The 143,336-nt window shown below is 48.7% G+C and overlaps 3 protein-coding genes across 7 annotated transcripts in view; all 3 read right to left on the bottom strand.

The window, feature by feature from the left end:
* Window positions 1–35,966: 35,966 nt before the first annotated feature.
* RBM38 (RNA binding motif protein 38) lies at window positions 35,967–79,646 on the bottom strand. 4 transcript variants are annotated; one of them, XM_064276256.1, is made up of 5 exons: window positions 79,395–79,646; window positions 78,753–78,875; window positions 78,504–78,627; window positions 78,072–78,126; window positions 56,592–59,968 (listed from the first exon to the last, which is right to left on the bottom strand). In XM_064276256.1, the coding sequence occupies exons 1-5, from the start codon at window positions 79,629–79,631 to the stop codon at window positions 59,665–59,667; spliced, it is 843 nt and encodes a 280-aa protein (XP_064132326.1). In that variant the 5' UTR covers window positions 79,632–79,646; the 3' UTR covers window positions 56,592–59,664. The 4 variants fall into 4 exon arrangements, with proteins under 4 accessions (XP_064132324.1, XP_064132326.1, XP_064132323.1 ...); XM_064276254.1 differs by lacking the exons at window positions 56,592–59,968; window positions 78,753–78,875 and adding an exon at window positions 35,967–36,045; XM_064276253.1 differs by lacking the exon at window positions 78,753–78,875 and having other exon boundaries at window positions 56,672–59,968.
* A 23,698-nt stretch (window positions 79,647–103,344) lies between these two features.
* RAE1 (ribonucleic acid export 1) lies at window positions 103,345–122,945 on the bottom strand. The gene is made up of 12 exons (XM_003419913.4): window positions 122,746–122,945; window positions 117,344–117,440; window positions 116,065–116,169; window positions 114,228–114,320; window positions 110,692–110,778; window positions 109,715–109,801; window positions 109,536–109,607; window positions 108,237–108,344; window positions 107,368–107,474; window positions 107,205–107,280; window positions 105,661–105,855; window positions 103,345–103,821 (listed from the first exon to the last, which is right to left on the bottom strand). Exons 2-12 carry the CDS (start codon window positions 117,431–117,433, stop codon window positions 103,735–103,737), a joined length of 1,107 nt encoding a protein of 368 aa, XP_003419961.1. The 5' UTR covers window positions 117,434–117,440; window positions 122,746–122,945; the 3' UTR covers window positions 103,345–103,734.
* Window positions 122,946–131,513: 8,568 nt separating this feature from the next.
* Window positions 131,514–143,336, bottom strand: part of SPO11 (SPO11 initiator of meiotic double strand breaks) — a 23,656-nt gene continuing 11,833 nt past the window's right edge. For both annotated transcript variants that reach the window (XM_003419912.3, XM_003419911.3), the window contains 3 exons: window positions 142,644–142,720; window positions 132,445–132,556; window positions 131,514–131,956 (listed from right to left, as the gene is read on the bottom strand). In XM_003419912.3, coding sequence (XP_003419960.2) covers window positions 131,837–131,956; window positions 132,445–132,556; window positions 142,644–142,720 — 309 coding nt within the window. In that variant the 3' untranslated portion in view covers window positions 131,514–131,836. The remainder of the gene's footprint in view (window positions 131,957–132,444; window positions 132,557–142,643; window positions 142,721–143,336) is intronic.

Below are 143,336 nucleotides of genomic sequence, written 5' to 3'. Positions count from 1 at the left end.
CAATTAGGAATATATAGCAAGGTGTTTATAAATTTTTGTATGAGAGTCTGACTTCGTTTGTAAACTTTCACTTAAAGCAGAATAAAAATTAAAAAAAAAAAGGAAAATAAAAGTGATTGAAGGATATTTCCATTAGATAAAAGCAGCCATTTGTGAGTTAAATAATTTGTCTTAAGGAGGAAATAAAAACAATTTTGTCTCACAGGCTCTCCCAGGTTTCTTGCTGGGATAGAAGAATTTCAAGATAGCTGCATGCTGGGAGTTCAAAAATGGGTTTAAAATGGGATACAGGAGGAAATAAGGAGCCCTGGTGGCACAAAACGTTAAGCATTCGGATGCTAACCGAAAGGATGGCGGTTCAAACCCCTCAGCCACACTGCGGGAGAAAGCTCTGGCGACCTGCCCCCCATATAGATTACAGCCTAGAAAACCCCATGGGGAGGCTCTTCCTTGTCACATGGGGTTACTATGAGTAAGAATCGATTCAACGGCACCTAACAGCAACTACCATAGGAGCAAATACGTTTGGCCCGTCTCAGCCACGGAGAATTGCCACCTAGTCTGCAGCCCCCTGATTCAGCTCCCCCCAAAGCTTACATTTGAAAGCAGGGGTGTGTGGGAGGAGTTGGACAGCTTGGTGCACGGATGCCCCCAGTCAGTCGGGAAGACGGCTGGAGTACTTACCGAAAGGTGGACGCTGGAGATCCCAGCGACCCAGCACAATTTTAAAGCCAAGCGTCTGCTAGAAACGACCACGATTGCTGACCTCACACTATCTGTGTGCCTGGAAATTTGGAACATGACCCCAAAGACACTGGTATATAATAGGATACAATATCATTAACCCATGATATGCTTGGTGGTGGTGGTTAGATGCTGTCGAGTCCAACTCACAGCAACCCTGTGTACGAGAGAACAAAACACTGCCCAGCCCTGCACCGTCCTCGTAATTGTCGCTATGGTTGAGCCCGTTGTTGCAGCCACCGTGTCACTCCGTCTCATCGAGGGTCTTCCTCTTTCTCGATAACCCCCTACTTTACCAAGCATGATGTCCTTCTCCAGGAACTGGTCCTTCCTAATAACGTGTCCAAAGTACATGAGGTGAAGTCTCTCCACGAAGTCTTGCCATCCTCACTTCTAAGGAGCGTTCGGGGATATACAATAGGATGCAACATTATGAACTCACAGTGTGCTAGACCGTTGTTGGTTGCTGACAAGTGGACTCTGACGCATGAGTGCAGAGTAGAACTTGCTGGTGGCTGCCTGCTAAAAATACCAGTGGGGTCTGACACAGCAGCTGCGTGCTCCTAGTAGGGTGGGGGCGGTGGGGAAGACCCCAAGGTGGTGCATCTGGGGTCCCAGGCAAGGCATCTCCATTCCTCCAGAGAACCCTGGCCTCTCTGCACCCAGGGCCTCACTGCCAAGCCACATGGATGGCAGCATGATCGCCAGCTCCAGGTGGCCAGGTGTTGGGCACTGTTTTTTAGAAGCTGCCCCCAGTGATTGTATCACCCAGTCGTTCAATACGCCTCAGGATTTGAGCCATATCTGGGTACCACTGGTCTGGCGTTTTTTTTTTAAATCAACTCACTTTTAAAAATCAAATACATTTAAGATAAAACTTGCCAACACTAAAGTGAATGGAAGACCAGTATCTCTTGTCATGAATGGCAGTGATGACGATGGTAACTGTTTCCGGCATAACAGTTTTGAGCACTTCCTCTGTGCCAAGCGATGGTCTAGTACTTTACTGTATTAACATTTGTCCTGCCAAGCCTCCTGAGGGAGGTACAACATAGTCCCCTTCCTACTGTCACCCGCATCTCATAGAGGAGGGAAGGAGGCTGGGGGTGGCAGCCTGTTAAAATAAGCACTTCATACCAAAACGAGAGGCAAAACCAAAAACCAACCCTGTTGCTGTCGAGTCTGTTCCAACGTATGGCGGCCCCACGTGTGCTGCGTAGAGCTGTGCTCCATAGGGTTTTTCAGGGGCTGTGATCTTTTGGAAGTAGATTGCCAGGCCTTTCTTCTGAGTCACCTTCGAGTGGGTTTGAACCGCCAACCTTCCTGTTAGTAGCTGAGTGCTTAACCACTTACTCCACCGAGGGAGGCAGGGACCACCTAAGTCCTGCCGGGCATGGGAGACTCACCTATGATGGGCTTTGAATTGGAATTTGCTTTGTGCGTTTGCTTCTTTCATTCATTCATTCTCTCATTCATTTATTCAGCAAGTATTTACTGAGCACCTACTGCAGGCTCAGTACAGACGCATTAACCTGCAGGCAAAGGTGAGCGCCTAAGAGCTGACATTGGCAGGGGGAGCGGATGATGCTGGACCAGGTTTCTAAACTTTTAAGGATGAACAGCAGCAGATGAAACAAGGGAAGAGTGGAGGGAAGGTGACAACCCAGAGCAATAAAAAAAAAAGGATTAAAGTAGGCGCTGTGCCTTTAGTGGGTACCCCTATTGCGAACACACGGGGCGGATTTCAACTCAGCTTCCCATAAAATAGGGCCAATGGGCCAGCCTCACAGGTAACCTCCTTGAGGACGAACGTGTCAGACACTTTACACGGTGCGCAGCCACACCTGCCCCACCCAGGGGATGGCTCAGATGATGCGTCCAGCAACGATGGTGGTTAGCACAATTTTTGGCAAGTGATGGTGGTTTCCATTTACCAGAGCAGCACTGTAAAGTTGTTTTTTAAAAATGTATTTGAATTTTTAACATGAATTAAAAAGCGACACACTCACGGGGTTTAAGTCAGTATCCGTGGTGTCACCTAAGCTGGCGTTAGCCTGTGTTCTGGAACTTTACAAAAAGCCCACACAAAATTAACCTATCGCTTCCCACAAGTCTCTTTGTCTCCTGAGGCTTTCTGTAGGAAGAGATGGGAAGCCCAAGCCATTCCTTTAAACCAATCGCAGTTCATTTACTGGGTGGGGGCGGGGGGGGGGCACTGAAATTCCTTCCCGAGCAGCAAGCCGCCTAATAACGCACAGTGTTTCCAAGCAGCCCAGCTCACAGCATGGGGCTTTCTCAATAGGATTTAGACTTGCAAAACATCGACAAACGTGTCACTGACCCTCAGGACCCCAAAGAAACCATTTTTCTGGACTTTCCTAGCCGGGAAGTCTTTGTGCTCCTGGCCTGGTCCCACCTCTGAGGGTGCCCCGGGGCCCTTCCTGGCCCAGGGCCTCCCACCAGAGAGGGTCCTCGAAGATACCTCCGACTCTGCCCCACCCCTGCCTGAGCCCCCACCCTTGGCTGTGAGAGTGCCCCGGGCCATCCCCATCCGCACCCACCCCCAGCATCACTCAGGAGATAGCAGGGAGGCACCAGGAGAGCGGCAGCCACAGCCCAGCTTCACCGCAGGCCCTGCTGCCTCTTGTCAAGGGAAATGAAGAGTTAGGTCAGCCCAAAGATGTAAATCCCTATAGCCTTCTGCCCCCTCACAATTTAAACTGTGGAGTCAGAGAGGCCAAACACACCTCTGTGAACCCCACTGGACCCCTAGCTAGCTGGCCTGTCACTTCCCTGGGGTTTAGGGGTGTGGATGGGGGCAGGAGGGACGGGGGGAGGGAGGGAAGTGAGAAGGTGATAAGAATGAAGGAAGGAGAAAGAGAATCAGGGAAGGAGGACGAGAGGGAGGAAGGGAGGGAGGGAAGGAGGGAAGGAAAAGCCAGCCATGTCTCCTCCACACACACCCAGGGGATTCTGGCTCCTCTCCAACCGTTAGTCACAGTCCCTAGCTCTGACCCTTGGAGGGACCCCATCCTGAGTAGGTGCAGGTGGACAGGTGCAGCCACCTGGGTCGGGAGGGGGGGGGCTGAGTGCTCATTTGCATATGCAAAGAGGCTCCTAGTCCAGACCCAAATCCACACTAGATTCTACCAGATGTGGGGCAGATGTTGGGGTGGAGGGTGCCGAGATAATGGCCCCAGCCTTCCCACAAGATCCCAGCCTGGCGGGGTTGCCATCCTCAGACTCATACTGACCATGCTTGAACTTGACTCCCCCCCCAAAAAAAACAAACCAAACCTGTTGCCATCAACTGGATTACAACTCATAGCGACCCTACAGGACAGAGTAGAACTGCCCCATAGAGTTTCCAAGGAGCGACTGGTGGATTCGAACTGCCAGCCTTTTGGTTAGCAACCATAGCTCTTGACCACTACGCCACCAGGGTTTCCAAACTTGACTTAAGCCCACCAAAAACATTCATGCCACTTCCAGGACTCTAACCCAAGAAGGGAGAGAGGGGAAGGGAAGGAGGGAAACAAAAGGAAAGGAAGGCTGAGGTGCAGAATTTCAGAGCTCTTCAGGAGAACAAAAGACTATCGGGAACGACCTCAGTCAGCAGTAGGGACACTAGGAGAGCCACTGATAACCTTAGTGCCGGTCTACACCACACAAGGGCGGGCATCGTCTGAGGGAATCCACAGAACCACCTGTGAGGTAGGTCACCATTCCCATTTTACAGACGGGGAAGCTGAGACGAGTATGAGAAAGAACGTGAATCCGGAGTGCTGATGCCACGGTCTCTGCGCTGTCCCTTGGTGAGGCTAAGAACCTGGGGACCTGGCGCCATGCCAAGTGTGCGCTTTTACAGCCACAAGTCTTGACTCCCCTGCCTGGCACTTTATGGCCACTTATGGCGTGTGTTTCACTGCGTGGAACAGGAGGGACTCTGCAAAATTAGATATAACTGAGCTATTGTGGCGGGTTTACAACTCCTAAAGGAGCCCTGTGGCACAGTGGTTAAAGCACTCAGCTGTTAACCAAAAGGTTGGCTGTTTGAATCCATTAGCCACTCCTCGGTAGAAAGATGGGGCAGTCTGCTTCCGTAAAGATGACAGCCTTGGAAGCCCTATGGGGCAGTTTTACTCTGTAGTGTAGGGCTGCTGTGAGTTGGAATCGACTCCATGGCAGTGGGTTTGGTTTTGTGGTTTTTGTAACTCCTACCATTTAATTTACCAAAAACAAAGCAAAACCAGTCACTGATGAGTTGACCTCGACTCATGGCGGCACCGTGTGTGTCAGAGTAGAACTGCACTGCACAGGGTTTTCAATGGCCAGCTTTTCAGAAGTAGATTGCCAGGCCTTTCTTCCCAGGCACTTCTGGGTACACTCCTAGGTACTGCTAACCTTTCAGTTAATAGCCATTTCCCCTCAGGGACTCCGAACCTTAATTTAAAATGTCCTAATTCGCTTTTAACACTTTGCTAACACACACACAAAAAAAGACTTGGAGGAACTGAGTCGATTTGGAGGGGAGTTATTTACACAGAAGGAGAACTTTGCACCTGTGATGTGATTGGATTTTTAAATGGACCTTGTATATCAGTTGTGATATAAGTAGGAGAAATCTGCCTGCCCCGGCCACCTAGCTGATGGACAACAGTGACCCTCCCTGCTAAGACCCTCTTCAAGCAACAAGGCCACCAGGAAAGAATCAAGTCCCCCCAGAGTCCCAAGCTCCAATGCCCACAGGACAGGCTGTTGTTTTTGTTAGGTGCCGTCGAGTGATTCCAGCTCATAGCAACCCCATGTGACAGGCTAGAACTGCCCCATAGGCTGTCCAAGGCTGTAATCTCTAAGGAGGCAGTCAGCCAGGCCTTTCTTCCTCGAAGCCACCGGGTAGGTTCAAACAGCCAACCTTTCAGTTAGCAGATGAGCACTTAACTGTTTGTGCCACCAGGGCAGGCACCCAAAATGAGCCAAGGGCCCAGGCAATGGACAAGAGGGGTCGGCAGGGACTAGGGGGGGCTGGAGCCAAAGAATTTTTAAAGAGAAGCAAGAAATCTGCATTTCCATGTGAACATTCTGCATTCTTATTATTACCAACTGCTCGTTTTGCAGTTAAGGCTGGCTTTGCCTACGGGGCCTCCATCTCCCCTCTGTGCTAGCTGCTGGGTTCCCTCGGAACCATGTGTCCTGGCGGTGGCTTTCAGTGACCCTAAATAGCAAGAAGTGACATTTTACAGGACTCTGACAGCACAGGTTTGAGGAGGGCTGGGCCCGGTCGTGTGGGCCGGGTTGGGAATTGCATTATCATCATTTCCCATCCAGGCCTGGCAGTTGGAGGGGGGGTGATTGGAGGCACTCAAGACACCCCAGGAATGTCCCCACTGGCGACTGTCTGCGGAAAGTCTGGGCAGCCTGTCCAGCTATAAATAGAATGTTCCATGCAGGTGAAGGCCAGAGGGAGCAGGGAGGAGGGGCGTGGAGTCTGGGACGGTGGAGCATATTTCCATAATATTTGCATGGCAGTTGCTTCTGGGTCGCCAGTCAAATACAGGCAAATCCAGGCTTGGGGCTCCACGGTTAGCCCTTGATGGGCCTGTCCCTGGGCAAACCCTTAGCTGAGCCATACACGGAAGAGCAGGGCTGATGGTTTTTCCCCAAAACACTTATTAAGCATCTATTGTGCACAGTCTCTGGGTGCTGCAAATGATTAATGCACTCGGCTGCTAACCGAAAAGGTCAGCGGGTTCAAACCCACAATTGGCTCCATGGGAGAAAGATGTGGCAGTCTGCTTCTGTAAAGATTAACAGCCTTGGAAACCCTAAGGGACAGTTCTCCTGTGTCCTTTAGGGTCGAAGTGAGTCGGAATTGACTCAATGGCAGTGAGTTTTTGGTTTTTTTGGTGTGCAGTCCCTGAGTAGTGCAAATGGTTAATGTGCTGGGCTGCTAACTGAAAGGTTGGAGGTTCAAATCCACCCAGAGGTGCCTTGGAAGAAAGGCCTGGTTATTTACGTCAGGAAAACCCACCATTGAAAATACTACAGAGTACAGTTCTGGTCTGACACTCATGGGGTCACCCTGAGTCAGAATGGACTCCGCAGCAAATGGCTTTTTCCGGTTTTATGTGCTAGGGATTGAGCTGCCAGGTGGAAATCAACAGATTAGTCACGTATGACTTATCTATTTTTCTGTGTGTATTCTACACCTCAATAAAAAGTTCACATGAAATAATGAAGCAGGAGAAGGGGTGGGGTGATGGGGATGTAGAGCTGCAGATAAAACACAGGACGCCTAGTTCGATCTGACTTTCAGATAAACAGCTAATCCTTTTTTTCGTCCGTGTGTCCCAGGACTGCGGGCTGCCAGGTGTGTTGGCTGGGAGCTACACCAGGGATATCGCTCCGTGTCCTCCAAAGCTGAGGTCTGCAAACATGCCCCATCCTTGTCAAGATGTTTATCCCAGGGAAGCAGCAGATGGGCACATTGGGGTGCTGTCCAGGCCATGAACCCAGGGGCTCTGGGGAGCCGCCAAGGCAGCCTGGCTCTGCACCAAGGCCTGGAACTTGGCGCCAAGCAAGGAGCGGAAGCACCAGCCAGCTGCCCACAACAGCACCTTTGTATTCAAATGAAAACACAAAACGGGAATGGCAGGATAGCTGGACTGGTGTCATTGGCGCTTCATAGATAATGGTCGCGATAGACTGCTGAGTGATCACAAATGCTGTGTGCCTGTATTGTGATCAGCAGCAGCATTTATTGAATGCCTACTGTGTGCAGCACATGCCTACATAACACCTAACACACTGTAGATACTTCATAAAAAATTCGTTGGAATGTGGAACACAACTTCAACCACTGATAGAATCCAGACTTATTCTACCCACTGAGGCTGAAGGAATCCCTGAGACTATTGCCCTGAAATACACTCTTTAAACTTTGAACAGAAACCATCCCCTGAAATCACCTATTAACTAAGTAGCAGGTTAGCTCAAAAAAGTAAAGAATTTCACCCTTGAGAGAGGCACTCTTTTAACAATTATCTATATGAGGGTTGGGTGGGATATGAGTGGTTAAGAACTCGACTGCTAACCAAAAAGTTGGCAGTTCGAACCCACCAGCCGCTCCTTGGAAGCCACATCAGGGAGTTCTACTCTGTCCTCCAGGGTCGCTAGGAGTCAGAATCGACTCGAAGACAACAGGTTTGGTTTTGGTTTTTGGATATGAGACCAAATGGAAAATGGTTAAACTCTAAAGCATAGATGAGAAGTTTGGGGGGCAGTGAGACTAAATTATTGGGGGTGGAACAACTAGAACAAAAATAATAAGAATGTTGATACAAACTGAAGAATGTACCCAGTATCACTGAACACTGTGTGTAAAAATTGTTGGATGGGAACCTGTTTCGCCGTGTATACTTTCATCAAAAACACAATACAATATTTTTTTAAAAAATTGGTTGACTGAGTGATCTGTTGGATTCCTACAGCAAGCCTCTGAGAGGGGCCATCACGGCGCCATCATTCACCGCTTGGGTGGTGGCTTTGGAAAGTCTCCTTCCCCTCTTTAATCCTGGTGTCCACATCCGTAAGATAAGGACAATAAGAGTAACTAGGCTGCCGTGGGCCTCCCAGCCTCGGCATGACCGGAGTCTTCACTGGAGGGCTGTTCTGTGCGTTGTAGGGTGTCGGCCAGTAACACCCACTCCCTAGTCCCCAGGCACTGCCGCTGGTCGTGACCCACTGGGTTGTTTTAAGGATCAAATGAGATTATGCATGCAAAGCACATAGTGCCTGTTGTTAGCTGCCCTGGAGTCTGCCCGCAACTCGCAACTCGTGGCGACCCCGTGCACACGTAAGCCCTGCGCCATCCCCCTGATCAGTTCTGGATCGGTTGTGGTGATCCTTGGTTTTTCCACTGGCTGGTTTTCAGAAGTAGACCTCCAGGCCTTTCTTCTTAGTCTGGAAGCCCTGCCGAAGCTGTTTAGCATCGTAGCAACAGGCAAGCCACCACTAACAGACGGGTGGGGGCTGCACTTGAGGTGCATCGGGTGGGAATCCAACCCAGGTCTCCCGCGTTGATGGCAGTAATTCGCACTTGGTAATCACTGTCAAATTGAACAGCCACAGAGGCCCAGTACTGGGATTTGAATACAGGTCCGTCTGACCCCAAAGTCTGGGTTCCACCTGAGATACCAGAAAGTGTGAAGCTGAGATGACTTTTGAAGAACCTGACCAGATCAGATGGGTACCTGCAGCAGACCTGAATGGCTGGTACCTGAGTAACCTCCCCCTGAGGACTCTTTGCCTACTGAGGGATTAATTGTTAATGACTATTATGGACTGGTAACATGTCACGGGTGGGGAAGAGAGATGCCAAGCCACATGAAGAAGCCCCAGAAGCAGAAGCTCAGAAGAGACAAGGACCTTCCTCCAGAGCCGACAGAGAAAGCCTTCCCCTAGAGCCACCACCCTGAATTTGGACTCCTAGCCTCCTACACTGTGAGAAAATCAGTTGCTTTTTGTTAAAGCCACCCACTTGTGGTGTTTCTGTTATAGCAGCACTAGGTAACTAAGACAGAAGTGCCCGGGGAGCTTGTGAAAGGGCAGATTCCAGTGCTGTGAAACTGAAGTGGGCTGAGATGCCACCCTTGGACCAAGTCCAAAGGGTGTGTGGTGCCATGCTGCCTCAGGGAACTGAGGCTGTCTTTTGGGAAATCCCCTGTACTCAGGGTTTCTTGGGGTCTGAAGAAATCAGTTGCCCAAGGACAACACACCTGAGTATTCTGCCAGTCCCTCTGTCTGTCCTTGAGCCTCCTGTCTGTCCAAAGAGGGATGGGGGTGGGACAACTTCCAGTATGTGAGGCTGCTGTGGTTCAGTGTTTGTGAGAGGCCTGATTTCAGCCAGGAAATTGGTCAAGTCAGACTGCAGGATGTGAGAGGAGCTTCCTCAAAAAACAACTCACAGCAAGGAAGGCAGAGGTGAGAGCATGCGCCCTCCAGGGATGTGAAGCCTGGGGGGTGGGGGAAACTGTGTAAAAAGACCTTCATCATTGTGCTATTTGTTTTCATTAGTTGCTGTCGAGTTGGCTCCAACTCACTGCGACCCCATGCACAGCAGAACAAAACATTACCCTGTCCTGCGCCATCTTCACAATTGTTGGTATGCTCGAGTCCATTGTTGTGGCCACCCTATATTTTGAGTGCCTTCCAACCTAGGGGGCTCATCTTCCACCACTTTATTGGACAATGCTCTGTTGTGCTCCATAAAGTTTTCATTGGCTGATTTTTGGAAGCAGATTGCCAGCCCTTTCATCCGAATCTGTCTTGGTCTGAAAACTCTGCTGAAACCTGCCCACTACGTGTGACCCTGCTGCTATTTGAAATTCCCGTGGCACAGCTTCCAGCATCACCGCAACTCGCGTGCCACCACGGTACGACACGCTGACAGATGGGTGGCGGGTGCCACCTATCGTTGCAGGGAATTTATACATAACCTGAACATGCTACCTTCACTTGAGATGAGCAGCCATTCTTATCACTCCTCCCATTTGCCAGACCCTGAGCGGGGAAAGGCTTTCCAAGCTAAATCTCACTCGCAGCTCACGCCATGCGCCGTTTTGGAAGTGAGAACATGAGCTTCTGGTGATCCCAGAAAAACGAGTTGCTGTGGACCCGCCACTTCCACGTGGGCAGTGGTCCTTCCATGAGATTTCATTCCTCGCAGAGAAAAGGGGAGAGTGGAAAGGCGTTTGCAAATAGCACGTCCTCGGCCAGTTGAGGTGTTTAATCTTGGGTGTCATGGATGGATTCGTGTCCCGCAAAATGTGTGTTGTAAATCCTAACCTCTGTGCCTATGGTTATAATCCCATTTGGGAATGGGTTGCCTTTGTTCTGTTAATGAGGCAGGATTAGTGTAGGATGTGTTTGGAGTCAATCTCCTTTGAGACACAAAGAGATTAAACAGCAGGCGAAAGAAGCAGAAATTCGGGAATAGAGACATCAAGCCACATGACAATCACGCAGGAGCAGAAGCTCAGAAGAGACAAAGACCTTCCTCCAGAGCCAACATACAGAGAAAAGCTCCCCCTAGAGCCCATGCCCCGACTTTGGACTTCTAGCCTCCTAAACTGTGAGAAAATAAATGTGTTTATTAAAACCACGCCCTTCTGGTATAGCAGCACTACATAGCTAAGACACTGGGGGAGAGGTTGCACAGCTAACGTACCTACATACATACAAGCTTGAAAGGCAACAATCTGCTTCACTTTACAGATGCGGAAGCTGAGGCTCAAATGGTGGGGAGGGGAGTGACTTGCCTAGGGCTGTAGTTTGTTAGTGGCAGAGAAAGGATCAGAATGAGGACCTCTGGCTCAGAGGCTCTGGCACTTTCCACCGGGCTCACCCTGAGGTCGGCTGACCCCAGGCAGGGATGGCTGACCCCAGGTGAAAGTGTCTGACCTCAGATAAAGGTGTGTGACCTCAGAGGAGGGCATCTGACCCCAGGCAAAAGTGTCTGACCTCAGATAAAGGTGTCTGACCCTAAAGGTGTCTGGCTTCAGGTAAAAGTGTCTGATCCCAGGTGAAGGTGTCTGACCCCAAGTAAGGGTGGCAGACCCCAGGTGAAGGTGTCTGACCCCGGGTGAGGGTGGCTGACCCCAGGTGAAGGTGTCTGACCCCAGGTGAGGGCGGCTGACCCTAGGCATCAGGCTAAACCTGCTTTGAGCCATGTCTCAAAAGCTCATCTTCAAGCCTCTCCGAAACTTGGCATCTGAGACTCCTAGAGAAAGTCCTGAAACCTTCTTCTCACACATGCCTCAGCTGGGCCTACACAAGTCACACCAGAGCAGCAGCCACCAGGCCTTTCCAGGCACAGGCTGTTGGTCCTCTCCTTGAGCAAGCTTATCTTTCAGAGATTAAATCCACTCTTTGGGGGCAAATTAAAATTTGACAAATGATAGTTCTTAACCCTCGTGGGCTCCCAGAGCCACAGGGGAGACGAAGTCCTTTAAAATTCCTCTCCAGTGTCCATGTTGTCGTTGGGTGCCACTGAGTTGATTCCAACTCACAGTGACCCTAAGAGCAGAACCGCCCCACAGGGTTCCCAAGGCTGTAATCTTCATGGAAGCAGACTCCCACATCTTTCTCCTGTGGAGTGGCTGCTGGGTTTGAATTGCCAGCCTTTCAGTTAGCAGCAGCAGAGCACTTTAACCACTGCGCCACCAGGGCTCCTTTTGGTGTCCATAACCAAAAAAAAACCAAACCCAGTGCCATCGAGTCGATTTTGACTCATAGGGGCTATATATTCTCCCCCAAATCAAGCAGGCACATAACACAAAGGCGGGTGAGCCAGAGGTGGGATGGAGAGAACACGATTTTTATTCTGGTAGGAACTTTGGTATTCCCACCTCCTGGATTAAAACTGCCCAATCCACTTCCAGATTTAAACTTCTCCCACTACCTGTTTTTTTCACTAAAAAATCCCTTTCACTTTGTGAAAAATGAGGAGCAAAGGCTGTTTCTGTTCATCCATTCATTCCCTCATTCAATCAACCGACAGGTATGTTTCTTGAGCACCTCCCAAGGGCCTAGCACTTTGTCAACTGTGATGGCTAGTTTATGTGTCCACTGGCTGGGTTGTGGTGCCCAGTGGTCAAACACTTACCTAGATGTTGATGTGAAATATTTACATGCGATTAGTAGGCTTTAAGTAAATCAGTAGGCTTTAAGTAAAGCAGTTCACCCTCCACACTGTGGGTGAGCCTTATCCAATCAGTTGAAGGTGTGAAGAACAAAACCAGAGGTTTCCCAAGGGAGGATCCTGCTTTCTCCCAGAATTCCCCACCCCATCACCTGATCTACAGATTTCAGACACCAGACTGTGGGACGTTCCAGTCTATCACCTGACCTACAGATTTTGGACTTGGCAGCCCCCACAGGTGCGTGAGTCAATTCCTCAAAATAAGCCTGTATAGAGACTAAATGAGATACTGCGTTAGAGGAGCTTAGCCAGACACTGCACACAGATCATGAGCGTGAGCTGGGGAAAGGTCGAACACTGAAGAAAAAGCTTGGGGGTCAAAAGTGGGGCATGGCCAAGGACTGAGATGGACTTGAAGGCAGTTCTGAGGGGAACCCTGAACTGGGGTAAATGAACCCTGCTCCCCGGGGCCACTTTGAGGAGACCACTCAGGAGGAGTCAGACATGCTCAAATGTCTCTGAGAAACTAAATCCAAGCACCCCACGGTGGGGTACTCAGAATTTTCTTAAAGAACCCCCTCACCCGGGTAGCACCATCTACATAATTTGTGAGCCCAGTACAAACTGAAAACACAGGGCCCTTGTTCAAAACCACTCAGAATGTCCACTGAGTCTCAGTTTATGGTAATGGAATAGCACTGACTGAGGGTGTTACACAGCCGATTAACGTGACTGTTGTCAGTAAGTCGTACATCTGCTAAAAGCTGAGTTGGCAAAGTTGTATGATACACATATTTACAACAATGAAAAAAAACTAGCTGCTTAGGCTACTTATGCACAACCAAACACCTCATGGGATTTGGTTTCTTGGTTTGGTGGTTTAAGGTCATGGTTTCATGGGACATCTCAGTTATATGGCCTAATAACATGTTTAATGCTTCTGTTTTGTCTCCTGGTTCGTTGTGTAGTGCCTGGGGTCTTAAAAGCTTGCAAGCAGCCATGTAGGGCACAAGAATCGGTCTCTATTCACCTGGAGCAACAGAGGAAGGAGAGTCAGGAACAGGAAGAGGAAATGGAATGTGTGGCTAATTGCTTCCGTGAACAGCTGCCTCCTTTGCCATGAAAACAGAAGAACTGGATGGTGCCCGGCTACCGTTACTGAATGCTTTGATCGAAGATTGTATAGAAGAATCCTGATCAAAAAGGGGAAAGTGCAGAATAGAATTTCAAATTCTAATGGAATCAAGACATTCTGGAGCCATGAAGGCTGAATGAACCCCTGAAACTGTTGCCCTGAGATAATCTTTAAACCTTAAACCCAAAGTATCCCCTGAAGTCCTCTCAAACCAAACAATAGTTTAGCTTAACTAGTAAAGAATGTCTGCCTTGAACATTATGCTCTTTCAAGATCTGTCTATATGGGATCAAACTGATAACAGCAAATAGAAGGATTAGATAGGAACCTTAGGTGGCAGTGAGTTTATGTTAAAGGGGGAGGAATAACTCAAAAAAGGAGAGTGAGAACGGTTGCACAACTTGAAAAATGTAATTAATGTCAATGAATTGGGCATGTAGAAATTGTTAAATTGGCGTGTTTCTGTTGTGTATAGTCTCAGAAAAAACTGTTAAGAATTTCAAAATGTCGGGAGCAGAGCATTAAACCAAACTTCAGAGCCGGGGCCACAAGTCCATGAAGCCAGCCCAGTTCAGGGCCTCTCTGCTTTTAGAGGGCGAAATCCAAGACCACTATCCATTCATAGTTGCCCATACCCCAAGTAGCCTGGCCCCCTCAGCCTTCCCAAGGGCTCCCCACTGGCCAAAGTGCAAATCAGTCTAGAGATCAGAGTGGTCCACACCACTGTCAGTGGGGCAGTGTGAGAGGAGAGGGGCTCTGGGAAAAGACACATCATTACAGGCGGCTGCAGGAGACAAGCCCACCAGTGGCTGATGGCCAGTGGGTGGCCCGAGGCTCACTAGGAGGCTTGCCTTCTGTGACCCTGGAAGAAATTCCTCTCACAGCACAGGACGTGCTTCTGTCCCAGGCAGGGGGCAGGCACTCCGTGTTCCCTTACCCCCGCCCCCAACCACTCTGCCTACTGGGTCTCGGGGCTCGATCCTGGGCTGTGACCATGGAGCTGCCACTCTCTGAGGAAGGCTGGGTTCTGATCAGAATCGCGACAAGAGAAGGCATGACTTGCCAGAAGAGATTTTGAAATGGACCCCCTTGGAGCATGTGGAATACACAGATGCTCAAAGCCTTCCATTTGGAAGCCTCGTGGTTTTTCCCTTCCTAGAACAAAGGCAAACCCATCAGCCCTTCACAGTTCACAAACCTGTCAGCCCTTCACAGTTCAGCCCTGCAAACCCATCAGCCCTTCACAGTTCACAAAGCCGAGTCGTGGGAAACTTGCATTATTCCACTGCAGCCTCAACAACAGCCTCTGGGTGTGGCCCTGACAGTGCAGATGGAAAACCTGGGTCCAGCCAGGGGGTCCCTTACACAGATCACCCACTTAAGAGGTGGCAGGGCTAGGATCAAGCCCAGGTCCTAGACCCCAGGCCTGTGCCTGTTTCCTCGCTGAGCAGCGTCCCTACATTCTATCAAGGGAAAGAAAGTCAACCACAAATAACAAAGAAGCCAAGTGCATCAGATGGGGATGCATACCACGGATAGAAGTATTTATGGATGGGTAGGGAGTCCCTGGGTGGTGCATACGATTAACTCTGGGCTGCTAACAGAAAGATTACAGGTTTGAGTCCGCCCAGAGGCACTGTGGAAGAAAGGCCTGGCAATCTATTTCTAAAGAGCCAGCCTTTGCAAACCCTGTGGAGCACAGTTCTACTCCAACACACGTGGGGGCGGCCATGAGTTGGAGTTGGGTCAACGGCAACTGGCTGTGGTGGCAGGGAGCCGGGGTGCAGTTATAAATGAGGGGGGTCAGGGGAGGCTTCTCCAAAAAGATGACATTAAAATAAAGGCCCAAGGAGGTGAGAGGGCGATCCCAGCAGTCACCTGGGGGAAAAGCATTCCAGGCAGAGGGAACAGCAAGTGCAAAGGCCCTAAGGTGGCGTGTGCCTAGACGTGTTGGGAGAACACCTAGGACTCCGACACGGCCCCTCTGGCCTGCTTGGGCCCCGTGAACCTTCAGATTCATCCTCTGCTGCTGTCTGGCTCATATCCTTGGACTTCCCGCCTTTTTATTATTATTATTGTTAAAAAATATATATAACACGACATTTGCCATTTCAACCATTTTTCTGCATGCAGTTCACTGGCGTTAATTACATCCACCATGTTGCGTAACCATCGCCACCTTGGGCTTTCTTAATACAAATGCCTGAGGGCGATTTCGATTGGCTCAGCTCATCTGTTAGTGCCAACAGATTGGCTGCCCTTGGGTCAGCTGCACACTCCTGGTCCATTAGCTGTGCTCAGAGGGGGTGGGATTAAGTGGCAAAACATGGCTACTGTGAGTCGCCCTTGGGCAGGCAGTGGGCGCAGTGAGCAATGCCTGGCATGTCCAATGGCTCAAGCAGTTGGTTTATCTTCTTCTCCGATGAGGCAGACTCTCTAAAGTAGCCGAGGCACCTGACCTCAGGGCACTGCCCAAACCTCTCTCTCACGCCAGGCCCATCCCTCCACCAGCAAACACTTATGACCAACAGAAGTGCTGGAGACATCATGGAAGACAAGGCAGGAAGGTCCCTGTATCCTAGCAACAGAGACATACCATTGACAAACAATAACAGACATAACTATTTAAATAGATTTTGGTATGTGCAGTGAAGGAGAAGCATGCCGCCACGGTCTTCTGCGTTCTCTCCACCCCGGCCACAATGGCTACCTTGCTGCTCCTGCCTCAGAGCCTTTGCACTGGCTGTTCCCTCTGCCTGGCATGCCCTTCCCCCAGCTCTCCACCTGGCCCAACCCTCCCTCAGTTCAAGTCCCTACTCAAGTGTCAGCTCCCCTGAAGCCTTCCCTGACCACTGTCCAACATGGGCTCCTGCCCACTCTGCAGCCCCCTGCCCAGCTTCTCACCACCCGCCGCAGTGCACACACCACCTGCTTGCTGACATATCACCAGGCTCCCCTGTGGGACCCGAACTCCAGGGGAGGAGTCTCGGCCTGTCCCTTCTCTGGGACCTGACGAATGAGAAGGCCTCTCGAAATATTCGTTGAATGAATGAATGAGTGAAAGAGTGAATGAACAAATAAGTGAATGAAGAACCGTCCAACTCAAGTTGCCCACGAGTGTTACCAAGTTGCAGCTTGTGTTGGGGAGCAGATAAGAATGTGGTTTGCAGAGTTCCGGCTCCTCCTTAGCAGCTAAAAACGTCTCCCCTCCCGGTGACCTCAGTGGCCGCGGCACACAACACACAATGCGTGCAGAGATGAGGTTCAGCCATCCCTCCCTGCGGGCCCTGAGCGTCCCCGCCCCCACCGCCAGCTTCACTGAGGAGGAAGCAGAAGGAAACCTGGGCCCCAGCGCCGGCGGAGGGCAGAGGGTTGATGCCAAGAGCTGGGGCGGCCGGCCTGGGGGCTTCTGCGGCTGGACTCAGGGCTGGCCGAGGCTGTGTCGGCCACGCACAAAAAAAAGGGGCCACGTAAATGCCTTCCTTCGAGGCTTCATCCCTGAGCTCGGGGACCACACGTTCCCTCTGCTGGGTAGGACAAGGGACACGACCACAGGCCCACCCTGTGGCGCTGGGAGAGAGGGGCGTTCTTCCCTCCTTCTCATAATGATGGCACGTGTGAGCCTCCTTTAGTCCCAAGACCAGAGTCCATTTCCAGCCCCCATGCCGCCCCCATGCGGGTGCCGAGCAGGCAGGGCGGAAGCACCTGGAAACGTGGCCGAGTAGACGGCGCGATGCCCTAGAGGCAGGGTTACTCCAGCCGCCTTATCTCAGGAGGCTGCATGCAGCTGCATGTTTCATCACAGGCCCACACGGGAGACTCCCAGGCCTTGCAAGCTGTGATCAGTGCCCTCAGAGAAGATTCCTGACTACTGTGCCAGCAAATTGGCCAAGCAACTCTCGGGTGACTCCCGAGAACAGACGCAGCAGCATGGTTTCTGGGGGACGCATTCTGCCTGCCCCTCCCCGGCTGGGCTGAAGCAGTTGGACACCCAGAAAGATTCAGCCAGGTGATGGCTCATTGTAAACCATCCTCTGGGTGCATGAGGGCAGCTGCCTGATGCAGGTGGCTTCTTAGCCACAGGATGCCCAAGAGCTGGCCACAGGCAAGCGGTGAGGAAAAGAGGCCTGTGAACAGGGCCGCAAGGGTGTCACCTGCAGCTGCTGAGCCTCACTTACAAAACGTTGCCTGGAGGGGCTCCCCCTCCTTAGATTAGGTAACCCTCCGTCTCTGTTGGGGAGGAGGGGTTGCACCTTGGGGGCACCTTAGAGTCTGCTGGGGAACTTCAAAATTACAAATGCCTGGGGGCCACCAAGAGAGTCTGGAGTGTGACCTGGGCATCAGGATTCTTACAGCTCTCTGGACTTCTCTCATGGTGCCTTCATGTCATTAGAGCAGAACTGTGCTCCGTAGGGTTCTCTGTGGCTGCTTCTTCAGATGTAGATTGCCAGGCCTTTCTGCCGAGGCATCTCTGGGTAGACTCAAACCACCAATCTTCTAGTTAGCAGCTGAGTGCATTAAGCATTTGCATCACCCAGGGACTCCACACATGAGTCATGAGTCAGAATCAACTCGACAGCAACTGCTTTGGTTTTCTGGTTTTCTGGATGACCAGAAGGGCAGCCTAAGCCTGGGCCCCACTCAACTGCAAGGGTCCCAGGAACTGCTGCACGAGCAGTGCCCCAGAGTGGGGCAGTCCACAACCTGTGCAAGTGGACATGGCGGGCTTGTTGGGGCAGGGGATAACTGAGCGTCCAACCCCCTTTGCTGATATGTAATGACACAGAGGCATGGGTTCAAACCCCAGTCCTGCTGTTGGTTCACGGAGTTTGTACTGAGTGCCTGCTGTGGACCAGGGACTGCGCTCAGGGCTCGGGGGCCTGTGGGAGTGGGTACCCCATCCCTCAGGAAGCTGAGGGTCTTGGGAGGGAGCAGACAGAAAACAAATAATTTCACAAATGTACGTGTAATTACAAATTCGATAAGTGCTTACAATGGAAAAGATCAAGAAGGTAAGCATGGTGGGCAGAATAACACCCCCCTAAACATGCCCAAGTCCTATTCCCCAGAGCCTGTGACTACGTTGGGTTGCATGGCAAAGGGAGTTATGGTTGCAGATAGAATTAAGGATTTTTTAATCAGCTGCCACAGAGTTGGGGGTATCCTGCACTTGTCCCATTCATGGATGGTACAAATGGTTAAATGCTGGACTACTGATTGAAAGGCTGGTGGCTCAAATTCACCCAGAGGCACCTCGGAAGTAAGGCCTGGTGATCTGCTTCCAAAAGGTCACAGACTTGAAAACGCTGTGGAGCACAGTTCTACTCTGCACACACAAGGTCGCCATGAGTTGGCATCGACTAGATAACAATCAACAGCTACAAGCCAGGGTGAGCTCAATGCAATCACCAGGGTCCTTAAAAGTGGAAGAGGGGTCAGGAGAGAGAACCAGAGAGACAGCAGCGTGAGGACTTGGTTCTGCATTTCTGGCTTTGCAAGGAACTGAACTCCGACAACAACCAAATGAGCAGGAAATGGATTCTTCCCAGAGGCCCCCTGAATGGATACCTGATTCTGGTTGTGAGCCTGAGCAGAGGGCTAGCAGAGCCCCCTGGACATCTGCCCCAGCGAACTGTGAGCCAATAAACAGGCGTCTTCTAAGCCACTAAGTTGGTGGTAACTCATTATGGCATCAATAGAAAGCAAATGCAGGAAATATGTAAAAGGAGAATGCAGTCCAGTTTGGGGGTCTAAGTAGGCTTACTGAGGAAGTGGGGTTTGAGGTAAGACTTGCTGGGTGAACGGGCCTCGACTCGGCAAAGTGGAGAGGCAGAGGGAAAAGAAAGTATGAGGGACCTGAGGTAGGAGGAGAGGGTACAAGGAGGGAAGGAAGGAAGTCCAGCGTCTTAGTTATCTAGCGCTGCTATAACAGAAATACCACAAGTGTGTGGCTTTAACAAACAGAAATTTATTCTCTCACACGTCTAGGAGGCTAGAAGTCTGAATTTACGGTGCCAGCTCCAGTGGAGGGCTTTCTCCCTCTGTTGGTTCTGGAGGAAGGTCCTTGTCATCAATCTTCCCCTGGTCTAGGAGCTTCTCAGCTCAGGGACCCTAGGTCCAAAGGACGTGCTCTACTCCCGGCACTTCTTTCTTGGTGGTATGAGGTCCCTCTCCTCTCTGCTTGATTCTCTCTTTTATATCTCAAAAGAGACTGACTGAGGATACAACCTAATCTTGTAGATTTGAGTCCTGCCTCATTAAATAACTGCCTCTAATCCAGTCTCATTAACATCTGAAAGGTTAGGATTTACAACACATAGGATATTCACATCAGATCACGAAACATTGGACAACCACACAATACCGGGAATCATGGCCTAGCCAAGCTGACACACATTTTGGGGGGACACAATTCAATCCATAATACCCAGTGGGACTGAAGTGAAGTGTACTCTCTGAACCTCAGTTTCTTTGCCCACAAGATGGGGTTCTAATAGCACCCCTTACTGTGAGCATGGAGCAGCCTAGGGTGGTCATACAGCACAGTAGCTGAGGGCATGGGCCCTAGAGTTAGACTAGACCTGGGTTCTAATCCTACGTTCTGGTTACTGCCTGGGTGACCATAGGCAAGAAGCATCACCTCTCTGAGCCTCAGTTTTCTTATCTGCTGGCTTGCCGTGCATCTTGGATAAGAGGAAACCAAGGCTCAGAAAGATTGGGTATCTTGCCCAATGTGGTACATGGATTTCAAAATATAGCCTGAATTTCACCACCTCTGCCTGTATTCATAGCCATTTGCAAAGTGACTCAGAAGCTCCTCCCACCAAAAGGCAGAGCCTGTTTCCCCACCTTGGACTCTGGTCTTGTGACTTGCTTTGGTTTGTAGAATGCACTGAAGTGATGGGGCCGATGCTAGGCCACAGCCTCTAACAGCCTTGCATGCTTCCACTCTCTCTCAGGCCCTTGCCTCCCTCACGTGAACAAGCCCAGGCTGGCCTGCCAGAAATGAAACACATGATGCAGCTGTCCCATCAACTTTGACAACAGTCAGTCACTCCCTAAACCAGCAGATCACAGAGGCATGAGGGAGCCCACTCTGGCCAGAAGAACCATCCAGCTGAGCCTAGGCAAATTGTGGACTCATAGAATCATGTGGTTTTAAGCAACTAAGTTTGGAATGGTTTGTTATGAAGCAGTTACTAACTGATACACCCAGTCACACAACTATTCAAGACAGCCATGATTCAAACCCAGGTTTGACTCCCCGGTTCATGCTCTCCACCTTCATATCCTGCTACCTCCCAGGTGGGAAATAAATGGCACAAAGCTGCTGAAAATCCTACTCTTGCCTCCCAAACTTCAGCCCACATCTTCTGTGACACCTGCTAATTCCGGCCATCTTTGCTGAGACCTCCTGGCCGGGTCTGGCTTTTTCACCCCCTCCCCTTACTAGAGTCCTGCTGGGTATCTCCCTCAAACCCCTGCTTGGATTATCATCATCGCTGCTCATTTGCAAAGTCCATTCAGAGTGTTGGCAGAAGGAACCCAAGGCTTCCACACTTGCATATCGGCAGCCATGGATAAAAGCCAGATGCGAGGTTAAAAATAGCCTGCCCCGGGCTGCCAGAGATGCCAGGCCCTTGGCTCAGAGGAGATTCCAACCCCAAGCTGGGGGCCCCATCTTCAGGGAAGAATAACAACCATCGCCCACCCTCCCCACCCCCCCCCCGGCAACCCCAGGAGGCTGGGACATGTCAGAGCTCTGGGCCAGGCCAAAGGGCTTGTAGGGAGAGCTTGGCTGAGCCTGAGGCCCTGGGAGCAAGAAGGAAAGGAAGCCCCAGAGAAGCACTGTAGATGGCCAGGTCCTCCCTCGGGGAACGTGAGGGGCCCAGAAAGCCCCAGAAGCAACTTCCCCTCTATTATGGATTGAATCGTGTCTCTAAAAAATATGTATTATAAATGCTAACCCGTATACCTGTGGTTACAATCCCTTTTGGGAATAGATTTTCTTTGTTATGTTAATAATGCAATATCCCTGTAGGGTATGGCTTAAATCAATCTCTTCTGAGATATAAAAAGAGCAGATTAAATAAACTACGAAGTAAGCAGGCAGAGATGGGGGAAGATAGATGCCATGCCACATGAGATGTCTAGGGAGCCAAGGAACAGAAGCTGTGAAGAGACAGGGAATTTTCCCCAGAGCAGACAAAGAGAGAAAGCCTTCCCCTAGAGCCAGCACCCTGAATCAGGACTTTCAGCCTCCTAAACTGTGAAAAAATAAATTTCTATTTGTTAAAGCCACACACCTGTGGTATTTCTGTTATAGCAGCACTGGATAGCTAAGACACCCTCCTTCCAGGTCTCTTTCTCCCCGCCCCCCCAACACTGTCCTTTTTCTCACCTCTGAAATGAAAAGATTGGGCTGTGGAGGAAGACCACCCAGGTTCTACCCCCATGAGCTGTGAGATCTGAGGCAGGTGACTTCACCCTTTGAGCCTCAGTCTCCTCATCTGTCAAATGGGCTCCTGCCTTACTGCTGCTCCTGAGTGTCAACTAGACTACAAGTGAGTTAATGACAGCTGTCATTTCTTCTTCTGAGAAGGATGGCCATGATGATAAACCCCCTCCTCTCTCCTTCCCCCCCGGTTCATCTCCCCTCCTTCCAGACCCCAGTCTTCATCTCTGCTCCCCTCATGTCCCTGACCAGGCCCCAGCAGGCTGAGGACAGGCCATCGTCCTGTTTTGCCAAGACCACCTCCAGCACAGCCCTGCTGCCTGCCCTGCCGTACTCCATACCTCCTGGCTCGTGAAGTAGCCCTGGGCCAGGCTGCCCCATTGGCTGCCACAATAACTCCCTGGGCTCTTTGTTAACAGCTGTATCCCAGCACATCCAACAGTGCATGGCACATAGTAGGTGCTCTGTAAGTCCCTGTTGAGTGACTGAAGGAACAAGATGTAATCTTATTGTTCCCATTTTACCGATGAGAAAACCGAGGTTCAAAAAGGTTCGCTGCCATGTGACAGAGTACAATCTTCTGAGGCAGAAGAAACCCAGGCCCCAAGGAGGTGAAAAGCCCCAACCAAGGTCCCCAGACGCGGGATTTGAACCCAGGTTTGCTGGCACCAACCTGAGTCTTAACCACCAAATGACACCCCGTTCTCCTGTTTTTTCAATTTTGCAAAGCCTGTTACGCATGCGCTGTTTGGCTTCAGGCAACACATAACCCCTCTGAGCCTCGGTTTCTGCCTTAGTCGACCAGAACACTGACCTTGCTGTCCTACACCGACATTTCCCTCACCTCATTTTTCCTTGGGTTTCTCAGCATCTAGCAGCACGGCTGGCATGTGGTCCACACCAAATAAGTCTCCGCTGATTAATTAGTGGAAAGGACACGTTTACTCTGGAGCACAGAGGTCTGCCCAGAAGCGCCCCGGCTGGTTTTCCCAGGGGACAGACCTCTTCTCCCTCCACTTTAAAGAAGAAACCGCACTTGGCAGAGATGCATGGGGCCTGAGGTTTATGCAAGAAAGATGAGGGACACCCCGTCAGCAGACCCCCCCAAAAACCAGGCCATGAAGTCTTCTTCATACCAAACAATAAGCTCAGCTCATTTAGAAGTCTGCCTTAAGCATCGTGCTCTTTTAAAGAACTATCTATATGGGGTCAAACCGACAACAGCAACTTGGAGGGTTAAATAGGAACCTTAGGGGACAGTGAGTTTGTGGTAATGGAGGAGGAACAACTCAGAAAGGAGGGTGAGAATGGTTGCACAACTCCAAGAATGTAATCAGTGTCACTGAATTGTACATGTAAAAGTTGTTGAATTGGTGTATGTTCTGCTGTGTATATTTTCAACAACAACAACAAAATAATAAGTTATTTTAAAAAACAACAACCGGGCGAACGGTTGGGAGTCCCGGCTGGCACTCGTTAGTGCACTATGGTCTGATGTTGTGATCCCAGCCAGTGATTTGATGATTGTCCTCCTGGTTCTGGTTCTGGTCCGGTTGGCTGGGAAACGGGGCCTGCTCGTCTTCACCTCCAGGGAGCCTGGCCACTCACTCATCCTCCTCTCCCACTGGCGTGCTGTGCCCAGCCTGGGGGACCCTGGTGAGCAGGCCAGATCCAGCCCACACCGGCAGGAACTCCAGGGAGAGGGCCTGATCGGAGGGTTGCAGACATCATAAAGGGCACCCCAAGGTCCTGAGCGAATCGCTGAGGTTCTAAGCAGAACAGTCCCAAGTTCAAGTGCAAGGACAGGTGGTTTCCGGGGCCTCAGAGATCTGTGGAGAAAGGTGGGAAACCCCAGGAGTGCCTGCACCCCTCAGGCCAAAGTTAAAGGTGGTGGCTGTCAGGGGAGCCCCAAGCACCCACGGGGACCCCTTCTTGTCCCAAGGAGAAGAAAACGGCAGTTTGGGGCTCTCAGGGACATTCAGGCCCCATTGGCCCTTCCCACACCTTCCTGCCCTACGGATCCCGGCAGGCTGCCCCACTCAGTCCAGCCGAGCCAATCCCAGCTGCCCAGCGGGTGTCCTGGTCACCAATCCCAGCTGCCCAGCGGGTGTCCTGGTCACGGCAGCCTCACCCACCATGTCTCAGCCAGCACCTGCCAGGCTGGTTAAAAATAGGAGCCACACAACCTCACTTTCTCCAGCCCGTGAGAATAAACCTCCACCAGGCTTAAATGAAATGGAGCTGCAGGGGGAGCCCTTTTATGAGGTGCTGGGTATACTGACACAGGGCTCCTGGCTGCTTCCAAGATGGGGAGACAGTAGGGAGGTGCCACCATTACAGACTTTTACAGACCCTTCCTGCTGACCTCACCACCGCCCACCTGGACACTGGGGACCACGACGAATTCTAGACTGACACCCACGAACCCAGGGCCTGGGCTGGAGTGTCTGATGGGCCAGCAAGCTGCCAGGGAGAGGGCAGGGCTGGCTTCACAGGCGTGAGAACTGCGCTTGGTTTATTGCTCTGTCGTTGCTGTCTTGAGCTTCTTAAATTTTGAACAAAGTGTTCCATGTTTTCATTTGCTTTCTGTCCCTATGGATTTGCCTATGCTGAACATCTCATAGAAATGGAAATCATACAGTGTTTCTCCTTTCGTGTCTGGCTTCTTTCGTTCAGCCTAATGTTTTCAGGGTTCATCCACGTGGTAGCACGTATCAGAGCTTCGTTCCTTTTTATGGCTGAGTAATATTCCATTGTATGGATGGACCACATTTTGTTTATCCATTCGTCAGTCGATGGACATTTGGGTTCTTTCTACCTTTTGGCTATTTTGAGCAGTGCTGCTATAATCATTTGCATACATGTTTGTTTGTTTGAACACTTGTTTTCACATCTTTTGGGTATCTATCCATGAGTGGAATTGCTGGATCATATTGTAATTCTATGTTTAACTTATTGAGGAATCTCCGAACTGTTTTCCACAGCAGCTACACCATTTTACATTCCCACCAGCAATGGGCAAGAGTGCCAATTTCTCTACAGCCTCAACAGTACTTGTTATTTTTTGCTTGTTTGTTTTTCTTAGTTATAGTCACCCTGGTGGAGGGGAAGCAGTATTTAATTGTGGTTTTGATTTGCATTCCCCTAATGATTGATGGAGCCCTGGTGGCATAGTGGTTAAGAGCTTGGCTGCTAACCAAAGGGTGGACAGTTCAAATCCTCCAGCCGCTCCTTGCAAACCCTATGGGGCAATTCTACTCTGTCCTGTAGGGTCACTATGAGTCAAAATCGACTTGACAGCAATGGGTTTTATTGACTGATGATGCTGAGTGTCTTTTTGTGTGCTCATTGGCCATTTTGTATATCGTTTTTGGGGAAATGTCGATTTAAGTCCTTTGCCTATTTTTTAATTGGGTTGTTTTTCTCTCGTCCTTTCTTTATTGAGTTGTAAGAGTTCTTTATATGTTCTAGATACTAGACCATTATCAGATACATGATTTGCAAATATTTTCTATCAGCCTGTGCATTGTCTTCTTACTTTCTTGATAGCACCTTCGATGCATAAAAGCTTTTCATTCTAATGAAGTCCAGTTTACTTTTTGTTGTTGTTGTTGCTTGTGCTTTTGGTGTTATATCTGAGAAACCATTGCCAAATTAGTCCACCACCACACTCATGCCCACCCTGGAGGCAGGGTACTCACGCACACATGCACGCACACTCACACACACTGGGCTGTCATGCTGTTTATGGTGCCCCACACGTTCACGTTCATGTGTGTTCACACAAGCAACAGCTGGCCACCCCCACCCACATGCTTGCTTCCCCAGGGGTGGCTTGGGAGGCCTCAAAATGGCACCTGGCACCCCCAGGCTAATGAGAATGTGGAGAGAGTGGTGCCAAGCTGGGGGGACTGGGGAACAGCGACAGAAGGATGCCCCTGCCTCCCCCAGTCTTCCAAGAAAGCACGGACCCTGCCTCCCCCAGTCTTCCAAGAAAGCACGGACCCTGCCCTCACCCCGGAGCTCACTTAGTCCCCAAGGTTTTATAAGTCGGATGTTGCTGGGGCAGCACCCAGAGAGCCCAGAGGTCCGGGTCTCCTCAGGGGAACAGATGGGAGAGGCTGTAGGGAGCCCAGGGTCGGCCACCTTTGACAGAGCCCTTGGCTGCTGGAGCCGGAGTTGGGGTGCAGAGAGAGCACCCCCTCCTCCCTCGCCCTCCTCCTAGCCATGGGCCAGGCCCCATTCGAGGACAGCACTCCACATATCATCCTGAGGTAGGGTTTGTATTATACCCACTTTAAGGTTGAGATAACTGAGGTTTAGAGAAGCAAAGCAGAGCTGAGTGCTGAAACCAGGCAATGGACTCCTAGCTCCACACCACAAAGTGGCACCCCCCACGTGACAAGCCCTGGGCCCCACCCTCTTCCATCTCTCAGCAACAGCTGCTTGTCCCTGGATGCAGCTCTAGCTGGCATACATGGGCAGGGTATGCTGTCTGTAGCCAGTGCCCACGTCAATTCCTCACCGTGGGACGGGGGCACGGGGGGAGGCCATTGCCCAGGGGCCCTCTGCCTCCTCTTGAGTCCGCTGGCCTCCAACCCTAACCTTTGGCCATCCTTGCCCTTTGTCCCCATAGGCCAGGACTGACCGGTCACTGGTGACCCACACATCATGCAGACATCTGAGCAGGCAGATGTGTCCTGCAGCAGGTGTGTGTGTGTGTGTACACCTGTGCGTATATACCTGTAGGTGAAGGGGGAGACCAGGGAAGCTGATGTGGGGTCTCCTGTGGCTACAGCCAGAGTCCAGGAGCCTTCTCCACCTTCCTTCCCAAATGGAACATTCCAAAGGTTCCAGATAGAAGCTCCTCTCACAGGGAAACTGGGCGCACGGCTCAGGTTCAGGTTCAGGTTCAGGTTCAGGTTCAGGTTCAGGCTCAGGCTCACTGGAGGGTGGGGGCTCCCTTACAGCCCCTGCAGGCCCAGACAGCGTGAGGGTCCATGGGCTCGGGGTGGGTAAGACAGCAGAGGGAAGGATGAACATCTGAGCTTGGCCAGCCACGAGGCCCAGCCTTATTTGGTAAGAGCCTGTGTTGGCCGGCTCGGCGAGTGCTGACCTGGCAGCAGGAGGCTGCCCAGTCTGTTCTGCCAGCCCGGCCCGCAGCCCGCCCACCTGCCTCCTTGCCCAGCCTGTGGCTGTAGGGCAGCGGGTGTGGACAGCTCCTGGATCAGGCCCCGGCGGCAGCAAGCCCTGTGGGATCCCAACCCGGTGGGGGAGGGATTCCCCGGCTTTTGCCTATATATGGCCGAGGTGAGGTGGCGGGCGCTGGGCTGGGCCCACAGCCCCGGAGGTATTGTTTTAAGAGGGTATTTGGCATCGGGTGCAGGCCTTGGATTCTTGTAAAAACCTAGCAGGAAAATTGTTTGACAGCTTTGACAATGTGCTGGAGGCCCACAGGGAGCACCCCCTCCGGTGGGTAGGGGTGAGGGCACGTGACAGCCAGCTGCCCTGTGGAGCTTTGGCAGTCAGGCCCCTTCTGGGAGGTGGGAGGGAGGGCAGGCAGGCGAGCTGGGCCCTGGGCAACAAGGGAGGCAGTTGGAGGCTTGGGGCCTGCCCCAGCTCAGAGTGCTAGGGCCTCAGTTTTCGAGTCTGCGTGCCCACCACACACAGGGCAGCCCTGAGGCCTCCGTGAGGAAATGGGTGTGAAGCGGGCACCGTGGTCACCCCAGAGAGAGCTGCCAGTCCCGAGTCCTACAAAGGGTCCTTCACTGGTACCTCATTCGTGCCTCGAAAAAACCAATGAGTGGGGCGCTCCTATTGTCCCTGCTGACAGGTGAGGAATCCAAGGCTCAGAGAAGGAGAAAAACCAAACTCATCGCCATCAAGTCAGTTCTGACTCATAACAACCCTATATAGGACAGAGTAGAACTGCCCCATAGGGTTTCCAAGGAGCCACTGGTAGATCTGAACTACTGACCTTTTGGTTAGCAGCCGAGTTCTTAGCCACTGCACCACCAGGCTCCAGAGAAGGAGAGGGATTCCTTAAGGAGGCAGAGGCTCTGGGCTCCTCTCCAGCCACTGCGGCCCTCCCACAGGCCAGTGCTCATTCATTCATTCATTCACTCAACAAATGTCCTGAGCTCTGCTCTGGGCCAAGCACCCTCGGAGGCTCTGGGGCGATCACAGTGAGCCAGCCAGAAATGGCCCCATCTCCAAAGAGACAAACATTCCTTCAGACCTTGAAGCTGAGGCCCAAAGATGAGACAGGACCAGTCCTGGGAAAAAGGGGAGGGAGATGCTCCAGGCAGAAAAAGCAGCACATGCAAAGTCCCTGAGGCAGGGAGACACCTGGTCCCAGCTAGGCTGACTCGAGCACAGTCAGCAAGGGTGAGTGGAAGGAGATGGAGTCAGGGGCTGTGCAGGTGGGTCACAGGAGACTCAGAGGTCCACTGGGGAGCTGGGTTTTATTCTAACGGCAGTGGGCGGCTGGGTTTTAAATCACACACACTCTCGTCTATTGGCTGTCCACTCGGCTTAGGGCCATCTGTCTTGTTTTCTCATCTGACTCAGCAGGATCCTGGTGAGGAGGGTGGAATCCTTACCCTCATTTTACACAGGAGGAAACTGAGGCTGGGAGAGGAGAAGTGACCTGCCCAAGGTGACTCAGCTAACATGGGATGGGACAGTCCTGTCTCATGCCAAAGCCAGGCCCACCCAGAACCCCAAAGACAGCAGGGCTCGGGGGAGCACGCAGTGTCCTTGGGGTGGCTGACCCCGTCCCCTCCCACCTGCTGTCCCACCTGCTGTGCCACCCATGTGAGTCTCCTGCAGGTAGGTGACCAACTGTGCCTGGCTACCCAGCACTTGAAAGTCCTGCTTCCCAGGACACCCACCCCCATCCTGGGCAGGCCAGCACAGTTGGTCACTGTACCTGCAGATGGCCTGGCCAGGGGGCTCCAGGTATAGCCCAGGGCTTGGCGAAAGAGGAGGGGACAACCAGGTGCCCTCCCCCACCTAATCCTCCCCACCTGCACACCTGGCCCCATGCCCATCTCTGCCCAGGCTGGGAAGGGACGCTGAGAGGAAAGCAAATAGCAACCTGGGCGCAGCCTGTCCCAGCCTCCTGCCGGCACCAGGGCAACGCCACCTGCCCCTGGGGAGGGACCGCCGAACAAAGGGAGGGCGGGGGCTGCCCAGCCAGGAAGCAGCCTCCAGGATGCAGAGTGCAGGAACAGGCCCAGGAACGGCTGGATGAGGAGGACTCATCCCCCAGATGGAGACAAAAAGCCACAAAGACCTGCCTTCAAATCAGAGGCTCTGTGGCCTGAACAAGTGCCTCCACCATCTGAGCCTCAGTTGCCCCATCTGTAAAACGGAAAAGCCACAATAGCTGGCAGCAGCCAGGAGCTTGCTGGGTGCAAGGCTGTGTTAAGAGCAGTGCCCAGAATAAAGTGTTTTATATAATTTTACAACTACAATGTCAGTCAAAAGAAAAAAAAAGTCTGTGCCTGTTGATACCACTTAGGTACAACTAAACACCTCATGGGATTAGTTTTCTTGGTTCAAAGGTTTAGGGTCATGGCTTCATGGGTCTGTCCAGTCAGTTGGCCTAATGTTGTTTCGGTTTTCCTAAATTTTATTTTTTTTTGCTGTTGTTGAGAATATACACAGCAAAGCATACACTAATTCAGCAGTTTCTACATGTACAATTTAGTGACATTGATTACATTCTTCAAGTTGTGCAACCATTCTCACCCTCCTTTTCTGAGTTGTTCGTCCCCCATTTACGTAAACTCACTGCCTCCTAAGGTTCCTATCTAATCTTTCAAGTTGCTGTTGTCAATCTGATCCCATATAGAGTTCTTTAAAAAGCCCATGCTCATGGCAAGCATTTTTTTACTAGTTAAGCTAAACTATTTCTTGGTTTGAAGACTTCAGGGGATATTGTTGTCTTAAGGTTTAAAGATTATCTCAGGGCAATAGTTTCAGGGGTTCATCCACCCTCCATGGCTCCAGAAAGTCTAGAGTCCATGAGAATTTGAAATTCTGTTTTTCTGCATTGTCCTCCTTTTGATCAGGATTCTTCTATGGAATCTTTGACCTAAATGTTCAGTAATGGTAGCCAGACACCATCCACTTCTTCTGGTCTCATGGCAAAAGAGGCAGCTGTTCATGGAGGCAATTAGCCACACATTCCATTTCTTCCTTCTATTCCTGACTCTCCTTCTTCCCTAATGTTGTTTTTAGAGTGTCTGTTCTACCTCCAAAAGGTCAGCAGTTTGAATCCACCAGGCACTCCTTGGAAACTGTATGGGGCAGTTCTACTCTGTCCTGTAGGGTCACTATAAGTTGGAATTGACTCAATGGCAACAGGTTTGGTTTTGGTTTTTTTAGTTCTATCTCCCAGTTTGGTGGGTAGCGCCTATAGGGGTCTTAAAAGTTTGCAAGTGGCCATTCAAGATACATTTGGTCTCTATTTGCCTGGAGCAACACAGAAAGAAGGAGACCCAGGAAATAGAAAAGGAAATGGACTGCAGGTTTAACTGCCTCTGTGAACTTCTACTTCCATTACCACATGACCAGAAGACCTGGATGGTGCCCAGCTACTATTACTGACCGTTTTGCTCAAGGACCCAATAGATGGATCCTGATCCCAACTGGAGGAAAAGGATGGAACAGGACTTAGAGCACATATAGAAACCCGACTTACTGGAGCCACTGAGACTGGGGAACCTCCAAATTAATACCTGGAAATAATCTTTAAACCCTGAACTGAAACTATTCCATGAAGCCACTGTTAAATTAAACAACAGTTAAGCCCAATGAATAAAGAACGTTGGCCTTGAGCATAGTGCTCTTATAAAGAATTACCCATATGAGCTTAATCAGACAATAGTTAACCTAAAGCACAGATGAGAACTTCAAGGGGCAGAGAGCCTAAATTAATGGTGATGACACAATCTGGGTAGAGATAGTGAGAATGGTGACACAATGTGAAGTATGTCACCAGCGTCATTGAACTGTATGTGTAGAAATTGTGAATGGATGTATGTTTTGTTGTGTATATTGCCACCAAAAATAAAATATTAATGAGAACAAACTAAGAGAGAATGGTGTTCACCATCATTTCCCTGAATGCTTCGCACTGTCAGGAGAAAGGTCTGTCACTCAGCAGGTCTTGCCAACAAGGAGCAAAGCCAGAGAGCACTGGTGGGCCGGTTACTATCATATTTAACCTTCCAACAATGCTGGCATGCAGCTACATACAGAGAGAGACTGTCGTTGCCTTCTAGAGACTTAGCATGCTGGGGAAATTGAGGCACAGACAGCTTCCATGACTCACTCACTATGGCCAGGCGACATGGGCTTTGCAACTAGAAGAGCTGGGTTTGAGTCCTGGCTTTGGCCCTCACTGGCTGTGTGACCCAAAGCAACTGGCTAACCCTCTCTGAGCCTCAGCTCACTCACAATGATGATAACGGTCTTCCGTGGAGAGCTGCCCACCACAGAGAAGATGGCCTACACCAGGGAGCAGCAAACTGCTGCCCTGGGCCAAACCCAGCCCACTACCTGTCTTTGTAAATAAAATTTTATTGGGACATCCATCACCCATTGCCATTGAGTCAATTCTGACTCATAGCAACTCTGTAGGACAGAGTAGAACTGCCCCACAGGGCTTTCAAGGCTGTTACCTTTAAGGAAGCAGACTGCCACATCGTTCTCTCACAGAGCAGCTGGTGGATTCGAACCGCTGACCTTTCAGTTAGCAGCCGATCGCTTAACCACTGCGCCACCAGGGCTCCAGCTTTACATATTCTCTTACATATTGTCTGCGACTGCTCTTAACTAACACACAGAGTTGAGTAGATGTGACAGGCCACATGGCCCCAACCAACACCAGAATCTGCATCTAACAAGATCACCGAGGCTGAGAAGATGGTCTGGTAAATGACGGGTCTGGGCTGGGGGGAGAGGGAAGACACCAAGGTAGGAAGCTCTGGACCAGCTCTGACCTGGCTGCACGGTAGCTTTAAAACACCCCAGGGATTCCCAGTGCCCAGGCCCCACCCCAGGGATTCTAATTTAGTTGGCTGGGGCTGGGAGCCTGTGAAACATCTTTTAAAAGCTCTTCAGGCTGCTCCTGTGAGAACAGGTGAATTTGGCAAATGAGGAAGGAGAAGAAAAGTGAGGAGAGGTTCCGGAAATGGTGAACCAACACCCAGGGAAACCTTCAAATTAAGATGGGAATGGGAAGGATTTGCTTTGGATACGTAGAGATGCCTCCTGGGCTTGACTTGGGAGGGAGGGAGAAGACAGGAGGAGGGAAGAAGGAAGAGGAGGAGAATTCAAAGATCCCAGAGACTCATGAATCAGCCATCCGGGGCCCCTGGGGACCGAGGTGGGGGTGACAGGAGGGACTCCCTGGCTTTGACCATCTCCATCTGATCTAGCATTTGGTTCATATTTTTCTTTAAAATGACTTGTTTTTTGTATGTTTTTGTTTTACTTAAGTTTTTTTAAAAGGCAATTTTCCTTCACCAGTGTAAATGGAATTCCAGTATCACCTGCCACTAATAGAAGGTAACTCAAAATACACATGATGAAACAAACCATGTTATTAAATTCCATTGCCTGCCCACGGCTCTGAGCCTGAAGCTTGCTTGTTCTCTGATAAAAATGGGTATAGGCAAGTGTTGGGCGTAATGAAGACCAGAGCACAGAGCTGCAACAAGAAGGATAGGAAATCCTTGACAAGGAATGGGCCACACGTGTGCCTGTGTAAAGCATCCTGGGACCACGCAGGCCGGCTCCCGTATTTTGGCACATGCTCATCTAGACCAATCCCATTCATTTAGAGATAGGGAAACTGAGACCCCAAGAAAAGGAGTCATGGCTCCTGAGAGTTGTGCACGTCAGCTCTCGCACCCAGCCAGGGACGTGCTATCCAACGCACCACCAGAAGGGTATCTTCCTGTTGTTCTCCTCCCAGGGAGCAGGCGTGCTCAACCTCGCCCCTGTGCCAAGAGCATTGCCAAGTTTCTAACTGCCGGTGCCAGGACCTTCACTATCCCTCCAGCACCTACAACCTAGAGGCCCTGGGAATTCTGCCCAGAAGGAAACACTGGGTTCTCGGACATCAGTTCAACTGCTCGACTCTCGTTAAGGTGGCGAGAAGGGTGTTAACTCAGTTCCTTGGGCAAACACAGACAGTGTGTGCCATCAGGGTCTGTGGGCTGGGCTGGCACCTTTGAGAAGGCCACCAACTGGCAGGTCTCTGGGATCCTCGCTCGCCCACATTCCAGAGCCGCAGGCCAGGGCCTGCCTGCAGGGCAGCGGCTCAGATGTAGCACCAGGCAGAAGGGGGAGTAACACTTTTGTCTTCAGGTCACATCCTGGTTACAGCATGACCCTATGGAGCACACGTCACCTTCTCTTTAATGTCAACTCACCTTTCATACAAAAAAAAAAAAAAAAAAATTTTTTTTTAGTTTTTTTTCACCTTTCATACTACCCCTGGGTGGTGCAAATTGTTAACACACTCAGCTGCTAGCCAAGAGGTTCGAGGTTTGAATCCACCCAAGAACAAAGTCCTGGTGATCTACTTCCAAAAAATCTGCCATTGAAAACCCTATGGAACTACATGCCACAACATGGATTAACCTTGAAAACTTTATGCTGAGAGAAATAAGCCAGTTACAAAAGGATAAATTAAATACCATATGATCACACTTAGATGAAATAAGCAAATACATCCCCCATTCTTCTCCATTGCCGTGGAGTCAAATCCAACTCATAGCAACCGTATAGGACAGAGTAGAGCTGCCCCATAGGGTTTCCAAGTATTGGCTGGTGGGTTTGAACTGCCAACCTTTTGGTTAGCAGCTGTAGCTCTTAATCGCTATGCCACCAGGGGTTCCAGCAAATATATTGAAACCGAAAATGATTAGCGGTTACCAGGGCTGGGAGGTAGGGGTAAAGGGGAATTTTTGCTTAGGGAGCAGTGAGTTCATGTTAATGGTGGTGGGATAATTTGGAAAAGGGTGGCGATATTGGTGGTATAGTTTGAAGAATGCTATCAGTGACACTGAATTGTACATGTGGACATTGTCAAATTGGTGTGTGTTTTGCTGTGTATGTTTTCATCACAACAAAAAAATAAATCCAAAAAGAATATTCTAGAGAGCGCAGTTCTACTCTGACACACGAGGGGTTGCCATGAGTAGAATCGACTCAATGGCAACTGTGCTTTTTTTTTTATATTCGAGAGAAATAGTGTTGGGGGAATTCCCCACACTTCAGGTGGGCCTGCCTGGGTTCATACCTCAGCTCTGCCAATGGCCACCTGAATAACCTGGAAGGGAGAGGCAGGCCTCACGTGCCTCCAGAACCTCATCTGTATAATGGGGGCACTAGTACTAGTTCATACCTCGCAGAGAGGCTGTAAGGTTTAAGACTCAGTACATGTTCAGCATTTAAAACAGTGACAGCACTCCATAAATGTCATCTGGATCCTCCCCCCAACTCCCACTATTTTATGTTTTTATTTTTTGTTATTGTTGTTGAGAATATACACAGAAAAGCATATACCAACTCAACAGTTTCTACATGTACAGCTCAGTGACATTGATTACATTCTTTGAGTTGTTCAACCATCCTGACCCTCCTTTTCTGAGTTGTTCCTCCTCCATTAACATAAAGTCACCGCCCCCTAAGGTTCCTATCTAATTTTTCTAGTTGCTGTTGTCAATTTGATCCCATATAGATAGTTCTTTAAAAAGCATAATATTCAAGGCAGACTTTTTTTACTAGTTAAGCTAATGTTTGATTTTAAGAAGACTTCGGGAGGTATTTCTGGTTTAAGGTTTAAAGGTTATTGAGGGCCACCGATCCCCACTATTTTACATAGTGCCACCATGAACATTTATGTCCTGAGGCTTATTTCCTCGGGTACAGCATTCCCCAAAAGCTGACATGCTAGGCCAGAGGGTATGTACCATTTTATAGAGCTTGTTTCCGATTCAAAATCTGAATCTGCTGACAGCAGAGTTGACGTGTCTTGTTCCCATTATCCCTGCCAGCACTGGGTTTTATCATTTTGTCACGTTTTTCTCTTTGAATCAGTGTATAAAGGGACTTTGCATTTTTTTAATTTACCTGCAAAGCTGTGCACACTTCCATATCTCAGTAATCTGTCTGCATTTTCTTGGGATAAAGGGGCGTATTCACCTCCCTGGGTTGGGTCTCAGCTAGCTTCAGGGCTGGCTCTTACTATCTGGGACAGTCCCTCAGGCGTGTCAACAGGCAGGTCCTCGATGGAGCATCTTCTGAGTAGGAAGGAAAGCCTAGAGAGTGTGAAGCTTGAGAAGTCTATGAGAGCCCCCACCCCTGCCTGCTCTCCGTAAGGAGCATCTTCAGAGCCTGCCAACTGAGGCATGCTTTCCTCAGACATGACAAACTTAGGGGAACTGAGGCTGGGGGTAAGAAAGGCGGGACCAAAGGACCCGGTCACTCTCTTGGAGCAAGAGGTGAGCCTGGGTGAGCACCAGGGCAGGTGACTCAGGGGCACAGAAGTGTAAAGGTGCCACCTGCTCTCAGGAATCCCTGGGTATCAAGAAACATTCCTTCCAAGCCAATGAGGTCAGAATAAACTGCTTCACCAGCTCACGATACCGTGATGCCTCCACCTCTTTGCTCCAGCCACGCTGGGCACAGAACCTCTGGATGTTGCCACTTGCTGTCCCCTCTGTCTTAAGCGCTCCCGCATCTCTCTTCCCATTCAGGCCCTTCCGCACCCTCGGGGTCCAGCTCAGAGAGGTCCCTCTGACCACGTTTCTGGGGTTATCCCACTCTGCTGCTCCCCTCATCCATCACCCTGATTTAGCACCCTCATGGCATTGGCCACACTCTCCAGTCATCCTGTTCCTGTGTTTTATTTATTTGCGTGTTTATTTCTGTCTCTCCCAATGGACCACGAGCTCCGTGAGGGCGGGGGCCTTGTCCTCTGGTTCCCTGAGGAAAAAAACAAAAACCAAACCCTTTGTCGTCGAATCAATTCCAACTCATAGCAACCTCATAGGATAGAGTAGAACTGTCCCGCAGGGTTTCTAAGGCTATAATCTTTACAGAAGCAGACTGACACATCTTTCTCTCACAGAGCAGCTGGTGAGTTCAAACCGCTGACCTTTCAGTTAGTAGCCAAGTGCTTATCCACTGCACCAACAGAGTTCTGTCCCTGTGGAAGGCCCCCAGCAAACACTGGCTCAATGAGTGAACAAAGAAGTGGGAGTGGGCTTCTCTGTGCCCACCCAAATGGCTGTGGAGGAGGGGCAGGTAGAGAAACCTGTTTCCCTGAGGGGCCTGGAGCATCCCTGACTCACCACTTGCCCACAGGCCCTCCGGCCTCAGTGTTCTTGGGAAACAGCTCGGGAACTTCCTTCCCCAGGGCCGGAAGCTGCACAGGCCCAGCCACACCTCAGCCCTCCTGGCTGAGAAGGTGACACCCCGAGAGTCTCCGACAGGGTCTAAATATAGAAGGCAGGTTGTGAGAGGGGCCGGGCTTCTCTGGGGGAGGAAGTGGCCGCCCTGATTAAAACCCCAGGGTTTGCTTCACCCCCGCTTGAGACAGTCCCCACGGGAAAAGGAAACGCAGTGAAATGAATTCAGCCCCGAGGCTTTCGGGCAGGGCCACAGGCGGAACAGGAGGTGGGCAGACCAAGCAGGTGGCCTCTGGTTGTGGGATCAGTCAGATCCGTGTGCCTTGAGCAAGCCCTGGCTTCTCTGGCCTCAGTTTCAAAAGAAAGGGGGTGGATCAGATTCAATTTTCCAACTGGGCATTTTGTGGTGATTCAGAGCAAGGGCTCCTGAGTCAGGAGCTCTCTGAGCCTCAGTTTTTCCACCTGGAGAATGGGTCGACGATAACTGCACCTGTCTCTCCACATCGTAGCGAGGATCCAATCAGGCAGTGCTATTGCTGGGCCCTGCAGTGCACGGCCAGGGCTCGGCATGTGTTCGCTATTGTTGTCAGAACCAACCACGGAAAATGGGGCCCTTGATCAAAAGGGCCATCCTTCTGAGTGCGAGCCCTGTGTGACTGCAGGGGTCCCACATCCATGAAGCCAGCTCTGCTGTCCTTACTGCTGTGATTACTACCAGAGGTGCCCGCAGGTGGCCATAGGGCAATGTGCCCAGCATTCCTTTAACCCTAGGGACTGTCTTAATTGGGAGTGAAGCAAACCTCCACTCCATGCCCCACAATTTGTGGCTCCACCTACGATTCTTTTGAAGACATTGTGTGACAATGCTGAGTCCAGAGAGAGCCGAAAGAGAGCTCTTACTTAGTATGGATCCCACTTCTGCCACCACCACCAGTGGGCCTAATGTGTTGTTCAGCAAAATCACAAAATGGAAGCACTTCAAAAATCCTGGGCCGTACGTACGGGCTATTTAAACAAAGCACATATAGTAATACTGCAGATTGACTAAAACCATAAACATAGAGATAAAAACCCAGGCAGGTTCAGGATTAAAAATAAGTCAAAATCAGGGGACACTCAGCTTCTGTTAAGGGTGGAGGAAAAACAACAAACATAATTACGTCACTAGCCTGTATGTGTGAAGATTATAGAAATGGCAAATGTTTTCTTACCAATATAATTACCACAGTTAAGAAGAAGTAAAAAAAAGAAGAAAAAAATCCCAGGCAGAAAGGGGCAGCGCTCCACTCCCACTGAGTGTGGAGGAGAGAGGGGTTAAGAGGGATTTGGCTGTATCTGTAACATTTTATTTCTAAAAAAAAAAAAAAAGACTAGCAACAAACATGACAAACTCTTAATAATATTTAATTTTGGGTAGTGGAAATGTTTAGTTCTGGGTAATTTTAGTTCTGGGTAGTGATAGTGGGGGTTGATTTTATTATACTCTGAAGTTCTGTATCTTTTTGTTTTAAAAAGTGGGTTTTGCTGGTTAAAAAAAGGGCTTGAAAACTGTTGGATTAAAAAATCCTGTTCTTTCAGTAGCATCCCGTGAGCTGGTGCCAAGAAACACACAGCATTAACTGATCACCTACTGTGTGCCCGGCGGGGGGTGGGTCCCAGGGAAGTAAAATGTGCCCTATCCCTCCTGAAGCCGGGAGCTCAGCAACAGTTGCCACCGAGTCAATTCCAACTCATGGCAGGCCCACGTGTGTCAGAGTAGAACTATGCTCCACAGGGTTTTCAACGGCTAACTTTTCAGAAGCAAATTGCCAGGCCTTTCTTCCTATGTGCCTCTGGGTAGACTCAAACAGCCAACATCTCAGTTAGCAGCCAATCGCATTAACCGTTTGCACTACCCAGGAATTTGACAAGTACCGATCAGAAATTTCGCAGATCGTATCTCGATTTGGATTTGTGTGATGTCCACTCATTTGTTTTGATGAGATTTAATCCCCGTACCATGGACATTGCCCTTTTAAAGTGTACAATCCAGTGGTGTTTAGTACATTCACAACATTGTACGGCCATCACCACAATCTAATTCTAGAACGTTTTCATTACCCCCACTCCCGCCTCCCTTTTTTTTTTTACCTCCATGTTACTTTCTCTCATTTCCTTTCTCTCTCTCTCATCATTCCTGTCTCCATCTCTATTTGTGCCTCCATTTCTGTTTTTCTTTCAGTTTCTGTTTGTCTTTGCCTCTGAGTCAGTCTCTCTCCCCCTGCGCCTCTCTCTGTCAGTCTATCTCTGTCAGTCTCTCTATCTCTGTCTCTCTCCCTCTGGCTCTCTATTTTGCCCAGTGTCTCTTCCCTCTTCCTTTCTAGAGAGGACACAGGCAAAACCCAAGAAAACAAAAGCCGTTCCCAACTGTGCTCAGTGCTCTGAAGAAGACAGGTGGGAGTGAGATACCTGAGGGGCTCCACATTAGGTGAGCCCTCGTGGAAGGCCTCTGAGCAGGTGATGTGGAAGCCGAGACCTACAGGAAGGAAAGCAGCCGACCTGGAAGACCTGCTGGGAGATGTCCAGGGGGCGGGGGGCAGTCAGCAAGAGCAAAGGTCCTGAGGCAGGAAGGGCCCGGGAGGCCACCCAGGGAAAGCCTGAGAAACTAAATGGGGCCTCCTGTGAGACCCCCAAAGGCCTCCCCAGGCCGACTCGCTGGCTCTGAGGTGGCAGCCCCAGCCAGCTCAGAGTGAGCGAGGCTCGTGGACACTGAGTGCCCCCTGAACCTCAGCAACCTGGCCAGCACCTCCACTTGGCCCAGGCTGCTGCTCAGCACCGGAAGCACCCCATCCCTGCCCCGGAAGATGCTGCAGAGGAAAGGCATCACCCAGGCAAAAAGGACAGTTGCCCCAGGATTGATTTATTTCATCACTTCCTCCAGAGACACTGAGCACCTGTGCTGCATGCCAGGCAACAAGCAGGAGACCAGCAGCACAGACAGGCAGGCACAGGGGCTCTCACCGTCTAGAAAGAGAAGCTGCCACCCACTCACCCCGACTGCGCTGGGGAGGGCTTAGGTCAAGGTGGTAACTATTCATGCAGCACGCAACTACTGGGCGACCACTGCATACCCAGAGATGGTCAAGTATTCACAGCAGTTGTCTAGAGTCAGAATGCCTGGGTTCAAGTCCCAGCTCTGCCTCGTAGTAGCTGAGCCTGTTTCCTCCTCTGTGAATGTGCTGCTGTGAGGACTAAAGGAGAGAAGGGCTGTAAATGCCAAACACACATGGGGAGCCGACCACGGCCAGCATAGTTTATTTGCTGTGTAATTGTTGCCTCCCCGGCTGGTGGGGAGAACTGGCGGAGTTGAGAGGACCCCAAGCAGGCTGGGACCAGGGCATCCTTCCCCAGGGGGGATGTTTAGGTGGCTGGGGAGAGGGGGGACAGCATCCACCGCAGCCAGTCCTGGCCTGTGTCCTTAAGTCACTGAGGTAGCTCCAGGCTAGCTGGGCCCGAAGCCCAGGAGCCCAGGGAGTTTCATTTGTTATGCAAATGGATGCCTGTGGCCAAGGGCCAGGACAAACTTCCCCAGCTAGGGCTCTGGGAGCTTTTATTCTGAGCAAGCATGGAGAAAGGGGAGGGAGGGCCTCCCCAGCCAGCCCTGAGGGACCTCTCCTAGTGAGGTAGGGGTGAGTAGCCACCCCAGGGCAGGGGAGCTGCATTCCAGGCAGCTGGCAGAAGGCCTGGGACTGGGTCGGAAAGCACTTGGTCCTGCCATCAGTCAGGCCCGGCCTCATTCTGAAATCCCAACCCCTCAAGCCCCTCAAGCTGCAGCCACACAGGCCTTCCCTCCATCTTTCCCTGGCTCTTGGCTACCTGGCGCTGTTCCCTCTGCCTTGAATGCTTTTCCCTTCCTTAAGGCCAGTTGGCCTTCAGGTCTCAGCTTAAACGGGGCTATGGCAGGCAGATGTGGTCTTACCCAAGGTTAATGGAGCTTTGGCTTCGGTCCCTCATTTCCCAAGGCCCTGAACCTAATCTTACTGTATCTTCTTTTCCTTAGAGACAGTGCTCCAAACTGCGCAAACTTTAAAACCGAAAACCAAACCCATTCCTGTCCATTCCTGTTGATTCCGACTCATAGTGACCCTGTAGGACAGAGTAGAACTGCCCCATAGGGTTTCCAAGGCTGTAATGTTTATATTTGCTATGAGTTGGAATCGACGCAACAGCAATGGGTTTGGTTTTTTAATTTTAATCTTTATAGAAGCAGGCTGCCACATATTTCTCCCAGGGAGCAGCTGGTGGGTTGGAACCAGTGATCTTTCATTTAGCAGCCAAACTTTTAACCATTGCACCACCAGGGCTCCTTGTACAAACTTCAAGGCCCCACAAAACTAGCCCCTCGACACCCCCACCCCAGCCCTGAATACCTGGACAGGTCAGGCCCCAGCTAGTGACTCATTCATTCAACAAATATTTATTGAGCAGCTATTATGTGTGGAAGGAGCCCTGGTGGCACAGTGGTTAAGCACTCAACTGCTAACCAACAGCACAGTGGTTCGAACCCAACAGCTGCTCTTTGGGAGAAAGACCTAGTGATCTGCTTCGTAAAGACTATAGCCTAGGAAACCCTATGGGGCAGTTCTACTCTGTCACATGGAGTCTCTGTGAGTCAGAACAATGGGCTTGGACTTTTTTATTACGTGTGGATCAATCTTCTAGGCACTGGAGATAGAGAGGTGAACAAGACAGATCAAAACGCCTCCCTCATGGGGCAGTGAGGGAGGATCAACTCAAAAAAGGAGGGTGAGGATGGTTACACAACTCAAAGATTGTCATCTATGTCATTGAATTGTACGTGTAGAAACGGTTGAATTGGTGTATATTCTATTATGTATATTCTCAACAACAAAAATTTAAAAAAACATGCCTTCCTCATGGGTTCACATTCTACCAGAGTATCAGCAATAAAAAGACAAATAAGGAATAATAAGTGACATGGTAAGTTTGGAGCCCTGGTGGTGCAGTGGTTAAGCGTTCAGTGGCTAACCAAAAGGTCGGCAGCTCGAATCCACCAGCCACTCCTTGGAAACTCTATGGGGCAGTTCTTCTCTGTCCTACAGGGTCGCTGTAAGTCAGAATCGACTCGATGGAAACGGGTATGGTTTTGGTTAACAGGAGTGTAAGGTGTGAGGTGTGATAAGAACTATGGAGAAAAATAAAGCAGGAGAGGGTGAGAGGGTCCTGGGGAGGGGAAGGGACTGTGGTCAGGAAGCCCTCCTCAAGGTGGGCCCTGCAGGAGGTGAGGGGAGAGCCCCGTGGACACCTGAGTGTTCCAGGTAGAGGGCACAGCCAGTGCAAAGGCCCTAAGGGGGCATATACCTGGCATAGCTGGGCACTGCACGCTGCCATTTATCAGAACCGAAATTCAACAATCAACTGAGTGATGACTTACGTATTTTCTGTCTTCCCCACTAACCTGTTGCCATCAAGCCGATTCCAACTCATAGTGACCCTACAGGACAGAGTAGAACTGCCCCATAGGGTTTCCAAGTAGAGACTGGTGGATTCAAACTGCTGACCTTTTGGGTTAGCAGTTGTAGCTCTTAACCGCTGTGCCGCGACAGCTCTTTAAGACCATGTATTTGGTAGGTTTCCAGTAAGTGGGGAAAGACTGAATGATGAGCAAACACATGGATGAATTCATTTAGAGAGGGACATTGAGGGCTGGTGAAATTGTCACGAAGCCCCAGCCGGAGGCAAGACTGACTGCCGCTGGAATGGAGACCCTCCCTCTCTACCCCACCCACCTCACTCCACCCCAGCACCTGCCTGTCTCTGTTCACACCCACCAAGGTCTTGGTGTTGTGCGTGGGAGGGGAACAAGGATGTGGGGGTGGTGTGGCAGTGAGTCTGGTGGAGTGAGGGGATGGCGTCTGTCCCCACCAGGCTCCATGTGAGGGAGGGTCGGTGGGGGCTTCGGGAGGCTGTAAGCACAGGCGGGTCTGGGTCAGGACCCAGGGGCTGCAGGTTGGGTACAAAGGTGCCCATTCCCACCCCCATGGCACCCGGCCTCCTCTGGCAGCCCTCAGGCCGCAGCCCTGTGAGCACCCTCAGGCAGTGAGGGCTCTGGGCATGGCACCAGTGTCCTGGTGACAGCCAGGAACCCAGGGGTCAGCGGACAGCAGTCAGTGAGAGCAAAGCTGGAGAAGCAGATAGGGGAAGACCCTGTGATGACCTCTGAGGCTGGTTTGGGCACGTGCATTGCTGTTGTTGTTGCTGGGTGCCGCCAAGTCAATTCCGACTAACAGTGACCCCGTGTGACAGAGCAGAACTGCCCCATAGGGTTTTCTTGGCTCTAATCTTCACAGGAGCAGATTGCCAGGTCTTTCTCCCATGGAGCTGCTGGGTGGGTTTCAACCGTCAACCTTTCGGTTAACAGCCGAGTGCTTAACCATTGCACCACCAGGGTTCCTTTGGGCATGTGTGGGTCTCCTTTAAACCAAACCAAATCTGTTGTCATTGAGTCGACTCTGATGCATGGTGACCCCATGTGGGTCAGAGTAGAACTGTGCTCCATGGGGTTTTCAACGGCTGGTTTCTAATGGTTATTTCTGAGGTCTCTAAAGGGAGCCCATAGAAAACCCCTATGAAATAACCATGAAATCATTCCAGGAGGCCCAGGTCCCACTGAATCACTGAAAAATCAAGAAAGCATGTCCTTGGGCTCCACTGTGCCTTCTCAGCAGGGCTGTGCGAGGGCCCAGAAAGAAGAGGCAGTTAAATACCGGCACACTGCAGGTCTTGCAGATGAGCCCTGTCAGGTACACCTGCTCCAGGAGATCCATTTCACAGTTGCCAGAAACAGCAAAAGATGCAACTCAGGCCTCCGTCCCGGGCTGGGTAAATACAGCACGCCCACTCACCCGGCGGCTCATGACGCAGTGCAGCCAAGGACCAGACCGGCAAGCCCTGGTGTACTCGGTGGCGGATCTTCGCCACGCCTCTAAGGGAAAAGGGCCAGGTACCTCACAGGGGGAAAGCACCAAGCCTGGTTTGGGGGAGAATAGACATACACCCCCACAAAGTGAAACACGTCACAACTGGAGGCCTCAGACGCCTTGGAGGGTGCCTTAGCTATCTAGTGCTGCTGTAACAGAAATACTACAAATGGGTGGCTTTAACAAATAGAAATTTATTTTCTTACAGCTTAGGCTAGAAGTCCAAATTCAGGTGCCGGCTCTAGGGGAAACTCTTGTGTCTTCTCAGCTTCTGTTCCTTGGTGATCTTCATGTGGTGTGTATCTTTCCCTTCGTCCCCGCTTCCTTCTCTGTGCCTATTCTGCTGTTTTTATATCTCAGAGGTGATTGGTTTAAAACATACCCTACACGGTTTTGGTCTCATTAACGTAACAAAGAAAGTCCTATTCCAAAACTGGATTACAGCCTTGGGCACCGGCTTTAGGATTTACAACACATATTTTTTGGGGGGAAACAATTCAATCCATAACAGAGGGAGAGAACTGGGTGAGAGACAGAGTTGGGGGAGAGGCTTTCCACTATAAATCCTTGAGACCTATTCAGTAAATAGATCAATAGAAGCTGCTATTACTGTCACATACAAATGCCATCTCTCTTAGTAACGGGAAGGTGACTGCCAACAGCTGGAGGCCAGAGAAGGCAGTTCACTGAGGTGCAAAGTAAGGGGAGCTATGGGCTCACCCCCTCGCAGTAGGACCTGTCTGAGACAGCCCACTCAAGGACAGGTAATGGACAATGGGGCACCAGGTGTAAACCTCAACGAGGTGCCAAACAATATTCTGGGAGGCTGGGCAGGAAGTGAAAGCAGAAGTCGCTCTGCCGATGGCCTCGTAAAATCACAAACACAGCGGTAAGGGGGAAGGGCTCTCACCGGGGGGGGACCGAGGAAGGGTCCAGAGAGAAAGATGCCAGGGGGTGCTTGAGTCAGGCCCTGTGATCCCAACCCCCGAGAAGCTGCTAGTCCAAAGCCACAGATAGCTTCTGTTTTGACATGGATGGGGGGTGTTTGGGGGGCTATTCATCCCCATCCATGCCCCTACTCACTTTCCCAGCTCACCCTCTCCCCTTCACCATGTTCCAGCCCTCTTGGCCTCCCTGCAGCTCCCCAACCCAGCCAAACGTGTCCTGCCCCAGGGCCTTTGCACATGCTGTGGCCGCTCCCTGGAAGGCTCCTCCCTCTGCTGGCTCCCTAGTGATTCTTCCCCAGGGGGGCTGTCATTCACTTGCTCGCTGGCTTGCCTGGACCCCTCTGACCTTTCCCATCACTACACCTGACTTTCTTCTCTGCCTCCTCTCAGCCTGTACCTGAATGATTTCTCTTTGCTTCTGTTACTGGACGTGAGCGCCAGTGAGGGCAGGGGTCATGGTCCCCTTTTCACGGCTGCACCCCAGCGGCTGGCACAGAGGAGAAAGTCATTATAGCGGGAGGAAGGAAAAGAGGGTCTTTGGGGCTCAATGTGCTATCAATTACATGGAAAATACTTAGAGATCTGAGGCTTATCAAAGGGACAGCCAGGGTCCAGCCCGGGCAGGAACTTTTACGGTACAGAGATAGACCTCCCAGCATGATAGAGGTGGATGCCTTTGTGATGGGCTTGGCCGGGGTTAGGCACTGGTGGGACAGAGGCATATCTTCTGTTCTGGGGACTTCAATCCAGAGGGTACAAGCCAGGGGGCACCCCATGGAGCCTAAGCATGGAACCAGCAGAGCCTGACAGATAGGGAGAACTCGAGTCTTTATGACAGTGTTCGAGCTGCTGGATCTAGCCATTCCTGAAGCAGAGATTTTCAGCTGCATGAACCAATCAAGTCCAGCAAGAGGGCAAACCAGTCGGGGTTCTTCCCATTGCAAATGACAGAAAACACAAGTCAAACTCTCGTGGTTGGCAGAATAATGGCCCCAATGCCCAAAGATGTCCATGCCTTAGTCCCTAGAACCTGTGATTACGTTACACAGCAGAAGGGACTTTGCAGATGCGACTAGGTTTACAGGCCTTAAGATAGAGAGATTATCCTAGATTATTCGGGTGAGCCCAGTGTAATCACATGAGCCCTTAAAAGCAGAGAGATGCAGCAGAAGGGAAAACTGCAGAGATTTAAAGCATGAGAGCACTCAACGCGCCATGCCGGAGGGAGCCACATGGAAAGCATGGGAAGGAAGACGGACGGCCTCTAGGAGAAAAGATGGGTCCCAGCCGATGGCCAGCAGGGAATGGGGACCTCAGTCCCACAACCACAAAGAACGATCAGAGCGAGCTTGAAAGTGGATTCATACCCAAAGACTCTGGAAAGGAATGCGGCTCTGCCACACTGATTTTGACCTAACCAGAGGACCCAGCTGAGTCACACTGGCCTGGGCTGTGACCTACAAAACTGTGAGATAATAAAAAGATGTTGATTTAAGCCACTGTTTGTGATAATTTGTTACAGCAGCCATAGGAAACCAATATGCTCGCTGGTCTAATGAAAACAAAAGAACGATGACTGGCTTTCACATACTGGCTTCAGGAATAGCTGGATCCAGCAGCCAGTCATGAGGTCATTGTCATCAAGACTTGATTTCTCTCCTCTCTATGCCCTTCTACCTCCTAAGCTGTTTTTGTGCTTAGGCTCCATGAAGTAATCCAGGCAGCTTCAGGCTCTCACCCACCAGGTTAAGTCCACGTGAAAGGGGACATGCCCCTCTCCCAGCCAGCCCAGCATATGTGGGCTGTGCCACATGCCCATTCCTGAGTCAACCAGCTGAGGCTGGGGGCATGCAATGTTCCCGTTGGCCAAGAGGAGTCATCTTCATTTTACTTGGATCCGTAATCAACACCCATGGAAGCAGCAGACAAGAAATCAAAAGACACATTGCACTGGACAAATCTACTGCAAAAGATCTCATTAAAGTGTTGAAAAGCAAGGATGTCACCTTGAGGACTAAGGTGCACCTAATCCAAGCCATGACGTTTTCAATCGTCTCATATGCGTATGAAAGCTGCACAATGAGTGGAAGACCGAAGAAGAATTGATGCCTTTGAATTATGGTGTTGACGAAGAATATTGAATACACCATGGACTGCCAAGAGAACAAACAAATCTGTCTTGGAAGAAGTACAAGCAGAATGCTCCTTGGAAGCAAAGATGGTGAGACCGCATCTCACATACTTTGGACATGTTGTCAGGAGGGATCAGTCCCTGGAGAAGGACATCATGCTTGGTAAAATAGAGAGTCAGTGAAAAAGAGGAAGGCCCTCAACGAGGTGGATTGACAGAGTGGCTTCAACAATGGGCTCAAGCATACCAACAATTGTGAGCATGGCGCAGGACAGGGCAGTGTTTCGTTCTGTTTTGCATGGGGTCGCCATGAGTCGCAACTGACTCGACGGCACCTAACAACAACAAGTGGAGTTGAGGGTGGACTGGGACCCACCTAATCCCAAGACTGGGAGTGGGGAAGTGGTGGCTCCCCAGGGGGAAAACCTGGGCACAATTACTGGGGTTGGTTAAATGGCTGCAGAAGGCCCCTGGAGGGTGGGCTCCAGTCCGTTCTCACTGAGAGTCTGCCTTGTTTTACTTTCTGGAGGTGAATCCCCTGGCAAAGGAGCCCCCTGAGTGGCCCCTGCAAACGTGATTCAGAAGTTCTAGAACATTCCCAGCCCTGGGAGCCTTTGGCCCCACACAGCCCCATGTACCCACCTCCTGCCCCAGGGCTGCGTTTCCAAACTTGTGCCCCAGCAGCCGGAAGCCTTTTGTTCTTCCAAGAATGCTTTATTGGGACGAAGAGTAAATAAACCGATATTTATACCCTGGCTCCACAGGGCAGCCACTTGGCTCTGAGGCAAATATGGCCAGAACTGAATTCTGCAGCCCTCGAAGGAGGCAGACCTCTGGCTTCCCAAGAGAACGTCGTCCCACTCTCCCACGGCGTCTCTGATCTCCACGGACGACTCCTGGGGGAGGTGCCCAGACAAGGAACTCTCCCTTCTTTTCCCAGGCCTGGACCCAGCGGACTTTTCCCCGTCAGCTCCTGGTCCTGACCCCGTGGCTGGGCGTGCGGTCCCCAGTGCGTTCTCTCATGTAGATGCGCCCCCTCGTCCTCACCCCCAACCCCTCCCCACCCCAACCCCGGTGACTTTGGGCCGCACCACTGCCCCAACCAACGTCTCCTCGGCCTGAGACGTCTTCTCTGTTAAATTGTGCAGAATTCACATGTACAGCCAGTACCACTAGCACCCCGCTGGGTGCCAGGCGGGGTGCAGTGACCACACTGACATGGATGGGCCAGGCACGCCCATGTCTGCCCCGGCCGGGACTTGTTCCTTCCCTGCCCTGGAAGAAATAAGCAGATCTGCTACCTGGGGCCACTCGGATAACAGGGGCCCTCCAAGGCACTCCCGAACATGAGCAGCAGCTGGTGTCAGCAAGTGAGCCATTCGGCCTCCAAGCCCCCTTCAGGGAGGGCTTCTCTCCTCGCCCAGGAACCCCCACTTTCCTGCCTTTCCTCCACTTCTCCTCCCCTCTCCCATGAGGCAGCCACTGGGTCCTCCAGGGTTGAATGGGGGCAAGGTAGGCAGAGAGAGAGGAGAGGTCCCCCAAAGCCCCTGCTGATTTCAAATCATCTGCGGTTTTCCTAAGGAGCCCTGGTGGCACAACCATTAAGCACTTGGCTGCTAACCAAAAGGTCAGCAGTTCAAATCCAGCAGCTGCTCCTCAGGAAAAAAGACCTGGCAATCTGCTCCCATAAAGATTACAGTCTAGTTACCATTACTGAACATTTTGATCAAAGATTCTATAGAAGAATCCTGATCAAAAGGGGGGAAATGTAGAACTGAATTTCAAATTCTCATGAACTTGAGACTTTCTGGAGCCAAAGGCACTGGATAAACCCCTGAAACTATTGCCCTGAGATAATCTTTAAACCTTAAACCAAAAATATCCCCTAAATTCTTCTTAAAAACAAACAATAGTTTATCTTAACTAGTGAAAAAATGTCTGCCCTGAGCACTATGCTCTTTGAAGGATGATCTACATGGGGCCAAACTGACTACAGAAACTCTAAAGATTAGATAGGAAACCTAGGGGTAGTGAGTTTATGGTAATGCGAGAGGAACAATTCAGAAAAGCAGGATGAGAATGGCTGCACAACTCAAAGAATGTCGTCAATCTCATTGGATTGTATGTTTAGAAACTATTGAATTGGTGTATGCTTTTCTGTGTATATCCTCAACAACAACAAAATAAAATGTAAAAAAAGATTACAGCCTAGGAAGCCCTATGGGGCAGTTCTGCTCCTGAGTGTCCCCGTGTGATGTGAGGACATGGCCCAGGCCAGGGGCTGACTCCTGGTTCAGGGCTGTCTCGGCCCCTGTTCATGCTTTAATCCCAACGATTCCAGCCAAATGAAGACCTCAGTGCAAGCCATGAAGAGAAAGAGGCACCCCACCCCTCACCCGCCCACAACGCAAAATGAAAGCCATGTGAACCATAAGTATAGGGAAGGCCCGCAAAATTCTGCTTTTTTCTTCTGGTGATTTCAAATGCTTTTTAAAAATTTTAAATTCTTTCACAGTTTTTTCTCATTTTGGGTAGGGGGGACCCTGCCTTGCTGGTTTCCTAAGACCTGCTTGGTAATCAAGCTGTGCCTGGCAAGCAGCAAGCCAACCACCAGCCGTGAGCACCCACTAATCTACTTTCTATCTCTATAGATGCCTTTATTCTGGGTTTTCACATGAATGGAATCAGACAATATGTGGCCATTTGTGTCTGGCTGCTTTCACTCCACATAATGTTTTCAAAGTTCCTCCATGTTGTAGCATGTATCAGTACTTCATTCCTGTTAATGGCTGAAAATATTCCACTGTAAGGATTTACCATAGTTGGTTTACCCACTCATCCATCAGTAAACATCTGGGTTGTTGCCAAACTTTGGCTATTGTGAATAATGCAGCTATGCACAGTCACGTACAAGTTTTTGTGTGGGCATATGTTTTCAGTTCTCCTGGGTATATACATAGAAGCAGAATTGCCAGGTGGTATGGCAACTACATATAGCCGTCTGAGGAACTGCCAGACTGTTTTCCACAGCGGCCGCACCATTCTACATTCCCACCAGCAGTGTGTGAGAGCTTCAATTCTCCATATCCTCGTCCACACTTGTTATTGTCTGACTTTTTAGTCATAGCCTTCCTAGTGGGTGTGAAGGGGTATCTCATTGTGGTTTTGATTTGCACTGAGTGGTATTCTTTTAAATTGGTTTAAATTACAAATAACAGTCAGCCACATCTTGTGCTCATGGGAAGGTTTGAGAACCCCATAAAGGAAAGGAGAGGGAGCTCCCGTAAAAAGGCTGAGTAGATTAACAAAAAATATTTTCTAAACTGAGCCATCAAAATGCTAAAAAGGAAACAAATTTGAATTCTTCACAAAACTGTAGAGGGCAGAGTCTGTCTTAACTGCTGAAGAAACAAAACAGAAAAACAAAGGAAAAATGGACAGGTGGAAGCACATTTCAAAAAATTAAAAGGAAGTAAGTATGTCGTTGTTGTTAGGTGCCGTCGAGCCAATTTCCACTCATAGCTGCCCCCAAAGGGCTTTCTTGGCTGCAGTCTTTACAAGAGCAGATTGCCAGGTCCTTCTCCTACAGAGCCGCAGGGTGTGTTTGAACTGCCAACGTCTTGGTTTGTGCCACCAGGGCTCCTTGAAATATGCATCCCATAAAAAACTCACTACTGGCATCTCCTGTCTGGAGGGGAGATAGGAGGGTAGGGAGGGTTAGAAACTGGCAAAATTGCCACGAAAGGAGAGACTGGAAGGGCTGACTCATTAGGGGGAGAGCAAGTGGGAGTAAGGAGTAAAATGTGTATTAACTTATATGTGACAGACTGACTTGATTTGTAAACATTCACTTAAAGCTCAATAAAAATTATTATAAAAAAAAAAAGACAACTCACTACTGTCAATTCCAACTCATAGTGGCCCTATAGGACAGAATAGAACTGCCCTACAGGGTTTCCCAGGCTGGAATCTTTACGGGAGCAGACTGCCAGGTCTTTCTCCCGTGGAGTGCTGGTGAGTTCAAACTGTGACCTTTTAGTTAGCACCCAAGTGCTTAACCACTGAAACAAACACAATGGTTCCCAATCCAGACTACCCATTAGGATCACCAGGAGCTCAGGAAGCACCCACACTAGGCCCTTTTGCTGGAGGCTGGGATTCCGTTGAGCCAGGTGGGGCTGGGCAGGGGCGTGGTTAAAGGTTTCCCCAGGTTCTGGGGTGCAGCCAGGCTGAGAAGCACTGATAACAGGGATTGCTCGGGCAAGGCTGCCAGGGCCCTTCTAATGTTGACTGTGATGATCTGTGTGGTTGGGCTGACAGGATTACACAGCAGGCATCTGTTTGGGTTTGGAGCTGGCAAGCAAGTGGTTAGCACTGGGGTTGGCACAGGCTCATCGAGGTCCCAAGATCTCAGCACTGGGGCCGGTGGAGTTGCCGGGGCCCCCCTGCAACCGACTCGCTCAACACAAAGGGCCTACAGGCAGGGGAGGGCACTTTCTCAAGATGGGGCAGTTAACAACAAAGCAAGAATAATAATAATAAAGGACTGGTCTCCCCCAGGAGCCCTGGTGGCCTAGCACTCGGCTGCTAACCAAAAGGTCAGCAGTTCGAACCCACCAACCGCTCCACAGGAGGAAGATGTGGCAGTCTGCAGCTACAAAGATTACAGCCTTGGAAATCCTATAGGGTTGTAAAGAGTCAGAATGGACTCGATGGCACCCAACAACACTGCAAAATAAAAATGTGGGGTCCCTTATTCAAAAAAGGTGCCCCGGTGGTGCAATGGTTAACCACTCGGCTGCTAACCAAAAGGCCGGTGGTTCAAACCCACCAGCCCCTCCGTGGGAGAAAGATGTGCTGATCTACTTCTGTAAAGATTAAAAAAAAAAAAAAAAACCCTATGGGGGCAGTTCTACTCTGTCCTACGGTGCCGCTGTGAGTTGGAATTGAGCCACAGCACACAATGATGACAACAACGGCACTCCTCTGCCCCTTCCACCCCCCCCAGAACTGACCCTGTCGAAGTGCTTTATCCACATTGCCTCCTGGGGCACACTCAGGTATTCATCCTCTTTTCACTGATGGGGAAACTGAGGTTCTGAGCGGGTCAGTGACTTTCCTGAGGTCACACAGCTTGTAAGGAGGGAAATCTATGCAACCCTATGTCAATGACTACGGCTCCTCCCATGCCCTAATTATCTTGGAGGCTGCTATGATGAAAACTCAGCTTGAGAGTCAAGACGGCAGCTTGCAGGTGGTGCCTCCCTGTGGGTGCGAGGAGCCAGGTGGATTCTGCGATGCTTGCCTCTCCCTTGGCTCAGGAGAACTAACTTGTGGCTTGCAAGGTGGGGAGAGGCTGAGTCCACACCCGCACAAGGGTCAGGCCATCCCAGGGCATGCTGACCTCTGGGTGGCGCAGTACCAAGGGCACCGTTGCTGGCGTGGGATGGTGGGAGGGCCAGGGCCAGGCGGGCTGAGGCCCATGGGGTGGGTCTGTCCAGCCTCCAGGAGAGGGGCTTTTGGAGGAGTGCTGCTCAGAGATCCCAGCCAGCCGCTGCGAGGAGGAGCAAGAGGCAGCACAGACTCATTCCTACTAAGCTCTGAGGCCAGGCCTGGGGAGGGGACAGGGGCCATGGCCCACCCTCCCTTGTCCCAGAAGGCTGCAACAAAAAGAGGGGCAGCTGCTCCAAAAGAAAAAATTAGAAAAAACAAGGATGGGGGTGAAGGTGACAGCTTAGATAAGGAGGTCAGGAAGGCATGACATTTGAGCTGAGGCCTGGTGACCTTTGAGCTAGGACAAAAGAACAAGAAAGAGCCAGCTGCAGGGTGTTGGAGGGGCGTGGCTCTCAAGAGCATCAGATGGGCTACAGGGTACAGTTCATGAGGGCAAGGAGCTGGGTTTTATTCCAGGGCAATGAGGAGCCACAGAAGGACTTTTGTGCCCGGGAACATGTTCTGAGCTACTTTTTCAAAAGATCACGTGGGTTGCCACAGGCAAGAGAACAGCAGACTGGAGCCCACCTGCCTAAAGCCCATCAGAGAAACCCAGAAGATCAATATAAGCAAGGCAATGGACACAATTAACTGTACCCATTAGCATTTGGGGTACACACACACAGTTATAATATCAAATACTCAAATGCCAAACTTTTCATTCTCCAATTATTTCTCAGCTGCAAAAGACACAGATGCGTGTCCAGAAAAAAGTAAAACTCTCCTGTAGTCCTACTACCATTAACATCAGGTCTATTTCCTTTGTCACTTTTTTATACATACATATAGATTGTTTTAATAAATCTTCTTTGAATTTTTTCCAATAGAGTTATTTTATAATTTTAGAAAAAAAATTTTTTTTTATCTTTAATTTCTCCAAAAGTGCCCCGGTTTCTGGGGCCCAGGAAGCCAGCAGGAGGCACCCGGGACCCATTTGAGTTGTTTCTCATGCACCAGGCTCAGCTGTCTGGTGGGTGGGGGGTGGGGGGGGAGAGGGGCTTGCCCCATCATTGATGTCCAGGCAGCTGTGCACCCCAATGTGTACGCCAAGGCTTGGGGTAGAGCAGGCAGGGGAGCTGGGCTGATAAGCAGAGCTTGGCACTTATCTGCCGTAGCAGGCAGCCCTAGAGGTGGGGCCAGGTGCCCGCCCCATGCCCGTGACATGTGCTGACACACCGGGCAGCTGCCCTTGTCATCCTCGCTGTATCTGCATGGTCCCGAACCCGATGCCTGGGGGTCATGGCTGGGTGTTTACGTCCCGACAAACATAAATGTGACTCAGCAGCCAGGGAGAGGGATGTGAGGAAGGTACATGGTGGGCAGCAGGGAAGGCAGAGGACTTCACATGAACGGGTGGTTTTCTCACCTCCACCCCATGGTTCACTTGGCTCTTCCTCTGGCAGCAGGCTGGGGTGGTGAGCTGGGCCGTCGGCTGCACGCCAGGCCTCTCCAAGCACTTGACCTAATTCATCTCATTTAATCCTTACGACGACAGTCCTGGGAGGTGGGTCCAGGGTTTTAACCCGTATATGGTAACGGAACCATGACTCGGGGATGCTGAGCCCATCACCCAAGAACAGGCAGTGACAAGAAAGCCACAAAGTCAGAGGTTGTTGGCTCCCGCCTGCAGTGCCCCAGGCTGGGATCCACCCGCCTGAAGGAGGCACAGGAGATACAGGACAGACTGAGCACTGGCCAGAGCATTCAGCCTCGAGCTCCCAGAGGCCATGTGGCCAGAGGCCAACGACATAGGCTTTGGAGTCAGACAGACCTGGGTCAACTACTTCCCACCATAACCCCCCGCGCCTCTGAGCCTGCTTCCCCTTCATAAAATGGGGTGATCATACACTGACGCGTGGCAGGGCCCGCACACTGGATGACATCATGACAGTACAACTTTTTCCTCCCAGTGGTACCCCACCCAGCATCCCACCCAAGGCATCTGAGCACTTGGGGCCTTGAGTCTGCGCACGTGAGCTGCCTGCCCTAGGCTTCTTGTTTACCAAATCCCAAATCCATCGGTGAGGCAGGAGGTTGAGTGGTCCTCCCAGAATGGCCTCTAGGGAGCCAGGTGACCTCAGGCAAGTCAGGTGAGCCCTGTGAGCTTCAATTTCCCCATCTGTAAAATGGGCATAATAATGATGGTCCCTGGACAGTGAAGGCTGAGGAGATAACGCAGCTGAGACAGTAGCAGTCATCACAAAGCCCATGTGAGTCAGGGGTTTATTACCCTGAGCTCAAAGTGTGGTCACTGGAAGGCCCTGGGGCAGAAACTGCTAGTTGTCTGCACAAAGGCCAGTCCTTCCTTCTTCCTTAGCGACAGAGCGCTTTCTATGTCCTAGGTAGCAACACACCCAGGTAACACCTACATTCTCCACCCTCCCTCACGGTCGGCTATGGCAGTGCCACTAGGTCCTAGTCACGAGATGGGAGAGGAACATTGGGTACCACTTCTAGGAAGCCTCCTTGGGATGACTCAGCCTGAGGCATTCCTTTAGCCTTCCCCTTCTTCCTTCTGCTACCTGAAACTCGGACATCATGGCTGGAGCTCCAGCAGCCATTCTGGTCCATAAGTTGGTCTTAAGGGAGGAAGCTATATACTAAAATGGTGCAGTGGGAAGACAGAAGGAGCCTGAGTTCCTGCTGACTGTTGGAGCTCTCTCCCAAGCCCTGGATCACCTACTTCAAACTTCTTTTACATGAAAAAAAAAAAACAAAAAAACTTGTAACTAGTTAAGAACCACTGCCATTTTGGGTCCCTGTTTCATGTCACTGAATCTAATCCTAAGTAATGTAGGCCCTTTGAGATTATGCCCAGACTCTTGGTTGCAAAGGACAGAAAAACAAAACTGAATAGACATAAGCAAAAGAGGGAATAAGCTCTCATAACAGAAAAAGGCCAGGGGCCAGCTCAGGCATAGCTGAATCAAGGGACTCCCACCATGTCACCAAGGCCCACTCTCTGCCCTTCTCCACTCCTCTACTCTGCTTTGCCTTGTGTTGGTTTCATTCTCAGGCTGCCTCACCATATGGAGAACCCCTCCTCCCCACAGCTCCAGACCTACCCACTCCCACCTTGGCTTCCCCAGCAGAAGGACAGCTTTCCTTTCCCAACAATCCCAGGACTGACTCCCCTTGACCTAAATTGGGTCATGTGCCCACCCCGACTCAAGCCCTGAATCACAGAACCCATCACAGAATCCATCTGTTTCTGTGTCTCTGTGTGTGCACGTGTCTGTATATATGCACAGTCACACGTGTCTCTGTGCATGTCTGTGTGTGTTTATATGCCTACATGTCTCTCTGCACATGTGTCTGTGTGTTTATATACACAGTCACATGGGTCTGTGCATGTGTCTGTGTATTTATATGCAGTCACGTATGTGTGTACGTGTCTGTGTGTATATATGCAGTCACATGTGTGTCACACGTGTGTATATGCAGTCACATGTCTCTGTGCACGTCTGTTTATACGCAGTCACATGTCTGTGTGTTTATATGCAGTCACGTGTCTCTGTGAGTGCACGCATCTGTGTGCACTTGTGTGTCTGTATATATGCAGTCATATGTGTCTTTTGTGCACGTGTCTGTGTGTATATATGCAGTCATGTCTGTGTGTGCATGTGTCTGTGTATATATGCACGTGTCTGTGTGTGCACGTGTGTGTGTAAACATGCAGTCACGTGTCTGTGCACGTGTCTATGCTGTCACATGTCTGTGTGTGCATGTGTCTGGGTCTGTATATATGCAGCCATGTGTGTGTCTTGTGTGTGCACGTGTGTCTGTGTATTATATATGCACAGTCATATATGTCTGTGTGCATGTATATATATGCAGTCATATGTCTTCATGTGCATGTGTGTCTGTGTGTACATTGCATGTGTCTGTGCATCTCTACATCTTTGCATGTGTGCATGAGGGTGTGTTTCTACATGTGTCTCTGCATGTATATGTGTCTGTATGCATGTGTGTGGGTCTGTGTATGTATGTGTTTGTGGAGGGGAGTATGTTTATGTGTCTGTGTTAATCAGTGTGTATATAAACACAGACGTGTGTGGGTGTGCACGTGTGTCTCTCTGGGGTGTGTTAATGAGTGTCTCTGTGTGTATATATGAGCACAGACGAGTATGTGTCCCTCTTGGGTGGGTCTGTGTTAATGAGTGTCTTTGTGTGTATATGTGTCTGCGTGTTAAGAAGGGGAGCCCTGGTGGTGCAGTGGTTAAGTGCTCAGCTGCTAGCCAAAAGGTCAGCAGTTAGAACCCACCAGCCACTCTGCAGGAGAAAAGACCTGGTGATCTGCTCCCGTAAAGATTACAGCCTAAGAAACCCAATGGGGCAGCTCTACTCTGTCCTACAGGGTCGCTGTAAGTCAGAATTGACTCAATGGCAGTGGGTTTAGTTTTTCTGGTGTTAAGGAGTGTCTGTGTGTATAAGCACACACGTGTGTGTGCTTGTGTGTGTGTGCATGTGTGTGTCCCTCTGGGTGTGTGTAGGAGCAAGGCTCACAGGCAGGGCCCACGCAGACAGGAAGGAGCTCCGAGGCAGCCCAGCCCCACCCCTAGACCTGCCTCCTGCACCCACGCTCACTGCATGCCTGCTGGGTGCTAGGCCTGTGCCAGCTGCTAAGGACTCGGCAGCGAAGGGACAGAAAGTCCCTGCCCCAGGGGGATGATCATGACCCTTTCACAGCTGAGGCTCAGGGGGCGGGGAGGCGGGGACAGGCCTCCTCTCCGTGTCTGCTAAATGGGGACAGTTACAGAATTAGCTGCAATTACTGGGTAATTGAGACGTCCATGAACAGCACAGCGCCTGGCAGATGGGCAGCTGCAGATGTCAGCAGGGCGGTTATTGTGGCCATTTATGACTGCCACCCTGGCTGCACTCCACACACACAGACCCAGCTCACTGCCTAAGCCTTCAACTGCTCTCTGGATATGTCTCTCCTAGCCCCCCGTGGTGCAGAGCCCTCAGCCCTGGGACTCAGGGGGGTGTTTGCAGGCTCGAGGCCTTCCCGCAGGCTGGCCCCAGAGGCTGCCCCAGCTGATAGCGACAGGAAACACGCTGACCTGAGTGGCCTGCCCGATAACCCTGGGCCCACAGGCCCCTCCCATCCCTGCCCTTATCGGCCGCAGCAAATGTCTTCTCCTGAGCTGGATGCCTCCACTGTCTCCCTGACCCCTTGCCAGTGTTTGCAAACTCAGAGCCAGCACAGGGAAGGGCCTGGTGAGGACAGCCAACCCTGGAGGGTTTCCCTGATGTGGCCAGGGATTCTGCCCCTCCCTCGGGCCCCCATAAGCCTGGACCAGAGAAGGGAGACTTGTCAATGTCAAAGTGACTGGCAAAGGCCAGGGGGGCCCCTGGGGACCCACCAAAGAATGCAGGGAGGATGGTCCCAGGTCAGGGCATCCCAGAGGGTGGGGCAGCCACCACAGACACCTGTCTGCCCCTGCAGCCCCACCTTGCTCTCCATGGCCTCAGAAGTCTGTCCTAGCGGGGCTGGGCCCGTCAGGACGAGGGCTGAACCACTGGTACCAATGACTGCACTGGCCCCCCACATGGGCAGGGTCACACCTGTCCCAGAAAAGCAAGACGCCTGGCGGATAGACACCCCTCAATGAACAATTGAGCCTGGCAGGTAGCAGGTGCTTGGCCCCAACAGCACTTCCCAGAAGGCCCCCACCTCAATGGCGGTGCCCTGGTCAGGCCTGCAATAATGACCACAGGCCCAGGCCTGGCAGCACCCCGCGAGGTGGGGTGCCAGCTCCTCACCCACTTCAGTGGCGGGGGGCTGCATGCATCTGTCACTCTGGAGGCCCCTCAGAGCTGCACACAATAGGTGCTCGATGAACAGCTGCGGTGAGAAGCCCCAGATCCCCAGCAAGGAGTCCTGACAAGAGGGAAGACCAAAGCTGAAGGGGATCGGCCTGTCACGAGAGAACGGTGGGGGGACCAAAGCTGAGGGAGACCAGCTCCCATCACAGGAGAAGGGTGGGGGACCAAAGCTGAGGGGGATTGACCCCCATGACGGGAGAAGGGTGGGGGACCAAAGCTGAGGGAGATCAGCCACAGTCACGGGAAAAGGGTGGGGGACCAAAGCTGAGGGGGATCAGCCCCCATCACAGGAGAAGGGTGGGGGATCAAGGGTGAGGGGGATCAGCCCCGGTCACAGGAGAAGGGTGGGGTCAAAGGCTCTACCACGAAAGAAAAACTACAGACCCACTTTTTCTTTAAAGAAACAACTTTTATTTTTATAATCAGAACGTTCTAATAAAAATATTATATTAGCTACCTTCATCTTCTGGGACTCTGGACCGGGTGCCACAAACTGTGTGGCATACTTAGCTCCCTGAGGCCTCCTGCAAGCCTGAGGTAGGTCTGAAGGAATACTCTCAGCTGCCCCAACCTCCGGCCCTGCCCTCCTCTCCCCCCGCCCCCTCCAGGGCAGGGCCAGGCCTCTCACAGCCCCCCATTGCCCCTTCTCGGTGTCAGAACTTCTAGCCTATCAACTCCAATGCACCCTCAAGACAGGGTCCTGTCTCAGCTCCACCTCAGGGCTGGCTGCATACAGCAGGTTGGCAATAGGAGGGAGAAGGCAGGGTTGCACCACCTAGAGCCGATGGCTTTGGCCGGGCACCCCCCACCCTGCTACTGGGTGACAGCCTGGTCTAGACCCTCAGCCAGCCCTCAGGGAGGGCCCCACTTCCTTCTGCCCTTCCACGCGGCAGGTGCGGGCAGCTGGGGGACAAGCACCACAGTGATGACCTTCTGAAACAGCAACCGCCTCCGAGAAGGCGCACAGCGCTCGCACGAAGGCAGGCGTCGCCGCACAGCTGCGCCCCCGCATCTGGGACACACAGGGACCTTCTCAGCGATGCCCGCCCCACCGGGGGCTGGGGGCTCCAGCTCTCCGGCCAGCAGACACTTTGTCACGAAAAAATCTGGCCACTGTCACCTTGGGCAGGGCCAACAACCAAAGCAAATCCCTCAAAGTCAAAAATAAGTTTTGGATCCTTGGTGGCGAGAGTCTCCGTTTAAAAAACAGGCTGAACATTTGAAATCTCTTAATAGCAAAATAATTACGATAAGAAAAAAAGTTGCAGTGCTTCGACTGAAAAAGGGTGTCCAGCCAGCCCCGTAAAGCCGGGGGCCCTTGGGCACCTGGGTGGTCTAGGGGCTTGAGGAAGCCTCACCAGACAATCATGTAGAAAATGAGGAGTAACGTGTCCTGCACACCCCTGGTTGTGGCTCAGGGCTTGTGCAGGTGACAATACATCATCACAAGCTTCTCTGTTAGGTTTCCCTCAAGTAAGGCACCTCTGGGCTTGGGTCTGGGCAGGGTCTGGCGGCCTCGGTGGGGGATGTGGTGGGGATGTCGTGGGTGCCAGAGGGCAGACAGGGTAGGGTGAGGTGCAGGAAGAAGGCTGCCATGTGTGCAAGGAATTTGGGGTTGCATCTTTAAATAGCTTCCATCATTCTCTTCTTAAGTCCTCCCTCGAGACCTCACAGGTCCTAGAGCTGGAGAAAGTCTCTCGGGCTTCCTGACGAGGCGGAGCTCCCAGGGTGCTTGGGGGCACAGGGGCCAGGCTGCACCGGGACACATGGCCGCTGGCCCACCTCAGCCCTCGGGACGTCCCTGGTGCTCCTCACTGCATCCTGTCGGGCTGCAGCTGTGTCGGCTGGTACTGCACAAAGGTGGTGCCCGCGGGGGCTGCAGCTGAGAGGGCCTGAGGCACGGCGGCTGGGTAGCCATATCCCACAAAGCTGGTGGCGGTAGCTGGTGAGGGCGCGTACGGATACTGGTCGTAGGTGGTTGGCGGGTACTGGGCATAGGCAGGGCTGGCTGGCATGTACTCGATGTAGGGTGAGGACAGCGAAGGGACGGGGGCAGCTGGGACTACCACACTGGGCTGCAGGATGGCTGGTGGGTAGATGTAGTGTGGCGTCAACCTGTGGGCCAAACAGAGAGGTCAGGGGTCAGGGGCAGGTGGGCAAAGAGAGAGGGGTCATGGGCAGGTGGGCGAACAGAGAGGGGTCAGAGGTAGGCAGGCAAACAGAGAAGGGTCAGGGGTCAGGGGCAGGTGGGCAGAGGGGTCAGGGGTCAGGGACAGGCGGGCACAGAGAGGTCAAGGCTCAGGGGCAGGTGGGCAGAGAGGGGTCAGGGGCAGGTGGTCAAGGTGGGGGAACACAGCTCCGGGGTCCAGCGGATGAGCCTGGAGAGTTGGGTGATGCTGTCTCCCCCAGCACCCAAGGTCTCTCTTTCCTCATCTGTAAGGACGGGCAGAGCAACAACAATGATGACAATAATGGTGCTCCTTGAACACACAGACCCTGGTGGCGCAGTAGTTAAGAGCTTGGCTGCTAACCAAAAGGTCAATAGTTTGAATCTATCAGCCGCTCCTTGGAAACCCTGTGGGGCAGTTCTACTTTGTCCTATAGAGTCACTACAAGTTAGAATTGACTCAACGGCAAAGGGTTTGGGTTTTGGGTTTGAACACACAGCCGTGCTCCTGCCTCAGGGCCTTTGCACAGGATATTTTCCTACCTGGAGCATGCTTTCTCAGCTCCCGCAGCTCCCTCCTGCCCTCCTTCAAGTCTGTGCTCAAATGCCTGTTTTTCAAATGACTGCATCCCCATCCCAGCCCTATACCCCACAGCCTATCCATCCCATACAGGACCCCTACATGATTTGGGGGTGCAGAGCAAAATGAAAGTGTGCAACCTCTTCTTTAAAAATTATTGATGCCCAGCTACCACCACCAACCGCTCTGACAGGGATCACAATAGAGGGTCCCAGACAGAGTGGGAGAACAATGTAGAACAAAATTCAAATTTCCAAAAAAAGAACAGACTTACTGGTCTGACAGAGACTGGAGGAACCCCTGAGACTATGGCCCCAGACACCCTTTTAACTCAGAGCCGAAGCCACTCTCAAAGTTCACCCTTCAGTCAAAGATTAGACAAGTCTATTAAACAAAAAATAACACATGTGAAGAACGTGCTTCGTAATTCAATCGTGTATATAAGACCAAAAGGGCAACACCTACCCAAAAGCAATGATGAGAAGGCAGGAAGGGGCAGGAAAAATGGACGGATGGAAATGGGGAATTGGGATATGGAAGGGGAGAGTGTTGACATACCGCGGGGGTTGCAACTGACGTCACAAAACAATTTGTGTATAAATTGTTGAATGAGAAACTAATTTGCTCTGTAAACTTTCACCTAAAACACAATTTAAAAAAAAATTATAGAAATTATTGAGAATTTCCCTCCTCTGTCATGAGACCAGAAGAACTGCATGGTGCCCAGCCTTCATTACTGAACATTTGATCAAAGCTTCTATAGAAGAATCCTGATCAAAAGGGGGAAAAGGCAGAACCCAAACCAAACCCACTGCTGTCAAGTTGATTCTGACTCATAGCAACCTAATAGGACATAGCAGAACTCCCCCATAGGGTTTCCAAGGCTGTAAATCTTTACAGAGGCAGACTGCCATGTCTTTCTCCCGCAGAGTGGCTGCTGGGTTCAAACTGCCAACCTCTGGGTTAGCAGCTGACCACTTTAACCACTGTGCCACCAGGGCTCCCTAAATGCAGAACAGAATTTCAAATTCTCATGGAATCTAGGTTTTCTGGAGCCATGGAGGGTGGATGAACCCCTGAAACTATTGCCCTCAGATAATCTTTAAACTTTAAGCCAAAAATATCCCCTGAAGTCTTAAAACCAAACAACAGTTCAGCTCAATTAGTAAAAAATGTCTGCCTTGAGCATTATACTCTTTTAAGTACTACCTATAGGGGATCAAAGCGACTGTTAAAAGAAACTCAAAAGATTAGATATGAATCTTGGGGGGCAGTGAGTTCACATTAAAGGGGGAGGAACAACTCAGAAAAGAAGGGTGAGAACGGTTGCACAACTTGAAGAATGTCATCATCTACGTCACTGAACCCTACATGTAGAAACTTGAATTGGTGTATGTTTTTGCTGTGTGCATCCTCAACAACAAAACAATTTTTTTTAAAAACTGAGAATTTCAAGATTGCGACAGCAGAGCCTCTAACCACGGTGGGGTTCTTCTGAGCACAGGTCTGTGTGTCTCCAGGGGTTGTACCCCTGGGAAGCCAGTCTGCCCCCTCCTCTCCTGCTCACCTTTCAGAACACGCCACCAGGTGAGAGCCTACCTAACTCACTTATGTCTGTGGTTTGTCTCCCCAACGAAACCGCCAGTGCCACAGCACAGATCCCAGCACCCAGAAGGAGCTCAGCGAGTATTTGTTGGATGAATAAATGAGCGAATGAAAACCTATAATAATGCCGAGGGTCGTGGTGGTGGAGATAAAGGTGACTGTGGGAGTCACAGCCCTGAGCAGCAGCTCCTGTGCGCTCTCCTGTCCCCCCTGCCTGTGCTAGGCAGCAACTCCGCTACCCATCACGACTGCCCGTGAAGTTGATCTCCACATTATTATCCCATTTCACAAACGGGAAAACTATGCTCAGGGGGGTCAAGCAATGGACTCAAGATCCCACAGCTGGTGAAGTAAAGGATTTGGGATTTTCTGGGTATGGCCCCACCTCTGGCCTGGGAGCAGGGCTCTGGCCCCCATGCAAGCCCCTCCTTGCAGGTGATCATGGAAGCTGCCTTTGAGGCTGCAGCTTACGGCAGGCCCCTGCAGACTGGGCACAGTAGGCAGCTCACCCTGCCTCCTGGGTAGGGGTGAACACCCCACTATATTGCAGGCGGGAAGCTGAGACCCAGGGAAGCGTATGGAGACGTGGGTCAGACTGAGGGTAACAAGTCAGGCTGCCTGGCACATGCCTGCTCTGCTAAGCAGCCACGAGGCAGCCCCCGGGCAAGTAGCTGGGCCTGAGTCTCCCTGCCTGCCAGTAACAGCAGGGCCACCGACATGGGCAACACATGATAGAGGCCTACGGCCCAAAGGAGACCATGGCGGCAGACAGGGTGACCCGGTCAGGGGAAGATGCAGCTGCCGTCAGCACTGGCATCTTCACTGCCTCCCCCCAGTGCCCACGTGAGGTGCACAGTAAGGGGCTGCCCCTGGGGAAGCTTGGCATTTCAATGTCCACACCTATCACACAGGACCCAGAATCCCTACCCTGCCCCCACCCCAAAAAGGCTGCTTTGAAAGAAAAAGTAAAACGTGCCTTCCCAGTGCTCATACACCTGGCAGGGACAGAAACTGGGGCAGCTTTTTGGAGAGAAATTTGGCAACAAACAGGCCCCTGAGAATGGGTGTTCCCTTCTTGCAGCAGGGCCCCTTCTTGGTACCCACGAGGTGCTCAGCACCGGCCCAAAGGCAGATATACTTGCTATTCTCAGCAGCACCCCAGGAACAGTGAGAAATCAGAAACACCCCGAGTGTGTGTCCACAGGGGACAGAGCAGTGCCCAGTGTCCTCCCAGACAGCTGGCAGCCTGAACGTACGGGGACTACGAGGACCATGTTCCACCCGTGACTCGCCACCACATATCAGAACAGCGACACTGTTTACATAAAACAGTGATATTTATGCTAAACGACGATATTGTTAGTGCAAAAATAATCAAATACAATATGCACACCCACGCTAAGAACGCATGAGGCTGAAGGGGGCCATTTTATGAGTCGACTGCCAGCACCTTCGTATGGTGCAATGTAACACACACAGAGGGGAGGCCTGGAGGAAGACCGTCTGAGGGCTTCACGCAGATCCGAACATGTCTACCAGGAGAGTGAATTCACGTGCACAACTAAAAATACAAGAAACACAACTCGCAATGGCCAAAAGGTGGAAACAGCCCAGATGTCCATCAACAGATGCACGGATGAATACCATGCGGTATGTCCATACGATGGAATAGTATTCAGCCCCCAAAAAGAATGAAGTTCCGATTCATGCTACCCCAGGGAACAGCCTCAAAAACATACTGAGTGAATGAAGCTAGACACAGATGACCACATGCTATATGATTCCATTCACGTGAAAGCCCAGGAAAGAGAAACCCAGAGATACAAAACAAGTGAGTGGCTGTCAGTGGTATGGGTGGGGGAATAGGGAGTGGCTGCTAGTGAGTGCAGGTTTTCAACTGGGTCGGTGAGAAGTTCTGGAACTAGATAGTGGTGATGGCTACACAATCACGAATGCCACTAAATGCCTCTGAATTGTATACTTTAAAACGGTTAAAGTGGTAAATTTTATGCTATGTGTATTTATTTTGCCACAGAAGTCCCTGGGTGGTACAAATGGGTAACGCACTCGGCGGCTAACCGAAAGGTTGAGGTTCAAGTCCACCTAGAAGCACCTCCAAAGAAAGGTCTGGCCATCTACTTCCAAAAAATCAGCCATTGAGAACCCTGTGGAGCACGGTTCTACTGTAACACGCCTGGGGTTGCCGTGAGTGGGAGCTGGCTAGAAGGCAACTGGTAAACGTTATTTTACCACAATATGTATATGCTGTGCAGATATCCAGAGCCAGTGGTTCAGAGCTACAGCTGCTAACCAAAAGGTTGGCAGTTCAAATCCACAACGTGCATGGTTTTGGGTTTATGTACATACGGAACAAACCCTAGCCCAGCGCATAGCACCACGGTGAGAGGAGAGGAGAGTCAGTGCTCAGCCGGCCTGGTCGGTGAGCAAAGCTGGGTGAACAACAGGGTGTAGAGGTTGAGGTCCAGCAGCACGAGCCTTCCCTAGGGCTGTGTGCTGCCCAGGCTCAGCGGCAAACGCCACGGAAGCAGCTGACAGTCGGGTCCACGCTTCTCTCCAGGCCTGGGGGGTCTCCCAGCTTCCCCTGCCTGGGGAGCACTCCGCCAATGCCCTCACCCAGCTCTGTTTACCTTCCCAGTGGCAGTCTCCAGAAGTTGCCAGAGCAAGACATCCAAGCTGGCAACAGGTAGCGCCTGGCTTGCAACCCCACTTTTTGTGGTATTTGCCAGGAACCCTGTTGCCTGGTGGGGGTGGAGGCGCCTCCTTTATGCCTCCCCTACACATGGGCCTCCCCTCAGGAGCCTCTGCTGCCCCCCAGGGCCTGGGTTCAAATCCTGCCTGGACCCAAGCCACGTGACACTCCCTTCTGCACCAGACCCCTGAACCCTCGAATGGCCCCTCCACCCTCAGACCAGACCCCTGAACCCTAGAACAGCCCCTCCGCCCTCAGACCTGACCCCTGAACCCTCTAATGGCCCCTCTAGCCTTAGATCAGGTCCCTGAATCCTCCAATGGCCCCTCTACCCTCAGACCAGACCCCTGAACCCTCCAATGGCCCCTCTACCCTCAGACCAGGCCCCTGAACCCTCCAACGGACCCCTCCACCCTCAGACCTGACCCCTGAACTCTCCCATGGGCCCTCCACCCTAAGACCAGACCCCTGAACCCTCCCACAGCCCCTCCACCTTTACACCAGACCCCTGAATCCTCCAGTGATCCCTCCACCCTCAAACCAGACCCCTGAACCCTCTACCCTCAGACCAGGTCCCTAAACCCTCACCATCAAGCCCTGCAATGCCTCGGCTCTCCTTGCCCCCTCTCTGCCCCACCTCACACTCTAAGGGCATTCCCACCTGGGGGTCTCACCCTCTGCCTGGAGCCCTTGGCCTGTCCTCTGCTCACGCTGGCTCTCGGCCTTCAGGAGCGTCATGCCGAAGTCAGCCCCCCAGGATTTCTGAGCACTGCCCCCCAGGGACTGTGAGCTGAGAGGGAGGGCTCTGCCTGTGGAAGGTATTGGGCTCCGTGTTAAAGGCAGACCTGCCGAGGAAGACTGGGGGCTGCGGCTGCCGGGACCCCCAACCTGGGCTCCGAGGCCTCCCTGCACCTCTCGATCTCGACAAGCAAACTGACACGCATCACTGTCTTGGTGCTGTGCCCAACACGCAGTCCTGCCATCATCAGCACCCCCCCATCACTTGAACCCCACCGGGAGCTCAGAACCTCACCAACGTTCCTTAGTTTGAGGCCATGGATGCTTTGTGCCCAGAATGTCTCCAAACATGAGCAGTGGGCCCCTGCCTCAGATACCCACAAGGTACTTGCTAAAAGTGAGGACTCCCCCATGGCCTGCAAAGGCAGGGGGGTGTCCAGGGATCTGCATTTCACAGGCCCCCAGGGATTGACGCCCTCCATGTGGGAGTGTCTGGGGGCAGGGGCTTTAAAAGTACGGATTTCTGCCACACCTGCCTGGAGGTCCCCTGCTGGCCAGGTGTCTGCAGGTTTTGCCCGGTTCCCACCTGGTGCTGGACGCTGTCAGGCACCAGAGCTGTGCGTGAGGAACGGTCAGTGAGGACCCTGTGTGGGCGTGGCGTTTTAGGCTAGGGCAGAGGGACTCTCCACTCCTGCCGTCCTGGACCACGGGGATGCTGCCCTCTGTATCAATTCATCTGCTGGCCTCTAGCGCACTGCCCGCCCACCAGGCTGCATGCGAAAAGCCTGTTACAACTTTTTGAAGCCGTAAAGCAGATGCTGTCATTACCCCGTTTTCCAGAGGGAAACTGAGGCTCTGAGAGGGCTAAGCTGCCTGCCTCAGTTACACAGCCAGGAGGCTCAGCAGGGCCTGCACTCGCAGGGGCCTGCCACCTACTCAAGGAGACCAATGCTCAGGACAGCTGTCCGCACTGACCGGGTGCCAGTCCCAGCCTCCAGACCCGGCAGCCTCCGGCATCTGTCCCCACCCAAGGACCCCAGAGCAGTCACAGACTGGAACAATCCACACTGCCCCAGGCTCAGGTCAGGGTGACAGGAAGGAGCTGGGAGCAGCCCAAGGAAAGAATGAGAATGCTAGGTCGCAGGACGCTGCCAAGTCGGCCAGTAGGGACCAGGGACCACGGACTCCGTGCATGGGGCTCCAGGCAGGGCTCGGCACAGGCCTCACAGAGCACCCTCTTTGGGGGAGGCCGGCAGGTAGGCAGGGCTAGGCTCACGTTCACATGGCCCTGCTCCACGCCAGCCCTCACGCTCCATAAACCATAAACGCAGGCTAGGCAGGAAACACCCAGTGCCTGCTCAGGGCCACCCACAAGCCCCTCAACAGCCCGGAACGTGGCACTGATACCCCGTTCCACAGATGAGGGAGCTGAGACTCCTACGAAAGACAAAGGCAGAGAGGCAGAGAAAGACAGAGAGAAACAGAAACAGAGAAAGGATGAGACAGAAACAGACACAGAGAATGACAGAAAAAATGAGGCAGATACGGAGACAGGCAGACAGAAAGAGATAAACACTGAGACAGACACAGAGATGGGGACATGGCCGCCCCATAGCACTGCCACATAGCGGGTGGCTTTGAGAACATTCCCGCAGGGTCCCTGGACCTTGTGCTCCCCACTAAGCCCTCAGACCAGCTCTGTGTGCACCAAGCCCACCCTGAGGGAGGGAGGAGCCCCACCTTTTCAAGAAGGCTGCCTGGTTTTGTGACACCATTCCCTACCTGAGGGGCTCTGGGCAGTTTCTCCTTCTTTCTCTCTGAGGTCTGCCTTTCTACCCTTAGGCAAGTTACAGGACTATTTTTTTAAACTGTGTTTTAGGTGAAAGTTTACATAGCAAATTAGGTTCCAGTTTAATAATTTTTACACAGCTTGTGCCATGACATTAGTTACGTTTTCCACCATGTATCAACATTCTTGTTATTGTTACAGAACTTTTTGAGCCTCGGCTTTCTCATCTGTAAAATGGGTCTCATGGAGGTCGACCTCAACAGGCTTGTGTATGAGACCCCCCACTACCAGAGCAGTGGTTCTCAGTTGGACGCTGTCACCCGCAGGAGACATGCAGCTGTGTCTAGGGACATTTCTGGTTGTCACAACGGTGAGATACCACCGGCATCTAGTAGGTAGAGGCTAGGGATGCTGCTAAACGTCCCACGATGCACAGGACAGTCCCCACCAGAGAACTCCCCGGCACAGTGCAGAGGTTGAGAAACCCTGCTGCAGAGCATTGTAAACTACAAAGGGTTAACAGGGGATCCTTATAGCACTCACACCCTTAAACACTCCAGCTGTGGGAGTCCTGGAGTGAGGCCAGGTAGGGACCCAGAGACACAGGACTAGAGGTGAACCACTGAAGTCTCAGGTAGGAAAGCAAAGCCCTGCTGAATCACGGGCCACCCCACCTGAGCTGAAACTGCCCTCCTAGCTGGTCCTCAGGCCTCTGATAAGGGCATAGCCTGGAGGCCACACACCTCCCTGCTCCCCAAGTCCCAGCCACACGTCCCTGAAAAGGCTCTCCAGCCCAGGCGTGTGCCTGCCTGTCCCCAGACCTACTAGGAGTCCCGCGGGAACACCCTGTCTTCCCACTTCATCTCCGGGTTTCTCCGCCTCTTCTCAGCGCCTCTCCAGGCCAACACTCCACCCAGTGGCCTTCCCCAGGTCTCCCTGCCCCACCCTCCAGCTGCCAGAGGGGTCCTCTTAAAACCAGACCATGTCACTCCCTAGACAAGACCCCTCCATCGGCCCCTATCATGTCCAGAATCAATCCCACACTGTCCCCCGCCCCATGGCTCCCACCATGCTGCCTAAAGCAGGCTCAACCACCCTCTGCAAGCTCATGCCCCAAGAGCCCTCCCGCCGCCCTGGCCCCAATCTGTTCCCAGACTCCCTGCTGCCCACCAAGGGGCCTTTGTACCAGCCGGTCCCCCTGCTTGCAGTTTCTTTCCACAGCTCAAACCTCAGTCCAGAGTCCTTCCCTGAAGGAGGCCAACAAACCCCAGCTCCCTCTCCCTCCACCGGCTTTATTTCCTTCTCACAAGGACACCTGAGAGTCTGGAGCAGGCCTCCACCTTGCAGGCATCCAACAGAAACTCCACCAGGTCGCGGTACTCCCTGGGCCAGGAGGCCAGTGGGATAGGGCTCCCACAGCTCTGCCCAAACGTCTAGAGCTGGGCAGGCCCGGGACAACCTGCAGGGAGGCGGATAGTGGCCTCAGCTCAGTTCAAGCCCGGCTCCGGCCCCTGCTGGACATGTGGCACCTTTGACCTTCAGGACAGGGATTTAACACTTTACACTGTTGCAGGGAACTCAGAAGCACCAACTGCCCCTCCTTGGGGCTGAGGCAGGGCAAGGACAGCCACAGCCAGCCACAATGGATGGAAGGTCCCCCTCCCCCAGGACTGTCCACCTAGAGCCAAGGAACCCTCGTGGGAAAAGTGAGCCAGCCACCCAGAGACAGTCAAAGGCTGGGAGGGATCAGAGACCCGAAGGTTGGCTGGCCCAGCACCACCCACTGGGGTTCCGTCTCGCCTGGCCAGCAGCCGCCTGGATGCCCCAGGCGCTCTGAAACCAGCCCTTGAGAACTTTCACCTTCTGTCCGACTTCTATGCCCGGGCACCATGCGATGGCTGAGGCAGCTCTCTGACCGGGTCAGGGCCCCAAGCTCCTTCATCCCTTCCTCAGGAGGTTCAGTTTCTCTAGAATATTTTGACAACATCCTCCTCCACTTTCCACTTGCCCTCATTCTCTTCAGAAAACCCTCCTGCTGTCCCTACCAGGATTCTGGGGTGTTCACGCAAGACGCCAGTCGGTTTTCCGAAAGTATTCATCCTACCGCGTATGTGCGGAACCCAGTGTGCGTGCAGAGATGCAGCCACACGGCTGGTGGGCAGGCACACGGCATAGGCCGGTGAGTGAACCCAGTGGGCTCAGGGGCTGTGACAGGGCAGACGCCGCCTCCTGCTGCCAGGAACCCAGGAACAACGAACGCTGGGCGCAGGCACCCGGCTGGGGGGTGTGGTATTAAGGAGGGGTGGCTCAGGGAGTCCTCTGCCTCCCTTGGGTACTGGGGGAGGGCAGCACAAACCCCAGATCATGGAGTGAAGCTGTTAGGGCTGAGCCGAAGCGAGCCACTCCCCAGGTTTGGAACCACCATGACTCAGGAGAAGACGAGGGACCCTGGATGCCTGGCCCAGACCAGGGGCCAGGGAGACGCCCTCCTTGCTCTCAGCAGCTGGTAACCGTGTGCAGTGGTCCAGGCATTCATCCAGCAGACCCTGCTGGAAGGGGAATGGGCAGAGGTCTCTGCCCTGTGCCCAGCACGGCCAAGGCTAGCAGCACGCAGCCAGAAACACGCCAGATGACAAGGCCTGGATGAAGACACGGGGCCCAGTGGCAAGAACCCTGAGCTCAGTTCCTGGCCGTGCCTGTCCTAGCAATGTGAGCTAGTGCAAGGCACTCTCTGGCCTCAGTGTCCCCATTTGTAAGTGGGGGAGAGGGGATGCCATCTTGCCCGAAGAATCAACCCTGGCTGCTTCCTGAGGCCAAGAGTCACACCTCTTCTGAGGCAGGGGGCTGGGGCTCTGGGCAGGAGTCTGAGAGCCCCCCACCCAGGCGGCACGGGCAGTGTTAACATCAGCCATCCGTGGCAGCACCCCAGAGACAGCAGCCAGCCACGTGGCCGGCTCACTCAGAGCAAAACTCTCAGCAAGAGCAACCCGCAGCAGGCCAGAAGGGCTCACTTCCTGAAAGCAAGGACACCTCTGAAAACGAAAATAAAACAGGCAAATGAGCCCCTTCACTTTTACTGGTCTCTAGAGGCCCTGTCCCCACCGTGATGGGACTGGCAGGGCAGCCACCCACCTGGAGGCCCTGGGTGCAGGGGCCAGCTGCAGGGGGGCAGCGAATTCGAGCTTTGTCCTTGCACATGGGGCCACAGTTGGCAGGGTCTCCGAGAACACGCAGGGGTGTGAACACGCGGGGTGGGCATCGGACCCCAGGACGCAGGAAAAGGTTCGCTCCGTTGGGAGGAAGCCAAGCCCAGAACCATCATCTCAGTTCTCACTCATCCAAGCCCAAATTCCTGGTATTCCCCCAGAGCAGACCTATAATATGACCCCACCAGTCAAGGTCAGCCCACCTTCCATCGGCTCAGGCCCAAAGCTCTGCAACCTTGTCAAACTCTTCTTCCACCACACCTTCCCTCGAGTACGTATCCAGCACACAGCCGCATCTCACCAGGGTCCAGGTCGCCCCCACCTGCTGCCTGGACTCCAGCACCAGGCCACCCTGCCCCCCACTCGCTGTCCAGGCGACCCCGATGGGCAGACAGAGTAGGCATTAAGGTTACCAGCAGGCCTCGTCCTCCTCTGTCCAAAGGCTCTCCTGGGACACTGAGGGCCACACCAGTCCCTCAGCCATCTCCTGTCCCCTCCCTACTGCCACCTGGCCACCATGCCTTTCCTCAGCATGCCAGCCACACCAGCATCCCCACAGAACCTACCACTGCCCCAAACATACAACGGCGAATTTCCCGGCCCCCCAACCTTGCCCCACACCATTGTCCTACCACCATCTCAGGTGTTCCCTGCTTCCTTGTTTTCTGTTTGCCTCCGTCCTCCCCACACCTCAAGTAAAAACCAGCTTCTGAAGTCCCAGAGAGCGCCGGCCCTTCCCCAGTCCCCACACCTCCACTCCAACCTCACTTCCTGCCCTGCCCTTGCCAGCCTCCGCCATGCACCTGCTGGGCCCCCAGGTGTCTACGGAGTGGCTGCTTCCTGCACTCTCAGAGGGGCCTTCCCCACGTACCCTGCGGCCCCGTCACTCTCAGACCCCCACCAGCTTTATATTCTTTTACACTTTATCATGAAATAATCATTGCCTCCCAAGAAGCTGCAAGACTAGTGAGGGAGGTTTCTTGCACCAACATCCCGCCCCCACACCCGTCATCTGCTCCCCTGAGCTGACATCTTATGTGACCATCGTACATGATCAAAACCAAGGCCCTGACCTAGGCACCCTGCACTCCACGAGACTGTGGTGAGACTGCGTCATTTTTGCAGGAGCTAATTTCCTTGTGCGTCTCAGCGTGTAATCCTACTCCATTTCATCACCACAGAGGTTCCAGGAATGCCCACCATACTCAGGATGCAGAACTGCCCCGCCCCAGGAAGGAGGTCCCTAATCGTGCCCCCTCTTGGCCCCCAGGCGCATTTTCAATGGCCTGGCTTCCCTGTGAGATGATGGGTGCTTCGCAATCGGCTTTATGACTCACCAAAGAATCCCAAGCAAAATGGACCTTCCGTACATCGAGAAGACTTAACAACCATAAATATATACGCTCCTAACATTGGAGAACCCAGGTACATAAAGCAAACACTGATAGAACTGAAAGGAGAAACAGGTACCACTATAACATCTGGAATCTTTAATACAGCACTTTCGGTATTGGACAGAACACCGAGACAGAAGATCAGCAGGGAAACAGAGGACTTGAATGATACTATAAACCAACCAGCCTTAACAGACTGATAGAGAACGCTTCACCTAACAACAGCATGGCATACATTCTGCTCTAGGCCAGTGCCCATGGCTCATTCTCCAGGACAGACCATATGTCATATCACATAAAGCAAGGCTCGATAAATTTTAAAAGACTGAAATCATACCAAGTATTTTCTCTGACCACAACAGAGTGAAGCTAGAAATCAGTAACAGAAAAAAACTGAAAAATACATGAGCACATGGAAATTAAACAACACACTATTAAACTACCAATAAGTCAAGGAAAAATCAAGGTACCCCCGGCACAGGGCCTGGCATACAACAGGTACTCAATAACCTTGTTGAGTGAACAATTCTGGGAATAGCCTCTCTATGCTCGCCCCATCCCGCCCCAGCTCCATGTGCTCCACACTCTTGTGGAGATGAACCTCATCTTCCCAACACCTCGAAATTCCCCCAGGCTGACAGTATGATGCCACCCTGGGTGGCCAAGATGGCCTCGCGGTGGCCCCGTGGACCTTCACACAGACGGGTGTCGGGTCCCTGAAACCACACAGGTGGGGTAGGCACATTCCTCTGCTTGAAGAGAGGGTCCCAGGCCATCATCAGCCTGGGGGTTCTGGCTCTGATCTGCTCCAGCTTTGGTCGGGGGGGCTGCTGGGGCCCTGTGAGAGGGGCGTGACCTTGAAGCCCCAATTCTGGCCGTTCAAACCCCACGTGTGAGCTCAGGCACTTCTCAGTCACTCTGCGCAGGCCGACAGTCAACAGGCCTCGTCCAGGGCTGCTGTGAGGGGCATCACTGATCAACTCCTTGTCCGCTGGTAGGCCTCGGGTGACAGGCCCTGCCACGGGTGCTCACTCAGCCCCCAGGACAGCCCAGTGAGGTGGCCCTGTCAAGGCCCCCACTACACAGTGGGGAGTCAGTCAGAGTCCCAGAGAGAAGAGGCCGGCCCCTGCAGCCCTGGCGCCAGCACACAGGAGCCTCCACTCGCAGCAGTGTTCCCTCCCTCCCTTAGTGCTGGGGACCAGGTCCCGTGTCTCAGCACTGGTACAGAGCAAAGCTTTCAGCACACAGGCACCAAGCCTGCACCAAGGCCCTCTTAAGAATGGGGTGGGGTGTGCGCCCAGAGCAGCTGGCCCGTCAAAAATAGCCCAGGAGAGACTCCAAGTGCGGCCAGGCCCAGGATAAACCGCAAGTCCCACATGCTGGTGCCCAGGAGGGGCCAACACCCTGGACCCAGGAGGTCCCTTTTAGAACAGACGGGAGCTCGGCCTGGACCTGTGCTTTTCCAAACCACTGCCCTTCTGGCCTGCCTGCAGGCTTCTAACCGTCACACTGGCCAGCAGAGGAAAGCGTGTCTGTTTTCTCCCGCGTTGGCCACTCAGCACTGAGGGGCTGGCACAGCTGCCCGTCACCAGGCAAGGAAGCCGTCTCCAGACCCCTTGGCCCCACGCACAGTCCTATGACAGAAACGCACAGCCCAAGAAGCCTCATTCAGCTCAAAGAAAAAAACGGGTGGACAGGCACCCCACGAAATAGCATAAGGTATACAAGTTCTCTGCAGAACAGAAGGGTGTTCACCACTAACCACGCAAACATTCCACAGCAGCTTTGCCCCAACACAGGGCCAGCCCTGGGATCTTTAGGACTGCTGAAGGCACACCACCGAGGCCAGAAAGCCTGGAACAAGCTCAGTCAGGCAGGAGAGGGGTTAACTGGTCACAACTCTGAGCTGCTGGGCTCCTGACTCCCACTATGCCTGAGCCAACACAGACCAGGCCTCATCGCCGCCCGCAGCAAACAACGCTGACCGCTGAGTCAGGCCACGCCACGCTCGGGGCCTGATTGTTTGCAAAGACAAAAGGGATGCTGAGGCTCAACTCTTTGGCCAGGCAGGTGGGCACGGGGAGCTGACAGCTGACTCAGGCGGCCCGGCCCTGGCCACCTCTCGGTAGCAACACACCCAGGGGACCCTCCTGCCACCCTGAGGGTCTCCAGAAGCAGAGGCAACATGACTCTTGAGAGGCTTCAGTTCACCAGTCCTTGGAAACAAAGAGCTGGACAGTCCCTCTGGCCCCCTGTCCCTGTTTGGGTCCCCACCCCTTGGTAACCAACAAATAGATTTTCGGTTCTGCCACTGTCACAGGTGTTAAATGGCCAGCGAGAGGATCAAGTTACAAAATGATGTCGCCTGAAGTCAGGAACAAAGGGCAGCGGTAAAACCTGTGACCGGCCCTGGACAAGCTTCTCGTGGGGCACTGCTGATGGGTGCCGGACCACGAGGGGGAAAGAACCAGGGCAGCCCACCCCCAAAGAGCAGCCCCTGAGAGCATGGGTTCTGGGTCTGCCCACCTGGGACACTTATTACCTTGGCCACCCAGGACAGGCTGTTTAACCTTTTTTTTTTTTAATTTTTATTGTGCTTTAAGTGAAAGTTTACAAATCAAGTCAGTCTCTCACAGAAAAACTTATATACATCTTGCTCACACTCCCAATTGCTCTCCCCCTAATGAGACAGCCTACTCCCTCCCTCCACTCTTTCTTTTGTGTCCATTTCACCAGCTTCTAACCCCCTCCACCCTCTCATCGCCCCTCCAGGCAGGAGATGCCAACATAGTCTCAAGTGTCCACCTGATCCAAGAAGCTCACTCCTCACCAGCCTCCCTCTCCGACCCACTGTCCAGTCCAATCCCTATCTGAAGAGTTGGCTTTGGGAATGGTTCCTGTCCTGGGCCAACAGAAGGTCTGGGGGCCATGACTGCCAGGGTCCTTCTAGTCTCAGTCAGACCATTAAGTCTGGTCTTTTTATGAGAATTTGGGGTCTGCATCCCACTGCTCTCCTGCTCCCTCAGGGGGTTCTCTGTTCTGTTCCCTGTCAGGGCAGTCATCAGTTGTAGCCAGGCACCATCTAGTTCTTCTGATCTCAGGATAATGGAGTCTCTGGTTTATGAAGCCCTTTCTGTCTCTTGGGCATGTAATTACCTTGTGTCCTTGGTATTCTTCATTCTCCTTTAATCCAGGTAGGTTGAGACCAATTGAAGAATCTTAGATGGCTGCTTGCTGGTGTTTAAGACCCCAGATGCCACTCTTCAAAGTGGGATGCAGAATGTTTTCTTAATAGATTATGCCAATTGACTTAGATGTCCCCTGAAACCATGGTCCCCAAACCCCTGCCCGTGCTACGTTGGCCTTCGAAGCATTCAGTTTATCCAGGAAACTTCTTTGCTTTTGGTTTAGTCCAGTTGTGCTTACCTCGCCTGTGTTGTGTGTTGTCCTTCCCTTCACCTAAAGTAGTTCTTATCTACTATCTAATCAGTAAATAACCCTCTCCCACCCTCCCTCCCCGCTCTCATAACCATCAAAGAATACTTTCTCCTCTGTTTAAACTATTTCTTGAGTTCTCATAACAGTGATTTTATATAATATCTGTCCTTTTGCAACCGACTAATTTCACTCAGCATAATGCCTTCTAGATTCCTCCATGTCATGAAATGTTTCACAGATTCATCACTGTTTTGTTTAACCTTTCTTTGCCTGAGTTTCACCATCCATAACCAGATGCCATCAAATCAATTCCAACTTTGGCGACCCCACGTATGTCAGAGTAGACTGTGCTCCGTAGGGTTTTCAATGGCTAGCTTCTTGGAAGTAGACTGGCAGGCCTTTCTTCCAAGGCACCTCTGGGTAACTTGAACCACCAACCTTACAGTTAGCAGCCGAGTGTGTTAACCATTTGCACTACCCAGGGATTCCTTTCCCCGCCTGTGAAGTGAGAACAGTAATAGCCCCGACCTCAGAGGTCTGTTGTGAGGCCAGAATGAAAGCTTGGTAGGCCAGAGTTCCAGCCCCACGTGTCGGGCATAGTCTCAAGCAGTTACTATTCCTGCTCCAGATGAGAAAACTAATGGCTTAAGAGGGGGAGGGCACTGGGCAAGATAGACCCAGCCAGTAAGTGGCAGAGCCAGGATTTGAACCCAGATCTGTGGGCTCCAGAAGACAGTTACTAGAGTCCCAGCTGGAAGGGAACAGACAGGACTTGGGACTCAGGTGCAAGAAAAGCTGCACGCGCTGGAGGCTCACCCCTGACCTGAGAGATGCTGCATCCCCACCACAAGAAGAGAGCCAGGACAACGGAAACTAAACATAGCTGGCGGGAGAAACGCCCTCCCTCGTGTGGCCTGAGCCCCAAAGAGGAAGACCCAAGTCAAGGCAGGAAGGCTGGGGTGTCCCCAACACCTTCTGAGACAGCTCCAGACATTATGAAATAGATCCTGGGGGCGAGAAGAACCACAGAACCACCTGCTCCCCGCCATCCCATGCTCCCTCCCAGGAAGGCCCAGAAACTGGGACAGGTCATTGAGCTGCCAGCTATCCATACAGGCCGGAGGCCCATGCCACAACCCGCACCCACCGCAGCTCGCGGCTGTTCCCGCTGAACCTGGATGCACCCAGTGCCCGCGGACGCCACAGTGGAGATGCAGCCACTGCTCACGAGGACAGCGCGCCCAGCAAAGTGGGCAACTTCTCAGTTGTCTGATTGATCCCCCAAACCAAACGCCTGGGCCTGCCTGGCTTTTCCTTCCTCCGCAGCCCTTGCCCCTGCCCTCTCGTTCCATCTGGCCCACACTACCCAACCTGCTCCTCCAGCTGCCCATCCCTCCCCGACCTGCACACAGGTACACACCCCGCTGGAGGCACGGGATCCAGAATCCTGGCTTTGGACTTCCAATAGCTGAAGAAGGGCCCAAAGTCTGAAAGAAGCTGCCTGCTTTATAAGTGCCCCGTCCTCCATCCCCGCCCCCGCCCCACGAAAAACTGACTCCCAACCCCATCAATATTCCCTCTGCACTGGTGCAAACAGCTAACATCAATCACGGGGCTGGGAAATAAGCCGCAGGCAGGGTGCTTTGTGCCCCTGTAGGGTGTGTGTCCTGCCCAAGCAGCTGCTGAAAGAAAAAGGCAGGGGTGGGGAAGGTTTCAGCCAGAGAAAGGGTGGATGTCCTTTGCCAAAGCCTGTCAGACAAAAGGCCATAGGCTGGGCCCACTGGGGCAGGTGCCGTCTGGCCCTGGTCACATCTGACCTGTCCCAGCTTCACAAATGTCAGACCCCGGTTGACAGTGACCAGCTGCCCTGATTTACTGGGCACCAGAACAGCTCAGAGAGATACCCAGAGAATAACCCAGCCACCAGTTCCTGTGGGTATCAGCCAACACTTCGACAGCCCTCTACTCACAAACTCAGGAGTGCTGTTAAAACACTGTTGCCATAGAGTCAACTCCGACTCACGGTGCCCCCATGGGTGTCAGGGTGGAACTGTGCTCCACAGGGTTTGCAGGTTTCTTTTAATGTTACAGGAGCAGATCACCAGGCCTTTCTTCTGAAGCAGTACTGGATGGATTCGAACCACCTTTTCAGTTAGTAGCTGAGTACAAACCATTTGCACCACCCAGTAATCTCTTATCACTCCCATTTGATAGATGAGGAAACTGAGGCACAGAATAGTGCTGTCAGCGCCCCTATTTTATAGATAACAAATTTGAATCACAGCAAGGCTGTCAGTATCCTGAGGTCACATGACCAGAGGGGGCAGGATGTGAGCCCAGGCAGGCTGACTCAGAGCCCCCGTTCTCCACCTCCCACCATGCGGCCCCTCTACGGGGATGGAGAAATGCCACCTGCCTCCTCTCAGTCCCCTCAATATCCTACCTCATCCCCAAAATGCAATCATGCCTCTGAAAGGTCGGGGAAAGGAACAGAGCCCAGACACGGAAGGGTGACTGCAAGCTGCACACCCAAAGCTTTGGGGTTGGGGGCACCCACACGAGGAGAATCCACGGCCCGCCCGCCCACTCACCCGTAGGTCCGCTGGATGAAGGCGGGGTGGAGCTGCTGCACACCCACAGCAAAGCCTGCAACAGAGGGGTCAGCGGTGAGGCTCCTACGGGAGCTGGCCCACAGGCCACACCTCCCCGAGTCAAAGGAGTAACAAGTGTCCTGTCCCCTTCCTGCCCCTGCCCCGTGTGAACCCCAAAAGAACCCAGTCCGATGGGACAACTTCCTCCCTGAAAACCTGGGGTGACAGCCCCCATCCTGTCCCAGGAAGGGGTCTGGCTGAGGGCAACTCTGAAGCTGGGGCTCACTACTCTGTGATGCTCTAGGGGTACAGATAGCTGACTGCACTGCAGGGTAGGAGGGGCCTCTCCCACCCACAGACACTGTGCTGAACACAGACGCCACAGCCACAGGAAGCCCAGGAAGGAAAGAGCCCGGGGAAAAGCGTTCTCACCCGGCTGCAGGCTCCGAGGCTTGGCACCCAAGTACGCCAGGTTCACGTTGGCCTTGCGGCCGTCAATGATGGGATTAGGGTCTTTGCAAGCTCTCTCAGCAGCCCCCCGGTCTGCCATGGTCACCTGGAGGAATAGAGACGGTCTCAGGGGTTTCCCTTTGGCAGGGGGGAGGCAGAGGGTCTGCCCAGCACCAATGCCCCCTTCCTCCCACTGAGGGTACCCATCACCTAGTCCCCTCTGACCCCAGCCCAGGGCCCTCCCACAAAGCTGTCCCCCCAATTCCAGCTCCTCCCTTCCCAGTTCAAGTGCTGGGATACCCTGCAGTCAAGGACAGTAATAATTCCCAGGGAGACGGGGGATACAAACATAAACTCCCAAGGGAAGCAGGGGACCCAGCCGGGCCTGCCCCCCAATGTGGCCGGATACTTCCGCATGGGAGAGGCCTGGGGGCACCGTGGTCAAAAGGGAAGTAGGAGCGGCACCTTCGAGTCGTTTTAACGTAAGGTGATACTTATCTGGGGCAGTTGAGGGGCTGTTGGAGAATATGGCGGGGGAGGCTAAAGGGCTCCAAAGCACCCCTGGGTGGAGCCCCTGGCACTCACTCACTTGTGGCCCCAGCAAACATCGAGAAACGCCGTCTGTCCTCCCCCCCCCCGCCCCAGAAAAACCTCTCCGCAAAATTAGAAGTCCTAATTGAGCACGGTGGGGTCTCCCTTCTGGGGTGGGGTTGGGGAGCCGAGGCCTGGGGGCGTTAGTGGAGACGGGCCCGACCCGGGGCGCGCGGCAGGTGCGGGCCGGGAGGCGCCCGGGAAGCCGGGGCGCTGGGCGTGCGCCCGGAGCTGACTCAGCGGCCGGGCCGCGATAATGAGCGGCCGGCCGGGGGCACTTACGAAGCCGTAGCCGCGGGATTTGCCAGTCTGGCGGTCCGTGATGACCACGGCCTCCTCGATGTCTCCGAAGCCCTCGAAGTACTTCCTGAGCGAGGCGTCGGTGGTGTGGTAGGGCAGGCCGCCCACGAAGATCTTGGTGAACGTGGTGTCCTTCTGCGAGCCGTGCATGGCGCCGCGGGCGGCCGGGAGCCGCGCCAAGCCCGCGCTCGGGGCGCACGCCGCGGGCTGCAGCAGCATGGGGGCGCCCGCCGCCTACGGGCCGGGGCCCCGCGGGGCTGCGCACATGGGGGGCGGCAGGCAGCGCGCGGACAGCTAGGGCGCCGTCGGCCGCTGGCCGTCTAGCCGACACGCTCCCGCAGCTTGCGCCGCTCAGCGGCGATGCGTCGCGCCTCGCTCCAGCCGGCGCCGCCGGGACTCTGCGCCCCGCGCCTGCCCCCCAGGACTTTGTACCGGCCCCGCCCCTGGCTTGGCCACGCCTGGGTCACGCCCCCGATCAGGCCCCTCCCCCAGCCCCGAACCGCGGGGCCCGCCGGGAAGCGTAGTCCGGGCCCCGCCCAGGCGCGCCCAGCAATGCCACGAGCCGGGAGGGCGCGCACGTGGTGGAAGGCGGTGGGGCCTGGGGCGAGCTTAGTGGATCGGTCTTTCACTTTTCCCATCCCTCTTTCCATCTCTCTCCCTCTGCCGTCCTCTCACCCTTCACTCTCCTCTCTCTTCCCCTCTCCTCTTCTTCCTTCCTTTCTTTCCTGAGCTGCACGATTCCAGGCACTGAACCAAAAAGGCCAGGCGGCTGCCCGCGTGGATTGCAGTCCAGTGCATTAGATGTAAACGGTTTTTAGCACTCCATTAAAAAAAAAAAAAATCCGTTGCCTTCAAGTCGATTCCAACTCATATTTATTTTAGAGCTATGTCCCTTGGGTGGCGCAAACGGTTTGCCCTGGACTACTAACCTAAAGATTGGCGGTTTGAACCCACTCTGGTCCTTCGGAAGAAAGGCCTGGCAGTCTACTTCGTATGGAGCAGCTCTACTCTGTAACACATGGTGTCACCATGAGTCCAAATCAACTCTGGTAACGGGCTTATTTTTTTCGCTTTTTTTTTTAAATCCCAGGGCTACTTAGGATGCAGCCATGTACCATATTAGTTAAAAGGTGAAATGATTTCTGTTTTATAGGTAAGTATAACTCCTTCAACAAAAAAAAAAAAATTTTTTTTTTTTTTTCCTACTACGCACCAGGAACCCTGGTGGCACGTAGTGATTAGGAGCTCTGCTGCTAACCTAAAGGTCAGTGGTTTGAATCTACCCACCTCTCCTTGGAAACCGTATGGGGCAGTTCTACTCAGTCATATAGAGTTGATGTGAGTTTGGTTTCTTATGGGACTATGCATCAGGTGTGGGGGCTACAGGGATGCCCAGTCACAATCTGCACCCCCATGGTACTACTACCGTTGCCATCGAGTTGATTCCAACTCATATCCACCCTACAGGACAGAATAGAACTGCCCCATGGAGTTTCCAAGGAGTGCCTGGTAGATTCGAACTGCTGACCTCTTGGTTAGCACCCGTAGCACTTAACCACTATGCCACCAGGGTTTCCACACCCCCATGGAGCTTCTATTAATACGACACAATTTAATAAGTCTGCAGTATACAAACCAGAAGAAAAGAAATCAGGCTGCTGTGACAGAGCAGGCACTTCAGCCACTGGGGTGGTCCCAGCAGTCCCTCTAAGGAGGTGCCATGGGCAGAGAAAGTGGGTCCGGCCTGTTGAAAAGTCCTTCACACCGGGTGCCCTGCCGGCGTCAGGCTTCTTCCATCTGTGTGGTGGATCCTTGGGGGAAGAGCAGGTTCCCTCTTTGTCCTTGCCCCCATCTGCACAAAGAGGGTCATCACACCAGGCAGGCCCAGCTACAGTTCATGGGGCCCTGAAAATGCAAATTCAAGGCCCTTGTTCAAAAGCTATTAATAATTTCAACCAGCAGAGCATTAAACCAAGTGGGGCCCCGTAACTGTGAAGCCAGGCCTGAAACCAGCATCCCCCACCGTGGGTCACCCAGCTCTTAGGGTCTTAAACCCGCCCTCTTCTCCAGGCACAACTGTTGTGACCCCCCCGTGCATCACGGGACTGCAGCTATAAGTGGGGTGACTCCTGGCCCCAAACCCTGCGGCCTCTTCTTGGTACGGTGGGACGCGGTTGGGGGGGCAGCAGGGGCTGGGCATGGTGCCCCGTAGCCAAGCCCGATGGGGACATCAAGGCAGGAGGGAAGAATGCTGTCCTTGTGTTTGCTTGTTGGTTCAGCGCTATCCTTCAAGTGTTTATCCAGAACCTTCTCTGCTCAGGCTGCGCAGGCCCAGTCTCAACCTCCCTGGTCCCACCCATCACTCAGCAAAGTCTGATCCTTCCCTCCCGCGAGCCCCCATCAACCTGGGAATGGAACCCCAGGTCTTCGGCAGACCCACTAGGGACACACCTTTCTCTGAGACCTCTTCTGCGCTCTCTCTCCTCGTCCCCGCCCCCCGCCCCACCCAGGCACCCTTCTACCCCTTGGCCTTTGCACATGCTGCTTCCTCTGCCCCAAAGGCTTTTCCCTGAATGTCACCTTCTGTGAGACGGCGTTGACCACTCTCCTTAAAAACACCGCGCACCGCGGCCCTCACTCTCTCGCCCTTTATCCCACTTTATTTTCTTTCCTCGCCATACTTATCACTGCCCTGTGTCCTATACGTATTTGCCTGCTTGTTTAAGGTCTCTTAGTCGGAATCGATGGCAACGTTTGTTTTTATTTTTTTTAAGGCCTCCTGCCCTTCTGGAAGGTGGGCGCCATGTGAGCAGGGACCTTGGATGTTTGTTCATGCTGTAATCCCGGGCCCGGCCAACAGACGGCGCTCGGGAGATGTTTGTTGAGCGAAGGCAAGCTGGAACCAAGGGGGCGGGAGCTCTCCTGCCCGGCCAATGCCCCCCGCCCCCAGCAGCGCCCTCCTAAAATTCCCATTAAAGCGCGGCCTTGACTCGCGCCCCAGAGCCCAGGAAAGACGGTCACTTCCGCGACCATGGGATCTTGGGCCAACTGGGTTCCTTCCCCGGCCCTCAGTCTCCTCTTACGTGGCCTCTCTGAGGCTGTCCCCAGCTGGCCCCTTTGTTTGCTTCCCGCCCCGGACCCGCGGAAACTGGCCCGGCCGGCCTGGGGTGGGGGGCGCCGGGCAAGCACGTGCCGCGCCGCGAGGAGCTGGGCCCGGACCTGGCGGCCGCCCAGAGCGCGGTCGTGGGTCGGAGAGCCGGGGAGCGCGGGCGCAGACTCGTGGGTCGGAGAGCCGGGGAGCGCGGGCGCAGACTCGTGGCCCGAGATACCGAGAGAGCAGGGCGCGAACACGGGTCTGAGAGCCGGGAAGTTCAGGGCGGTGGCGCGAACTTGGGGTCCGAGAGGCGCGGAGAGCAGGGCGCGGGCGCGAATTCGGAGTCGGAGATCCGGAGAGAGCAGGGCGCGGTCGTGGGTCCGAGAGGTGGGGATTGCAGGGCGCGGGCGCGGGCGCAGACTCGGGGTCCGAGAGCCGCCGAGGGCAGGGCGCGGGCGCAGACTCGTGGCCCGAGATACCGAGAGAGCAGGGCGCGAACACGGGTCGGAGAGCCGGGAAGTTCAGGGTGGTGGCGCGGACTTGGGGTCCGAGAGCCGCGGAGAGCAGGGCACGGGCGCGAGTTCGGAGTCGGAGATCCGGAGAGAGCAGGGCGCGGTCGTGGGTCCGAGAGGTGGGGAGTGCAGGGCGCGGGCGCGAACACGGGTCGGAGAGCCGCCGAGTGCAGGGCGCGGGCGCAGACTCGGGGTCCGAGAGCCGCCGAGGGCAGGGCGCGGGCGCGAACACGGGTCCAAGAGCCGGCGAGTGCAGGGCGCGGGTGCGAACACGGGTTGGGGAGCCATCGAGTGCAGGGCGCGGGCGCGGACTCGTGGCCCGAAATACCGAAAGAGCAGGGCGCGAACACGGGTCGGAGAGCCGGGAAGTTCAGGGCGGTGGCGCGGACTTGGGGTCCGAGAGCCGCGGAGAGCAGGGCGCGGGCGCGAATTCGGAGTCGGAGATCCGGAGAGAGCAGGGCTAGGACGCGGGTCGGAGAGCCGGGGAGTGCAGGGCGCGGGTATCGTTGAGGCCCCGGCGGGCGGGGGGGCGGGCACGCGATGCCTCTGGGGCATCTGAGTTCCGGGAAGAGGGTGGCGGAGGAGCGTCAGGGTCTTAAAAAGCGGACGCCCAGGTCAGGTCATCTACTCCCTCTTTCGTCCCCTGGGTCCCTTTTGGTTTCTGCGTCACCGGAGTCTCCGCCCGTCTGGCGGACCCACGTTCCCACTTGTCACCAAGTCCTGCCTGGGAATCATCCATTCACCCACATCGACCTGTGAAGGGTCGGTGGGATGCCTAGCCGGCTTCCAGGCCCCCAGGGTATAGCAGAGAGGAAACAAATTTACAAGAATTTACATTTTTGTTGTCAGGTGCCGTCCAGTCGGATCTGACTCATAGCGACACTATGTACCACAGCGGAAACGCTGCCCGGCCTTGTGCCATCCTCACAATAATTGTGATGCTTGAGCCCATCGTTGCAGCCACTGTGTCGATCCATCTCTCTGAGGGACTTCCTCTTTTTTGCTGACCCTCTACTTCACCAAGCATGATGTCCTTCTCCAGGGACTGATCCTTCCTGATAACATGTCCAAAGTTCGTGACATTTTAGGAGGCATGAGAAGACAACATAAAGCGCTGGTGAGTCAGTGGTTAAGTGCTCAAAGGAAAGGTCGGCTGTCTGAACCACCCAGCACCTCCACGGGAGAAAAGACCTTGTGATCTGATCCCGGTAAAGATTACAGCCAAGAAAGCCCTCTGGGGCAGTTGTACTCTCACATGCGGTCGCTGTGAGTCCAGATGGTCTCGAGGGCACCTAACAACAGAAAGACACTGGAGTTCCTGGGTAGTACAGACTGTTAACTGAGCTCAGCTGTCACAGAAATGTTACACGTTCAAGTCTACCCAGAGGTGCCTTGGAAGAAAGGCCTGGTGATCTACTTCCAAAAAATTAGCCATTGAAAACCCTCTGGCGCACAGCTCTACTGTGACACACGTGGGATCACCATGAGTGGGAATCGGCTCTTCATGGGCAATTGGTTTGAGAGAGACAATGAATGAATAAATGTCATACTTACATTATTTTTCCCAGGCAAGTGCTGAGAAAGGTGCAAAGGAGAGGAATGAGAGAGACCACGAGTGACAGGGAAGATTCCTCGGGGAATCGGTGAGATGAGAGCCACGTGATCAGCAGAAGGACAGCGCTGCAAAGGCTTGGAGGCAGAGCCACCCTTTACTGAGCACACTGTTCTGGGTGCCTTGATGTGAATTAATCCTCACACACCACTAGTAATAAGGGTGAGTTGCCTTGGAATGCATGCTTTAGGCCAGGCCCGTATATATATTAGGTGATCTAACCTCAGACTTACAAACTGAATAAGTATGGTGCAAGGATACAACCCTGACACACACCTTCCCTGACTCTAAACTGCAGTGTATCCCCTTGTTCTGTTCTAACAACTGCCTGTTGGTCTACATACAGGTTCCACAGGAGCACAATTAAGTGTTCTAGAATTTCCATTCTCTGTAATGTTATCCGTAATTTCTTATGATCCATACAGTCAAATGCCTTTGCACAGTCAGTGAAACACAGGTAGTCGTCTTTCTGGTACTCTTTGCTTTCAGACAAGATCCATCTGACATCAGCAATGATGTCCCTGGTTCAACATCCTCTTCTGAATCTGGCTTGAATTTCTGGCGGTTCTCTGTCGATATACTCCTGTAGCCGCTGTTGAATGATCTTCAGCAAAATCTGACTTGCATGTGATATTATTGATATTCGATAATTTCCGCATTCAGTTGGATCACCTTTCTTTGGAATAGATAGGTATATGGATCTCTTCTGGTCTCTCTTCCAGATTTCTTGGCATAGATGAGTGAGCACTTCCAGTGTTGCACCCGTTTGTTGAAACATCTCAGTTGGTATTCTGTCAATTCCTGGAGGCTTATTTTTCATCGGTGGCTTCAGTGCAGCTTGTACTTCTTTCAGTACCGTCACTTCTTAATCATATGCTACCTCCTGAAATGGCTGAACATCAACCAATTCTTTTTGGTACAGTGACTCTGTATTCCTTCCATCTTCTTTTGACGGTTCCTGCATTGTTCAATTTTTGCTCATAGAACCCTTCAAAATTGCAACTTGAGGCTTCAATGCCCATGGAAGCAGCAGTAAAGAAATCAAAGGACGTATTGCGTTGGACAAATCTGCTGCAAAAGACCTCTTTAAAGTGTTGAAAAGCAAAGATATCACCTTGAGGACTAAGGTGAGCCTGACCCAAGCCATGGTATTTTCATTTGCCTCGTGTGCGTGCAAAACCTGGACAATGAATAAGGAAGACCAAAGAAGAATGGATGCATTTGAATTATTATGTTGGAAAAGAATATCGAATATACAATGGGCTGCCAGAAGAACCCACAAATCTCTCTTGGAAGAAGCACAGCCAGAATGCTCCTTAGAAGCGAGGATGGCAAGACTTCGTCTCACGTGCTTTGGACATATTATCAGGAGGAACTCAGTCCCTGGAGAATGACATCATGCTTGGAAAGTAGATGGTCAGCAAAAAAGAGGAAGACACTCAATGGACATAGGTTGACACAGTGGATGCAACAATGGGCTCAAGCATAATGATTATGAAGATGGCTCAGGACTGGGCAGTGTTTTGTTTGTTGTACATAAGGTCGCTATGAGTCGAAACTGACTCAATGGCACCTAACAACAACAACCTCAAACAGCCCAGTTTTATGAGGGAGGAGACTGGACTCAGAGGTTAGGTGGCTTCCCCAAGGCCACCGAGGCAGTAATGGCGGGGCTGGATCCATCATCTCATTTTGTCCTCCAGGCAGCCTTCAGAGCAGGACCTGGTCTTCCCTCTGTAAGAAATGGGAAGTTCGACCTCAGAGAGGCTAAATGAACTGCCCAAGGCCACAGAGCCAGCCAGAGCAAGGCAAGGTCCGGGTTATAACCTGGGGCTGGGAGTGACTCTCCCCATCCCAGCATCACCTGAGCTGGCAAGGGCACCAGGAAAGGGCCCCAAGATTGAGGTGGGGGCTCACCCCGTGGACCCAGCTGGGGCAGGGGCACTGACAGCTCTAGCCCAGCTCACGTGATTCATAAATCCACACAGTCCGATGCCTATTTCTGTCAAGGGGATATTGAGGACCCAGGACTGGGTGAGTCTTTCTCAGCAGCTCAGGACAGGGTGGGCTTCCAAGTCCCTGCTGCCTGCAGCCTTGACCCAGGTACCAGAGCAAGCCCTCAGGTGGTCCTCGATGCTGTGGGGTGGGACTGCCGAGGCAGGACAGAGAGAGGATGGCGACCGGGCTAGAACCAGGTGGCTGGGCTTCCCAGCCCCAACCCCACTAGCTGTGCGGCCCTGGCAATCTCTTCTGTCAAATGGCGGTGATTGCCCCCTGGGTCAAGGAGCCCTGGTGATGCAGTGGTTAGGCGCTGGACTGCTAACCGAAAGGTCAGCAGTTCAAACCCACTAGCCACTCCACGGAAGAAAGATGTGGCAATCTGCTTCAGTAAAGATTACAGCCTAGGAAACCCTATAGGGCAATTCTGCCTTGTCACATAGGGTCGCTATGAGTCAGAGTCACCTCGAAGGCACTCAAAAACAACAGATGTCTCAACTTTTAAAAACGTTCAGCGAAGCCTCAGTAAGTTACACTATCTTGCTGTGTAAGCCCCTCCCTGCCACCCCTCCCTGTCATCTCTGGGCCTGGCCTATCACACAGTGAGTGGCTTGCCTGGGGACCCCTTCATCCTCAGCTGCATCTTAGGGACCCTATCTGGCTGCAGCAATGACTTCTCTGGGCTTCAGTTTCCTTAGCTGTAGAATGGGCATAACAATGGTAACTTCCTCAGAGGGCTTGGTGAGGATGAAATGCTGACCTCCCCCTGACAGAAGCCAGGAGCTCGGTAATTGCGAACTCCTGCAGTTTCATTTTCTCACCCGGTGGCACCTGTCAGTTTCCGATCTGCTCAACAGCTTTTGGTGGGGGAGGTGGGGACCACACCCTCCCTCTCTCACCCACCATCAGTGGCTCCCCATTGCTGGTGGGAAAAAGCCCCAACTTCCTTTGTTCAAGATACCCTCCCTGCCCCTCCCCAAGGCAGAGTCTCCCCTGTGTCCAGCCCCTCACAGCCACACTCCCTGCCCCAACCTCACAAACCTGTGCCTCCTCACCAGGGATCCTCAATTTTGTGTGTGCCACCTGTGCCAGGTGAAGCCCCTGGACCCCTTCTCTGAGTAATGTTTTTAAAAACTTAAAAATTCATAAATTTTGATCAAAGATTCCATAGAAGAATCCTGATCAAAAGGGGGAAAATGCGAAACAGAATTTCAAATTGTAATGGAATCCAGATATTCTGGAGCCGTGGGAGCTGGATGAACCCCTGAAACTATTGAACTTGAGATAATCTTTAAACCTTAAACCAAAAATATCCCCTGAAGTGTTCCTAAAATCAAACCATAGTTTAGCTTATTTAGTAAAGAACGTCTGTCTTGAGGATTGTGCTCTTTCAAGATCTAGCTACACGGGATCAAATTGACAACAACTGGAAGGGTTAGGTAGGAACCTTAGGAGCAGCGAGTTTATGTCAGTTTGGAAAAGGAGGTGAGAATGGTTGCACAACTCAGAGTGTCATCAGTGTCACTGAGTTGTACATCTAGAAACTGTTGAATTGATGTATGTTTTGCTGTGTAGACTCTCAACAACAGAATAAGTAAAATTTAAATAATTAAATAAAATTCTTAGAATTGTGGATGAAAACACAGTTATTCAAATATTAAAACCCAACGTGTGATACAGGAAAGAGTGTGCTTCTTCATTAATGCATTAAGTAACAGGACCTGGTGGCGGGGCCCCTAGTGCCATCATTCTGCAGTACTGATGAGCAGGTACACTACGTCGAGACGCCTGTGACAACCGTCTTGTGGTTTGAAATCTGTGATTTCTTGTGGCTTCAGAGTCCTAGGTGCAGCTAAGAGCGTGCAGGTTTGCTCTTCCTGATCACAAGGGAGCCATTTCTGTCAGACTCTGGCGCATGGAGATGAAGATCTTTTTTTCCCTTCAAGTTTACTTACCACCAAATTCCGTTCATGGGCCCTGGTTGGGGGGGGGTCTGAGGGCCCCAGAATTCCACTCATGGGCTCTTTGGGGTCTGAGGGCCCCAGGTAAAAAAAGAACCCCTTAATATGAGTTCCCTGGGCGGCCGTAACACATTACCACAAACTCAGTGGCTTAAACAACACAGATTTATTCTCTTAACACTTCTGGAGGTCATAAGTCCAAAACGAGTCTCATTGGGCTCAAATCAAGATGTCGGCAGGGCTGCGTTCCTTCTGGAGGCTCCAGGGGAGAATTTGTTCAGTTGCTGTCAAGGCAGTTCCGACTCATAGCGACCCTGTTTGTGTCAGAGTAAAACTGTGTAGAGTAGGGTTTTCGAAGGCTGATTTTTGGGAAGTAGATCACCAGGCCTTTCTTCCAAGGCACCTCCAACTTCCAACCTTTCCATTAGCAGCTGAGCACATTCACCACTACCCAGGGGCTCCAAGCAGAGGAAGAGACCTACAATTCTGACTGGTAGAAGAGAAGTTAAAGATGCAGGAGAGGGGTGCTGACAGGGAAGGTGTTGATGGAAATGAAATGTTGGTGTTGCTTCTGGCCCAGGAGATGCGGGGCCTGTTAGTTTCTTCTTTGGCATTTTCTCTATTTCCTCCCTCCACTATTTCCACTCCCCCACCCCTCACCCTTGCTGGGGTTGGAGAAGAATTCATGCCAGCTCTTTTTTTAGGGGCTATCACCTTGAATAGTTAAAATAGGTTGAAATGTTAACAGGTTTTTTCTTGTTTGCTCTGGAAACAACCTCACCTTAAAGAGGTAAAATTTCTCAATATATCGATGCAGAATTCCCAATAGACTTATAGACACCAGGCCATAAAACGATTTACACTGCTTGTATTTGCCTTGTGGGACTACGGCGCCGGTCGTGATAAAAACCCTCCACGCTGGAGCCACACAGAGCCACACGATTCTTCTGCCTTCCCCTGCCCTCTATGTGCTGAACAGACCTGTGAAGTCGTCTGAACATCTCAGGCCTGCCTCTGGCTGGCAGGAAATTCCCACAGAGCTGTGAGATGCTGGTAACCTCTGGGTACGGACCTCACACCTCTGAAGGAAAGAGAATGCTTGTGTTTAAATTGCCAGGATTGGTATCCCCCCACCCCACCCTGAGAACACTGGACCTGGTGTCTGGGACTTTCAAGGGCCCACAAAAATGTTCAAGGCCTGGAAGAAAAAGAGAGAGTGTTAACTTCAAAATATAAAAATGCCCACCAAAAATTAATCAGTTTAATTAAGTATCTACAAAATGTACCACTATTGTCCCAACACATTTAATACACTTGAAAACAATGTGCAGCTTTGTAGGAAAACTATTTGTTTTGTTAAGAATTCCCTAGTATTCAAGGTGATAGCCGGAAAATCACAGCCGAGTGTAAATTAAATTGTTGTGTTGTTGTTGTTAGATGCCATCGAGTTGATCCTGACTCATGGCGACTCCACATGTGCAGAGTAGAACTGTGCTCCATAGGGTTTTCAAGGCTGTGACCTTTCAGAAGCAAGTTGCCAGGCCTTTCTTCTGAGGTGCCTCTGGGCAGGTTCGAACCACTAACGTTTTGGCTAGTGGTTGAATGATTAACTGTTGGTGCCACCCAGGAATGTATATGCAAGTTAAATTACTCACTGCCAAATAATTTCATAAGTAAAATATTAAAAATTTTTTTTAAAAATTTGCCATAAAAGAATATTTAAGGTGGTGTGGGCGCATTTTAATATTTCATGTGATGAGTTGAGTGGTGAAACCTTCCAAAGTCAGAGGGCCAAGGGCAGCACTGTCAAATAGAAATACACATACTGTGAGCCACAATGTAATTTTAAATTGTCGAGTAGCCACATTACAAGAGGTATAGAGAAACAAGTGACAATTTTAATTTCATTAACCAAAATATTATCATTTCAACATGTAATTGTTATATGTATATATTTACATTCTTTTTTTGTAGTGTTGTTGTTTTTGTTATTGGGTGCCATTCGACTCATAGCAACCTTGTGTAATACAGAATAAAACACTGCCCGGTCCTGTGCCATGCTCACAATTGTTACGCTTGAGCCCATTACTGCAGCCACTGTGTCAATCCATCTCATTGAAGGTCTTCCTCTCACCCTGTACTTTACCAAGCATGATGTCCTTCTCCAGGGACTGATCTTTCCTGATAACATGTCCAAAGTATGTAAGACGCAGTCTCGCCATCCTTGCTTCTAAGGATTGTACTGGTTGTATTTCTTTCAAGACAGATTTGTTCGTTCTTTTGACAGTCTGTGGTATATTCAATATTCTTCGCCAACACCCAATTCAAAGGCATCAATTCTTCGGTCTGCTTTATTCACTGTTCAGCTTTTGCATGCATATGATGCTATTAAAAATACCATGGCTTGTTGTGTATTTTATACGTTCTGCCCATCTCAATTCAGAATGGCTACGTTTCAAGTGCTCAATAGCCATGTGTGGGGTCACTACAAGTCACGTGTGGCTAAAACCAAGCCAAACCCATTGCTGCTGAGTGGATTCTGACTTGTAGCGACCCTACAGGACAGATTAGAACTGCCCCACAGGGTTTCCAAGAAGCAGCTGGTGGGTTTGAACTGCCGACCTTTTGGTTAGCAGCCAAATGCTTAACCACTGTACCACCAGGGCCCCCACATGTGGTTAAAGGCTACCATATTGGACAGTGTACGCCTAGAGCCTACAACGATACTAAAACTAGTCTTCAAATGGCTCTGGTTGCCATCGACACTCATCAGGAATGGAGTTTCCCACTCTTTTCCTGAGGAGACTTGTTGGTGAAATGATTAAGCGCTCAGCTAAGAAGCTAAAGGTTAGAGGTTCGAACCTACCCAGTGACTCCTGAGGAGAAAGACCTGCCAATCTGTTCCCATAAAGATTTCAGCCTAGGAAACACTATAGGGTCGTTCTGAGTCAGGATCTACTCGATGGCACACAACAACCACCTTTCCCTACCACTGCAGGGTAGGGCCTGTTGAAGGGTAAGCCCTCGCTCAGACCTGCCATACCACCAGGGGCTTCTACAGCCCACGAGGAAAGCAACAAGGACTCTTTAAGTTTATTTAAATAAACTGATCTCTGAAAAACTGTCCCCATCAGCGTTTTCTAAGCATAAATGATCCTTCAGTTCCACTTTCTGAATATCTTTAAAACTTAGTAACAGGAGCAAATGGAGAGGGACAAACTCAATTTTCTTTTAATACCCTCAAGTCTAAAATTGACCAAAACAGAACAGGGCTTCAACCTGGACATGGCTGGGCAGGGCGGGGGGGGGGGGGGGGGGGGGGGTCACTGGCGCCATCTGCTGGCCCAAGTGAAACATAGCCTCCCCTGTGGGTGTCCCTCTCAGAGACAACCAAGAGCTCAAGGTCACCCAATCTAAAGGCATTTTTGTCCCAGGTCCTACACTGACAGCAGAGGCCCACAGAACAGGGAACTTCCCACGGGCACCACCCCACCTGGCAGTACTAGCCGCAGCTAACATTTGAGAACTTCTCACAGGCCAGCCATTGGAACACGTTGCATGCTTTAAAGCTGAACACCCACATATCAATCGTTGACAACAGCTGCTTGTAACATTTCCCATCTTACAGATAAGGACACTGAGGCTCAGCGAGGTCTAAATTACATGGTCAAGGCTGCAAAGTTGGTAAGTGACAGAGCCGGAATGTAAACACAGGTGGCCGACTCCAGAGCTCATATTCTGGATAGAAGGCTATATGAATATTGCAAATGTCATAAACAATAGGATTTGCTGTTGTCGTGAGCTGCTGTCGAGTCGGCCCCCAACTCATGGCAATACATGAAATGCTGCCCAGTCCTGCACCATTCCTACTATCGGTTATGGATTGGGCCGCTGTGATCCATAGGGTTTTCATTGGCTGATTTTGGGAAGTAGCCCTCTCATTCCAGGGAGAATGCAGAGAGACACCCATGGCTAGTATTCATGGCAGGTAATTAAACCTCCAGAACTCATCCTAAGCCACACAAGAAGTAAAGAGTCAAAGAAAAGTCTCAACCTAAGATGTTACTCAAATATATAAGACATATACATACACATGTGACGGAAACATGAAGCCCTACAGAACAATGCTTACTGCTGGTATGTGAGATGTACTCAAAGGTATTCCGCACTCTTCTGAGGCTCCATTTAAAAAAAAAAAAAAAAGCTAGTCACAAACATGACATTCATTTCACAACCTATGAATGGGTCATGATTTAATTCGAAAATGCTGCCTTAGGTGTTCGTGTGTTTGAGCTCCCTACTAGTCTCTAGCTCACAAGGTCATGCATTGGGTTCATTTCCCACAAAGGCCTTTCTTGTAAGAAAACACAAATTTTGGCTGAATAAAAAAAAAAAAAAAAAAATCATTTCCCAAATTCCCACATGTATGGCAGATGGGTTCTATCAAGTAGCCTTAGAATAACATCAACCTCAGTAAAAATTTTTAGGAGCCCTGATGGCGAAGAGGTTAAGTGCTTGGCTGCTAACTGAAAGGTTGGTGGTTTGCATGCAGTGGCTGGCTGCTCCGTGGGAGAAAGATGTGGCAGTTGGCTTCCGTATAGATCACAGCCCTGGAAACTCTACAGGGCAGTTCTACTCTGTCCTGTAGGGTCGCTAGGACTCGGAATCAACTCAGTGCAGCAGGTGATAGAATTTTCCAGTCCAGTGAGTTATGTTTGCCCTTTGGAGGTGACTTTAGGTGGTACATTTTAACTTCCATTATTTCATGTTTCACTTTTATTGCTTTATCTTCATTGTATTACTTTTTATGGTTATTTCTCAACTTTGGGCAAGAGATAGTAGCTTTCCATGGACTGAATTTTTAAAATAGATGTATGGCAGCAACAAACTTGGCTGCTAACCAAAAGGTTGGCAGTTCAAATCCACCAGCTGCTCCTTGGAAACCCTATGGGGCAGTTCTACTCTGTCCTTTAGGGACGCTACGAGTTGGAATCTACTTAATTGCAACAGGTACCGTAAGGTATGGCAGCAACAAATTTATTTTTGAAAGGCAACTAAATTTTTTACTTCATCTTGAGACCAGAAGAACTAGATGGTGCCTGGCTACAACCGATGACTGCCCTGACAGGGAACACAACAGAGAAACCCTGAGGGAGCAGGAGAGCCGTGGGATGCAGACCCCAAATATTTATAAAAAGACCAGACTTAATGGTCTGACTGAGACTAGAGGAATCCCGGCGGTCATGGTCCCCAAACCTTCTGTTGGCCCAGGATAGGAACCATTCCCGAAGCCAACTTGTCAGACATGGACTGGACTGGACAATGGGTTGGAGAGAGATGCTGATGAGGAGTGAGCTATTTGCATCAGGTGGACACTTGAGACTATGTTGGCATCTCCTGTCTCGAGGGGAGATGAGAGGGTAGAGCAGGTTAGAAGCTGACAAAATGGTCACGAAAAGAGAAACTGGAAGGAGGGAGCTGGCTGTCTCATTGAGGGGAGAGAAATTGGGAGTACCTAGTTTTTTTTTTTAGTAAGGTGTATGTAAGTTTTTATGTGAGAGACTGACTTGATTAGTAAACTTTCACTTAAAGCACAATAAAAATTATTTAAAAAAAAAAAAAAGTGGATCAAGCTGAAGAATAAGCCATGGTGAAAGCCACCCCTGAGTGACTGGGCTTGGGCAGCACTAGCCGCATCTGAGGAACGTGTCTAGCGTGGGAGTCCGTCATTTCCACTGGCAACGGCGATAGTTCCCACCGTCCACCTGTTGTTCTTCCATCTCTGGAAAGGAATTTCACCCAATTTCCCCATGGCGTACTCTTGTCTTGGGCCGCGGCGGATGAAGCAACGTCCAAATGGCATCGGGAACGCAGCCAGGGTCTGGCAGGGCGCAGTTTCCCCCTGAACCGAAAGAGGATTTCCCTCGGCAGCTTACAAACACGTGGTCACCCACAGGCAGGCTTGCAGACGGCATCGCACGAGGCCACCATGTTTCTGTGCTACGTCCAGTGTCTGTCCCCAGGCTCAGGCCAAGCATGGCAGAATGGAGAGGGCGCCTTCCTGTGGTCAGCTCTCAAGTCCAGACACGGCTTGTTTCAGCATCATCCTAATATCCACTTCTCACACCAGGCCTGTGTCCACCATTAGTAACCAAGAAAGCGGTGATAGGAACAAGCACTAGGAGAAAAAGCTTGGCGAAACCAAATGGAACAAAGGGGCAAAAGGTGTGACAGTGAAACTTGTGAGTGCTGGAACTCGACAGGATTGCCTTGCTTTTCTGGGTCTCTCAAGTTTTCCACCTTTCACAGGGTCCTATCTTACCACCTTTCTATCACCTATGTTAGTGGAAATTATTTGAGCTTTCCTTCACTGACGTGTTTCTGCCTTACACAGGAAATTCCAGCTTTCGCAGGTTTAGCCTAATAGTGGAATCCAGATGTCAGATATATGGGTGTTTGCTGCAAAGTACTTTCAAGCTTCTTGTGTGTTTGAAATTTTTCATAATAAAATGTTGGAAAACAGTTTAAGTGAAAGAACAAAATTTGTCTTCTCTATGAGGTATTATCTACTCCACTTTCAGTGAAAGCAGGAGCCCTTTTTTTTAAAAAATAATTTTTATTGAGCTTTAAGTGAACGTTTACAAGTCAGTCTGTCACATATAAGCTTATATACACCTTACTCCATACTCCCACTTACTCTCCCCCTAATGATTCAGCCCTTCCAGTCTCTCCTTTCGTGACAATTTTGCCAGTTTCTAATCCTCTCTACCCTCCTATCCCCCCTCCAGACAGGAGATGCCAACACAGTCTCAAGTGTCCACCTGATACAAGTAGCTCACTCTTCGTCAGCATCTCCCTCCAACCCACTGTCCAGTCCCTTCCATGTCTGATGAGTTGTCTTCGGGAATGGTTCCTGTCCTGGGCCAACAGAAGGTTTGGGGACCATGACCGCCAGGATTCCTCTAGTCTCAGTCAGACCATTAAGTCTGGTCTTTTTATGAGAATTTGGGGTCTGCATCCCACTGATCTCCTGCTCCCTCAGGGGTTCTCTGTTGTGCTCCCTGTCAGGGTAGTCATGGGTTGTGGCTGGGCACCATCTAGTTCTTCTGGTCTCAGGATGATGTAAGTCTCTGGTTCATGTGGCCCTTTCTGTCTCTTGGGCTCATAGTTGTCATGTGACCTTGGTGTTCTTCATTCTCCTTTGATCCAGGTGGGTTGAGACCAATTGGTGCATCTTAGATGGCCGCTTGTTAGCATTTAAGACCCCAGACGCCACATTTCAAAGTGGGATGCAGAATGTTTTCATAATAGTATTATTTTGCCAGCTGACTTATAAGTCCCCTTAAGCCATAGTCCCCAAACCTCCGCCCTTGCTCCACTGACCTTTGAAGCATTCAGTTTATCCCGGAAACTTCTTTGCTTTTGGTCCAGTCCATTTGAGCTGACCTTCCGTGTATTGAGTATTGTCCTTCCCTTCACCTAAAGTAGTTCTTATCTACTAACCGATCAGTAAATAACGCTCTCCCACCCTCCCTCCCTCCCCCCCTCGTAACCACAAAAGTATGTGTTCTTCTCAGTTTATACTATTTCTCAAGATCTTGTAATAGTGGTCTTATACAGTATTTGTCCTTTTGCCTCTAATTTCACTCAGCATGATGCCTTCCAGGTTCCTCCATGTTATGAAATGTTTCACAGATTCGTCACTGTTCTTTATCGATGCATAGTATTCCATTGTGTGAATATACCACAATTTATTTAACCATTTATCCGTTGATGGACACCTTGGTTGCTTCCAGCTTTTTGCTATTGTAAACAGAGCTGCAATAAACATGGGTGTGCATATATCTGTTCATGTAAAGGCTCTTATTTCTCTAGAGTATATTCCGAGGAGTGGGATTTCTGGGTTGTATGGTAGTTCTATTTCTAACTTTTTAAGGTAACGCCAGATAGATTTCCAAAGTGGTTGTACCATTTTACATTCCCACCAGCAGTGTATAAGAGTTCCGATCTCTCCGCAGCCTCTCCAACACTTATTATTTTGTGTCTTTTGGATTAATGCCAGCCTTGTTGGAGTGAGATGGAATCTCATCATAGTTTTAATTTGCATGAGAGCGTTTTCTCATGTATCTGTTAGCTGCCTGAATATCTTCTTTAGTAAAATGTGTGTTCATATCCTTTGCCCACTTCTTGATTGGGTTGTTTGTCTTTTTGTGGTTGAGTTTTAACAGAATCATAGATTTTAGAGATCAGGTGCTGGTAGGAGATGTCATAGCTGAAAATTCTTTCCCAGTCTGTAGGTGGTCTTTTTACTCTTTTGGTGAAGTCTTTAGATGAGCATAGGTGTTTGATTTTTAGGAGCTTCCAGTTATCTGGTTTCTCTTCGTCATTTTTGGTAATGTTTTGTATTCTGCTTATGCCTTGAATTAGGGAGGAGCCCTATTTTTAACAGGAATTCCTGGATTAATGCACTCGGCTACTAACCAAAAGATTGACTGTTTGAATCTACCCAGAGGTGCCTCAGAAGAAAGGCCTGGTGATCTATCTCCACAAGGTCATAGTCCTGAAAACCCTGTGGTGTGAGTTCTATTCTGAAATACGTGGGGTCGCCATGAGTCAGAAAAGAATGTTTAACTGTGTACAGTAAATATTTAATGGCAGAATATGACTTGACATTTATTAAAATCAGAGGAGTCAAGATTACACTTTTATTTGTTTGAACTAGAAGATGCTATCAAATCTACTGACACCCAAAGACTCAGAAAAAATAGCTTACAGGGCTAACAGCCTACACGAGCCACAGCCTAAACTACCCTGAGACCAGAAGAACTTGATGGCACCCGGCTACCACTACCTACCATCCTGATCAGAGCCACAACAGATGGACCCTGCTAGGTCAGGAGAAAAACACAGAACAGAGCTAACATTCTAAAAAAACTCAGGCTTACTGGACCATTTGAGACTCGATGACTCCCTAAGACTATTGCCCTGAGATACTCTAAACCTTGAACTGAAACTGAGGTCACCTTTTAGCAAAATAACAGATTGGCACACAAAATAAAGGTATTACCATGAGTTCAGTGCTCCATTAAAAAACCATCTGGAGAGGTGGGGCCAAGATGGCGAAGTAGTCAGACACTTCCCGTGGTCCCTCTTAAAACAAAGGCCCGAAAAAACAAATGAATCGATTATATATGACGATCCAGGAGGCCTGAACATCAAAGTTGAGGAGTCAGATTGAGTGGCAGGAGGAGGGAGAGAGAGTTCAGAAGCAGCGAGGCGTTGTCAGACCTGACTTGGTCGGCACCAGCACCCTCAGGCTGGATCAGCTAGTGTGAGTAGGGTGAGGCAAGCAATGGCACTCAGGATGCGTTTTCCACACCAGGAGAAATGGAGCGGTGGAACCAGGGGGAAGCGGCGTTGAATCTGCAAAAGTTAAGTGCAAGCCTCTAACCTACCGCTAGGGTTAAAAAAAAAACCCTTCCCTGGAGGCGGAGCCAACATGGCACTATAGATGGAAGCACTATGCCATCCCTCCACAACAAAGAGCCAAAAAACTGAGTACAACAGACCAGACCTATTGGCCTGACAGAGACTGGAGAAACCCTGAGAGTATGGCACCTGGACACCCATTTAGCTCAGTAATGAAGTGACTCCCGAGGTTCACCCTTCAGCCAAAGATTAGACAGGCCCATAAAACAAAACAAAAGGGGCCCACCAGCCCTGGGACAAAAACGGGAACCAGAAAAGGATACCTTTTATCACCACTCTTATTCAACACTGGGCTGGAGATCCTAGCCAGAGATTTAAGGCAAGAAAAAGAAATAAAGCGTATCCAAATTGGTAAGAAGTAAAAATATCCCCTATTTGCTGATGATATGATCATATATACAGAAAACACCTGAGAATCCACAAGAAAACTACTGGAACTAATACAAGATTTCAGCAAAATATCAGGATAAAAGATAAACATACAAAAATCAGTTGGATTCCTCTACACCAACAAAGAGGACTTCAAAGAGGAAATCACCAAATCAATACCAATTATAACAGCCCCTCAAAAGATAAAATACTTAAGAATAAATCTAACCAGAGATGTTAAAGACCTATACAAAGAAAACTACAGCAAGAAACCAAAAGAGACCAATATAAGTGGTCTTGCTCATGGATAGGAAGACTCACATTGTGAAAATGTCAATTTTACCCAAAGTGATCTACAGATACAATGCAATCCCAATCCAAATTCCAAAGACAATTTTTTAATAAGATGGAGAAACAAATCACCAACTTCATATGGAAAGAGAAGAGGCCCTGCATAAGTAAAGCATTACTAAAGAAGAAGAACAAAGTGGGAGGCCTCACGCTACCTGATTTAAGAACCTACTATACTGCCACAGTAATCGAAACAGCCTGGTACTGGTACAACAGATACATAGACCAGTGGAACAGAATTGAGAATCCAAACATAAATCCATCCACATATGAGCAGTTAATATTTGACAAAGGCCCCAAAGCAGTTAAATGGGGGGGAAAGATAGTCTTTTTTAACAAATGGTGCTGGCGTAACTGGATATCCATCTGCAAAAAAATGAAACAAGACCCATACCTCACACCATGCACAAAAACTAACTCAAAATGGATCAAAGACCTAAATATAAAAAAGTAAAGATCATGGAAGAAAAAATAGGGACAATGCTAGGAGCCCTAATACATGGCATAAACAGTATATAAAACATAACTGAGAATGTACAAATACCAGAAGAGAAACTAGATAACTGGGAGCTCCTAAAAATCAAACACTTACGCTCACCCTAAGGCTTCACCAAAAGACTAAAAATACAACCTACAGACTGGGAAAAAATTTTTGGCTACGGCATATTCGATCAGGGTGTAATCTCTAAAATTTACAAGATACTGCAAAACCTCAACAACAGAAAGACAAATAACCCAATTAAAAAAATGGGCAAAGGATATGAACAGGCACTTCACCAAAGAAGACATGCAGGTAGCTAACAGATACATGACAAAATGTTCACCATCATTAGCCACTAGAGAAATGCAAATCAAAACTACACTGAGATACCATCTCACCCCAACGAGGCTGGCATTAATCCAAAAAACACAAAATAATAAATGTTGGAGAGATTGTGGAGAGACTGGAATACTTATACACTACTGGTGGGAATGTAAAATGGTACAACCACTTTGGAAATCGATTTGGTGCTTCCTTAAAAAGCTAGAAATAGAAGTGCCATATGATCCAGCAATTCCACTCCTTGGGATATATCCTAGAGAAATAAGAGCCGTCACACAAACAGATATACGCACACCTATGTTCACCGCAGCACTGTTCACAGTAGCAAAAAGATGAAAACAAGCTAGGTGCCCATCAACAGACAAATGGATAAACAAATTACGGCATATTCACACAATGGAATACTACGCAATGAAAAAGTACAATGATGAATCCGCGAAACATCTCACAACATGGATGAATCTGGAAGGCATCGTGCTGAGTGAAATGAGTCAGTCGCAAAAGGACAAATATTGTATGAGACCACTATCACAAGAACTCAAGAAAAGGTTTAAACACAGAAGAGAACATTCTTTGATGGTTATGAGGGTGGGGAGGAGGGAGAGGGGTATTCATTAAGTAGATAAACAAACAAAAAAAAGCAAACCTAGTGCTATCGAGTCGATTCCGAGTCATAACAACCCACTAGATAGTAGGTAAGAATTATTTTAAGCGAAGGAAAGGACAACACACAATACAGGGGAAATCAGAACAACTGGACTAAATCAAAAGCTAAGAAGTTTCATGAACAAACCACACTTCGAGGGATGGAATAGCAGGGGCTAGGGTCTGGGGAACATGGTTTTGGGGGACAAAGTTTATTAAGAAAATGTCCTGCACCCCACTTTGGTGAGTGGCATCTGGGGTCTTAAAAGCTAGCAGGCAGCCCGCTAAGGTGCATCAATTTGTCCCAACCCACCTGGAGCAGAGGAGAATGAAGAACACCAAAGACACAAGGAAAATATTAGCCCAAGAGACAAAAGGGCCACATAAACCAGAGACTCCATCAGCCTGAGACCGAAAGAACTAGGTGGTGCATGGCTACCACCATATGCCTGCCCTGACAGACAGTCCCTGACAGAGCAGGAGAAAAGTGGAGTGCAGAACTCAAATTCACGTAAAAAGACCAGACTTAGTGGTCTGAGACTGGAGGAACCCCAGAAGACATGGCCCCCAGACTGTTAAGCCAGAACTAAAACCATTCCTGAAGCCAACTCTTGAGACAAAGATTAGACTGGATTATAAAATACTCATGAAGGGTGTGCTTCTTAATTTAAGCAGATACACGAGACTAAACGGGCAGTTCCTGTCCAGAGGCGAAATAAGGCTGAAAGGGATAGGAGCTGGCTGGACACTGGAAACGCCGGGTGGGGAGGGAGGAGTGTGCTGTCACATTATATGGATTGCAACGAGGGTCACGTAACAATATGCATATAAATTTCTGTATGAGAAACTAACTGGATCTGTAAACTTTCACCTAAAGCACAAATTAAAAAAAAAAAAAAATCTGTATAAGACCAAAAGGTCAACAATTACTCTAAAGCAAAGATGAGAAGATAAGGGGGCAGGGAAACTAGAGTAAGAGGAACGGAACAACCAGGATGCAATTCAAGAGAATGTTAACACTTTGTGGTAAGTATTAAGTAATGCCACTGAACAATTTATATAGAAATCGTCAAATGGGAACCTAATTTGCTGTGTAAGCTGTCACTGCGAACACATTATTTTTAAAAACCATTTACTAATACCACTGTGTCCTGCCGCATATAAAGCACAGTGCAGATACCCACGCGGACTGAACATTTACGAGATCAAGGACTGTACGTGCTTTTAGACAACCCGACTATCTTAAGTTTGATGATTTCAGACTGTAGCTCCTGGCTCATCACCAGCAAGGGTGCAGGTTTATGCTTTAGGTGTGGGGCACACAGAGAAATGTCACCTGGCCCCATCTGCCAATATTCCCAGCACGCTGGGCCACTAGAGCTCCCTCACTCCTGGGTTCTGGCAGTCCAACCTTGGACTTAGGGAGTTTTAAATTTACCAATTAAAAACTAGTCCCTTAGAAAGATTAGTCCAAAGGACTAACGGACCACACCTACCATGGCCTGAACAGGCTGAGTTCAGTACAACTCGGTGGTACCAGGCTACCACTGACTACTCTCGCAGGGATCAAAGAGTCCTTGGCAGAGCTGGAGAAAAATGTAGAACAAAACTCTAACTTAAAAAGAAAGATCAGACTTGCTGGCCTGACAGACTGGAGAAACCCTGAAAGTATGAGCCCCAGACACCCTTTCAGCTCTCGTAATGAGGCCACCCCTGAGGTTCACCCTTTAGCCAGAGTGGACAGGCCCATAAAACAAAACGAGACTAAAGGGGCACACCAGCCCAGGGGCAAGGACTAGAAGGCAGGAGGAGACAGAGAAGCTGGTAATAGGGAGCCTAAAGTTGACCAAGGGCAGTGTTGACATGTCATGGGGTTGTTAACCAATGTCATAAAATATGTGTGCTGTTTAATGAGAAAACTAGTTTGTTCTGTAAACCTTTAAAGTACAATTAAAAAAGAAAAAAAAAAAAGTCCCTAGCAAGGTCCAATCCTGGAAAAGGACACTAAAAAAAAAAAAGAGGCCCACGACTTAGACTCCTTACTCTGTTGTCATTTTCAACCACAGCCAGAGACTAGCTTGTAAAAAGAACGAAACCACAGCTGAACTCAAGCTAGTACCTTTACTCGCACCTCAAATGGCAGCTGGCTGAGATGATCAAGCTTAAATCTCTCACTGCAGCAGTCTTCTCTGCTAGACCTTCCCCTAAGTACAGATCGTAAAACCACAGGGATGATTCATAAGCACAAGGGAAAATTGGCTGTCAACGGTTACCTTGAAATTCAGGTTTTTCTAGTGCACCTGCCTTTTTCTCTCTCAAAAAATAATTTCAGGCTAAAAGAAAGGGCCAAAGAATGAATGGGGCTGAAACCATTTGCTGTCTGACTACCAAAGAATTTAAGCAATTGCGTGCAGGCAGTGTCTTCCGGTAGAAAATTTTATTGTCATTCTTTTCTGAGTCGGCAAACACGTATTACAAGGTCCCAATGCCAGATTTTACACTCAACAAGAGTTTATACACCAGCCCCAAACATAAGGCATAAAAAGCATTTGGGATCACAAGGTAAAAATACAAGACTAAAAATTAACTGTGAAGTTGAAATCCAGTTCCGATGCTTACCAGGAATTTTAAATTACATGAAATAAAAAAGCAGCAAAAGCCAAGCTACCACGCCCGAGGGCTTGAGTGAAGAGCATGTCCACGCAGGGCCTGGGCTGGACGCTCACACAGATGCCCCCACTTCGGCCTCCCAGGCTTGTCCACTCGGCACAGAGAACGGGCCTGTTTTGGCGTCACTAGAAGAACTGGAAAAATGGGAATGTTCAAGATAGGAATAAAGGATGAGAGAGAGGAAACATGATCAAACACAGTCTGCCAACACCTGGACAAGCTGTCAGGCATTCCACAGGGCAGGAAAAACCACAGCTCAGGATCTCTCCTCTCCCAGGTACGAGATGTCTGCATTTCCCAGAGGGGGTCTGCAACTGCCAATTAAAACCCTATGTTGACGAGGAGCAGGACAAGGCTTGAGAGAGACGAGGTGGGGAGAGAGAAGGGGTGGACAAAGATGGCTTGGTAGGCAGTCTTCAAAACATTTTATTACAAAGTACAGTACAAGGCTGACATGGCGCTTCCCGCCCCACTAACGCACACAGTCCTGAGTACAGGGCTCACAGGGCGCTTCCCGCCCTCTAACGTACACAGGGCTGAGTGATACACAGGGAACACCGGCAGTGGCAGCCCACAGGAGTCTGGCCCCCCCAGTCACTTCAACCCCTTGAAGTTTCGGGGGAAACCTGTAACGGGCAGTGGAATGGAGACCGTGAATGGCTGCTGCCAGCGGGGCTGGACTGCTGAGCAGTTCCATGGCTCCCTCACGGGTGAAGTCCATGGATGACCACCCTCCAGTCACACAGATGAGGCAGAGCGGAGGGGACGCAATGCACATCAGCCCAGAAGGCGCAGCCACTACTTCTTGTTCCGGGGCTTCAGCTCTTCAGCTGCATTACGCAGAAAAATGTAGTTCTTCTTCTGGGGATTGTAAAATTCATGGCCCTAAAGAGGAAAGAAAACCCACAGGCTCATGACTAAAAAGCATTTTGTGGCTAACATCTTGGGGGCACTTTTTATAAGCCAGGTCCTAGGCCATGTGCTGAAGCATAAGCCCTCTAAGGGAACAAAACCAAACGACAGCAACAAGGACGGAGAGAAATAAATATTAAACCAAACCCCAGTCCTCAGAGAAAAGGCTGAGGAGCTGGTGGATGCCTGTTTCAGTGTCCTGCTTGGAGGGACAGCCTGTGACAGCACACTTTCACCTATCTGTGTGTTCATGTTAAAGCCCTTTCAACCTTCTGCCACTTCCCTACAAAGTCGAGTGCCCCGCATTCCCTTGGGGAGGGCCGTGGATGACGAGCTCTGTCTTAAGATTTCACAGAAGAGACATCTATCTGAGACACCACAGGGTGAGAGCACAGCCAGGACAGCCCACCCCACCCAGACGCAGGGAGTGGGCACAAGGACAGGTGGCAGCTGGTGTGTCTGCCCGTGTCTGTGTTGGGAAAGGGGGTGTTCCACTCGTAGCTGTGTTAGAGAAAGGGCTGTTCTGCTCATGGCTGTGTTGGAGAAAGGGGTGCTGCATAACCCTGGGGGAGGCTGGATTATCAGGATGAAGCCAAGCAGGAAGGAGCCGTGAATGTCCCACAGGGAAAAGGAGTGGCAGCCACAAAGGTGGTAAGTAGGTCGGTGACGTGATCAGATCTGAGAGTGCGGGAGAGACCCAAGTTGGGCAGGGAAGAGAGATGAGCAGGCAAAGCATGGGAGGCAGGAGCCCCAGGTAACCACGAGGCCTGGTCAGGGTGGTACAGCGCCCTGGCACACTCGGCCTCACCATGCTGCAGTGACACAGCAATGACAGGTGACCCGGATTTCATGTGGGAGATCACTGTACACTCTTTCCCTAAACTAAAAAAGCAGACAATTCCTGAAATTTTTTTTAAATACAAAAGATTAGAATTTAAGTAACTCTCACTATGAGATGACATTGACTGGCTAGATAAATCTGATGACTTCAGTCTGTGAGTAGCACTTAAAGCAGTGAGCTTTCTCACTTCTCCCAATCTCCTACAGCCTTTTTAGTGCTGGTAACACGGAGCCCTGGGGGCGGTATCTCAACTGAGACACAGAGTGTTGCTGCAGCCCCTGGGCTGAGCCTGTGGAGGCAGCCGCTGCAAAGCCCCCGGGGTCCAGGGCCTCAGGCTGCTACACAGGCCCCAACGTGGCTGCCGCCCCAGACAGGCAAAGCCCCAAACTCCAAAATGGAACACCTGGCTTCAAAAGGCGAGTGGATAAACAAGTGGCAGTCTGTCCCTACCCAGGAATCCAGGCAGCAAAAGGCGTGAATTTCAATTGCTTGAGTGAAAGAAGTCAGGCAAAAAAAGAGGCAGAATATGGCTCCATCCATACCGAATCGTAGAAAATGCAAACTAATCGATAGTGACAGAGCAGGTCAACGGCTGTCTGGGGGAGGGGAGTGATACATAAGGGAACTTTTGGGGGAGGTGAAATGTTTGTCATCCTGAGTGTGAAGATGGTTTCATGGTATCTGCAGGCGCCGGAACTTTAAATGTGTGAGTTTACCACGTTTCCGTTACGCCTCAGTTGAGCTAGAGAACTTGTGGGAAGCCAGCTAGGCCTGCAGACGGCTGCAGATGTGGTACGTCACTGAGCCTCCTGGCCCTGAGAGGAAGGCCCCGACAACTCCTTCCACAGGGAGGTGAACCTGACTGGCCCAAGGACAGATGGCAAATACGGACAGTCAGGATCCCAGCCCGGGCCTTCTGGCAGAGCCTGGATCTGCAGCCAGAGCACCAGGCAGGCCTGGCAGGTTCTCACCTTGGACCAGTCGTAGCTAGATGCGTAGGCAAATATGTTTCCATTGTGATTGAAGCAGCAGGCCGAGATTGGCTGGTCTAACTGTTCCGAAGTCTTCAGTTTTGTCCTGGCATCTTTGTCCCAAAAGCTGAACCTGCCATCAGACCCCACCGTTGCCAGAGTGCCATGGACGGGATGGAACGCGATTCCGTTGACCTGCGAGGATCCATGCACAATGAGAAGCAGAGCAGAGGTGCAAAGAACTCAAGATTCTTCACACACGTGCCCTGTGTTGGTCTGGAAACCAAATGCATGACTGTCACTTCATCAGAGCGGCTGCCCTCTGGGCACACAGGAAGTGAGCCACACTTCCTGACCCTACTGCCAACCCGGAGCTACCGCTCGTCTCTGTGACAAGCACAAGTCACAGGAACTGATGTGTGTGTGCTAGTAACACCAAGGATGTGCCCCAGAAAAATGACGTTTTCTTTTTTGCAAACAGCAATTCTGTTTTAGCTGCCTTGTGGTCTACCGCACTCACAAAGGAGGTAGAAGACTCTCCCAGAAAGCATTCTAAGCTCGAGTTAGAAACAAACAGAATGGAGTAAGTTGACACGTTCACAAAAACGGAAGCCTGCAGCATAAGCCCCTCCCTCCTACCATGAATGCACACACGCTCCACAGCTCTTCAAAGAGAGCTCAATTCTAGTTGCTCCATGTTTTCAGACACCCACCTCCAAGTTTAGTTTCTAGCTGCCTTTTCAAGATTAAAGTTAAGCTTCTAAACCATACTGCATACAAATTCCCTGAGGGACTGGATTACTGGGCTGAAGGCTGGGGACCATGTTATCAGGGGACATCTAGCTCAATTGGCATAACATAGTTTATGAAGAAAATGTTCTACATTCTACTTAGATGAGTAGTGTCTGGCATTTTAAAAGCTTGTGAGCAGCCATCTAAGACACTCCACTGGCCTCACCCCGTTTGGAGCAAAGGAGAATGAAGAAAACCAAAGACACAAGGCAAAGATCAGTCCAAAGAACTAATGGACCACAACTACCACAGCCTCCACCAGACTGAGTCCAGCACAACTAGATGGTGCTCAGCTACCACCACCAACTACTCTGATAAGGACCACAATAGAGGATCCTGGACAGAGCTGGAGAAAAATGTAGAACAAAATTCTAACTCACTAAAAAAGACCAGACTTAGAGGTCTGACATGGACTGGAGAAACTCTGAGAGTATGGCCCCTGGACACCCTTTTAAAACTCAGTACTGAAGTCACTCCTGAGGTCCACCCTTCAGCCAAAGATTAGACAAGTACATTAAACAAAATGAGACTAAAGGGGCACACCAGCCTAGGGGCAAGGACGAGAAGGCAGAAGAGGACAGGACAGCTGGCAATGGGGAACCCAAGGTCGACAAGAGGAGTGTTGACACGTTGTGGGGTTGGCAACCAATGTCACAAAACAGTATGTGTATAAAGTGTTTAATGAGAAACTAATTTGCTCCGTAAACCTTCATCTAAAGCACAATGATAAAGAAAGAAAGAAACAAACATACCGCATAAATGTCCTGAGGTGCGGAAGTATTGGTCCCGTTGGACCGATGACACTTGAAGGTGAAGTTATCTTTGGCACTGAAAAACAAAGGCCCATCTAAAACTTCCTTTTTAAAAGAAAAAAGCCTGAAGTGAAAATGTACAAGTTGCCAGAGTCCCACTTACGGATTTGGTGGGTTGATATAGTGAATAGCAACTCTTCCCTCAATGCTCCCCAGGGCAAAGCCAGTCGGCTTGTTCTGTTTGTCTCTAAAAATAGCCACACACCGATGCTATAGTTTAACAAAAGAAAAAAAAAAACGGACATTATCACAAGGTAAAATACAACATTTCACAACTAACATAAATAATTTTTATCCCATTTTAGTTTTCAGGAAAGCCAGAAGTATGTCCCTCAGATAGATGTTTGATACAGAAGATGTCTCTATGCCTCCAGCAAGCGTTTAGTTTCTTCCTGTGTAATAACTAATTGTTCTCAACAGCCCCTACCCTGCCCGGCCCCTCGTGGTGACCGGGATGGCAGCAAGACACACTCCCTGACTGGCAGCCATCACTGACCAGGTGGGAGCCCCTCTACAAGTCACTGGTTTCTGCACCTCTGCTGCCCTGGAAAGGGACGTTGTGTCTGCCTGGCCCACCACCCAGGGAAACAAGTGGGAGTGGCTGTGGCAGTGCTTTCTAAACTGTGAACGTGCTACCCAGAAGCCAGCCACTGCTGGCAATCCAGATTCAGCTTTGAGTGGCTCAAAGGAGGGTCTCTGTAACTCTACCCAAGAATCCCCAGCAACGGTCCACTTCCAAACTCCTGTGGGGGAGGAGCAGGTGCCAGGCATTATGGAGACAAAAGGGGTCACCCAGAGAAGCCAACCTCAGGGTCCTCACTTCCTCCTTCCAGTCATGAATTCCTGGCCAAGCCCTGGAGAACCAACCACCCTGCCCATACTATCTTTAAAAATATTAATTGGTTTTTGAAAGTACAATCGTATTCCAGGTGCAAGCACTGTCTGGCATACAGCAGGTGAAGTCTGACTCACCTGATGCTTCAGCGGTGACTCTATCCTCCTGAATTCAGAAGGCTGGTTCTCCAATTGGTAGACAATCAGCCCCCTCTCTGCAGTCGCCACCACGGCCATCGGATAGATCTAGAGGGCGGGGAGAACAGACATGCTCAGGGTGAAGGAGGGTACCTTTTATTCCAAAGGATGAGATCAAATTTTTAATCACAAAAATAAGTCTAAATTTTTTTAAGTTAATAATCCAGTGTATGTTTTACAAAGACTTAGAGAAATCTTATTTGAAAGTAAAACTTTCATAAATTTTTAGAACGTTTGTTCTTAAAAACTAAATATAAAAGTAATGTGCAAACATTTAGAAAATACTCCTAGGAACAGAGAAGAAAGGAAAATCACCTATAGCATGCCCTCCAATGATAACCATGGAACATTCTGGCACATTTCAGTCCGGCCTTTTTTCTGGGCATCACACACACACGTGTGTGTGTTCGTGTGTTTCTATATAATTTGTGATCCTTTCCTCAACGTGTGTTTAGTGAGCCTTAGTCCGTACCCTTTGAGAATACGAACAGTGGCTGCCTGATATGCCATCCAGTGATTGCTCCACAGGGTTCATTTAATCATGTCTGTCTTGCTGACCCGTTACGTTACTTTCAGTGTTTCACTGTTCTATATAAGACAAGAACCGTTTGCATCTATGATTATTTCATCATGATCAATTCCTAAAAATACAGTTACTGGGGTAACTGGTATAAAACTGAAAGGTTAAACAGTGGAGAAAGTTCTTTAGTTTCTACCCCATTCAGATAGTTCCCAAAGACCCAGCACCACATCGCAAAGCTACAGTTTTCCTACGGCCACGCAATAAAGGTGTTCTGTATGTTTCTACAGGGATAGGCATGACAAACCTGTATAGCTTTCCATTAATATTCTAAGGTAACACCCTACAGAACTAAAAAAAAAAAAAAAAAAAAGGGTCACGTTAATGATGCCATGGGGCCATCTGCACATGTTCAAATAACAACCGTGCAGAACACCGGACACTGAGTATTTAGTAATTCTGCTACAAAGCACAGAAATGTCCCAATTTAAGGCGACCGAGGCCATCTGAACTCTCTCTCTCAGATCTATTATTAAAATTTGACAGGTTTTCAGATTACCCTCTCATTGCAAGACGCCTTAAGGTAAGAAATGCTTTGTTGTTGAAAAAGGAACACATATTAAGTTATAAAAACAAAATACGTATTTTGTCTTTAAAAAAAAAAAAAAATCTGAAAGGAAATGCGTATCAGTAAACATCGAGTTAAGGGAATTCCTTACCACGTCAGCACAGTAACACCTCTCAGGGAGCTGCAGAACCATCATAGGATTTGATGACCGTGTATCCCAAAACTAAAACCAAAATGGAGTCAGTAAGCCACTGCTGAGAGCAAGTCCAAAGAGGGCGAGGACTACCGTCAGTCCCCATGGGGCCACCCGATCCCCAGGGCATGTTATACCTTTAATGTCTTATCCCAGCTCCCAGTCATCACGCAGCTGTAGTTTGGTGCTTTAATCCAATGTATGGTTTTAACAGGCGCGTCATGCTTTCAACAAGACAAATGCAACACTGATCAGGGCAAATGTGACAACATGCCCAGTGGCTTTAATTCTCAACATTCATTTAGATACAGAAATCACACCAAATAAAAAAATACACTTCAGCCCCTCCCCATGATCAGAGTATATTCTTTAGTATAACACCATCTATCTACCTTCCATTTTAATAAACTTGAACTTGATATGGAAGGTAATTAACTAGGGAGATGTTCAGAAATCATGAGTAGAGAACTCCACAGGTTTGTTTACTAAGGGGACATGAAAAAGAGGACCTAACGCCGTTCTGAAAATGCTTTCCTGAATTCCTCTGACCAGGCTGGACTCCCCGGCTCTAACTTCTCTTCCTTTGTGCACCTCCCCCCTTCTTAGCACTCTTCACACAAAAATCTGTCTGTCGCCCCAGTGGGCAATAAAAGCCTCCCCCTCACTCTGCTGTATCCCGAGCCCCTGATGACACTGCCACATAGAGAGGCACTCAACAACTATTTCCTGCATGAACGAATGACTAATATAGTCGGTAAAAGGCCAGCCACATGTGAGTGTTCCAAAGTCAAACACGTGAGTGACAAGGACCACTTGTGATATTTGTCTGTTACAGATTTTAATGTCGCCAATTCCCTATAATGCCTTCCTCAGGAGACTCCTACTCTACACACATATGGAAGACCTGTGACAGACCCACCTGGGAAACACTAACCAGAACAAGAACGGTTCTGAAACTGGTGCTGTTCTCACGTTAAGGAGCTGTGTGCTGTGCCTAATTCTAATTCATTTGGTACAGACAAACTGTATTTTTTTTAAACAGAGGATTATTATAGTTACAATTAAAGACATCGGCCCCACCTAGCATTTATGTGCACGGTTAAGTTTTTATTACCTGTGCAATTTGTATTGCCTGATTACTGTTGAGGTCCCACATTTTGGCAGTTTTATCACAAGATGCTGTAAATACTTTGCTCCCATCCTAAAATAAAACAGAGGAGAAAATGTGGCACTCTAAGACAAATAAAATCTCTATACACATAACTGGAAACCCTGGTAGCATAGTGGTTAAAAGCTACAGTTGTTAACCAAAGGGCTGGCAGTTTGAATCCACCAGGCACTCCCTGGAAACCCTATGGGGCAGTTCTACTCTCTGCTACAAGGTTGCTATGAGTCGGAATCAACTCAACGGTGCTGGTTTTTGGGTTATACGTATAATTAAATATTAGCTTGAACATCATTGAGGAAGGTTTGTTTGCTCTGCAATTTAAAATTTTCTGTTTGGGGGCCACTGTATTACAAACTATAGTGTCAGATACAAAACACATTTTCAGCTCTATTCTTTTTAAACCTTTTTTTTTTTTTCTTAATTACGCTTCAGGTGGATGTTTACAGCTCAAGTTAGTTTCTCATTCAAAAATTTATACACGTATTTTGTGACACTGGATGCAATCCCCACAATGTGGCAGCATGGTCCCCTTTTCCACCCTGGGTTCCCTGTGTCCATTTGTCCAGTTCCTGTCCCTTCACGCCTTCTCATTCTGCTTTTGGACAGGGGCTGCCCATTTAGTCTCGCAGATTCAATGGAACTAAGAAGCACGTTCCTCATGCGTGTTGTTGTTTGTTTTATAGGGCTGTCTAATCTCTGCCTGAAAACCAGGCTCTGGAAATAGTTTCAGCGTAGGCGGCCACAGTTTTGGGGGTTCCTCCAGTATCCGTCACACCATTAAATCTGGTCTTTTTATGTGAATTTGAATTCTGTTCTATTCAGCTCTATTTTTTATTACCAATTATGTTTTAAAGAGAGAATATGTAAGTGAGATCAAAAATTCAAGTGGCATTTAAAGTTACATAGTGGAAAAACAAGTATCCTCCCATCCCTGGTTCCCGTCTGAGGAAACATGGGCTACTGGTGTACCCTCCAGGAACAGTCTTTGCACACTGTACATCTATGCACTTTTTAAAATTTCCCTTGTTTTGATAAAACTTTTAGAGGAGTTGCAAGAATAACACAATAAACACCCATGAGCCCTTCACCTAAACTGACTAATTGTAAACATTTGGCTAGATTTACTTTCTCTCTCTTTTCTCTCTATACACACACACACACACACACACACACACACACAATCATTACTTTTGTTCCTCTCCATATTTAATAGCATTCCAAAGCTCACGTAGTACAACTACGCTACTTTACAATAATCACTGGTCCTATCTACACTGCAGAATGGTTTAAAAAATGAGCACACCGTGCAACACTTTTAAAATATTTATATATGGAAGTCGAAAGTAAATCAAATAAAAAAGTACTGAACTTAAAGTCTGGACCAGGGATCGGCAAACTTAAAAGCTACAAACAGTACACATGTTGACCTTATGTGGGTCAGAAGGTCTCTGTTTCAACGACTCAGCTCTATCACTGTGGCTTGAAAGCAGCCCTATACATTACGTAAAACAATCAGCGTTGCTGTGTTTCAACAAAATGTTATTTACACAAACAGGCAATGGGCCACATTTGGCCCAAGGACCATAGTTCGCCAACCCCTGGCCTAGACTATTTCATTTCTGGTTCATAGCTCCAAGATTTAGCACCAACATCCCCTAGCAAAAATTTCATCCCATTAGTAAGTCACCAGTTCTCCATGTGAAAGAAGACACAAACCTGCTCCTCACTCTGCTAATGAAGTTATGAGGATAACTCTACAGATCTTGGAAACACAAAGACAAGATATACCAATGCATACAAGTACTGCCTTGGGGCTAAGTGGTCTGATGGTACAGCTCTCAGAGTCATTACAAAATGCCGGCCCCCCACTTCCCCTTCATGTCTCCAGGTATGTAGCCATCACCATGGAGCAGCAGCCAGCCAGATCCTCATGGGCATGCAGACAGAGGACGACCTACCAAAAGGCTCAGGGAAATAATGCCCCCACACCTCTCCACCCCGTGATGCTAAGTTCTACCTGCCATGGCCACACAGGTGAGGCATGTCCTTAGAGAACTGCAGAACCACCTTCAGCAGGTTTGGCTTTTATGCCTCAAAGGTAACCCTGGCGCTTTCATGCCTATGCCGTTACCTAAGTGGTTGCCTCTCTTGCAACCTTGCCCTTCCTGCCTCTCCCAGTCCCTCATCCTCTCCCCATCAGGCTCTCAGAGGGAGGCCTCTTGGGTGTACTGGCTCTGGAGCTGGGAGGGTCTGGGTCTGGGCCCAGCCTCAGCTCACTTGTGCTGTGCTCCCTTAGGCAAATCCCTTAACCACTTCATGACAGGCACTGGGCTCCACACTGTATACAGATTTAGTCACACCTTCCCACTATCTGAAATTCCTGTTTCTGTCTGTATTCGCCTGTCCCTTCCTAAAGGTGCCTGAGCTCCATGAGCATAAGGTTCGCCGTTTTGAGCCCCACTCTATCCTCAGTCTTCAGCACACAATCGGTGCCTGGTAAGTATATACTGAATTATCATTACCACCCCCTTCATTTATAAATGAGGAAGCAGACTCGGAGATTTGGCACAATGGAAAACCTAGCCATGAGAGAACCAACACCGGAAGCCAGGCCCGGACTGAATGCGAAAATGCTAGAAAAGCCGCAGGCACATGGTTCCATTTTTTTAAATTTGGCTCAAAGCTGAACAAACGATACACATTTCCTTATACTGCTGATGTATGGGGCTTGGGGAGGAAAAAGAATTCTAAAAATCCAAAGATTCTATAATAGAAATGAGTCCATTTTCTTCAAGTATTTATCTTCTGGAATGCTAAATTTCTAATTCTGAACAACATAAGGTCATGGCATATTTAGAGGCAGGAAAGAATTCAAGAAATTATTTGCCCTCTTGCTCAAGATAACATGTTAATAAAATAACGGCTTTTTATGCCAAAAAAGCTCTCAGCATTGCCTGCTTCCAGAGAGTAACTAATTCAAGTGAACATCAACTGACTACACTAAGAATGTCGAGTTGTTGTCGTCGTCAGGGTGCCATCAAGCCAACTCCGACTCATGGTCACCCCACGTGTACAGAGTAGAGCAGCTCCATAGGGTTTTCAAGGCTGTGATCTTTCGGGAGACATCGATAAATTATTTACATTCAGAATTTACAATTCTTACAATACGTATAAACTAAAACCAAACGTGTTGGCCGTCAAGCTGATTTCAACTCCTAACGACCCTACACGACAGAGCAGAAATGCCCCATAGGGTTTCTAAGGCTGTAATTTTTACAGAAGCAGACTGCAGCATCTTTCTCTCTTGGAGCGGCTACTGGGTTTGAACTGCCAGCCTTTCAGTTAGCAGCTGAGAACTTAACCACTGCACAACCAGGGCTCCTTACAATATGTATACACAGACACAATTTCTGTTTCTAATTATTAAATACTCTGAATTGCACTGTGTCTTAAGCAGAAGATTAAAAGTCGGTGAGACGTACGTCACTCCAGCAAACATCCAGCACAGGCCCGGTGTGCATCTGCTGGGCTTTTGGAATAGTCTGTCCGCTGTCCTGAACCTCCCAGCAGCGAACCTAGAGAAGTAAGGCAGACTGGTGTCAGCAAAACAACTCACAATGTGCTACATCGTCTGAACACCTAACAACCAGGAGCATACGATTTAAACATATGTGGACTTCTCACATCGACCTAATCTTCTAACTTCAAGAACGAAGCAAGTGAGACGTGTCTGCAAGCAGCTACATGTCTATTTCTGAGCCATTAAAAAATGCAACTTCTACTACTGGCACTCCAAACTGCGGATCATGTTCTCATCACATCTATGAAATGAGACAGAATGTCACTTACCCATTACCATCTAAAGAATCAAGACCAAAGTGGAAACCTACTTTTCTTTTTGAATACTGTACTTTGAATTTTTATACAATTTTTTCTGGATTGTAAGAGTAATGTATTTCACTTAAGAGATTTTATAATTACAATAAGAAAATAACTGCACCTTTTCTCCCTCTCACCGGTAGCCTATTCGTCATTAAACATTTTTCTAACGCAGTTGTCCTTAAACATTTTTAGCAGCAAATCAATTGAAATCTTCTCCAGAAACTGCAAGTAAAAAAGAAACCTGTTCAACGGTGGCCACCCTACTCTCCCACCTGTTCTCCGCTCCTGCCCCTCTGCCTCCCTCACAACTCGCAGGCCACAATTTAAAAACCCTTTCTAAGAACTTTGAAAATGGTACACTATCGTATGGACATGCAATAAATTATCACTACTACTGGATATTACAATTTATTCAAAATTTCAAGTAGGGTTAGGGTTAGCACAATTTAATGCAGTAATAACATGTTTTTATGAGGGGCAGGACCAGGCAGTGGCTAGGAGCCCGGGCCCTGGGCCAGACTGCATCAGGTCTGCATCCCAGCTCTCCATTCACTCAGATATGTGACCTTGGGCCAGGAGTTTTACTTCTCAACATCCTGATCCATAAAACAGAGATGATGGTAAGTTCATACTACTTTATCTGTTGTACATATTAAATCAGATATTGTCTATAAAATGCGTTATCTAATTTCCTCTGTCCCAGAAGGGTAATCAATGAGACAAAGGATTCCTGACAAACACTGCCTATCACCCTTTCCCAGGGTTGTACCAATACCCACACCTACCAGCAGTACATGCCAGGTTTTGGCTTATCCTTGCCAACACTATGTTCCACTCTTTCAAATGTTTCATTTTTGTTAATTTTCCAGGGAAAAAGTCTAGCATTTAAACCTGAATTTATCTGATTACTAGTGAGGCTGGATGGTTTAAGGTGCCCTCCTCCTTTCATGAGGTATCTTTTCACAATCTGTGCTTATTTTTCTATCAGAGTTTTTACCTTTCTTTCTGTAACAATGGTTAAGGATAACTTCTATGCAGGATCTGTGCTATATCTAAAGCTGAAGAGGTTGTAACACGTGCCTGAAAAACGTTTTCAGGATGTCAAGAGGGGAATTTGTTTATGTATACCACCACCATGAGCAATATTCACTCTCAAGGAACACTGCATTTGATGTAGGAATACACTTACAGACAGTGAACTAGAATCAGAATTTCGGAGCATATGATTATGCTTTCCTAACAAAAATTAGAGTAAGGACAAGTGATATCTGCCATTCAGAAGAGTTCACACCCCCTAAACTGATTTCTTTAAGAAGGCCACAAATAAGCCTTAACTCTGCTTCATTTGATTGGGAAAGAACAGAACTAAAAAAAGAAAAAGTTCACCTTGACCTTATAAAGAGATATTATTTTAACACGCATTTAAGCAGCACTTACATCATTAGCCCACGATCCTGCAATCAGAAAGTTCCCCGGCAAGGTTGGTGGGCTAAAAGACAGACAACCAATGCTGTCGTCAGGAGAAGATGTTACTTCAATATCCTGGTGGGAAAAAGTCCTTGTGAAAATGTATGCATTCTTAACATAGTTTATAAAGAAAATGTTCTACGTTCTACTTTGGTGAGAAGCGTCTGGGGTCTTAAAAGCCTGTGAGTGGCCATCTAAGATAATCCACTGGTCTCATCCCTTTCAGAGCAATGAAGAGTGAAGAAAACTAAAGATACAACGGAAAGATTAGTCCAAACGACTAATGGACCACATCTACCATGGCTTCCACCAGACTGAGCCCAGTACAACTAGATGGTGCCCAGTTCTTCTCTGACGGGGTTCACAATAGAAGGTCCCAGACAGAGCTGAAGGAAAATGTAGAAAAAAATTCTAACTTACAAAAAAAGGCCAGACTTACTGGTCTGACAGAGTGGAGAAACCCCAAGAGTATGGCCCCCAGACACCCTTTGAGCTCAGTAATGACATCACTCCCAAGGTTTACCCTTCAGCCAAAGATTAGACAGGCCTATAAAACAAAGTAAGGCTAAAATGGGCACACCAGCCCAGGGACAAGGACTGAAGGGTGGGAGGGACGGGCAATCTGGTCATAGGGAAACCAAGGTCGAGAAGGGAGAGTGTTGACATGTCGTGGGATCGTTAACCAGTGTCATAAAACAATACGTGTACTGTCTAATGAGAAACTAGTTTGTTCTGTAAATCTTCATCTAAAGTACAATTAAAAAAAAAAAAGTGCATCTTTACGATTCAATTCAAAGCTCCTTTCTTTTCCACTAACCATGGCATAGCAGACTTCCCTGGTGCTCCAGAACTAACTGAACTAGCCTTCCCGACTCAAAAGGAAAACAAAGGCCAGTGTAAGTACTAGCACTGCCAGGACCAGACACAGCACTCTCGACAAAATGCCCACGGCCCTACTTCCCACATGTCCCACCAGTTCACTTTTGCTCCAAAGTGCCTGATCACAGCGATCACCTGGTCCCCGCCCGCAGAAATTCTGATCTGATAGCTGTGGTCATGGCCTCAGGAATCTACAAGTTTAACAAGCACTCTGGGTGATTCCAGTGATTGAGGAAGCTAGGGGCAACACGACATTAATGCAGTGTCTGGGAACGTTGGGCTAGACAAACGGGTCCCCAGACGAGGCTCCCAGGCCTCACTGTCACTGGCCTGCACTCTCCCTACAGACCCTGTGAAGTTTTCCTGGTACCTTCATAGGGTTGTGATTATCTGTGGTTGTGCTGCCAAACATGCTGGTCCCACCAGTTCCAAAACCCGAAGTTGTTCCAAACAGACTCATTTTGGCCCTAAAAAATAACGGAGAAGGTTAACAGCAGGTTCTGTAAGTACTAAACGTCACTGAGAGGCAAAATAAATGTAAGTTACAAAAGGAAAATGAAGACTCTAACTGGCTTAATTTCAGGCGTCTCTCTTTAGAAGTGATCTAAACAAATACGTGACAAGCAGAGTATCTTTTAAATAAACTTCTTACTTTGGGGTAGTTTTAGATTTACAGAAAAACCGTAAGGCCAGGGCAGAGAGTTCCCAAATACTCCATACCCAGCTTCCCTAATATTAACATCTTACATTAGTATGATACACTTGTCACAATAAATGAACAAACATTGATTCATTATAGTAGAGTATTTTTCAGTCCCTAGCTTAAAGAATTTGCTTGGTCTTTAAATAGTTACAGAAACTGAGGACTACAACAATGAATAAGGCAGAAGGTTGCCATCCACTGAGGACTCCACTCAGTGGGAGTTCACTTTCTTCTTACAATATCCCCACATAGGTACTTAGAAAACCAACCAGACTTGGCAGCGGTTCTGCCACTTCCCTGGAGAAGGAGTTTAAAGTAATCCACTCCGGTCTGCTTGGTTCCAAAAGGGCTGGCACAGCAATAATGTTTCTGGGCATTTCCCCAGCAAGAGTCCCCTCCCACTCCAAGTTTTTTTCCTGAGTGCCACAGCCTAATGGTGCAGTGGTTAAAGAATTTGGCTGCTAACCAAAAGGTTGGCAGTTCGAATCCACCAGCCACTCCTTGGAAACCCTATGGGGCAGTTCTACTCTACAGGGTTGCTACGAGTTGGAATCAACAGGACAGCAACGGGTTTTTGGTATAGTCTAGTAGCCCAGCATGGTTTGAACTGTGCCTCTGTCGCTCAGCAGGGCTGGGACCTTAATCTCACTGGGCCTCATTCTCCTGCTCTGCAAACACAGGAAACATACCTTCGCCAGGGCTGCTCTGAGGATCAGATTACGTATGCAGAAAGCACACAGCATCTAGTGCACAGTTGTTGTTAGGTGCTGTCGAGTCGGTTCTGACTCTTAGTGACCCGTAAAGAAACCCTGCCTGGTCCTGCGCCATGGTCATAATCATTGTTATGCTTGAGCCCACAGTTGCAGCCACTGTGTCAATCCACCTCGTTGAGGGTCTTCTTCTTTTCCGCTGACACTGTACTTTGCCAAGCATGACGTCCTCCAGGGACTGATCCCTCCTGACAACATGTCCAAAGTATGTAAGACGCAATCTCACCATCCTTGCTTCTAAGGAGCATTCTGGTTGTACTTCTTTCGAGACAGATTTATTCATTCTTTTGGCAGTCCATGGTATACTCAATATTCTTCACCAACACCACAATTCAAAGGCGTCAATTCTTCTTCGGTCTTCCTTATTCAATGTTCAGCTTTCGCGCACATATGATGCAGTTGAAGATACCATGTCTTGGGTCAGGTGCACTTGAGTCTTCAAGGCGACAGCTTTGCTTTTCAACACATTAAAGGGGTCCTCTGCAGCACATTTGCCCAATTCAGTGCATCTTTTGATTTCTTGACTGCTTCCTCCATGGATGTTGATTGTGGATCCAAGGAAAATGAAATCCTTGACTTCAATCTTTTCTCTGTTTATCATGATGTTGCTTATTGGTCCAGTTGTGAGGATTTTTGTTTTATGCTGAGGTGTAATCCATACTGAAGGTTGTGGTCTTTGATCTTCATCAGTAAGTGCTTCAAGTCCTCTTCACTTTCAGCAAGCAAGGTAGTGTCATCTGCATATGGCAGGTTGTTAATGAGTCTTCCTCCAATCCTGATGCCCTGTTTCTCTTCATACAGTACAGCTTCTCAGATTATTTGCTCAGCATACAGACTGAATAGGTATGGTGAAAGGATACAACCCTGACACACACCTTTCCTGACATTAAACCACGTACTATCCCTTTGTTCTGTTCAAACAACTGCGTCTTGGTCTGTGTGCAGGTTCCTCATTAGCACGATTAAGTGCTCTGGAATTCCCATTCTTCACAATGTTATCTATAATTTGTTATGATTCACACAGCTGAATGCCTTTAAACAGTCAATAAAACACTGGTAAACATCTTTCTGGTATTCTCTGCTTTCAGCCAGGATCCACCTGACATCAGCAATGATATTCCTGGTTCCAGGTCCTCTTCTGAATCCAACCTGAATTTCTGGCAGTTCCCTGTTGACATACTGCTACAGCCGCTTTTGAATGATCATCAGCAAAATTTTGCTTGTGTGTGATATTAATGTATTGTTCAACAATTTCTGTGTTCTGTTGGATCACCTTTTTTGGGAAGAGGTGTAAATATGGATCTCTTCTAGTTGGTTGGCCAGGTAGCTGTCTTCCAAATTTCTTGGCATAGACCAGTGAGCACCTCCGGAGCTGAATCCTCTTGTTGAAATATCTCAATTGATATTCCATCAATTCCTGAAGCCTTGTTTTTTTTGCCTATGCCTTCAGTGTAGCTTAGACTTCTTCCTTCAGTACCATCGGTTCCTGACCATATGGTACCTCCTGAATGGTTGAATGTTGACCAATTCTTTTTGGTATAAAGAATCTGTGTATTCCTTCCATCTTCTTTTGATTCTTCCTGCATCGTTTAATATTTTCCCCGTAGAATCCTTCACTATTACAACTCAAGGCTTGAATTTTTTCTCCAGTTCTTTCTGCTTGAGAAACACCAAGTGCGCTCTTCCCCTTTGGTTTTCTATCTCCAGCTCTTTGCACAGGTCATTATAATACTTTACTTTGTCTTCTCGAGCCACCCTTTGAAATCTTCTGTTCAGTTCTTTTGCTTCATCATTTCTTCCTTTTGCTTTAGCTGCTCGACGTTCAAAAGCAAGTTTCAGAGTCTCTTCTGATGTCCATTTTGGTCTTTTCTTTCTTTCCTGTCTCTTTAATGATCTCTTGCTTTTTTCATATATGATGTCCTTGATGTCATTCCACAACTCGTCTGGTCTTCAGTCATTAGTGTTCAACACATCAAATCTATTCTTGAGATGGTCTCTAAATTCAGGTGGGATATACTCAAGGTTGTACTTTGGCTCTCGTGGTTTGTTCTAATTTTCTTCAGTTTCAACTTGCACTTGCATATGAGCAGTTGAAGGTCTGTTCCACAGTTGGCTCCTGGTCTTGTTCTGACGGATGATATTGAGCTTTTCAATCATCTCTTTCCACAGATGTATTCAATTTGATTCCTGTTTGTTACATCTGGCAAGATCCATGTGTACAGTCGCTCTTTATGTTGGTGAAAAAAGGTATTTGCAATGAAGAGGTCGTTGGTCTTGCAAAATTCTATCATGCGAACTCCGCCATCATTTCTATCACCAGGGCCATATTTTCCAACTACCAATCCTTCTTTGTTTCCAACTTTTGCATTCCAATCACCAGTAATTATCAATGCATTCTGACTGCATGTTTCATCAATTTCAGACTGCAGAAGCTGGTAAAAATCTTCAATTTCTTCATCTTTCACCTTAGTGGTTGGTGCATAAATTTGAATAATAGTCCTATTAACTCGTCTTCCTTGAAGGCATATAGATATTATTCTCCTTGTACGCATATTGATATTATCCTATCACTAAAAGCTTTGAATTTAAGGATAAATCTTGAAATGTTCTTTCTGATGATAAATGCAATGCCATTTCTCTTCAAGTTGTCATTCCTGGCATAGTAGAACATAGTGCATAGTGGGTGGAATAAGCAATGTTCTCTTCCTTTTTCCTTTCAAAGAAAAAATCTACGCGTTGTAATTCCCTGTTCACTGGCACACATTGATGCCACATTTTCAATTTTGTTATGGGTTAGCAAATTCTTACACCTCTAAGTTTGCCATGTCAGTCACCTCTCCAAAATGAGCCTAGCAACTCATTTCTACACCCAGGATGGCACAGAACAGATAGACAGCAAAGAATTTTGGGAAGGTGCTTGAGCGTCCCTAGAGCTTCGTGTAACAAGCAAGTACAGACATATTAAGTGCAGAACTAAGCAATGTCACACACACACACAGTGACTGACACACTAGAAGTTCTCACAAAATGCTACTTCCGTCCATTCCCCTCCCCCCAACCCCAAGTCACGAGAGAACATTTCTGCCACTAGAAATGAACTTAGGGGAAAGGGCCTGGAACTTGAGGCAAGAGTCATTCAAGTGTAAGCCCAGCCTGTAGGAACCACACGTTATGCTGGGCATTGAGAACCCTCCAGAATCTCAGAACGTGCACCCACAGCTCCAACTGACCTCCTCCCACTCTCCCCCTCCCTCTGTTGCACTCTAGCCCGGCTGTCTCCACTGGGCTGACTCCACTGGCAGCTCATCCCCGCCTAGGTGCATTCCTCCTCCCTGTAGCTCCAGCCTGGGGGGATTCCCTCCCTTCTCCTTCCTCCCCAGCAGCCTCCCTGCCAACCTTCAAGTCCCAATTCAAAAGTTACCTCCTCAGAACTTTCTGGGGTGATGGAAGTGTCCTGAAACTGCACTGTGGTGACGATTACACAATTGTATAAAATTTCCCAAACTCATCCAAATGTACATTAAACGAATGAGTTTTATGGTATGTAAATTACACTTCAATGAAGCTGTTAAACATATTTTTTTAAAAGTCACCTCCTCGGAAGCTTCCCTGCCTTCCTAATCTACCATGTCTACTCCCTCCACCACATCCCCTCACCCCGTTTTCTTCATAGCACTCGATATCATCTGGAATTTCTTGTTTACAATCAACCTCTTCCCCAGGAGCATGTCAGCGCCAAGGGGGAGGTGTCTGAATTCTCCCCTCCTTTTTATTCACCTAGCGCCTCCACACACTGCCTAGCCCGTGGCGGCTACTGCTTAATAAATACTCGTTAAATGAGCACGCTGCAGAATTTCTCTGGGGAAAACAGTATAAGAAAACAAAAAAACAATGCTAAGTGATACCAACGAAATTAAGCAGGTTAACGCGGGAGACTAAGAGAGGCCTCTCTTTAGAAGGACAGTCAGGGAAAGCTTCTCTGAGGTGACGTGTCTGGGGAGAAACCAGACATGCGATAGGGAAGGGCTTTCTAGGCAGAGGCGACAGACACTGCCATCAGCTGTGTGTGCCCCTTCCCGGAGCCTCGGTTTCCCGCAAAAGATAAACGTGGGGTTAGAGCCTAAGGGGCCCCGAAGACCCTTCCCGGCTCGGACATCCCTTCCAGGGGCCACTAACGAAACTCGGCTAAAAGTCCGGCTCGTCTCCCAGCATCTCGCTCCAACCGGCACTCCGCTGGGGGCAGCCGGCCTCCGCGGGTGCCATGGCGGCGGGTAACCAGAGAGGCGGCACGGGGCCTACCTGAGAGTCGCCCGCAGCAGGAAGCTGGAGGCAGGAAGCTGGAGGGACCGGGGAGCCTGCAACCCCGCTCCGAAGACGGGGCGAGGGCGAGGTGCCACCGAGGAGTCCCGAAAGCTCGAGGTCTGCTCACCCCAACAATGGAAACTGCTCCGATTACCTCGAGGACATAGCGCATGCGCCTCCGAGCCACTTCCCGTGTCGACCGGAAAGCAGAAGAGAGGACAAAGGCTTCTTCTTCCGCGAGGCGAGAACACATGCGTACAAGCGCTATTGACGCCGAGAGGAAGTTCATGTGCCAGCAGTTTCTGGATTGGCCAAACGTTGGGGAAGTTGGCCGCTAGTTGCCAAGCGACTGCTCTTATAAACCCGTCGCCAGTCGAGAATAAGTAGTTGTTTTCGCATGTGAATTAATTACGGTCTTTAACAGCTTAATAAGATTCTGCTTGCTGCCAATTTAAGGCCTAGGCCATTTAACCCTGAGACTAGCTGATTTAACCCTGCCTTAAAAAAAAATTTTTTTTTTTTTTTTTGGAGTGCAGTAGGACCCTGGTGGTATCGTGGTTAAACCCTCGGCTATTACCCAAAAAGTTGGCAGTTCGAATCCACCAGGAGCTCTTGGGAAACTCTATGGGGGCAGCTCTTCTCTGTCCTATAGGGTCGCTGTGAGTCGGGATCGACTCCATGGCAACGATTTTAGTTTGGAGTGCGGAGAGCCGGCCAACCTGAGTCCCTGCACTGGCCTCTTGGTTGCAATCAGAGTGCCCAAGGCTCTCTGGGCCTCGGTTTCGGGCTCCAAAATAGGCAAAGTGATGTCCGGCTTCCAGGGCTGTTAATTTGGTTCAAATGAAATAACATCCGTAAAAGACGTTTGCTAAGTGTGAGATTTCAAAGGAATGTTCAGGAGCTGTTATTATCACTCTCCAGTCGCTGGGCTCTATCACTAGCCAAAAGGTTGGCAGTTTGAATCCATCCAGAGGCGCCTCAAAAGAAAAGCCTGGCGATCTGCTTCCAAAAGGTCACAGCCATGAAAACCCTATGGAACACAGTTCTGCTGTAACACACGTGGGGTCTCCATGAGTCAGAATTAAGTGGAAAAAGATTGTTATTCTCGCACAGCCCATCCCTATGTTCCAGCTGGCTACTTTTCTTCTTTTAGGAATGTCTGAAGAAAAAAACAAATGGGAGGGAGAGAGGGAGGGAGGGATCGCTTGAGCTTGTGGTACATACGCTGGATCCTTTCACTATGCTGTGTCTTTGTATCAAGAGCCTTGGCATCATTTGGGAGCTTTAGGTTGGGTGAGATCATCATGTTGTAAAATGCGGATTCATAGGTCAAGGGTGCATCTGACAACCCGCGTTGCTAGCAAGCACCACAGTGGAATACCAAGGATCTAGATCAGGGGTTTAGAATCACTCGGAGGAGCTTTTAAAAGATCTGGTGCCTGGGCCACACTTGCAGAGATTCTGGTTCAGTTGATCTGGGGTGGAACCCTGGGAATTCATCTTTTTAAAAAACTTCCCAAGTTTTTCTAATATACAGCCAAAATGGAGAACCTTGTTCTAGATATTGACAGTAGTAATAGCCCTCCTGAGAACTTACTATGTGCGCAAGTCCGTGCTAAGCACTTTGGATAAATGCTCCCTCTCCTATAATTTCCATCTGAGCCCTCATAATCTCTGTTTTATAGATGAGGAAAGTGAGGCTGAGAGTGGGCACATGACTTGCCAGATATCTCACTGTCATTAAGCAGTGGAGCTGGGGAAATCTGCCCCATGCCTAATTCCCTATTATCAAAACCTTGGAATCATCTCTGCCAAGTACACCCTCATTGGTGACACTTCCTTATTTTCTGATAAATGAATCATATCATTTCTCCTTTAAAGTCTCAAAACCCTGACAAAGCTCTCTCAGAGTTTATGATATTCTGCCTCATAGAATAATGTTTGTCTTGTCTAGCTTCCTAGATTTTAAAATTTGTGTCTTCCTCTCATGTATGTTGTTTGCACTGTCAAGCACAGTGTCTTACAGGTGTGGTTGTTAGGTGCCGTCAAGTTGGTTCCAGCTCATAGCGGAATGAAACACTGCCCGGTCCTGTGCCATCCTCACAATCGTTGCTATGTTTGAACCCATTATTGCAGCCACCGTATCAATCCATTTTTGTCAAGGATCATCCTCTTTTTGCTGACCCCTCTACCTTACCAAGTACGTTGTCCTTCTCCAGGGATTGGTCCCGCCTGATAATGTATTCAAAGTATGTGAGACAAAGTCTTGCCATCCTCACTTCCAGGGAGCACTATGGCTGTACTTCTTCCAAGACAGGCTTGTTCATTCTTCTGACAGTCCATGGTATATTCAATATTCTTCACCAACATCATAATTCAAAGGCATCAATTCTTCTTTGGTCTTAAATTAATACCTGCTGAATTATATTGCTCCATGCCCAAGGAGGAAACCCTGCTGGCATAGTGGTTAAGTACTATGGCTGCTAACCAAGAGGTCGGCAGTTTGAATCCACCAGGCACTTCTTGGAAACTTTGTGGGGCAGTTCTACTCTGTCCTATAGGGTTGCTGTGAGTTGGAATCGACTCAATGGCAGTGGGTTTGGTTTGTTTGTTTGTTGTTTTTATGCCCAACAAGGTGGATTGACACGGTGGCTGCAACAATGAGCTCAAGCATAACAATGATGGTAAGGATGGCACAGGACCGGGCAGTGTTTCATTCTGTTGTGCATAGGGTCGCTATGAGTCGGAACCAACTCGACGGCACCTAACGACAACAGTCTTTATGGGAGCAGATTGCCAGGTCTTTTTTCCCACAGAGTGGCTGGTGGCTTCTAACCGCCGATCTTTTGGTTAGCAGCAGAGCACTTAACCATTGCGCCACCAGGGTTCCTTTTCTGCTGTTTAGAGATACATAATTGGTAAGCTACTTTTGCATATACTACATGGTACAAATAGCTAATGAGCTTAGCTGCTAAAAGAAAGCTCAGATATTTGAGTCAATCCAGAGGTGCCTTAGAAGAAAGCTAGCAATCTACTTCTGAAAAATCAGCCATTGAAAACCGTAGGAAGCACAGTTCTACCTGACATACATGGGGTCCTCATGAATCAAAATTGACTCGAGGGCAACTGGTTGGTACTATTAATTATTTCTAAAGGGTGTTATTCAAACCAGGGCTTCAAACTGTTCAAACACCTGCTAAGAATTTGCATTTCCACCTCCAGATATACTGAATCAGACTGTACATTTTAACAAGATTTCCAGGTGATTCTCATGTATAATAAATTTCGAGAACCACTGCCCTACTAGTGGTTCTCAGAATTGGGCCCTAACCAGTAGCGTTAGCATTGCATGGGAACCTGTTAGCCCTGTTGGAGCAGTAGTTAGGAGCTCAGCTGCTAACCAAAAGGTCAGCAGTTCGAATCCACCAGCCACTCCTTGGAAACCCAATAAGGCAGTTCTGCTCCGTTCTATAGACTCACTATGAGTCAGAATAAAAGGGAATTTGTTAGAAATGCAAATTCGCAGCAGGAGTTTGATCTGGAATGAACTGGTTCAAAGCACTGATTCCAACACACACTTTACATGAATTATCTCAGGTAATCCTGACAATAATCCCTGTAAGGTAGGTATTACTATTGCTATCCTCATTTTACAGTCAATGAAATGGACACCAAGGGATACCTTATTCCAACCACAGACCTGGTGAGTAGCATCTGCCCCCAGAGCCTGACTCTGACCTCCACAGAGGCCAAAGTGTGCTGAGCCCCCTCACTTTTTTTTCTAGAATCTGTATCCATGAGTATGATTACCAAGTCATATAGATGAAAAATAATAAAAAATAATTAAAATTAAATTTTGGTTGTGACTATTTTGGGTTTGGTTTTGGTTTTTATTTTTCACACTAGTAACCCTTTCTGCCATTTTTACCACGGGCAATATTTATGAATGACTCCAGAATTTATATTCCTCTAGGCGAATAGAAACTAAATATGTTGGTAATTTTAGTCTTGATTCCTTTTCATTTGAAATTATCTTTAATTTTAAAATTTTAATTTGGTTTAAGGTTTTGTAAATAGCTTGGTTGCAAAGGAACACAAGTTAAATGTGTCAATTAAAATTCACAGAGAATTGGGGGCATCCAAAGCGTATGTTACAAACCTGTACTGTAATGAATTTCCTTACCTAAAATAAGTTGCCCTTTCTTGGGTAATTGAAGTGTCTTTGTTACCTAAAACTGCCAGGCAACATTTGGGAATTTGTACAAATGAGCAGGGGCTGCACGGACCCCACCTGGTCAGCTAACCTCAGGAAGGGAGAGGGACATGATTTAATGAATCATGTACATTCAGTGATTCAATCAATCATAATGAGGCCCCAATCATGACTATGCAATGAGGCCAGTAAAGAGCTCTGAACGTGAAAATTCCTTGGGCTTCCTGGTTGGGGAGAACACCTGCTTTCGGGAGGGTTGCACATAACCAGAGACATGGAAACTTTGTGCTGGGAGCCCCCCCTAGATCTCGCCCTATGTGTCTCTTCATTTACATCCTTTCTGGTTATAATGAATCAGTACGGTATCCTCTCTGTGAATTCTGTGAGTCATTCCAGGGAATTATCAAACCCATGGTGGAAGTGAGAGCTAGCAGGGGCTGACGCCTGCCTATTTGGCCATCTGAAGGACAATGTCCTTTTAACTTGTGACTCTGAACCAGCTCCAGGTGGCGTGGTCAGAGAGTGCTGCTTGCAGTGGCTGGAAAGGAGGATGGAGAAGTATTAAGTTGATGACTGGATCCATTTCCATGCTGACTCTTACTATGCAGTTAGCTACGAAGGTGGGATTTGCCCACTGGACCCTTTGCTTAGTGCAAAACTCCTGTTAGGAAGTACTCAGTCTCACACAGGAATCCTCATGGTTTTCACCAACGTCTGGTTGTGTCTCAGACTCTTCCACCCTAGTCCTTAAAAAATGACTCGAACATATTTTAAAGAAATGTCCATGCCCAATAAGCCCAAGCCTGCTGCCACAGAGTCGATTCCAATTCACAGAGCCTCTATAGGACAGAGTAGAACTGCCTTATAGGGTTTCCAAGGAGCACAAAGTGGATTCAATATACCAACCTTCTTGGTTAGCAATCATAGCTCTTAATCACTATGCAACCAGGGTTTCCCCATGCCCAATAAAACCCGTTGCCATTAAGTCGATTCTGACTCATAGTCACCCTATAGGACAGAGTGGGACTGCCCCGTAGAGTCTCCAAGGAGTGTCTGGTGGATTCGAACTGCCAACCCTTGAATAGCAGCCATAGCACTTAACCACTACACCACCAAGGTTTCTAGTAGTGGGAGAAATTGAGAGAACCACGGAGATATTGCCAGCAGAGGGCGAACTTGGTTTATTTTTTACAGGATTGTTTTCAGATACACACGTCTAATGGTGAAGCGATGCCCCCCCCCCCAAAAGAAGTAACTGTTTCTCGGTGTTTCTCTACAACAGTGTTCCACTGAACATTTTTTAATGTAGCCGTACATGTGACTTAGCTTTGAAAGCATCAGGTCTTTGTGGCACTGCTGAACATGCTCTCATTAAGGAAGTCATGGATTGGAATTGTGGAGTGTTCTACCAACGTCGTAGAAAGTGCACGAAGTTTTCTTTTCATGAAGTCATGACTTCCGAAATTACTTAGCATCACCATTGATGACAGTTTAATTTCCCAGACACCTGGGGATGTTACAACAACTTTTAGCTCATGAGGGTAATGATGAGCCCTTAAGGAAAAATCAAGATTCTCCAAACATTTTTTTGTTGTGCCAGTTTTTGCTCGCTTTAAATTAGAAATAAATTCCAACCCAAATGTTGTTTCTTGATTAAAATTATGAAAATATGTAAGATAAAGACCAGTAGATGATGGTGAAGAAAGGAAGTCTGTTGTCAGTTGCCATTTAAAATATCTGCCTATTTACAGTAAAGCTTTTTAGAAATACCTTTTTTTTCTGTTTACACTATTTATACAGTAATTTGACACAGAGCTGACACCCAGCTAGTAAGGGCATGCATTAAAAAAAAAAAAATTATGCCAATATTCACAGTCACATAATTGATTTGGATATCTTTTTTTATTTTCTAAATTTTATTTCGTTGTGGAGAATATACACGGCAAAACATACACCAATGCAAGTTGGAAACAGATCTTAAGAATTAGAATTCTAGCTGGTTCCCAAATAGCTACTAACACATTAATTTCTCCTCTGCATTTTATAAAGATAGGCAGTAAAACCAAACTATAATGTACCTTTTCTCTCCTTTCAGTTCCCTTTCTCAAATAAGTGAAAATTATTTTACATAAATTTCCCATCATAAATTTGAGAAGAAATTAATTATTCAAATTAAATGTACCTGCAAGCCTTTTTCAATTTTATTTTCAAATTTTAATGACTACTGCAGATTTTTCAGCCTTTTCCATTCTGACAAAATATCCTAATGCTAACATTTTGTGATTTGAACATATATTTCTAATTTTCTTCTTGACAAAACTTATCAAAGTTCGGTGATATTATTTGGTGTTAAGGGAGAATGACGGTATAAATTCAAAGGAAAACTTTTACATTATATAAAAATGTATTTAGGATTTTTGAGTCTCACAGGTAAGTCAACTAACAGCATGCCAGTATGCTCTTAAAATGGAACACTGGCTCTAATATGGCCAGGGAATATAATGTCATTGCTCACGGCACAGTCTCTGACATCTAGCCAACAATAAGCATATAGACCGCTCCTGAGCAGGCGCCTGCCAGGCCAGGTATGAAGTGTGGTACATGTTACATGTACCATTGTGGTGGTTAAAAGCATGACTTTGGAGCCAGACTTTCTGGGTTCAGGTTCCCACTGTTTATTAGCTATGTGGCCTTGGGGAAGTTACTTAACTTCTCTGTACCTCTGTTTTCTCATCTGTAAAATGGAGGTGATAATACAAGTACCTAGCTCGTAGGGTTTCTGTGAAGATGAAATAAGCTAATGTTTGTAAAGTGAGCGAGAAAATGCTCGGCATATAAAGTGCTGTATAAGCGTTTTCTATTATTATTATTATGTAAACCCTGGTGGCATTGTGGTTAAGAGCTATGGCTGCTAACCAAAAGGTGAGCAGTTCAAATCCACCAAGTGCTCCTTGGAAACCCTATGGGGCAATTCTACTCTGTCATATAGGGTCGCTATGAGTCGGAATCGACTCGACGGCAACAGGTTTATTATTATTATTTATTATTATTATAATAATATTGCCTATCTAATTCTTACTACAGGAAGCCCTGCTGGCACAGTGATTAAGTGCTCAGCGGCTAACCAGAATGCTGGCAGTTCGAACCCATCCAGTGACTTTGTGAGAAAAAGACCTGACAATCTGCTCCTGTAAAGATTATAGCCTAGAAAACCCCGTGGGGCAGTTTGACTCTGTCATATAGGGTTGCTGTGAGTCACAACCCACCCAGCGGAACACAAGAACAATAATCCTTACTGCAGCCTCCTGAGCAGGGCCGGCTCCTGGGTGTGTGACCCATGCAATCACACAGGGCTCCATGCGAAGAAATGTCCTGGCTTGGTTTAATTCTTTGCTGTCCTCGTCTTGAAATTCTTAATAATTTTTGAAGAAGGGACCCTACATTTATGTTTTGTCGGACATATTCTGTAGCTGGTCCTGCTCTTGTCCCCATTCTGCCATGTTCTGGCCCTGTGGCTCTGGACAAGTAACAGCCTCAGTGTCATCACCAGTAAACTATGGATGTTACTACAGGGTTCCTGGTAGAAGTAAATAAGATAATTGTGTATGTAGTGCTTGGCACATGTGAGTTCTCAGGAGTGGTCTCTACCACTATTTTTATTGTTGTTTTTATTACCATTTATTTTTTTAAAGTAACTAACCTGGCATTTCTATACTTTTCCTATCAATACATATTCTTGCTTACAATTAGAAGCAGTCCCTGACTTACACCGGGGTTCTGTTCCGACAACTCCTTTGTAAGTCAGATCTAACGTGAGTGGAATACCTCTTTTTTTTTTAGGTTTCATAATTATTGCCTTTTATTACCAGTATCTTTATAAATCCGATCTTTGAAAATCTTTGAGTAAACATCTGAGAATGGTAATTCTGAGAATGGTAGCACCAGCAGATTCCGCGCTGCCACACTGTATGTAGCACATGTTACTAACGATGTGGTGGTATGTAAAAAAAGGCAGTCTTAAGTGTAGTTTGTCAGAACTCAAGTACAAGAAATTACAACTACAATTTCAGTGCTGTTAAAAGTTTACTGACAGTACAGAATAAGATAATAACACTCATCTCTAATTAAGATAGGTTTATGAGGGTGGGGAAGGTCACATCTTTACTGTTAGAGAAGCACCTTGTAAAAATTTGAGGCTTCTGTAAATCTTAAAACTGAAATTCTCTGTTTTTATAAACTTAGATGAGAGAAGAATTCAAGTGAACTGAAATGAGGCAATAACCCATTAAAATTCTGGAGAAAAAAATTTTTAAGAAATAATATCAATAAGAAGTATGTTCAAAAACAAAATAAAACACTGAAGACTACATCACCTCAAACCCTTATTTCATAATAAATTTTACTAATTTTATAAGTGAATGAATGAATGTCATACCGTGAAAGCAAAGGAAAATGTAACTAAGAAGAAATTCCTGAATAGTATAGCATCTCAAATTCACATTGTTATTATTTTGTCACTAATGAGCTATATCATACCTTAACATTAGTTATATTGTAGAAAGTAAACAAAATATTTTTTCACACTTTGAGACTAATTGATAAAAATATTAATTTTTCAAATAAAATTCAAAGGTCAAAATAATATGTATGTTCCTTTATAATTTACTTAAATCATAGGATAGAAATCAATCTCTATAGAGAAGAATGAAATATAATCTTTAAAGAAAATTAGAATGCAGCCTTCATTTTGAGAAAAAAATATTAGTGGAAAATGGTTTATAGAAATAAAAATATGTGTCCCTTCCACTACAGTGTTTACCAATTAAAACAAAACTAATGGAAAGCTTCTGGCAATCACGGGTTCTTCTGATGTTTTTATATCCATCCACCAAATTTTAGTTTGTTAGGTAAGTATACTTTGGAAAGATAATCAGATGATATGAAGGTCAAAGCTTGGATTTCTGCCTTCATTTTAGAGTCTGCCATTACTTCCATCTGTCAACAAAAGTTAAAATATAGTCATACCAGAGTTCTTTGCTGCATTTCTGTCAGTTCAACAGACTGGTACATCCAGACTTTGTTCTCCAAAATCATTGGCAGTAGCCTTTAGGGTCAACCAGAATATTCTAGAGCTGCTATAGCTAAAAATATCCGGAATGAGGATACCTGTGAGGGTGCCTTCAAAAATTAGGAGTGATTTGGGCTCTTTACGATTATTTCTCCCCCTTCTCTCCCACCCCAGCCACTCCCAACCTATGATACAGCTGTAGACGGTGGTTATATAACTCTGATGAGGATAAAAACAGGCTCTCTCCATTCTGTTGATGTTACCTGTTAGCATCTATATAATTCAATGTTTACTAACATTGGTTGTTGGTTATATAAAATTTCAAGGAGGCTGTTTTATATGAATATATGAATAGCCACTGCTAAAGAAAATGGTAATTAAACTTACAACATTTCGATTTTAGAAAGAAACATACTTCTTTTCTCCAAAATGGTTGGCAGGTAATGTAAGGTCTCTTCAGGATACTGTCAAGTTTCATTTGGTCCCGTTTTGTCAGTGGAATTAAAGTATTTTTAGGTATGTTTAACCTAGAAAAAAAACAGAAGAAAAAAACCTATCAGTAAAAGCGGAGTGCTCCTATAATTTGAAGGTCATTCACATTTCACCTCTATTTGTTGTGCTCTTTCAAGAAACTGAGAAATGACAGCCAGGAAAAGTGGTGCAAGTCCACCTGTTAATCCACTAATGCCATGCATATCAGCAGCAGGGCAGCCCGAGGATAGATGCAGGGAAGCCTCCCAGAGTCCTTTAAGCTCCACTATTGGAGCAGGGAGCACCAACGTGCGCGACCAGCGGCTGGAATTCACTGGGAGATTTCCAGTTCCACTGAGTACTTGATTCGTTGTAATTCACTGAGAATTCTGGGACAGGGAAGGTCGAACATTCCTGTTTAATTCTCTCTCTCTCTCACACACACACACATACAAGTATCTAGTTTTAAATTTGAAAAAAAATTATTTAAAAAAAAGTAGAACATAATTTTATCTTGGTATAAAACCCACTGCCGCCAAGTCGATTCCGGCTCTTTTTAAAAATAGAACATGAAAAGTCCAGGATTGATGGTGTGGCTACCGTTTGAAGTCACAGATCCCGGATTTCCCAGGGGAGCTCCAGTTTCATAGTCTTTTTCAGTGTCCCCATAATTATGACCATTTGCAGTGGCAGCTCCTGTATAGGGGTGACAATTTGATTGAAAGGGAGGCCTATGGAATTTCTCTTGAAGTCATGTTTCTGCAGCTAGCACATTGTTTTTCCTTTGATTGTATATTAATATGGAGTGGCTTTTGAGGTCACTGATGGAGCTGACATAAGACGTAGCTAGAGTCTCTCCAAGCCCCTCACTTTAATAATGATCGGATCATTTGTCCTGACTTTGCATTAGAAGTGGTCTTCACACAAACAGGTTACCACCACGGGGTTTTGACCACGACATATACACTAAATTCGACAGCTTTGATTCACTAGAGCATAAATATCCAAAAATCTAAAACACAATGTTTTCTCTCGTGCCCTAGTTTTTTAAGAGGGGGCCGATCACCCAAAACCTGCACATGTTCCATATTTAGGAAATAAGCACCTGTGTCCAGGGGTTGCTCGCTTCTTAAAGAAATCTAATAAACATTTTGAAGTTCACTCTCATTAACCAATTAACACAGCCAGATAATGTTTTTTTTTTTAATATCACATTATCGAAGATGAAGAAGAAGTGATAATGCCCTATGCTGAGGGACAGGTGGGCTCTTACTCTCTGATGGAAAAACAAAATAGTTAACCTCTCCAAGGACAAAGTCTTAAAAATGTGCATACCTTTTGACCCAGCAATTCTTCTGGGAATTCAGCCTAAGGGACTAATTCAAGATGTGGGCAGAGATTGGGTTACAAGAGCATCCGTCAAACACTACCTATAAGAACAGGATTTGGAGACCACCTATGTCTGACTATGAGGGGTTAACTCAACAAACTTTGGCACATCCCACACTGGAACTCAGTCACAGAAGACATTAAAATGAGATTGTAGAAGAGAAATATGTTTATTTACATGGGAAAGTAATCACATCGTGTTGTGAGAAAAAAGATTACAAAATAATATTAGAACATGATCCCATATTTGCTAAAACTTACAGCTATGGGAGGCAGAGCCAAGATGGCAGAACAGACAGATGCTTCCGTCGAGCCCTCTTTTACAACAAAGACCCGAAAAAACAAGTGAAACGAGTATATTTGTGACTAGCTGGGAGCCCTGAGCATCAAAGGCAAGCTTAGACAACGAACTGAGGGGCAGCGGAAGGAAGAGACCGTTCAGAAGTGGAGAGGAGTTACCAGACCTGAATCGTGGGGAGCCCTCAGGCACCATTCCCAGAGTGGTGGCGGCAGCGGGCTGGTCCTATCTGGCTGTGTTAATTGGTTAATGAGAGTGAACTTCAAAATGTTTATTAGATTTCTTTAAGAAGCGAGCAACCCCTGGACACAGGTGCTTATTTCCTAAATATGGAACATGTGCAGGTTTTGGGTGATCGGCCCCCTCTTAAAAAACTAGGGCACGAGAGAAAACATTGTGTTTTAGATTTTTGGATATTTATGCTCTAGTGAATCAAAGCTGTCGAATTTAGTGTATATGTCGTGGTCAAAACCCCGTGGTGGTAACCTGTTTGTGTGAAGACCACTTCTAATGCAAAGTCAGGACAAATGATCCGATCATTATTAAAGTGAGGGGCTTGGAGAGACTCTAGCTACGTCTTATGTCAGCTCCATCAGTGACCTCAAAAGCCACTCCATACTAACGTTCGGCCACAGTTTCCTCAGGGAGAAGCAGCCAGCCACACAGCCCACTCGCACCTCCGGAACCTGAGAAGGGCACTCTCGGCAAAAGCTAAGTAATTGCTACTTGCGTATATTTTACCACGCCCCCCCCACCCCCAAGCCAGCTTCAGCAGCTGAATCCCCAGGCCTGAGATAGACCCTGGTGAGCACCTAGAACCGTCCTCCCAGCCTTGGGGAAGGAAAAAATTTGCAAATGGGGGGAAAAGATAATCTGCTAGCTCCATTAACTGGGGGAGCTCAGGACAGAAGCAACTCCTATCCAGGCATAAACCATCCATGGACCTTGAGCACCTTTCCCTTCTGCATGGACCTGTGTGGGCCTATTTTGGGAGAATAGGCCCTTACTCACAAACTCCAACCATTTCAGCTGTGCAGTGGAGAGGTGGGTGTTTGACGTTTGACATTGCTTTGCCTAGTAAACAAGGTCCTCACCTACCCACAACAGGGACCTAATGACTGGTGGCTCCACTTGGGTCGCCCAGCCACCCTCGACAGGGGCCCAGGATAACTGGTACCTCCCAGTCCTTACAACAAATCTTTGGGTGCCCATGGTCTCTCTGCAGAGCCCACCCACCAGCACACTCTAGGGAACAGAGACGCATTTTCCTCAGAGACACTTGGGGGTTGGTTCTCAGCCCCCTGCCTTGTTCTGAGCATCACCCCCTGCTGCAATCAGATACAGGCATATATGCCAATCACCCCTGCCCCTCTAAGACTGTAGGACAGAGCCTATACCACACACTTGTTATCAGCTACCTGGAAACCTGAGCTGAACTCATAGAAGAAAACTGAATGGACTCCTAGACTGATATACCAGATAACAGCTCTAGCCAGCTGGGGACAGGACGCCAGAGCTCCAAAGGCGAAAATAATCAAGCTAGCTCACTCAAGCAACCCATGGGGTATAACAAAACAAAACAAAGCAAGCAACTACGACACAGTAAGCAAGCATAAACTAATACAATAACTTATAGATGGCTCAGAGACAACAGTCAATATCAAGTCACATAAAGAAACAGGCCATGATCACCTCAACAGGCTCTCAAAACAAAGAATCCAGGGATCTTTTAGATGAAAGTGCATTCCTAGAATTACCAGATGCAGAATATAAAAGTTTAATATACAGAACCCTTCAAGACATCAGGAAGGAAACGAGGCAATATGCAGAACAAGCCAAGGAATACACAGATAAAGCAACTGAAGAACTCAGAAAGATTATTCAGGAACATAATGAAAAGTTTAATAAGCTGGAAAAATCCATAGACAGACAGCAATCACAAATTCAGAAGATTAACAATAAAATTACAGAATTAGACAACTCAATAGAAAGTCAGAGGAGTAGAATTGAGCAACTAGAAGCTAGAATTTCTCAACTTGAAGATAAATCACTTGGCACTAATATATTTGAAGAAAAATCAGATAAAAGAATTAAAAAAAATAAAGAAACCTTAAGGATCATGTGGGACTCTATTGATAAAGAGAAATAACCTACGAGTGACTGGAGTACCAGAACAGGGAGGGATAACAGAGAATACAGAGAAAATTGGTGAAGATTTGTTGGCAGAAAACTTCCCTGATATTGTGAAAGATGAGAAGATATCTATCCAAGCTGCTCATCGAACTCCACATAAAGTAGATTTGAAAAGAAAGTCACCAAGACATATTATAATCAAGCTTGCCAAAACCAAAGATAAAGAGACAATTGTAAGAGCAGTGAGGGATAAAAGAAAAGTCACCTGCAAAGGACAGCCAATAAGAATAAGCTCGGACTACTTGGCAGAAACCATGCAGGCAAGAAGGCAATGGGATGACATATTTAAAAAAGTGAAGGAAAAAAATTGCCTGCCAAGAATCATATATCCATCAAAATTGTCTCTTAAATATGAAGGTGAAATTAAGACATTTCCAGATAAACTCAAGTTGAGGGAATTTGTAAAAACCAAACAAGAAATATTGAAGGGAGTTCCTTGGTTAGAAAATCAATAATATCAGGTATCAACCCAAGACTAGAACACCGGGCAGAGCAACCAGAAGTCAACCCAGACAGGGAAAACAAAAAAAAAAAACAAAGCAAGATTAAAAAAAAAAAAAAAAAGCCCAACACAGGGTAATGGCAATGTTATTATACAAAAGAAGACAACATTAAAATAATAAAGAGGGACTAAGAAATGTAATCATACACCTTCCATATGGAGAGGAAGATACGGCAATACAAAGAAATAAAAGTTAGTTTTAAATTTAGAAAAATAGGAGTAAATAATAACGTAACCACAAAGGAGACAAACTATCCTACTCATCAAAATAAAATGCAAGGGAAAAACACAGACTCAGCAGAAACAAAAACAAATATGAGGAAAGGACAACATATAAAGAAAATCTACTCAGCACATTAAATCAAGCAGGAAAAAGAAACCGTCAACACACAAAAAAAGACATCAAAAGGATAGCACTGAATTCATACCTATCCATAATTACCCTGAATGTCAATGGACTAAATGCACCAATAAAGAGACAGACAGTGGCAGAATGGATTAAAAAACAAGATCCATCTATATGCTGCCTACAAGAGACACACCTTAGACTTAGAGACACAAGCTAAAACTCAAAGGATGGAAAAAAAATATATCAAGCAAACAACAGTCAAAAAAGAGCAGGAGTGGCAATATTAATTTCTGACAAAATAGATTTTAAAGTTAAAACCATCAGATAGGATAAGGAAGGACACTATACAATGATTAAAGAGATAATACACCAAGAAGATATAACCATATTAAATATTTATGCACCCAATGACAGGGCTGCAAGATACATAAAACAAACTCTATCAGCATTGAAAAGTGAGATAGACAGCTCCACAATAATAGTAGGAGACTTCAACATACCACTTTTGGTGAAGGACAGGATATCCAGAAAAAAGCTGAATAAAGATATGGAAGATCTAAATGCCACAATCAACCAACTTGGCCTCGTAGACATATACAGAACACTCCACCCCACAGCAACCAACTATACTTTCTTTTCTAGTGTTCATGGAACAGTCTCTAGAATAGACCACATATTAAGTCATAAAGCAAGCCTTAGCAGAATCCAAAACATTGAAATATTACAAAGCATCTTCTTTGACTATAAGGCCATAAAAGTGGGAATCAATAACAGGAAAAGCAGGGAAAAGAAATCAAACACTTGCAAACTGAACAATACCCTGCTCAAAAAAGACTGGATTATAGAAGACATTAAGGATGGAATAAAGAAATTCATAGAATTCCAATGAGAATGAAAACACTTCCTATCAGAACCTTTGGGACACAGCAAAAGTGGTGCTCAGAGGCCAATTTGTACCAATAAATGCACACATCCAAAAAGAAGAAAGGGCCAAAATCAAAGAATTATCCCTACAACTTGAACAAATAGAAAGAGAGCAACAAAAGAAACCCACAGGTACCAGAAGAAAACAAATAATAAAAATTAGAGCTGAACTAAATGAAATAGAAAACAGAAAAACAATTGAAAGAATTAACAAGACCAAAAGCCGGTTTTTTGAAAAACTTAACAAAATTGAAAAACCACTAGCCAAACTGACAAAAGAAAAACAGGAGAGGAAGCAAATAACCCGAATAAGAAATGAGATGGGTGATATTACAACAGACCCAACTGAAATTAAAAGAATCATATCAGATTACTATGAAAAACTATACTCAAATTTGAAAACCTAGAAAAAATGGATGAATTTCTAGAAACACACTACCTACCTAAACTAACACAGAGGGAGAACAACTATATAGACCTATAACAAAAGAGGTTGAAAAGGTAATCAAAAAACTCCCAACAAAAAAAAGCCCTGGTCCGGACGGCTTCACTGCAGAGTTCTACCAAACTTTCAGAGAAGAGTTAACACCACTACTACTAAAGGTATTTCAGAGCATAGAAAAGGACGGAATACTACCAAACTCATTCTATGAAGCCACCATCTCCCTGATACCAAAACCAGGTAAAGACACCACAAGAAAAGAAAATTATAGACCTATATCCCTCATGAATGTAGATGCAAAAATCCTCAACAAAATTCTAGCCAATTGAATTCCACAACATATCAAAAAAATAATTCACCATGACCAAGTGGGATTCATTACCAGGTATGCAGGGATGGTTCAACAATAGAAAAACAATTAATGTAATCCACCACATAAATAAAACAAAAGACAAGAATCACATGATTTTATCAATTGATGCAGAAAAGGCATTTGATAAAGTTCAACACTCATTCATGATAAAAGCTCTCAGCAAAATAGGAATAGAAGGAAAATTTCTCAACATAATAAAGGGCATTTATACAAAACCAACAGCCAACATCACCCTAAATGGAGAGAGCCTGAAAACGTTCCCATTGAGATCAAGAACCAGACAAGGATGCCCTTTATCACCACTCTTATTCAACATTGTGCTGGAAGTCCTAGCCAGAGCAATTAGGCTAGATAAAGAAATAAAGGGCATCCAGATTGGCAAGGAAGAAGTCAAAGTATCTCTACTTGCAGATGACATAATCTTATACACAAAAAACCCTAAGGAATCCTCCAGAAAACTACTGAAGCTAACAGAAGAGTTCAGCAGAGTATCAGGATACAAGATAAACATACAAAAATCAGTTGGATTTCTCTACACCAATAAAAAGAACATCGAAGAGGAAATCACCAAGTGAATTGCATTTATAGTAGCCCCCAAGAAGATAAAATACTTAGGAATAAATCTTACCAGAGGTGTAAAAGACTTATACAAAGAAAACTACGGTACACTTCTGCAAAAAACCAAAAGAGACTTTCATAAGTGGAAGAACATACCTTGTTCGTGGATAGGGAGACTTAACATTATAAAAATGTCTATTCTACCAAAAGCAATCTATACATTTAATGCAATTCCGATCAAAATCCCAACGACATTCTTTAATGAGATGGAGAAAAAAATCACCAATTTCATACGGAAGGGAAAGAGGCCCCAGATAAACAAGGCATTACTGAAAAAGAAGAACAAAGTGGGAGGCCTTACTTTACCTGATTTTAGAACCTATTATACCGCCACAGTAGTCAAAACAGCCTGGTACTGGCACAATAACAGAAATATAGACCAATGGAACAGAATTGAGAATCCAGACATAAATCCATGCACACATGAGCAGTTGATATTTGACAAAGGCCCCAAAACAGTTAAATGGGGAAAAGACAGTCTTTTTAACAAATGGTGCTGGCAGAACTGGATATCCATCTGCAAAAAAATGAAACAAGACCCATACCTCACTCCATGCACAAAAACTAACTCAAAATGGATCAAAGACCTAAATATCAAATCTAAAACGATAAAGATTATGGAAGAAAAAATAGGGACAACATTAGGAGCCCTAATACATGGCATAAACACTATATTGAACATTACAAAGAATGTAGAAGAGAAACTGGGTAACTGGGAGCTCCTAAAAATCAAACACCTATGCTCATCCAAAGACTTCACCAAAAGAGTAAAAAGATTACCTACAGACTGGGAAAAAGTTTTTAGCCACGACATTTCTGATCAACGCCTGATCTCTAAAATCTACATGATACTGCAAAAACTCAACTTCAAAAAGACAAATAACCAAATTAAAAAACAAGCAAAAGATATGAATAGACACTTCACTAAAGAAGACATTCAAGTAGCTAACAGACATATGAGGAAATGTTCACGATCGTTAGCCATTACAGAAATGCAGATCAAAACTATACAATGAGATTTCACCTCACTCCAACAAGGCTGGCATTAATGCAAAGCACACAAAAGGATAAATGTTGGAGAGGCTGTGGAGAGACTGGAACACTTCTACACTGCTGGTGGGAATGTCAAATGGTACAACCACTTTGGAAATGGATTTGGAGCTTCCTTAAAAAGCTAGAAATAGAACTACCATACGATCCAGCAATTCCACTCCTTGGAATATATCCCAGAGAAATAAGAGCCTTTACACAACAGATACATGCACACCCATGTTTACTGCAGCACTGTTTACAATAGCAAGAAGATGGAAGCAACCAAGGTGCCCATCAACGGATGAATGGATAAATAAATTATGGTATATTCACACAATGGAATACTACGCATCGATAAAGAACAGTGAGAAATCTGTGAAACATTTCATAACATGGAGAAACCTGGAAGGCATTATGCTGAGTGAAATTAGTCAGCTGCAAAAGGACAAATATTGTATGACTGCTATTATAAGAACTTGAGAAATAGTTTAAACTGAGAAGAAAACATTCTTTCATGGTTACGAGAGGGGGGAGGGAAGGAGGGTGGAAGAGGGGCACTCACTGCATTCGATAGTAGATAAGAACTACTTTCGGTGAAGGCAAAGACAGCACTCAAGACAGGGGAGGACAGCAGAATTGGACTAAACCAAAAGCAAAGAAGTTTCCTGAATAAACTGAATGCTTCGAAGGCCAGCATAGCAGGGGCAGGGGTCTGGGGACCATGGTTTCAGGGGACATCTAAGTCAATTGGCATAATAAAATCTATTAAGAAAACATTCTGCATCCCACTTTGAAGAGTGGCATCTGGGGTCTTAAATGTTAGCAAGCAGCCATCTAAGATGCATCAATTGGTCTCAACCCACCTGGAGCAAAGGAGAATGAAGAACACCAAGGACACAAGGTGATGACGAGCCCAAGAGACAGAAAAGGCCACATGAACCAGAGACTACATCATCCTGAGACCAGAAGAATTAGATGGTGCCCGGCTACAACCAATGGCTGCCCTGACAGGGAACACAACAGAGAACCCCTGAGGGAGCATGAGAGCTTTGGGATGCAGACCCCAAATTCTCATAAGACCAGACTCAATGGTCTGACTGAGACTAGAAGGACCCCGGTGGTCATGGCCCCCAGACCTTCTGTTGGCCCAGGACAGGAAGCATTCCCGAAGCCAACTCTTCAGACATGGATTGGGATTGGATTGGACAATGGGTTGGATAGGGATGCTGGTGAGGAGTGAGCTTCTTGGAACAGGTGGACACTGGAGACTATGTTGGCATCTCCTGCCTGGAGGAGAGATAAGAGGGTGGGGGGGTTAGAAGCTGGCGAAATGGACACGAAAAGAGAGAGTGGAGGGAGAGAGCAGGCTGTCTCATTAGGCGGAGAGTAATGGGGAGTGTGTAGCAAGGTGTATATGGGTTTTTGTGTGAGAGACTGACTTGATTTGTAAACTTTCACTTGAAGCAAAAAAAAAATTATAGCTATGTACAGAAATAGAAGGATATAGACAAAGCATTAAAGGTACTCATCTGTAGGTGATTTTTATCTTGTTCCTTAATGATATTTTTTCTATAAAGAACACATAAATTAGATTTGCCAAACTTTAGGCACCCCAACTTTAAGTAAACTTAAAATGTGTTTTATGAAATTAAAACTAAATCTATGAAAGAATTGACTCACATGCAGGATGATTTATTATACCTTCTACGGAACACATAATAGCAAATAATTACCATTTAATTAGATTAAATGTGTTATACTTTCTAATTACAAAAGAATGGACAAAATGTTTTAACCATAAAAAGTAAAACAAAAATGTTTTTGCTGGCTGAAAGTGCAACTGACCAACTTTATTTGTGAAGTTTTTTAAGTAAATGAAATAGAAACACTGATGAATTTAACTCATAATTACATAATTCTGATTCACAGTCTAAGGAAAAAACACTAAGCTTACCTTTGTAGTGACTTTTTAGGCTTATTGTTACATAGTATAATGAATCACCATTGTGCTAAACCATCTAACCTTTTAATATCAGAAGGGAGGAGACCAAGCCATCTAATTGCTGGAACTGTGAGATTATGGGCCTCAAAAGACATAGACTAAAATAAAAAGTAAAAGTATATTAAAAAAAGTATATTAGGTCAGGCTAAATTGCAGAGAACCAGCATACTTTTATTTATTAGGAAGTACAAGCATTAAACGTAACTTCACATCCCCCGAGTCCACAGAAGAATATCCCAGTGAGCTTTGCTAAACCAGATTATCACTGACAATTTTAAAAGAGTTTTTTAGTGTTTCTGTATTAATTTTCCATAAAGCAAAACTATAACTGAACCTACCTGACCTGCATTTATTATTCTTCTTTGTGACTCATATTTTACCACCTTGCTCCACCATCCTTTTCGTCAGCTATAAACATATACAGGGACACTTCAGGACACTTAAGTTATATAACCAAATCCATTGCCATCGAGTCCGTTCTGATAGCGACCTTAAAGGACGGAGTAGAGCTGCCCCACAGTGTTTCCAAGGAGCTGTTGGTGGATTCGAACTGCCAACTTTTAGGCTAACAGTTGAACGCTTAACCACTGTGCCACCAGGGCTACGACAGTGGTTTCCAAACTGTGCCATGCCTTAGAATCACTTGGAGGGCACCACCTCTAGAATGGATGGGGGCTGAGGTTTGCACTTTTTTTCTTTTTTGTGATTTAGTTG

The sequence above is a fragment of the Loxodonta africana genome, chromosome 24 (assembly GCF_030014295.1).
Source record: "Loxodonta africana isolate mLoxAfr1 chromosome 24, mLoxAfr1.hap2, whole genome shotgun sequence".
In the NCBI taxonomy this organism is placed as follows: domain Eukaryota; kingdom Metazoa; phylum Chordata; class Mammalia; order Proboscidea; family Elephantidae; genus Loxodonta; species Loxodonta africana.
Note: the sequence above shows the minus strand (reverse complement) of the source record. Positions and strands in the feature narration are given on the sequence as shown.

What these genes read in the sequence shown, in the direction of transcription:
- RBM38 (XM_064276256.1), bottom strand. Translation starts at nt 79,631, where the DNA reads ATGCTGCTGCAGCCCGCGGCGTGCGCCCCGAGCGCGGGCTTGGCGCGG. An exon ending in AATCCCGCGGCTACGGCTTC is followed by an intron (nt 78,876 to 79,394) that starts GTAAGTGCCCCC and finishes TTCCCTTGGGAG; the next exon opens with TTTATGTTTGTATCCCCCGT. An exon ending in GCTTTGTGGGAGGGCCCTGG is followed by an intron (nt 78,628 to 78,752) that starts GCTGGGGTCAGA and finishes CTATTCCTCCAG; the next exon opens with GTGACCATGGCAGACCGGGG.
- RAE1 (XM_003419913.4), bottom strand. Translation starts at nt 117,433, where the DNA reads ATGAGTCTGTTTGGAACAACTTCGGGTTTTGGAACTGGTGGGACCAGC. An exon ending in ATAATCACAACCCTATGAAG is followed by an intron (nt 116,170 to 117,343) that starts GTACCAGGAAAA and finishes TTTTCCCACCAG; the next exon opens with GATATTGAAGTAACATCTTC. An exon ending in TGGATGTTTGCTGGAGTGAC is followed by an intron (nt 110,779 to 114,227) that starts GTACGTCTCACC and finishes GTTTTATTTTAG; the next exon opens with GATGGGAGCAAAGTATTTAC.